At 58.5% G+C, this 136762-nt stretch overlaps 5 protein-coding genes and 5 long non-coding RNA genes across 18 annotated transcripts; 4 read left to right on the top strand and 6 right to left on the bottom strand.

Annotated features, from left to right (window-relative positions):
* Positions 1–31494: 31494 nt before the first annotated feature.
* On the bottom strand, positions 31495–36646 carry PIGM (phosphatidylinositol glycan anchor biosynthesis class M). The gene has a single exon (XM_035711290.2). The coding sequence runs from the start codon at positions 36581–36583 to the stop codon at positions 35330–35332; it is 1254 nt and encodes a 417-aa protein (XP_035567183.1). The 5' UTR covers positions 36584–36646; the 3' UTR covers positions 31495–35329.
* Positions 36647–36993: 347 nt separating this feature from the next.
* On the top strand, positions 36994–39433 carry LOC125754545 (uncharacterized). Its single transcript, XR_007409077.1, has 2 exons — positions 36994–38041; positions 38183–39433. It is a non-coding gene; the product is annotated as an uncharacterized LOC125754545 (long non-coding RNA).
* Positions 39434–43241: 3808 nt separating this feature from the next.
* Positions 43242–72134, bottom strand: KCNJ10 (potassium inwardly rectifying channel subfamily J member 10). 3 transcript variants are annotated; one of them, XM_025420731.3, is made up of 3 exons: positions 71920–72134; positions 56168–56342; positions 43242–47193 (listed from the first exon to the last, which is right to left on the bottom strand). In XM_025420731.3, the coding sequence occupies exons 2-3, from the start codon at positions 56270–56272 to the stop codon at positions 46054–46056; spliced, it is 1245 nt and encodes a 414-aa protein (XP_025276516.1). In that variant the 5' UTR covers positions 56273–56342; positions 71920–72134; the 3' UTR covers positions 43242–46053. The 3 variants fall into 3 exon arrangements, with proteins under 3 accessions (XP_025276516.1, XP_025276517.1, XP_025276518.1); XM_025420732.3 differs by lacking the exon at positions 71920–72134 and adding an exon at positions 56434–56448; XM_025420733.3 differs by lacking the exon at positions 56168–56342.
* A 623-nt stretch (positions 72135–72757) lies between these two features.
* LOC112642980 (uncharacterized) lies at positions 72758–79526 on the bottom strand. Of its 3 annotated transcripts, none has more exons than XR_003125528.3 (4): positions 78594–79526; positions 78177–78286; positions 76050–76132; positions 72758–73322 (listed from the first exon to the last, which is right to left on the bottom strand). It is a non-coding gene; the product is annotated as an uncharacterized LOC112642980 (long non-coding RNA). The 3 variants fall into 3 exon arrangements; XR_007409066.1 differs by having other exon boundaries at positions 76050–78286; positions 78594–78718; positions 79276–79526; XR_007409065.1 differs by having other exon boundaries at positions 76050–78286.
* Positions 79527–79724: 198 nt separating this feature from the next.
* Positions 79725–88364, top strand: KCNJ9 (potassium inwardly rectifying channel subfamily J member 9). 3 transcript variants are annotated; one of them, XM_025420734.3, is made up of 4 exons: positions 79725–79960; positions 80941–81101; positions 82657–83522; positions 85614–88364. In XM_025420734.3, exons 3-4 carry the CDS (start codon positions 82676–82678, stop codon positions 85943–85945), a joined length of 1179 nt encoding a protein of 392 aa, XP_025276519.1. In that variant the 5' UTR covers positions 79725–79960; positions 80941–81101; positions 82657–82675; the 3' UTR covers positions 85946–88364. The 3 variants fall into 3 exon arrangements, with proteins under 3 accessions (XP_025276519.1, XP_048962882.1, XP_048962881.1); XM_049106924.1 differs by lacking the exon at positions 79725–79960 and adding an exon at positions 79983–80491; XM_049106925.1 differs by lacking the exon at positions 80941–81101.
* A 791-nt stretch (positions 88365–89155) lies between these two features.
* Positions 89156–96121, bottom strand: IGSF8 (immunoglobulin superfamily member 8). 2 transcript variants are annotated; one of them, XM_025420746.3, is made up of 7 exons: positions 95883–96121; positions 92344–92721; positions 91205–91669; positions 90453–90860; positions 89872–90285; positions 89518–89648; positions 89156–89384 (listed from the first exon to the last, which is right to left on the bottom strand). In XM_025420746.3, the coding sequence occupies exons 1-6, from the start codon at positions 95929–95931 to the stop codon at positions 89533–89535; spliced, it is 1830 nt and encodes a 609-aa protein (XP_025276531.1). In that variant the 5' UTR covers positions 95932–96121; the 3' UTR covers positions 89156–89384; positions 89518–89532. The 2 variants fall into 2 exon arrangements, with proteins under 2 accessions (XP_025276531.1, XP_025276530.1); XM_025420745.3 differs by lacking the exon at positions 95883–96121 and adding an exon at positions 92929–94499.
* Positions 96122–96790: 669 nt separating this feature from the next.
* LOC118353593 (uncharacterized) lies at positions 96791–101460 on the bottom strand. Its single transcript, XR_004812839.2, has 3 exons — positions 99274–101460; positions 98113–98184; positions 96791–97443 (listed from the first exon to the last, which is right to left on the bottom strand). It is a non-coding gene; the product is annotated as an uncharacterized LOC118353593 (long non-coding RNA).
* On the top strand, positions 98153–99793 carry LOC118353594 (uncharacterized). Of its 2 annotated transcripts, none has more exons than XR_007409208.1 (2): positions 98153–98498; positions 99120–99793. It is a non-coding gene; the product is annotated as an uncharacterized LOC118353594 (long non-coding RNA). The 2 variants fall into 2 exon arrangements; XR_007409207.1 differs by having other exon boundaries at positions 98153–98999.
* A 7394-nt stretch (positions 101461–108854) lies between the features above and the next one.
* LOC125752062 (sodium/potassium-transporting ATPase subunit alpha-2) lies at positions 108855–131411 on the top strand. The gene is made up of 23 exons (XM_025420736.3): positions 108855–109014; positions 113477–113581; positions 113724–113783; positions 115071–115274; positions 115633–115746; positions 115955–116089; positions 116768–116885; positions 118651–118919; positions 119746–119944; positions 120077–120186; positions 120343–120477; positions 121070–121259; positions 121370–121545; positions 124579–124715; positions 125151–125301; positions 125391–125559; positions 125795–125949; positions 126219–126342; positions 126533–126678; positions 126839–126969; positions 128356–128457; positions 128568–128659; positions 129568–131411. The coding sequence occupies exons 1-23, from the start codon at positions 109003–109005 to the stop codon at positions 129594–129596; spliced, it is 3063 nt and encodes a 1020-aa protein (XP_025276521.1). The 5' UTR covers positions 108855–109002; the 3' UTR covers positions 129597–131411.
* Positions 131377–132342, bottom strand: LOC112642984 (uncharacterized). The gene is made up of 2 exons (XR_003125533.2): positions 132177–132342; positions 131377–131737 (listed from the first exon to the last, which is right to left on the bottom strand). It is a non-coding gene; the product is annotated as an uncharacterized LOC112642984 (long non-coding RNA).
* Between the last annotated feature and the right edge of the window lie 4420 nt (positions 132343–136762).

The raw sequence follows: 136762 nt of genomic DNA, 5'->3' as shown, positions 1-136762 counted from the left end.
GTTGTAGGATCCCCCCCAGGTGAGGTCCCGGGAGGAGCCCGATGCCTTGGATGGAAAGCAGATTCGAGGCTGCAGGGGAGAGGGGCGGGGGTGATGGGCCTTCCTGTTTAAGGGGTGCAGAGCGCTAGTTTGGGATGATGAAGCGGCGCTGGAGGCTCAGGGTGGGGAGGGCTGCGGGTCAGTGTGCAGGTGCATCGTGCCGCACAACCACACGCGTAAAAATGGTCAAAGTGGTTAAACTTCATGTCACAGATATTTCGCCACGATGTCAAACAAAAAGCACCTCCAGCTAAGGAAAAAAAGAAAAGGAAAAGAATCTGGGTTTCTAGGTCTCTAGCCAGAGCCAGGCTGTGACCAAGTGTATCTCCAGGTCTTCCAGTGTGAAACAGTCCTGTACGTGCATCCCCTCTCTGGAGCAGAGGAGCCACACGGGGGACCCCCAGGCACCCCCCCCCCTGCCCTGGTGGGCTGCACTCATGTGCTTCCCTGCCTGGCGAGGCCTGCCGCAAGCTCGCCATGTCGGGACCCCACAGCCGAGGCCTGGCCGCCCTTCTCCGCACTGCTGCTCACGCTGCTGGCTCCAAGTCAGGCCGATCATCCACTGACCACCTGAAGTCCTGGTGCTGCCAGTATGGGACCAGAAGGCCGAGTGCAGGGCTCTCCATGAGACCCAGGTGTGGGCTGCTCACCTGGGGAAGGCGGATGCTGCTCATGAGGCTGTTGTCTCTTGGTTCCAAGCGTGCCCTTTCCTGCCTGTTTTGCGGGGCCAGTGCGCAACTCTGCAACTTGTTTCTCCTCTGCCGGCTTCGGTTCTGCCTGCAGGGACGCCGGGCAGAGGCTGGGGGGCAGGAGGAAGGAGCACAGCTTTTCTCCAGGCCTGCTCCCCCTGGCACAAAGACCCGGCCACCAGCGTCCTGCAAGCCACCAGGACCAGCCTGGTGCTACCCCCGGGGGACCGGCACAGCCTGGCAGCCCTGAGCCCCCAGCTCTGAGCCCTGAGCCCCAAACCCCGAGCCCCAGAGCCCTGAGCCTGGCTCAGCAGGCCCTCCTGGACGGACACGGCTTGTCCACGTGGGGCATTCCTGGGAGGTGAAGAGCAGCTTCTTCTCCGAGCTCACAGCCTGGTCACCCTAACCTCAGCCTCAGGGGCAGCTGCTTCCGGCACCTGTCACCCTTGTACCTCACTACCTCCTGTTTGTTTGCCTTTTGAATCCTCCGATGACTATTTAACCCATTTCTTAAATCTTTTCCACTAGAATGCTTATTGTGGTTGTTGGTTTGGACCCTGATTACGATGGGGGGGTTAAGGTCGGTGGCATAGAGACCCTTAGAGTGACCCTCCCGACTTCCACCCCCTGGTTCACAGGCCCTCTAGGGGGTCCCCTTGAGCATGGGGGGGACCTGTGACCTGCTTCCAACCATAGAACACAACAGGGCAAAGGTGAAGGAATTTCGCAGATATGATGAAGACCCCAGGGCATTTGACTTGAAGTCAATAAAAAGAGAGGCTGTCTAGGGTGGGCCTGACTTAATCAGGTGAAAGCCCTTAAGAGAAGGACTGGGCCCTTCCTGCGGTCAGAGGGATCTCCTTGCTGACCTGATGAAGCAAGAGCCATTGGGAGAAAGTTTACGCCTCAAGGAACCAAGAACAGCCTCCAGCTGACATTGAGGAAAGCACAGGGGCTCTCTGTCCTATGACCACAGGGAATGGACACTGCCAACACCCTGGATGAGCTCAGTACCAGATTTGCCCCCAGTTGAACCTCCGGATGAAAACACGGCCCAGCCAAAGCCTGGATTGCAGTCTGGGGAGACCCCAGCAGTGGGCTGTGCTAAACCACGCCCAGGCTCCTCACTCTTGGCAACTGTGAATTAGCAAATGTGTGTGTTTTTCAAGTTGCTATATGTGTGTGGCAATTTGTTACACAGCAATAGAAAAAAGAGAAAGAAAGAAAGAAAGAAAGAAAGAAAGAAAGAAAGAAAGAAAGAAAGAGAAAGAAAGAAAGAAGAAAGAAAGAAAGAAAGAAAGAAAGAAAGAAAGAAAGAAAGAAAAAGAAAGAAGAAAGAAAGACAAGAAAGAAAGAAAGAGAAGAAAAATGAATGCGTCTGTAGACTCGTATGAGGCAGATGAAGCGAGTGTACCCGGAACATCCCTTCAGAAAGCCGACGTGAGACCTAGGGTTTTCTGCTCTAGACTGGAGCTTACGGAACCAGTTGAAGTAGGTGGCTTTCATTCAGGGACCATGTGGTTCAAAAATACATGTGTTTTCCAACAGCACAATCACTGGGCAAACCGAGATACTCACACAGGAAAGCTGAGGTTAATGACGCAAGCAGATCGTGTGTCCTCTCACCCCTTCCCGGCGCTGACGACACTGAGCGGGGACCAGGTGCAAGCTCCCTGCCCATGCAAAGCGCTCTCTGGCTCAGTACATACTTGGGTTTGCCCGTTAAACAAGTATATCGTATGATTCTCCTTTATTTGAGCTCCTGTGCCTGCATTTTTAAAGGAAGAAGACATTCGTAATGAATCTTGGAGAAGCCTCTTTCATAATTTAAGGCACCTCGTTTAGCCGGGACCATACGAAGCCTGCCCGTGATCCATTAGTGAGAGAAATGGGAACAGTGTCCCAGGAGGTGGCCACAGCAGAGCACGAATATTTGAGGACCAGGGCAGGTCCCCCACCTCCACTCAGCCCAGAAATAATTAGGGAAAAGCGACAAATGGCGTGTCTGTCACAAAAACGATCTGTAACTCAGGGCAGAGATCTCTGAGCGTCTCCCGGAGCGGCGCCGGGCTGCTGCCTGTCGACTGGGTCACTTCACAATACTTGAGAAGCTAACGCGAAGCTCTTCATCCAATAAATCACCTATTAGCAGGTGGAGCACACAGCCCTGAAGGTCGCATTCACGGCCTGAGACGCTCGGACCCGCTCTGAGTCTGACCCGGCGACCTCAGCGTAAGACTTCATGAAACTGCGTATCTTTATCTACTTCTTGCAAGCTCTTTGAACCAGTTTGAACACCCCGGGCGTGACCCCGGGGTCCTGGGATCGAGTCCCACATTGGGTTCCCCACAGAGAGCCTGCTTCTCCCTCGGCCTGTGTCTCTGCCTCTCTCTCTGTCTCTCTCTCTCTGTCATGAATCAATAAATACAATCTTAAAAAAAAGAAAAAGAAACCAGGGATTTCCACAAGGCCGCCCCACAACCGGGTCCCGTAATTTGCTGGAAAACCTTCAGGACCCGGGGAAATTCTGTATTTGCGATTAGAATTTATTAAGGTTCAGTTGATGAGACAAGAGGCCGTCAGACCGAGGTAGCTCTAACTCCCGGGCCGCCTAGGGAGCACACCCGCACCTAACCTCCAGGTTAGGGAAGCGCAGGTGGCACAGGGCCAACGGGGCGTGGGGCTACAGCCCCCCATTTCCTCCCTGGCTTCCACGCCTTCCCTGTGCCGCTTCAGCAGAGGCTCCTCAATCACACCGACCCAACGTTTGCTCAAATAAACTCTCCAAAGTCTGGATACGCTTCAGATTCTTTTTTATCGTAAAGCTCATAAGTGAACAGCCAGAGGAAGTGGTCCGGAGGGCAAGGTCCGGAGGAGTCCCGCCAGCCTAAGCCTCTGTCCCCATGATTGCCCGGCGCCACCCGCCCAGCCCCGGTGTGTTTGCCAACTCGGAAGCTCCCCAGGTCCCACACTGCACTGTTTTATGGAGGTTGTGCTACACACATGGGTGTCTCTGGCCAGTCATTGGCCATCGGTAATTGATTCTATCTCCAGCCTCCGCCCGTCCTCGTACATTGGGGGGACAGGAGAGGCTGAAGGTTCCAGGCGCCTGGTGACCAGCCCCTATCCCACAGCTTTCTAGGGTCATCTCAAGGTTGAAAGGAGCTCCTTAGAAATAACAAAAAGACTCTCCCATCACCCCATCGCTCCAGAGAGTCCAGAGATTTTAAGAGCTCTCTATGCCAGGAATCAGGGACAAAGATCAGATTTTTTTTTCCTTATTATGCCACACCAAGGACCCAGACAAATTCATCAGAAAGTAAAACATAATAGTTGTAATAATACATCTAACTGTTATATTGCCCTGTTAAGTGACAAAGATTCTCGTAATGGATCCCACCCTGTGTCCACAAGAGACCCATCCAAAACTAAATGACTCAGTGCTCGACAATGAAAAGGTGGAATAAGACATATTAAGTGACTTAAAGTTCCAGACTTAAAACAAAGAAGAATTGATGAGAACCAAGGTCCGCAGTGAAGATATGTTTGTTGTGAAACTTTAGTTTCTAAAAAACATGGCGAAGTGGCCAAAACAGTTTGGCCAAGTAACATTTTTTGCTCAAATAAACTCTTCCAAGTTTTAATATACTTACTTTAGGTTAAGAAAGTGGACAGAACAATCGCTGTGGCCACGTGGTCAGTACCTATGGATCGAATAAGCAAACATAAAGGTGCAGAGCCTCTGACCGGAATCATTGCTGGGATAGTCTGCAAGGAGGAAATGAATAAAAAAGAATATGTTGTTTTTCAATATCCGTGAGATTATTTTAAAAATTGATTATAGGGACACTGGGTGGCTCAGCAGTTGAGCGTCTGCCTTCAGCCCTGTGTGTGATCCCAGGTTCCCAGGATCGAGTCCCGCTTCGGGCTCCCCGCAGGGAGCCTGCTTCTCCCTCTGCCTGTGTCTCTGCCTCTCTCTCTGTGTCTTTCATGAATAAATAACTAAAACTGTTTAAAAAAAATTAAAATAAAAATTGATTATACATCGAGCCACCAAAAATTCCAAACCCAGAAATTACATGTGGCTACATCGCATACCACAATACAGCAAAACTAGAAATCGGAAAAACATGTAAACAAAAAAAATGTCCAACCGCTTGGTACAAAAACGCTCTTCAGAATAAGCCATGGATCAAAGAGGAAACCAAAACTGCAATTTTCAGAACCCTTGGAAAATAATGATCTTGAAAATACCATGTGTCAACATCAAGGGGAGATCGCCAAATCTGTAATTAGAAGCAAGTTCAAAGGGCTCAATAAAACTAGTAATTAACATTTGTTGAGCACTTACTATGTGCCAGGCACTGTGCTAAGTACTTTTACAAGTAATTTCCCAATTATTTCTCATAACTGACCTGCAATGATTTTATTATCAAATAAGAGTAAAAAGGTAGGAAGCAAGCATGTAATTCAAGAGGTTAAAAAGAGGAACAATAAAGCTTAAAAAAAAAACAACCAGAAGAAATAAATTAATAAAGCTGAAAGATGGAATTAATTGGAAACCTGCAAAAGAGCAGAATTGATAAATAAGGCCCAGGGGGTGTGTAGCGGCTGCTTCCCGAACACCCAGGGCAGGATCCCTTTGGAGTCTTCTGGAGAAATCCCAGCGTCAGCATCTGCATCGGTTTGCACCACACGACAGCTTTTTCTGAGACCGTGGGAGGCCTTTCGGCACAAGGCCAAGACAGGCCGCAGGTGCCAGGGAAGGGCACCGTGACACCCCCCCCACTCCCCACCCCACACGCAGTAGCCTCACCCAGTAACTGCCAGACTTGTGTGTAAATAGCTCCACTCCCCAACCCCAGGGGGGCCCCAGAGGCCCCCCCGGATCTCAGTCGGGTCCCCACGGCGGTGGCTAGCTGAACGACTCCTCTTTCCTTCCCCAGGTCACCTCCCTGCTCCCTTCCCGTGTTTCCCTGCACCAACCAAATAAGCTGCTTGAACTCGGGGGCGCCTGGCTGGCTCAGTCAGTAGAACTCGTGACGCTTGTTCTCAGGGTTGTGAGTTCAAGCCCCACGTTGGGCAACCAGCTTGCTGAAAAAAACAAAAACCTGCTTAAACTCAAATCCTTTGTCTTGGGGAAGTCCTCTAGATGTACATCAAATAAATATCCAAAACAAACCAACAAAAGTCTGTACCTTAGAAGAAGGGGAAAAAAAAGAAAGAAAGAAAACTGAAATGTACCAAGTTAAGGATGGTATCAGCCACAGATTAAAACTAAAGGTTATAACCACACCTAAAGGGAGTATTAAAATTCTATATAAACCTTTATGCTAGCTTATTCGAAAATCTTAACAAAATGGTACATTTATAGAGAAATATAATTACCAAAATTCACTCAAACGGGTGTAGGTCTGGAAAGACTAAGAGGCTTAGAATAAATTGTAACTCATTGCCAAAGAACTGCATCTTCCAAATATGGTAGGTCTACATATAGTCCCTTAACAAGACCAAAAAAAAAAAAAAAATACATAGTTCAAACCAACAGCCAGTTGTTAATGCTAGTGAAAGAAAAATGTAAGTAGACTCTACAATATTAATAGTGGATGAGATAGATTTCAAGTCAAAAATCTGACTAAAATAGCACCAAAGAGAGAAAATTACAGACCAACCTGACTTATGAATATAGATACAAAAATTCTGAATAAAATATTAGCCAATTAAATGCAGCAGTGTGTTAGGAGAATAACACCCTGTGATCGTGTAGGTTTATTTTTGTAAGAATACAGTAGGGACCAAAATTAGAATATCTATTAATATGTTATTACCCATTAAAAGAAAAATTACAAGATTAACTCAATAGACACTATAAACATTGCTTTCTGGTATTAAAAGAGAAAAACCTATGTAAACTAGAGATGAAAATATACTTATTTAATAGGAAAAGGAATATCCATTTTTAAGTCAACAGGCAATGTTGTATTTAAGGCCAAAGTTTAAGGGCACCCGAGTGGCTCCTTCAGTTGAGCGTCCAACTCGTGATTTCTGCTCGGGTCATGATCTCAGGATCATGAGATCGAGCCCCCTGTCAGGCTCCGTGCTCAGCAGGGAGTCTGCTCGAGATTCTCTCTCCCTTTCCCTCTGCCCCTCCCCTTCAAATAAACAAATAAACCTTTTTTAAAAGTTAAAAAAAAAAAAATAAAGGCAAGACTTTAGAGACATTCCCAATACAGTAAAGAGTCAGAAACCGCGGTTGCTACTGACCCCATCGGATGACGCTGCGGTGGCGGCGGTTTCAACCCCATGCAATAAGACAGGAAAAGACATAAACGTCTAGCTACCAGAAGAGAGGGGGTCTTAATTGCCGTTCACACAATTGCCTATCTGTAAAAATCCAAGAATGTCGTGGAAATAAGGGAGACCGCCCAAATGGAAACAGAGCCTCGTTGCTCAGAGCTTTGCTCTCCCAGAGGAGTTAGCCACTTCCACTTGCTCTGCTGGAACCTCAAAGGCAGGTCAGAGACAGGGAGGCCTTAAAGCAGAAACAGGGGGAAGGGTATGAGCATGCTCGGATAGGAGGCTGTTAGCATGAGGAGTCTGGGGCAGGCTAACTAGGTGCAGCCTATGGGCTTGGTCTGGGGAGCATGTATGGTTTTCTCTGCATGGGCCTGAGTTGGAACCAGCGGCAGAAACGGGGCCAGCTGGCTGCCCCTGGGCAAGTCCTCACTGTCCTGAGCTGACTGCTCCAGAGGTTCTGGTTTGACTTCCCTGATTGGTTGCTGCAAAGTTTGTGGGTCGGACTGCTCCGTCATGTGTGATGCGACCGTTGTTCATTTGTGTATTTGATCTTTTAATATCAACCAAAAAAAATGAAGAAAATCAATAACAAAATAAGGTCATCAAGTACAGCTGTAGCCTAGATTTCTGCCGCCAGAGTATGTTGGAGCCATTAAGGCTTCTGGAATTACCGTTCTCATTAATTCAAACAAAACAGCTTGATCCTACATCCCATGTGGAAAACCCAGCATCCAATTAAATGAGATTCTCAGAGGACTTTATGCTTCTCCCAGTTCTCGCTTGCTGTGACTCCTACATTTCACTGGATTCTTTGTCTTTGTGCTGAATTTGCCTCCCATAACGATTTTACTCTTCCGTCATCCCTTAGGTCCACACTGGACACTGCCCCTATTCCTTCATTCACCAAAACACGGTTAATCCAAAGCTGCTGTATGTAGCAGACTTTTAACCAAAGCAATTGAGAAAATAAAAGATGCTTCTTCATTGCAAAATAGTGGAGATGACAACGTTGAATATAAGGCATCATTGTCTTAAAAATTCATTTTTTAATTTCTCAACATGGGGACTTTCCCACTGGCTGTAATTCCTGGTGCCAGTCTACACTAGCATCTCAGCCGCTTTCTCTCCAGCCCTCCTCCTCCTCCTTCTCCAGACAACCCTCGCTCCCCTCTCACATTCCTGCTCTTGGCCCCTCATCCCATCTCCCAGGCTGCTTGCAGACACTTAAAATTCTTCTCACTTTATGATAATGTCACACAGGCCGCTTTGAGTCTTGCCAAACCAAATATGAGGCGGTGACTTCCTCAAGCAAAAATGCCCATTGAGGCATTTGCTGAAGACACAGATCCCTGAACTCCAAAGATGAGTTATGCCATGGGGCGAGGAGGCTTCTGCAGAAGTAACCATTATTTCCTTAAACCCTCTCCTGTCTGCTCTCGCACACAATATAAATTTGCAAAAATCAACTATGTTCTAGTGTAAGAATTTATGGAGATAAGTTCTGTTAACAATATAAACAATAAAAAGATGCTCGACGATAAATATAAAAAGTATATAGAACTGATATAAGGAAAGATTATAAGCCTATATTGAGGAATATAAAAAAAGACTTGAGAGAGACACGGCATATTCCAGGATGGTAAAATATCGTAAAAATGTCAGTGCTCTTTTATTAGCTCATAAATTTAATGCAATTTGAATCAAAATCCCAAAGGAATTTTTTGTTTGCAAATCGACAAATTATATAAAGTCTGCTGCGCAGAATAACAAACGAGAACAACCAAGAAAATACTGAAAAAAAGAAGAAGGGCAGATATCTGCATTGTCACGTACTTAAAATTTGTTACGATGTTAAAATCAAATGGCATCAGGCCGTTACGCAAATATGCAGATACTAATGGAACTTAGTGAGCAGCCCCATCCGTTAGAGTTCGGTTCACCTGCAACGACCAGCCTAATAGTTTAAATGGTACAGAAGCTTGTTTTTTTCTATTATTTACTAGAATAAGCAATAAATAAAAGAAAAATAAGCAAGGTAAACGACGCACAGCTGATGGAAAGTCGTCAAGGACTCCTCCGGCACCCGGACTTCCATTTTGCAATCATGTTCAACAAGTAACTTCTACTCATGGCCAGAGTTCTCATCATCACATTACATTTGTCAGAAAGGAGGGAAAGACGTAAAGAAGAGCCTGGCTTTTCTCATTCGGGACAAGGCCGGAAAGCGATATACAACATTCCCTTAGAGCTTGCGTAGACACGTGACTGTACCTACCAGCAAAGGAGGCTGGTGACCCTAGTTTTGACTTGGGGGAACCATGTGCCCAGCTAAATTAGGAAGTCCTATTACTAATGTGGGGGAGAAGGGATATTGGGAGGGCCCTGCTAGTGAAGCACAGACCAATGGACCCTTGAGCAGTTAGCGTAATGCAGCATCATGTAGAGATGGCGTTTACGGTCAGCAGAGACAGGTGATTATCTAATAAGGGGTACTGAGATCATCAGCAAGCCTTTAGGAGAGTGCTTAAGCTAAAGTTCCATTAAAAAAAAAGATTTTTAAAATTTATTTATTCATGAGGCACACATGGAGAGAGGCAGAGACACAGGCAGAGGGAGAAGCAGGTTCCCTGTGGGGAACCCAATGTAGAACTTGATCCCAGGACCCCGGGGTCATGCCCTGGGCCAAAGGCAGACGCTCAACCACTGAGCTACTCAGGAGCCCCTAAAGCTCCATTTGTTATATCAATAAATATAAAATTAAATAAAATATAAAATTATATTTTATATTTATATAAATTATATTAAAAATATATAATTAAATATAAATTTTTATATCCATAAATTCCTAATGGATTAAAGAGTCAAAAGTTTAAAAAAATGGAAATAATAACAATGAAAAATGAACATAAAATGAAAATAAAAAATGAAATCATAACAGAGCTAGACAAAAACATATGAGCTTGAGTTTGCAGGACTCTGAAACTATAATGCCAAATCCATAAAGGACAAGATGGACAATTTTTACTGCAGGAAAATTGAAAGCACTTCTCAGTCCCCAAATGCCATAACTCAAATTAAAGGCAAATGCCAAATCAGGACAAAATACATGCATATATTAACCAGTAGAGGTACATTTTTCTTTTCTTTTCTTTCTTTCTTTCTTTCTTTCTTTCTTTCTTTCTTTCTTTCTTTCTTTCTTTCTTTCTTTCTTTTTTAGAGCAAGTGCAAGCAGGGCAGGGAGGGGCAGAGGGAGAAAGAGAATCCTAAGCAGGTTCTACACTTAGCCCAGAGCCCAACGTGGAGCTCGACCTCACAACCCTGACATCACGATCTAAGCTAAAACCAAGAGCCACCCACGTGCCCTGATGTACATTCTTGTTTTATGAGATCACAAAAGTCATTAAGAAAAAAGATGATCACCCTAATAGGAAAAATAGGTGAAGGATGGAAATAGATAATTCGTAGAAATAAAATGCTGATGGGCAAAATAGCGTTCAACCTCACAAGTCGTGACCAAAAAATGAAAACAAAAATAAGACTATTTTTTAAACTATACACTATGGGGGAAAAAAATGAACTCGTGATATCACCCAGTGTTGGGAAAGATAATTGGCTGGTGGAAGTGACATTGATACCACTTCCGGGAAAGACAACAATCACGCCAGTAAACATTCTGAAATGTTCCTCCGAACCCGGTAGCTCCACTTCTGGGGGTTTATAAAGAGTATATTTATTTATTTGACAAAGAGAGAGAGAGAACGCAAGCAGAGGGAGCTGCAGAGGGAGAGGGAGGAGCAGGCTCCCCGCTGAGCAGGGAGCCCAATGCGGGACTCGATCCCAGGACTCCGGGGTCACCACCTGAGCCAAAGGCAGACGCTCAACCCCTGAGCCCCCTGGGCACCCCTACTTCTGGAGTTTTAAAGGAAATAATTAGAGATGTGGGCAGCGTGGCAGGGACGGGGCTGCTTACTCCCGAGTCACGTGTGTATGTAGGCGCGGGGCCTCTACCTGGACTCCGGGAGAGACACCTAGACACTGCGCCACCACGTGTGCAAGTGGGCGTAAGCACCGCCAGCTTGGGGAAGGCCGTGTGAGTCTTGTCATCCCTTCCACCCGCCACCAGAAACGCTGGTATTTGCAAAGGGCTCTGGGCCCAGGCTGAGGACACGGGGCTGCAAGCAGGCCACCGCGGTGGGGGCCGCGCTGCTGGTCCCTCCTGCTTGGCACTAAAACGACACAAGACTCTCCGTCCGCAGCGTAGCCTGGTTATCCGTGAGGTCCTCTCCGGTCCTCTGGCCTCTGCTCCGGCTCCTTTGCTCTCTTGTCTCTGCACTCTGTTCCACGCTTTGCTCCAGCCGGCGCAGCACGATCCAAGGGTGTCGTCCCCAGTGCACCTTTACTGAGAGGTCGAGTCGCGGCAGATGGTGACAACAGGACGGGCAGCAGGTGCCCTGGTCCCAGCAGACGCCTGAAATGGGGACATCCTCCCTGGCTGAGCTCCTCTGGAAGTTCTACCATTTTCTACACTTCCCGGGGCTTTCCCCTGTCCCTCCCCTGCCCCGTTCTCCGTGGCTCTGCACCCTGGGCCCTCAAGTGTCCCGGTCTCTTGAGCTGCCAGCTGAAAGTTGCCGTTCAGTTCTGTTTTAGCTTCGCCTCCTCTTTCCACACCCTGGAAGGGAGGAGGAGTGAGAGGTGCCCCCCCCACTCACACTCTATACACACCAACAGCTCCAAATCAGGCGCCCCCGGGTGGCTCAGCAGGGGAGCTTCTGCCTTCAGCTCAGGGCGTGACCCCGGGGTCCTGGGATCGAGTCCCACATCGGGCTCCCTCCATGGAGCCTGCTTCTCCCTCTGCCTGTGTCTCTGCCTCTCTCTGTGTGTCTCTCATGAATAAATAAATAAAATCTTTTAAAAAAGGAATATCTCTAAATTAAAACAAGGTTTCCTTGAGATGAACTCTATCGCCCTCACAAAGGCAAGAAGCAGCTGCCATCCTGCGGATGCATGTGTGTAAATAGGGATCTTTCCTTTACACTTCATATTTATATACTTACTATTTACTGCAGTTTGCAAAAAAAAAAAAGACCGGAAAGCCTACCCCAAATATTAGCGATGGTTAATTTTGATTATTGGGATTACGAGAGCATTATCTTTTCTCTTTGTGTTGATATGGTTTCCCAGGTTTTTTGCAATGAGTATATATTAATTTTATATGTGTGAACATTGGATTTTTAAGTAATCAAATGTGCCAACCAAAAATTCTTTTGTTACAGACTCTTACCCCTCAAATGTAAGTTATCTTTCACTTCCTCTTGGGTTCTGTGACTCAAACACACACACACACCAGCACTCACCAATACACATAAGGAAGAACAGTTTATAAACCCCTACATCGTATAATATGCATTTCAAAGATGTGGACAGGCAGAGATGAATAAAAAGCAACTATTCACTAATGTGTGACATTGATCCTTAGGTTCAAAATGTGGATGAAGACTGTCTTGGATTTATGCCTCCTATTTTTTTGGATTTATACCGTGGGTTGTCTTTCAACAGTATTCAATCAAAGTTGTAGACATTTGGCCAGATTCATGGCCCATGAATTTTAAGATAAAATTTGATAAAAATCTATCAATCTTGATGTTTAGTTTTCAAAAAATATTTATATCAGCCATTTGTCTAGATAAAGTACCTAAGGGACAGCAGCCAGGTTGAGATCAAATATGTGGATGATGGGGGCGCCTGGCTGGCTCAGTCGGTGAAGCGTCTGCCTTCAGCTCAGGTCATGATCCCGGGGTCCTGGGATCAAGTCCCATGTTGTCGGGGGTCCCTGCTCCACGGGGAGCCTGCTTCTCCCTCTCCCTCTGCTGCTCCCCCTGCTTGTGCTCTCTCTCTCTCTCTGTCAAACAAATAAATAAAATCTTGTAAAAAAAATGTGGACAATGTGCATACTCTGGTGGGAGGGTACAGTGGATTGAATAGCATCCCCCCAAATCCACGTCAACCCCAAACCTCAGAATGCATGCTTATTCCGAAATAGGGCCTTTGCAGATATAGTTAATGTGTTTGTGAACTTAGAAGAGAATAAGTGTGAGATGAAAGTGTGGTTCATCAGCAGGAGAGTCTGTACTAAGAATCGGTTGAATTGACGTGAGCCCCGTGGACGAGGAGGAAGCGGCCCTCCAGTTCTGGGAGCCAGGGAGCCGCCCCGTACTGCGGGCCCTCGGGAGGAGCACACGGGTGCAAGTGCACACGCTGGGCAGGCCCGGACCCTCGATCAGAGAGCTCTGGCCCCCGGGTGGATCGGGGCTGATGGGGGGGCCGAAGCCCACAGACCTTCATGGAGGAGAGAAACAGCAGGAGCGTGGAGGGTGCGTGGCTGACGCCGCTTCTGGGGGCAGATAGAACGTGATTAGCGGGGCGTGTGCCAGCTGGACTCTCATCCAAGGGCACAGGCATCTGACCCATCTGCCTCACCGCCTGCCCCGCCCAGCTGAGAAAAGATTGGGAATAACTCAGGGTCAGATGCTATTTTTATATTTGATGCATTCTGCAAGGGAGGTATTCAGTTCATAAATGATCATAATGGAAACCCTTCCTCCCTCGTTGGAGGCAGAAGCCAGCGGCCAGGGGCCCGGGGTGCGTGGCTTCGTGGAGGACGCTGTCCTGCCTTCGTTCCCCGGCACGCAGACGCCGGGCTGTGGGTTCTTGGCCTCCGGGATCGCACGAGCCAGCTCTTGTGATAAGTCCCCACGTGCACCTGTGTATCTCCTGTCGTCCTGTTTCCCTGGAGAACCTCGATTAAGGCAGGCGGCTCTAACTGCGCTGAAGACGAGGTGCAACAAGGGAGGAAGGAGGGGACCTCGGTTCAAGGCAGCCGGGAGGTGATTTAATTTAATGTAATTTAATATAAATGACTTTCTGCATCTCGGCTGGGGAGCCCGACCTTCTCTATATTAAGCCAAGAATCTTCCCACTCGGTCCGGGCTGAGAAAACGATGCTGCTGGAGACGAGCCCGAGAGGCTGCCGGGGAAGGCTCGGTCGTCCGGGCCCCCAGCCCCCCAGCCCCCCAGCCCCCCGGGCCCCCGGGCCTGGGAGCAACCACGCACCTTCCCAGGTAGCGAGGGCTTCCCCGCCTCGCAGAGCAGCCCTGAGGGCTCAGAGCACCGGCGTCTGAGGGCCAACCGAGTCAGGATCTCGGGGGAGCTTGCTGAGAATGCAACTCCTCACCCTGCAGGGCCGGAGTCCTCGGGGATACAGCTGGAAACCACGATGGAAAAAGCGGCCCTGGCCAATCTGACGCACACTACGGTTTGAGAGGCACCGGGACGGTCTCCGAGCCGCCAGCGGGCATCGTCTGACCCGCGGCCCCACAGCGACGCCCTCCTCCCGTCCTCTGGTCCCCGAGCAGGCCGATGAGGTCTCCAGGGGCGTCAGGAGAGGCCCAGGGAAACGGTGCGAGAGAGGGACATAGCCCTGCGTGGCCTATCTGCAGGTGCCCCAGAGCCGCAGGGCGAGAAGCATCTGGAACATCCAGGCCTCCGGCCCCCTGCTCCCCTGGGATTGGAGGCCGCGGCCCCCAGGGCAGCAGGCCGGCCGTGAGTCGGGGTTGTAGCGCCCCTCGACCTCGGTCTTTAGGTTCCAAGCCGTAGGTCCAGGGCTTCCTCCCAGGAAGGGAGAGGGGTGGAGCTGGAGAGAACCCCGCGGGGGGCGCCCCGGCCTGAGACGCCCACAGACTCCGATGCGCAGAGGCCCGCGGAGGCCGCGTCATCCCTGAGACCCAGTGCTAGGGAGGCTCTGCCGGCGGGGCTGCGGCTGGCCTCTCCTCTCCCCGGGGGCGGGAGCAGCACCGTGGGGAGGGCAGACCTCGGGTGGGGGGCCTGTGGAGGGTGGGTAGGCTGTCCGCGACCGGAGGAACCCTGCGAGGATGCACACGTGGGGGCAACACTGCTGGGTCCCTCACATCAGGGCCTAGGGTCAGGGTCAGCTGAGGGCCGGGGTCCCTGACCCTCTGGGCTCTCCTTGGTGCCCCCTTCGCCCCTCGTGGGAGGGTGGGGGGAGACGTTCTCTCGGCCTCAACAGAACCATCGCTTGAGCGCCTGGTGTGTCGGAATTTTACACACTTGTCCTGCCACCAGATAAAAGTATCCTTAGACACTCCATCTAGACAAGTAACAGCTTTACAAACTCGTTACTTTTGAAATCAGAACGAATGAAGATGAAATTAAAATTTCAAAGTAGACTGAACGGTCAGACATTGTTAAATCCTCAGGTGAAGGACTGTTTGGTGTCTCATCAGTTTTACAAATTCAGACGGTGACACATCGAGGTTCCCCCACGCGGGGAGGATCACACCTGTAAAACATTGGCAGGAACACGTCTTGTTTCGCATAAATAATTGTATTGGTATGAGGTTGTGACTCTTTTTTTTTTTTTTTTTTTTTTTTTATGAGGTTGTGACTCTTAATCAGAGAACCAAACCAGGCCCCTTAGGTCCTGCTGCCCACAATCCACAAAAATGTGGATTTTTTAAAATGAAATCACAGACTAGTCAGTGAAAACGCCTTTATCAGGCTCCGGGAGGGCTCAGTCAGTTACATGTCTGCCTTCGGCTCAGGTCATGATCTCAGGGTCCTGGGTTCGAGCCCCAGGTCGGGCTCCCTGCTCGGCGGGAAGTCTCCCTCTCCCTCTGCCCTTTCCCCCCACCCCTGCTCGTGCTCTCTTGCTCCAATAAATAAAATATTAAAAAAAAAAAAAGAAGAAGAAGAAAGCCTTTCTCGAATGAAAGAAGACAATCACACTCCGAGTTTTCACAGCAGCTCCCTCGGCCTTGCCTTGCCGGCAGGTCTTTGCGCTTCACTCCAAGAATCCAAGGTCTCCAAGACCACACACAGGGCCAACCGCAGAGCCGGAGTTCACACCCGCTTCGGTCCCACCCTCTGTAATCACACAAAACCCTCCCTGCGAAGCAAAGAAGGGGGCTCTGCTGGTGGCAAAGAGTGTGGGGACCCTCCCTGAGCCCCGCCGACTCCGCTTTGCATCCCAGGGGTTCAGTCTGAGAGACCCCCGTTTTCTGTGATGAAAATGAACGAAAAGCAAGAGATGTGTCATCCTATCAGGCTAAATAACTCTTTAAAATGTCTCATGGTGAGTAAAACGCAACGTTGAACATCCTCATAGCGCTCTTGGGCTCCTCGCCGCCCCCAGTAGATCCAGGGACCCCAGGAGTCTGCAGACCCCAATCCGGAGATCCCAGGGCAGGTCGGGGGCTCGATCACGCGGCCCAGCGTGCCACCTCCTGGCCAACTGTGGCGTTGCGTCTGGTTTCCTCTTCTAGGAAATGAAAGGAGCCGGTTAAGGTCGATGCTGCTAGTTTCAGGTGCAAACCAAAACAAGGGACCATCCTGTCACACAGAGAAAGCAGAGGGGAGATGTTGGAATCTTCCAGAACAGTTACAAGCCCAAGTTCCGGTCCTGCCTCTGGCCGCATCGGTCGGGTCGCTTTGGTGTCCCGGCCGCAGCAGCTGCATCTTGACTCACAGGGGATGGAGCTCACACATCTCAGGGGCCAAATCCTTGTGTCCCTAAAGCACTGAGGGGCCCCCCAGAGCCACGTCAGAGAGGCAGGGCCAAGACGGGCTCCTCTCCTTCCCTCTGATCTGGGGACTTCTCGTTTTGTCTCTTCATATACTAATTTTTAAAATGATGTTCTGATTTCAAAAAGAATCCCACAGCTCGGGACGCCTGGGGGCTCCATGGGTGAGCGTCTGCCTTCGGCCCAGGGTGTGATCCCGGGGTCCTGGGATCGAGTCCCACGTCGGGCTCCCTGCATGGAGCCTGCTTCTCCCTCTGCCTGGGTCTCTGCCTCTCTCTCTGTGTTTCCCAGGGATAAATAAATAAAATCTTTAAAAAATAAAAATAAAAAAAGAATCCCACAGCTCTTGGTAAGTTTCCAGAAAGTGTCTGTCTCAACAACATTCGCTGTGCCTACTACATTGGAAGGTCCTGCACTATGAGCTACAGAGCCCCAGCCTCCTTCTCTTAAAGAACTGACAATCTCACTGGAATAAGACCAGCACAAGCTACTCCTTCCTTTAAGAAAGCATTTTTGCCAAAACAATCCGTTTTTATTTATTTATTTATTTATTTATTTATTTATTTATGTTCAATTTGCCAACATATAGAATAACACTCAGTGCTCATCCCGTCAAGTGCCCCCCTCAGTGCCCATCACTCAGTCACCCCCACCCCCGCCATCCTCCCCTTCCAGCACCCCTAGTTCGTTTCCCAGAGTTAGGAGTCTCTCATGTTCTGTCTCCCTTTCTGATATTTCCCACTCATTTTTTCTCCTTTCCCCTTTATTCCCTTTCACTATTTCTTATATTCAATCGGGGTATTTTTTTCCATGGGATCATATCTCTGATTTTACGACACAAGTTAATGGCAGAGAAAATTCTTTTTATAGCCAGCCTCGCTGGAAGCCATCTCCACTGCAGAACGAGTGTTTCAGGAGCCTCTCGGGAAGAGCCCATCACGGAGCTGAGATCCTGTGTCACTGTGTACGTGTCCTCATGGGAGGCGCGTGGGATTTAGAGACTTTGTGAGCATTAATGATTGTTCTTAAGCAAAGTGTATAAGGCTCTGGGCGGCTCAACCCAGAAAATGGGCTGCATATCTACAACCTAAAATATCTTCGAATTTCCCATTAGATGAATTTCCCATTCATCTTCATTCAGGATTCAAGTTGCTTAATATTTAAACATCTCTGTTAAAATGTAGGGAGGGGGGCGCCTGGGTCGCTCAGTCAGTCAAGTGTCTGAAGCTTGATTGCGGCTCAGATCACGATCCCAGGGTGGTGGGATCAAGCCCCACGTCCAGCTTCACGCTCAGTGGGGAGCATGCTTAGGATTCTCTCTCCCCCCGTCTGCCCCTCCCCACACCCTACCCCTCGAGATCACATTCTCTAATAAAAAAAAAAAAAAAGCATAGGGAGAAATTTACTCCTCAATGATCCAAATAAGGTAATAATAATAATAATAATATTATGAATAATTAGTATTGATTAAGTACCTACTCTGGCCCAGAAACCGTTCCAAGAGCATTAAGTCATTTAATCCTCACAACAACCCCAGAAAGTATATTCTATTTTAATCTCCATTTTATGGAGGAGGAAACGGAGACACAGAGTCATTAAATAACTAAGGAGGTGATGACTGGCTGACACGGCTGACGCCCCGACGGGGGTCAGACCAGCCCACCCGCCCCACGGCCACTCCGCGAGAAGCAAGACGGCCAGACGGCGGCCAAGCCCCACGGACACCACGGGAAGGTTCTCACCCTTGAATAACCCTCGCGGTCGCGGGAGCTGCACGCCAGAGACTCAGGGCCCTGAGCTCCAAGACCCGCGAGTGGACAGGGCTGCCCTGCTAGACGCGTCACACGGCGAACAGACCCAAGAACCGTCGCCCCAGAAACGTCCCGATCGCTGTCCTTCATCCCTTCTTGTAATACGTAAGATTCATCTTCTTCTGGAAAGCTGCGGGTAAATCTTATTGCACCGCACTTAGGAACAATACACAAAGTCACCCTTTGCTACCCCCGCGCGTGTCCCAGGGAGAAGGGGGAGGTCGTGACAGCCTGATGGGTCTTAGGAGGACCTCGGGCCCATAGAGGGCAAGGTGGCTGGAGGGCCCCCAAAGGGAAGGCATCTGTGAGTTGTTAGGCCCCAAGACAATACAAATACCCATCCCGAGCCAGCCCCATCCTTCAGGGCCCGACTAGAAACCTTCCGTGACACTGAACAAGCCGCACAGACATCAGGGCTCCAGGACTGGGGACATGGGCTCCCCTCAGCAGCCAAACCAAACACCGGCCACAGAATTTCTGGACAGGAAGGCTATGAAGGACCGGGTCTGACACCCCCGCCCGCCACGTCCCTGGCAGACGGTCCCCTCCCGTCCTGTTGTCCAGAAACTAAGAGGAGACACGTCTGACTCAACCGACGGAGCCACCAGGTGCCCCCAGACAGGCTGTTCATACCGGGAGGCAGCACGGTTCTCCCGGCAACCTCCAACACACTCATGTCACCCAACAGCCGAGCGGACAGTTAAGTGTGGGGCCCGGAGACGACGGGGCGGCGGTAACAAGCGAGCGCCCGCCGCACCCCTGCCCGGGTGAGGGGCACACACAAGGCGGGGCCCGGGGCGCCCTGAAACTGCAGTGTGATTCCACACACAGGGCTCAGACGCCGACGAACCGGACACCACCTTGTTTGGGGGTGCACAGCTGAGGGGGGAGACCGCAGGCAAAAAGCGAGGACGCAGGAACCCAAAATTCAGGAGAGTGGGCTCCTCCGGGGAGCGGGAGAGGGACGCGGTTGGAAAGAACTTGCAGCGCTAACGGGGCTCATGGGCGTGAGTGTCACTGCTACCCTCGAAATGGCACGAATGCATGTGACGCACTATTCTGCATGGACAGTACGTCTCGAACAAAATTGTAAAACACTGGGCAGCCTGGGTGGCTCAGTGGTTCAGCGCCGCCTTCAGCCCAGGGTGTGATCCTGGGGTCCTGGGATCGAGTCCCACGTCGGGCTCCCTGCAGGGAGCCTGCTTCTCCATCTGCCTGTGTCTCTGCCTCTCTCTCTCTCTCTAATAAATAAATAAAAATAAAATAAAAATTGTAAAACATTAAAAAAAAGACCTCAGGACACCTCAGTGCCTCAGTGAGTAAGCGTCTGCCTTTGGCTCAGGTCACGATCTCAAGATGCTGGGATTGAGCCCCGAGTCGAGCTCCCTGCTCAGCAGGAGCCTCCTTCTCCCTCTCCTTGCCTGTGCTCATGCTTGCTCTCTCTCTCTCTCTCTCTCTCAAATAAATAAATAAAATCTTTAATTTTTTTTGAAATACAAAAAATTTTAAAAGACATCCCAAGCAGAAAACAAAGGAAATATACAAATGAAAATTTAACTTCTTGCAGATTTAAAGAATGTACCAGCTGACACAATAAAAGCCACTGAGGCCCGACCAGGGGTAGGAATATACATGCAGTGGATTTCAAGAAAAAAACAAACTCTACAGAGCGCCAAAAAGAGAAAGAGAAGAAAATTGCAGTAGACGAATCTCAGTCAGGAAAATACATGCAGAATTCCTAATTGCTTGTGTTTTAAATAAACAATTTGAGTGAGAGGTGTAGTATCAGGGCTCAACCTGTCAGGTACTGGTAGCATTTGTAATAAACACACACACATAAGCTTCGGCATTAGAAAATCTCTTATTATAATGTACTAAGTTCAAAGAAAAGTCTCAGGGTAATAGCTGAAAACGCTGACAGTTCATTTGATCAAATTCAACATACTTTACCGATTTTAATAAGAAAGCAAAACATCAGTGACCGACAAAAGTATGTCTCCTTGGCAGAATGAAAACGTCTACTTCATACTTAAAAGTCAGACACTAGAGGCATTCCTATTAAATCTGGTGTAATAGAAAGACGTCTGCTATCATGACCATTATTCGAAATTAATAAGGAGTCTTAGGAGAGTGTACAAAGGTAAAAAAAGAATAATTAGGAAATATACATGTTGGAAGAGAAGACAAAATTATAATTTTTTTGCGTAATTGCCTTAAAAATCGAGAAAATTAACTGAAACATGATTAGTCCTAGAGAGTTCCTGTAATAGGTTCAACTGCAAAATAAACATACAAAACTTCATGGTAGTGATCATGACCTCAAATGCCTTCCAGCGGACAAAGTGACTAGAGCAGACTTCACTGGGTGGGAAGCTTCCAGATGATCGGGGGCAGTGGCTGCACATTTCGTTCAAGGGGGAAAGTGAGCCCACACTTGCCATTCTGACGGTTCAAGAGAATCTGTAAAACCAGCTTTCCGTATAAAAAATCCCAATGTCTAGGGACAATGGGGTGGCTCAGTGGTTGAGCGTTTGCTTTCGGCTCAGGCCATGACCCCAGAGTCCCAGGATCAAGTCCCACGTCTGGATCCCCGCATGGAGCCTGCTTCTCCCTCTGCTTGTGTCTCTGCCTCTCTCTGTGTCTCTCATGAATAAATAAATAAAACCTTAAAAAAGTTTCCCAACGTCTATATGCTGATAACTAACGCAAAAATTATCTGGACTAAATGTGTCCAGAGATTAGATGTGACTGTGGGCGTCCAGGTGCAACTTCTGTTCAACGCCTTCCCGGATAATCCATCTGAAAATAAAACGGGAGCAAATGTAAGAGAATAATAATTAATTGATTTTTCATTTAGAGAAAGACAATTATCATATGATTTCACTCATATTGGAATTTAGGAAACAAAACAGAGGATCATAAGGGAAGAGAGGGAAAAATAAGACAAGATGAAATCAGAGGGGGAGACAAACCATAAGAGACTCTTCATCAAAAAAAAAAAAAAAAAAAAGAGACTCTTCATCATAGGAAACAAACTGAGAGTCGCTGGAGGGGAGGTGGGGGGGATGGGGTTCACTGGGTGACGGGCATGGAGGAGGGCACGCGATGGGATGAGCACTGGGTGTTGTACAAGACTGATGATGAATCGCTGACCTCTACCTCTGAAACCAATAATATACTATATGTTAACTAATTGGATTTAAATTAGAAAAATAAAATACATTTTGGAGGAAAAAAATGATTAATTTTTGAATCGCTAACCATTCAAAATAAATTGAATTAAACTTCTACCTCTTATATGACACCCAATAAAGTCCACAGAGAAAGATTCAAATGTAAAAAATGAAACTAAACAGGCCCTGGGGGATCCCTGGGCAGCAGTTGGGCATCTACCTTCAGCTCAGGGTATGATTCTGGAGTCTCGGGATTGAGTCCCACATCAGGCTCCCTGCATGGAGTCTGCTTCTCCCTCTGCCTCTGCCTCTCTCTCTGTATCTCTCATGAATAGATAAATAAAATGTTTAAAAAAATAAAAATAAACAGGCACTGGAAAAAATAGATAGCTAAATATTTATATGATCTTGGGGTGGGGAAGTCTTTCTAAAATTAACAACATATACAGAAATCAGAAAAGGAAAGAACTAGGGGATCCCTGGGTGGCTCAGCGGTTTGGTGCCTGCCTTCAGCCTAGGGCATGACCCTGGAGTCCCGGGATCAAGTCCTATATCGTGCTCCCTGCATGGAGCCTGCTTTTCCCTCTGCCTGTGTCTCTGCCTCTCCGTCTCTCTGTCTCTCATGAATAAATAAATAAAATCTTAAAAAAAAAAAAAAGAAAAGGAAAAAACTTACCTTGATTATATATACTTTTTAACCACCTCGAGTCAAAACATAAAAGGTTAGTGGCAGACTGGAAAAAATATTTAAAACACGTAGGATCAATATCCCTTATATAGAATGACTGGTCTTACAAATCACCTACAAGCTCCTCCAGAAAATATCAAGCACAGGATGTGGAAAAGCCAGTCCCAACATAAGAAATGTCAACGGCCATGAATATATGGTAGACATTTAGTCTCACTAGCAATTAAAGAAATACAAATTAAGCCAATTATATGACATCATTTTTCCCTCTTGCTCTGACAAATATTTTTTTTAATTGTTTTATGTTTTTTGGGGTTTTTTTTTTTTTTTTTTTTTTGGTCCAGTTTGAAAAGGCATTCATTGTTGGTAGAAAGATACACAACATGTAGAACAGTTTGGCAAAGTGTGTCAGAAATTTCGACTCGGTAAGTCTATTTCTGGAAGTTTCATCTAAGGAAATCAGAATATATACTAGGATTTAGTTGCAAAATGTCATTACTGATAGCATAGCAGAACACAAAAACAAGTCAGAACAATGCTAACACTGACGGAGAAATAGCTCGGTTAGCACATCCACACTATGACATTCCTGGCAGTCATCTGAAGTCCAAAAAACTCTTGAAAAATATATTTTTAAAAGATCTTATTTTTTTAAGTAACCTCTACACCCAACTTGGGGCTCAAACCCACAACCCTGAGATCAAGAGTCACATACTCCACCAACCCAGCCCGTAAGGTGCCCAGAAAAATATTTATTATTGAAAGAACACTTTGCTTAGGGTTGCTTTTTAAAGTTTATTTATTTATTATTATTATTATTTTAAGCTCCCCAGTAGGAAGCCCAATGTCAAGCTTGAACTCACAATCCTGAGATCAAGACCCGAGCTGAGATTACGAGATTACGAGCAGGGTGCTCAACTGACTGAGCCACCCAGGCGCCCCTTAAAGTTTATTTTTATTTTATTTTTATTTCTTTAAATGCTTTATTTATTTATTTGTGAGAGACACAGGGAGAGAGGCAGAGACAGCCAGAGGGAGAAGCAGGCTCCATGCAGGGAGCCCAATGCGGAACTTGATCCCAGGACCCCAGAATCACGCCTTGGGCTGAAGACAGATGCTTAACCACTGAGCCACCCAGGCGTCCCTAAAGTTCATTTTTAATAAAATTTATCTTAAATGAAAACAAATAGAGTTAGGCTCATTTTAATTTTAAATTTGTGCGACTTGAAACGACACCGTCGATGGAGAGATGAGAAAGGATACTCCCCCGGGGGTTACCTCTGGATTGTGCACTTCGAATTATCGTGTTTCAAATTTCTTTTTAACATTCTGCTTGTCTGTAATGGATGTATCGTTTGATTTAAAAAAAAAAAAAAAGGAAATTTTTATTTTAAATGAGAAGATAAAGGAAGGTGAGGTCCCCGGAGACTCAGTGATTACTACAGTTACTGGGTTGTATTGGAGGAGCTACGCATGGTTCATATGGCTCAGTTTGCCGTGCGTGTATCAACACACAGACCGCAGGGAAGCAGCAGGCTCACCTTTCTTCTTGTGTTTTGCTTGAACTTTTTTTTTTTTTTTTTTTTTTTTTTGCTTGAACTGCTTTTAAAGGAAAGTCATTATGCTAAATACCGGCAAAGAGAGTCACTCCAGAAATACGCAAAGGGCCGGAAGACAGCTTAGGCGGGCTTTAACGTAACCCTCTGAAAAATTAAAATTTTATTGCAAATAATCCACAAAGTGGGTTTTCTGCATGTGGTTTATCAGAACCGCCTGCCCGTGCCTGGTTTATCCACGGCAACTTAATACCGCTACCGGACCTTATACAAATATTTACAGGCCCAGGGAGAGATTTATTGGCAGCCTCGGCCTTCCTTCCAGGCCCAGTAAGCGGGGAGTTCCCGCCAGCCCCTCAAGTACACGGAGAGGCTAGAGAGACTCTGCCAAAGATTCGGGCAAGGAAAAGTGTGGTGCTGGGAAGGGTGTGACATGGCGCAGAGGGGTCTGAGAGTGGATTCACAAATAAAAATGCAAGTGTACAAAGTAAACCAAGTGGTACACGTAGAAGCTACAAATTAAGAGGCCGCGCTTTTTTTTTTTTTTTAAGATTTTATTTATTTATTCATGAGACACAGAGAGAGAGAGAGGCAGAGACCCAGGCAGAGGGAGAAGCAGGCTGCATGCAGGGAGCCCGACGTGGGACTCGATCCCGGGACCCCGGGGTCACGTCCTGGGCCGAAAGCGGATGCTCCACCGCTGAGCCACGCAGCATCCCCAAGAGGCCGCACTTTAAAAGCAAAATGCCACTCTCCGACCCGACTGACCGCTTCCTGTCCCTTTTGCCCGCCCTGCCCAGCGAGGCCCCTCGGGGGAGCACCCTCCCCGGCGAGCCCTCCCGCCCAGGCTGGGGCCGCCCGGCCGCCGCTGGCTGCCTCCCCGATGGATTCCTGCCCCGGACTCCCCGCGAAGACTTCCGACGTCTCGGGCTCCACAGGGGGACTCGTGCTGGCCCCCCCTGCGTCCCGCCAGCCCCCGGCCTCCGCCCTCCCGGCTCAGGGAAGGGCATCTCACCCCCGGCTCCCCCCGCCAACGCCTGGTGCTGCTTTGCCACCTCCCTGTTCCACCACCTGCCGCCGGTCCTGTCTCCGAAGCCCAGGCTCTTCTCACCGTCCCCGACGCTAACGACCACCCCGACCCGGGCCACCCTTGCCTCTCATCCGCGTGGCCGCCATAACCTCCAGGTGGGTCTTTCTAGAACACGCCTCCACCCAGTCGGCAGAGGGATTTTGTTTAACATGATGCTGAAATCCAGCCCACGGCTTTCCTCTGCGCGTGGGGAAGCCCCTTAACTTCTTAACTTCTCGTGGGCCGTGGGGTCCACGGAGGCCCTTCCTCGGCTCCCACTCCTGCAGATTATTCTCGGGCCCCACGGGCTTCCATTCTATTTCTGGGGTTCCACGGGCACCCCGCACTTCTGTTCCCTTCGGGTGAAACTCGTCCCGCCACACTTCGCCCCATTCCTATTAGATTTCCATGCGGAGAGGAATCGGAACCGGCACCGAGGGCACTCCCTGGGCGACCGGCGATCGGAGGCCGGGGCTGCTCGGCCTTCCACTCTCCCGCACGGGGCACCTGCTCCGAGCCCGCCGTCAACACCACCAAGGTCTCCTGTCCTGGGGGACCCGTCCCCACAGTCACCTTCTTGGCTGGGAATGTAAAACCCCGACCTAAAGATCAGGAACTGGAGGTCACCCTGGACGTCCCCGAGCTCCCGGTTCCTCGCCCTGCAGACTTCCACGGTTGGCTTTTTCCTGGGAGTGGACGCATGTCCTAGTCTCTTCTGGAATAAGGCCCCTAGCTAAGGGGCTTCGAGGAGAACAATGGCAAGACTCCATGTACCTGCCTCGTCTGCTTCCTGGAGCCCAGCCTCACAGGACCCTTCTCTTACCGGTGACCCCCGGCTCCCAGGGACCTGGGGCCTAAAGTCGGCATCAATGTTGCCTTAGAGCAATCCGCTCATTCTCTCTCTCTCTCTCTCTCTCTCTCTCCTGGCACCCCCATGACCCCGGGGAACTTCTCTCCAGCATCCTTGAGGCTGGACTCGGTCCTGCCCGATGTTTGCTTACAGCCCCGCCCCCTGCGTGTACGTGTGCACAGAGGGGCCTCACGCATGCACACCTGTACGCCTGAAGGCTGGAGAGAAACTGCTCTCCTGGGAGGGCCTCGCCTCGCCTGCCTTCCCCCGGTTACCTTCTTCCTCCCTCATTGTGGGCCTGACCTGTGGGCCATCACCAGGGCCGGGGGGCTTCACTCCTTGGAGCTCAGGACCCCCTTCGATGAAGGCTTACAGATATTTTCCACCAAAATACGGGTGCACACACATACACACAGACACACACACAATCCTCCTGCAACAATGGTTCCTAGTTTCCTGATTAAGAATCACTTGACTAGGGCAGCCCGGGTGGCTCAGTTGTTGAGCATCCGACCTCGGCTCAGGGCGTGACTCCGGGGTCCTGGGATCGAGTACCGCATCGGGCTCCCTGCATGGAGCCTGCTTCTCCCTCTGCCTGGGTCTCTGCCTCTCTGTGTGTGTCTCTCATGAATAAATAAATAAAATATTTAAAAATAAAGGATCACTTGACCTGGAATAGTGATTCCATACTGCCCGCCCCCCCGCCCGTGCACACACAGCACCGTTAATTCCCACTCCCTCTGGCTGTCAGTGGCTTGTCTGCACTTTTGTTGCCAGAGCTATGGATAAAGGAAAGCTGGTTCCTTCCTCCTAGAGTTTACAATGCTGAGAAAACACACACACACGTGCACGCATGTGCACACCCCCCCCCCCAACAATTATAGGCAGCCACGCTTGAGTCATTAAAAGCTTCCCTGTTAGGGCGCTTCCCTGAGGCAAACACTCTAAAATTTTCTAGATTACAGCGGATCTCACACAAGTGGGCTTTGAGCGCTTCCCTTCGCAGGGAGGCGTTCCCCGACCCCGATGGAGATTAGGCACCTGCCAAGCCGTATCAGCAGCGGACTGAGCGGGAATCTCTCAGGTGGGTTCTTTCCTGGGAAGATGATCACAGTGATGAATCCCATCCACTTTCTGTTGTCGATGTCAGAAGTCGGCGTTTCTGGCCTCGTCCCAGGTCCTAGGGATGCTGATGGTTTGAAACCCGCAGCTTCCCATATACTGACCTGCCTTCCAGCTAGGAGAGAGTTCCGGAAGCGTGGGAGTGTTCGGGGTGCCTCGTCCAAGCTAAATTAGAGTGAGGGAAAGAAGAAGGGAGAAGATGGAAAAGAAGACAGACCGGGTGGAGGCAGTGGAGAAAGCCGCACGGAACCCGAGGCAGTGGGGACTGGATGGGGAGCCCTCCTGCCCACCGCACCCGAGGCTCAGGATCGCCCCCGAGCCCCTACGGCTGCTCCTCAGCCCGGTGGGCTTCCTGGTGGAAGCTTTCGTTTTGGTCGGTTATTTGCTTTTCAATGGCGCCAGCAAGGTCTGGGGCAGGGTTTCTCCATCTGGGCACCACTGACATTTGGGGCCAGATGCATCTTTGTCATGGGGACTGTCCTGTGCGCAGAGGGCTGCTGGACACCCCCGGCCTCTGCCCTCCAGACACCGGTGGCACCTCCCACTTTAACAACGACGACGAGGCCGCCCCTGGCTGAGAACCCCTCAATCGAGGAACAGTTTTAGCCAGACAGGTTCAGGCTCCAACCACCACTCCCTCCTTTGTGAGCCTTTGACCCTGAGAAAACCCACCCTTCACCTGAGCCTGTATTCTTGTCGGCAAATACTGTTTTTCCCAAACAGTTGTCTTGAGAATGAAATCTGTGAAAAGCATAGAGGTTCCCCATGGGCTCTCAACAAACATTTCTCCCCTCCCAACTCCAGCTTCATTTACTTAACAAATATTTGCTGAGTGCTTGGGCAGTGTGCGGGGACGGGACGGAAACGCAGCACCCGGCCCTGTCCTCCCGGGGCCGACGGACTCACAGGCAAATGACCGGCACCCGGGACGGCGCAGGTGCAGTAACGGAGGTGTTTGCACATCCTGCAGCTCCGGCCGCGTTTCCTTCTCCTTCAAGGCTGACCTCTGGCCGTTAGCTCACGGTCCTGCCTCCCGAGGGAGGAAGGCACCTCGGAGTCGGGTGTTGAAAACTGGGGGCACCACAGAGGCTTAGAAACAGTGGGGCCAAGGGGATCCCTGGGTGGCGCAGTGGTTTGGCGCCTGCCTTTGGCCCAAGACGTGATCCTGGAGTCCCGGGATCGAGTCCCGCGTCGGGCTCCCTGCATGGGGCCTGCTTCTCCCTCTGCCTGTGTCTCTGCCTCTCTCTCTCCCTCTCTCTCTCTCTCTATGTCTATCATGAATAAATAAATAAAATCTTATTTAAAAAAAACTTTAAAAAGAAACAGCAGGGCCAAAGCCTAGGGCAGGGGCCTCTCCAGAAACCCCGTTACCCTGTGGGCTGGAGGGAGGGTGACAGGGAAGAAGCATCTTCGCTTCCTGGACTCTGTCTTGCAGGCCAGGCGGATCCCCCCAGTGCTGCTCTCAGGACAGAGACAGGATCCCACCTGCTGGCAGCAGAGGGAGGACAAAGGAGAGGAGCCAGGGTGGGCGGGAGAGCCCGGGAGCGAGACCAGGCAGGAGCCACTGATTCCGGACCAGTGAGCGACAATGAGGCTCTGGGCCATGGGCCCGCAAGGACCACAGTGAGATGCCAGGAGGCGCGGGGACCTGGGAATGTCGCACCGACAGGAATGTCCCATTAGACAGGGAGGCGGGTAGCAACTGCTGTTACCTGTCACCATGTGGAATTCAGGACTTGCAAAATAAAACACGGTCGAATCAGATGAGATCTAGTCTTGCCGTTAGCGAGCTGTTTGGCCTTGGAAAGTCGCTGTTTCTGAGCTTCGATGTTCTTACTGTAAATTAGGAGCAGGAATAGCCTCTGCTCGCCCACGTCACCGATCACAGGACTGCGGCGCCACTTCGTGGCTCTCACGTAGAGTTTAATAGGGTGCGTTTCTGTCTTTACTGCTAACTTTTCAAGAGCACAGACTTACTCGTCTATTATAAGACCTGGCAAAGCCTGGATCTCTACATAAAATTGCCTAAAAATAGAGAACAGAGGTTAAACTTGCCTTTGAGAAACGAACTGAGCTTCCAATATCCATGCTCCACGTTATTTTTACATAGTCACTGTGTCATTTCATTTCATGTTGCAGACAAAACAATTAGCAGTGTGCCTGTGCAGCTAGGAATACCCTGTTAGTCCGGGTTTTGTTCGGGTTAAAGAATACAAATGCTTGTTTTTGCTAAATGAATGGTTCTGGATCAGCACTGAAAAAACGCTGATGCGCTTCCGATGCTTCCAACCCGGGGAGGAGACACACGCTTCCACCGGCAGCGCAGAGCCTTGGACGAGGTCGCCACACGAGGGAGGACGGAGAGCCAGCCCAGGGGAATGGGCTCAGGCAGCGGTTGGGCCGGAACCAGACATCTGAAAGTCTGCACACTTTCAAAGACCCAGAACCAAGGTTAGGAGGAACAAAGTAATAGTAGCGGGTAGTTTAGACAACCATTTAGTATATTGCCTAGCCGTTAGACGGGGGGAAAGGCGTTCATCGAGACCCAAAGAGGCTCGTTCTTTAAATGCTCGTGAACAGAGGCGAGGAGGAATGGCTCGTTCCGTGCCAGCATCCGGACATTAACCCACTTAATCTGCGCACGCAATTCCCTGAGGATTATGGTATTGTCCCCATTTCCCAGACGGAAAACCAGTCTGCTCGGATTAAAGAAGCTCGCCCCCGGTTGCACACTGGAATTTGAACCTAAGCTGTCCGAGTCCAGGCTCTGGCCTGCCACACTCAGTCGTGACTTGTAAATGTATGGACCGCGCCATGGACACTGCGACAGCAAGAGGCCTAACGGCGATCACTTACCTTCTGGAAATCACAGTCACGTAACCTCCATAGCTCGATTGACCGCAGCGGGCTAACACGCGGTTCAGCTGATCCCCTTCTTAGACGAGGGCAGGGAGAGAAAGGGCACTGCAAAGTTGTCACTAGGAAATGAGGCGATTTGGATGTGAGGGGGGTTGTTAAAGGTCTGGAATTACTGAAAAGTCTGGGAATAATAGGAGCTTCTGCACACGTGCAAGAGCACGGCCCCTCAAGTAAATACAAGATCAAGAGGACACGCTGGCAAGACATTGGTGAGAGTGCTGAGCCCCATTCACTTCGCAGTTATCTCCATCTCCTGGGCCTGGCACTTGGGGAAAACCCAAAACATAACATTATGAACAGAGTAGGGCAGGCAGGCAAAACTCACGCCAAATTCCAGCCCTGCCACTTAGCGGTGACTCATCTGATCTTGGAGCCTCTTTGTCCATCAATAAAATGGGATCACAAATACCAACTGTAAAGTGTCGCTGTGACAAGGAACCAAAGCCATATACACGTCTACAGCGGAATAGGAGCCCAAATCAATTAATCACGAAAGGCCACAACGTACCATCATCAAGCTGTAGAGTCAGTCAATCAGCTATTACCAGGGCAGAGGTGGATATGAGCAACCTAAACGCATGGAGTCTCGTATCTAGAAAGCTTCCCAGGGATGATTCCTGCCCTGGGTTCTCCTAGGAGGAAGACAGAAAGACTTGCAGAGAATTATTTGTTCAACTTTGGTGGAAGGTAAATCCCTACAGTTCTTAGTTTTAAAGACCAGGAGAAGATCCAGACTTCTTACTTACAAGTTATAAACACAAAATAATTGGGAGAAATTTGAAAATGGTCAGGGTGTTTAAATTACATTAGATAACAATATTATGGTTTTGTAAGAAAGGACTATTTTAGGGTGGGACCAAAGTGAGGGGGCTGGGGAGGGGTTCGCAGCTCTGCGGCAACCAGGCGTACAACAGCCTCACGGTGCCCCTCATCGTGATGAGCGTGTTCTGGGGCTTCGTCGGCGTCTGTGTGCCCTGGTTCATCCCTAAGGGTCCCACCCGGGGAGTTACCATCACCATGTTGGTAACCTGTTGAGTTTGCTGCTATCTCTTGTCACGAAGAGAATTCCTCTAGATGCAAAATCAACTCCAAACCCAGACCGCCTTCTTTGACTTGCCTGTTTGGGCCATCACCTGCCTTAAACAGTCACACCATATTTGAGTATCTTATTCTACAATGCAGTATTTTTTCCTGTTGCCTTTTTTTTTTACATTTTGATGAATTATGTGCCTACTTAACCTAAACTGTGCTGATCTGTAAAATGTTTATGCACTCTACTGAGATAGAAGGTGCTATTCTTCTGAGAAGCACATTGCTCTCTCCTTGGATCCTGTGAATTTGAAGATGACTCCTGCCTGGTCACAACATGGGAATCACCAAAGTGTTTAAAAACTGTCACAAGACAAGGCAGTCAGGAGGGGAGCATGTTCAGAGGGAGTATCTGTCCCAACAGAATTACACCAAAGTATACTTTCAGGATGACTTTCATATTTCTGCCATCTACTGGAATAAATTATTTTTAGGCTTTCTGTGGAAAAGAAAGAAAAAAAGAAAGGACTATTTCTAGGAGCTGCATGGTGATGCATTTACTGAAAATTCAACGATGTTTGCAACCTCACATGGTTCAGAAAAAGTTATATATACAAATAAATAAAAATAGCATGTATAAAAAAACAAACAGGGCAAAATGTTAATTGTTTAATTTCAATGGTAGGTTTATGGGTCATGTTTAAAATTATTCATAATAAAGCACTGGGGAATAAAAACAAAAACAGAGGGTTGCATTTAGAGACCTTCCCGGGTGAAATTTTCCATCTTCACTCATTGTACGGCTGGCTGGGACTGGGTGGTAGTGCAGAAAAGTAACTGAAAGACAAGTTCTATACAACTTTTGAAAACAATATTATGTCAGAGTCATCCAGCCAAATCGTAAGAAGTCAGTACCTAAAATCTATGGTTTTAGGGCACCTGGGTGACTCAGCAGTTGAACGTCTGCCTTTGGTTCAAGTCATGATGCTGGAGTGCCAGGATCGAGTCCCGCACGGGGCTCCCTGCCTAGAGCCTGCTTCTCCCTCTGCCTGTGTCTCTGCCTCTCTCTCTCTGCCTCTCACGTATAAACCAATAAAATCTTCAATCAATCAATCAATCAATGGTTTAGAGAGATTCTTGGACTGTGGGTGGAGGGGGTGGTGAGTATTGGCCTTTCCGATGAATCTAATCCAGGTAATTTATCTAGAGATATTTAAGGACCACATTTTGAAGACATTAAGGCAACTACTGAAAAAATAAATTACAAGGTCCTCTTGGAAATAAGGGAAAGTCCTACACAATTTTAAGGTATTCTTAAAGAACTAATAAGGAATCCAAAAGGACTACAAGTGGGGGATCCCTGGGTGGCTCAGTGATTTAGTGCCTGCCTTCGGCCCAGGGCGTGATCCTGGAGTCCTGAGATGGAGTCCCACGTCGGGCTCCCTGCAGGGAGCCTGCTTCTCCCTCTGCCTGTGTCTCTGCCTCTTTCTCTCTCTCTGTCTTTAATGAATAAATAAATTTTTTTAAAAATTCAAAAGGACTACAAGTGAAAAGAAGACAGGGTTTATAAAACCAGAAAAAAATGAAAAAAAAATAAAGTCCTCAAGAGACAAATTAAAATCATTTCATGAATTAATTAATTTATAAATGTTTTGCAGCATATGAGCTACAAATACTCTACAGCTTTTGAGAAATGCCTACAGTTCTTTGGTAGAGAATTTCCTGCAGGGCAGCTTATGCATTTGAAGCTCTCCAAAAAAAAAAAGCTCTCCAAAGACCCAGCAGAACTCTACTGACTTCTAAGAATACTGTAACATTCTGACAACATTAAGGGAATGATCTAAAATGTGGAAAACGTTAGGGGCGACTGGGTGGCTCAGTCAGTTAAACATCCAACTCTTGATTTCAGCTCAGGTCATGATTTCAGTGGTAAGATCAAGCCCCTGGTTGGGCTTTGCACTCTGCATGGAAACTGCTTGAGATTCTCTCCCTCCTCCTCCTCCCTCATAAGCACCCTCTCTTGCTTTCTCTCTCAAGTAAATAAATACATAAAATCTTTTTTAAAATAATAATAAAACATGGGAAATTTTTAAAGTCTTATTTAGAACATTAAAAATTAGAAGCAATTTTAAAGGTTTAACCATGGAAGAGTGACACGTTTACAACATGAATATCCATGTCATGGAATGTTATTCAGCGATTTCAATGTAAGTAAGGAGTAAGCTGCTACAAAAGAAGAATACTAAAGTAAACAGGATTATGAAATTAAGAAGGGAATATACTGATGATTATCTAAAACACAGGAATACCAAAAAGACAATTATACTGGGAATCTTGCATGATACCATTATACCGGTGGCGCTGATAAGACAATTATATCGGGATGCTGGAATTGTTTCCCACCCTCTTCCCACCAGTTGTACAAGAAAAAAAAAAAAAAGTAAATATTATAAAAGAATGAAAAAAAAATGGTAAGAATGTCATGGCTGGAAGGCCACTAGTGAACAATCATATACAAAGAGCTCTCAAGATAAGAGCTAATGTAGGATATGAGACTAGATGCTGTAAGAAAAGTCACTGTCCTCAACAATTAATGCTCTCTGCTCTTTTCACCTAACAACAACCCCTGCAAAACCACCCATTCTTCCCTTCTTTCTAATGGCAGGTCCCAAAAGGTAGCCATCAAAGAAGTGCTGCCTGTAATAGCACTCTTATTTATGTTCAGCCTATACACATCTTATTCTCAAAGTCTTTCTTGGCCTAAACCAATATGAAATATTCTACTTCTCTGAGGTTGTTTTTGTTTTTTACTATGAAAGAACAATGTTGCTAAATTACTCATCTTTTAAAACCACAATCATAAACTCAACTCCTATTATTGCTATTGCATTTTAGAGTGTTAGGAAGTCCCCAACCAAGATGGGGTATGTTAAAAAAAAAAAACTGTTTTACGTTGCTTGTTTGAAACTTGTTACACAGACCTGTGGCACTGAGTTAAGTATATGGCACTTTCCTTACGTTTCCAAGAAAATATTTGAAAAAGTTTCTGTTTCCTTGAAGGAAGATCTTAGTTGAAAGAGTTTCTACACAGACTTGTTAACTAAGTATGTGGCACTTTCCTTATGCTTCCACATATACATTTGAAAGTGTTTCCATCTGCGTGAAAGATGTCCGTTGAAAGCAGTTCTTCCCTAGAAATATTATAGTAACACAGGAAATGGATCTGCTCACCAAAGCCTCCGATTTCCACATCCTCTCCCTCAAGTTCCTGGTCTAAAAGACTAATGTCTACTTAGGATGTTTCTTAGGCTTTCCCGAGCCTCCACATAAGTCTTTAGTTTCACCATGGAATTTTCTTAAGTGGGGTATTTTTAAGCTGGGAAATGCCTTACTAACAATTATGTTTTGTATCACTTAAAATCTTTCATTTTCATAAAACATGTGACATTTGATTAAGTTAAATTCCATATGAAAAATACTCTACAGGCAATCAGAAAATTAAAAACAAAGAGCTATAAGAGAACACTAAAGTGTCCCTAAAGTTAGTGGACTACAAATATCAAATATCAAAAGCAAGATGCTATTTTAAAATATGTAATGACTTAAGTTGGACGATGGGTGAATTTTAATTTAATCCTTTCTGTAAAAAACCAAATGGTATTCTAATGCCACTGAGACTAAGTGCTGAAAAACTAAATAATCAAACAAATATGTGAAACATGATCACAATGTAAATTTTTGGCCTCTTTTTCTAAGCCCCCACTTTTTTTTTAAGCCCCCACTTTTAATACAGAATGGACTCTCCCATCCTAAGCACAGTGGTATTATTTGACACTTGACATCTAAAAGCTGCACAGTAGGATCAGTCTTGGAATTTTCACAGCTAAGGAGAAGGATTTAAGAAGAAAAAGCTTCCAACTGCAATATAGTGTAACTGGTACAAATACTGGCTTAGCTCTTAGGTCTCTGACTACATTCCTCTATTTCTCTACAAAAATCTTTTAGCATCTGATAGTTTCATCAGACTTCCCATTTTCAAACAAGTAACCTTGACTTCCCATCATGTCCCAGATAAATGAGTCTGAAGATTTCCTGAAGGCAGACCTCAATCATTGAGTCCCCTTTACAAATAAGGCAACCGTGCCTTTTAATTTTTGTTGGAAAAGGTGTTTTTTTTTTTTTTTTTTAAGATTTGTTTATTCATGACAGAGAGAGAGAAAGAGGCAGAGACACAGGCAGAGGGAGAAGCAGGCTCCATGCAGGAAGCCTGACGCAGGACTCCATCCCGGGCCTCCAGGGTCACGCCCTGGGCCAAAGACAGGTGCTAAACTGCTGAGCCCCCCAGGGCTGCCCCAGAACAGGGTTTTACGCTCCACACTCAGTGTTCAGTAGGGCGCACAGCGATGTTCAAAAATGTTTTCCAAGGCTCTGTTCTGGTCCACTGGGGACAATCAGAATGTAACAACGCTGGGCAGAAGAACTGGACCATACTCAGTCACATTTGACTCTCTCTGCCGGGGGTTCCTCCTTGTAATGGGAAATGATCTGAATTAGGATGCAACAGTTGATGAGGAAGAAGAACAAACCGGCCAACCAGATAAACAGAAAGGTGTTCTTTCCCTGGAACTCCAGGAGATAGGCGGGCGCCAGCCACAAGGCCTGCCCGACGAACCACAGCACCAGGAGGCCGGCGGCGCGTTTCCAGGGCATCCTCACCTGCGGCATCACAAGGGGCAGCAGGCAGAGGTACCAGAGGAAGTACTGGGAGGTGCAGACCTTGTTGAAAGTCACGAAGATCGCCGTGTGCAGGAAACAGCAGAAGGCGAGGTCCCTGTAGTAGGCCAGGGACGCGGCCGAGAGCAGCAGCAGCTGCGGCAGGAAGGCGGCGACGCCCAGCGCAGGGCTCCACGGGCTCTCGGCCGTCAGGTACAGCATGTAGAAGTAGGGCGAGAAGTTGTGCCGGATGTCCCGCCTCGTCAGGTGGTACAGGTAGGTGTGCTCCAGGAACTCCCAGCCGTAGCGGCGGTAGAAGCCGAGGCTCAGGGCGCAGAAGGTGAGCCCGGCCACCGCGGCGAACAGCAGCACCGCGCGGCTGCACAGCGCCCGGAGCAGCGCGGACGCACGGGCGCGGCGGGGCGCGGGCGCGGGCGCGGGCGGGGGCGCGGGCCGGGGCGCGCCCCGCCGCAGGTGCAGCGCGATGGGCAGGATGTAGGTCACCGGGTACAGCTTCAGGTGCACGGCGAGCCCGTAGGCCACGGCGGCGCACGCCAGCCGCCCGCGCGCCAGCAGGTACAGCGCCGCCAGCACCAGCGCCGCCACCAGCGCGTCCGCGTTGCCGCGGCTGGACACCGCCATGGGGAGGGGGTTCAGCAGCCACAGGGCGCAGTAGCCGCAGGCCCCGCGCCGGCCCAGCCCGCGCAGGAGCAGCAGGCGGTAGAGCGCCCAGGCGGCCAGCAGGTCGCAGCTGATGAACAGCAGCTTCCCGAACGGCTCGCACAGGTGCACGTTGGGCGTCAGCAGCCAGGCCAGCAGCGGCGTGTAGCGGTAGGTGGCGCGCAGGTACGGGGAGCGGCCCTGCGACAGCAAGCGCGCGGCGTCCGTGAACACCCGGTAGTCCACGTCCGTGTAGCGCACGAGCAGCGCCCGGTCCTGGAAGGCGCCGTACAGCACCAGGGCCACCCGCGCCACGAAGGCCGCGCCGAACACCCCGGCGGGCCGCACCCGCAGGCTCAGGGCCCGGCCCATCCCCCGCCCGCCCCCCGCAGCCCCGCAGCCCCGAAGCCCCGGGCCCCCGCGCCGCGGCCGCTTCCGGCAGGGAGCCCCGCCCCCGACGCGCGCGCCCCGCCCACGCCCCGCCCCGCTTCCGGGGGAGGAGCCACGCCGCCGTTCTCTCCCTCCGGATTGGCTTCCTGCGGCGGGGGCGGGACTTCCGCGTCTGGCCGCGGCGCGCCGCTGCTCTGCTCTGCTCTGCTCTGCTCCGCCCTTCCCGCCGCGGCCCCCGAGCCTGAGACGCCGGAGGGGGGGGGGCGTCCGGCCGCCAGGTGCGCAGCTCGCCCGCCAGCGGGGCTCCGGGGGGCGGCGGGCGCCCCTGTGTGCAGCCCCGGGAGCTGGCGGCCGTGTCCTGGCCGGGGGCGCCGCGGGGAGGGCGGGAGGGCGGGAGGGCGGCCGGGAGGGGGCCCGCAACGCGGCTGCGGCTGTCAGCTGCCCCGGGTCCCCGGAGCCTCCCGCCGCCCGCCGGCGCGCGACCCTTCGGGTGTTAACGCCTGGAGGCATCCGGGCGCCTCCACCTGAGGCCCACCCGAGCGCCCGCTGAGCGCCCGCCGAGTGCCCGCCTGAGTGCCCGCCTGAGCGCCCGCTGAGCGCCCACCTGAGCCCACGGAGCACCCGCCGACTGCCCACCTGAGTGCCCGTGGAGCGCCCGGCGAATATCCAGGGAGTGCCCACCGAGTGCCCACCTGAGCGCCTGCCGAGTGCCCACCTGAGCCCCCGCCGAGTGCCGGCCTGAGCACCTTCCCAGTGCCCGCCGAGTGCCCGTGGAGCGCCCGGCGAATGCGCAGGGAGTGCCCACCGAGTGCCCGCCTGAGCGCCTGCCGAGTGCCCACCTGAGTCCCCGCTGAGTGCCCGCCTGAGCGCCCGCCAAGTACCCACCTGAGCACCCACTAAGTACCCACCTGAGCGCCTGCCTTAGTGCCTGCCAAGTGCCCACCTGAGCCCCCGCCGAGTGCCCACCTGAGCGCCCACTGAGTGCCCCGAGTGCCCGCTGAGTGCCCAGGGAGCGCCTGCCGAGTGCCCACCTGAGTGGCCACTGAGCACCGTTCTTGCCTCCCCTCCACCACGGTGCCAGGGCCCCAGGCTCTAGAGGCTCACCCACACCGAAGACCCCGCCCACCCCCAGCCCTGTCCCAGCGCCCCACCCTCTCTTCAGAGATGACCCTTCTTTTTTTTTTAAGATTGATTGATTGATTGATTGATTGAGACACAGAGAGAGAGACAGGCAGAGGGAGAAGCAGGCTCCATGCAGGGAGCCTGATGTGGGACTCGATCCAGGGTCTCCAGGATCACACCCTAGGCTGCAGGCGGTGCTAAACCACTGCGCCACCAGGGCTGCTCGAAATGACTGTTCTTCATCACGACGTTTGTCACAGTGCCTTGTGACTCCAGATTGTTTAAAGATTGTACTTATTTATTTGGGGGAGAGAGAGAGTGAGCACGGGCAGGGGCAGGGGGAGGCAGAGGGAGAGGGAGACTCCTGGCTCGCAGGGAGCCGATGAGAATCATGACCTGAGCCGCCCAGGCGCCCAGACACCTGATTTTTTTGTTCCCTCTTTCCTTGTTTTCCATCAGGATCCTGAGAACGGAGATGATCTTGTTTTTTTCTGTACCACAGTGTCAGCGCCTTAGTAGACTCACAGTGGGCACTCGGTAAGGTTGAATTTACTTCGGGGGTCCCTCTTGCCAGAGTCCCTCTGGAGGGCATTCCCGGGAGCGCCCCCAACTCCCAGTCCAACTGTCTTTCCAACATCTTTACCCGTCTGAAGCTCTACCCCCGTCCCCCACCCAACTCTAACCCCTGCTTCCCTGAATTTCCCACCAGGCCTCCCGCACATTAGCTCTTTCCCTTCTATGGGCACGTATTGCACTTCAGTATGCAGAATTGCAAATGCCATGGGCGCCTGGGTGGCTCAGAGGTTGAACACCTGCCTGTGGCTCAGGTCGTGACCCCGGGGTCCTGGGATCGAGTCCCGCATCGGGGTCCCTGCAGGGAGCCTGCTTCTCCCTCTGCCTGGGTCTCTGCCTCTCTCTCTGTGTCTCTCATGAATAAATAAAATCTTTTTAAAAAAAAATTGTGAATACCATAATTCATTTTAGGTGATATTCATAACCTTTTCAGTGAAACCGCAGGGTTTTTGAGGTTAGGGATTATATCTTATCCTTAGTTGTGTGTTTTTTTTTTTTTTTTTAGTTGCTCCTAATTTGTTGCAGTTTTAGGCACATTATAAATGTCCAGAAAATCCTGATTTAGTTGATTTTACAGATTGACCTGGCTTCCTAGGGGAAGTTTTCTCCACCAGAATAAAGAGAGTCGATGACTCCCTTCAGCCTCTACATGCAGCTCCCAGGACTGCCCACCCCCCATCCTACAAGTTACATTCATCCTTTGGATGGACCATGTTAGTCGGATACATTCCTTATTCATATTCTGGTATCTTTTTCTCCTTTTATGTGCCTTATTGTAATTATATACGTCACGTAGGTAGTTACTTTTAACCTCTTTTGCAGTATAGTAGCTACACATACAGGGCAGCACATCACCATGCTGATAATGAGGAGGAGGATTTCCAAGAGCCAGTTAAGGCTTTGTTAAGGACTTATTTGCAGGGTATCAGGCATCGTGCTAAATACTTGCCGTGTAAGGTGGATATGCTACCTTCACAAATGAAGAAATCAAGACTTAGGAGGTGAAGTCATTTTCCTAAGTCGCATCATCAACTAATGCGACAACAGCTGGAACACAAAAGCAGGTCCGTATGGCTCAGATTATTTCTAACTACTGTGTGGCTGACCTGCAAATAAAATGTCGATGATGAATTCTGATTTACTTCTCTGCCTTCTCTGATTCGATCCCTTGTCTGAATCTTTCTGATATTCACTGTCACAATGAGTCCAGCACTGATTATTCTCTCCGCCGGCGATAGCTAAGTGAGGCTTAATCCCAGAGAATAGAGGATATGCGAGGTGGGTGTCTAAGGATTACCTAAGGAACGGTTCCTCCGGCAGGGTTGGTTTAGGTGTCTCGCAGAAAGGCTTCGACCAACCCGACCCCATGGAGCTTACCTACTAGGTAGGTGGAAGACACCTAATTGGGCAGATAAGGAAACAGGAAACAGCTAATCAAAACGAACTCTGCTTGGATCACTGAAGTCCAAGGAGGGAGATACAGGAAGCAGTTGTGGAACTGAAGAAAGGACTGGAGGCCAGGAACAGAACTTGGACAGAGAGGCCCGACTTCCGTTACGGTTTCGAGGCGGGACAGAAGCATCCCAGGCTTTCAGGAGCCCATCCTGAGCTTTCTGCAACTGGGCTTAGGGATTCTGTTTCTCACCTCTTTCCAAAAGCGCTGCAGTTTTTTGAGATGCTCAGCTGTTGGTTACCTCTTAACTATTACTTAAGAGTTCTTCTAATCCGCCCCCCTTTCCTGTCTGCCTCCAGGCTTTTGCCCTAATAGAGCCAGCTACACCCAGGCGTAGATTGTCCCCAGCATCCTTAGCCAGTGACCTCGACCTCGGTCGGGATACTGACCTTTCCAGATCGACTCTCCATCTTCTTTGCCTTGTGCTGGCCAGCATCACGCAGTCTTCCCTGCCCTCTGGCTGCCCGTTAGCTTAGGCCAGGGGGAGGCACTAGCGGGTCTTTGGCCGTGGCTGAGTCCTGCTGCCTGAGACCATGGCTTCCACTGGGGCGACAGCCCCCTGCCTTGGCTACAACTCTCACCAGTTTCCAGTAACCATCCTGCCAGGCTTAAGACTGGTAAAGACTCTCCTGCCGTGGGGAGTCCCTGGGTGCCTCACCATCCCTTGTTGGCTTCTTAGCCCTGCCCACACCTTTATAAATAACCCCTTCCTTAAATCCTACCCCTATTAGCTCTTTAAGTATACCCTCTGTTTTCTGCTAGAGTCCCGGCTGATTTAGTCACTTTCTTTGTTTTGTTTTTTTAGACCTTGCTTACATTGCCTGCTTTGTAATTTCCTTTTGAACCTGTTCTAAATTCTTTTCGTTGAATTTAACCCAGAACTTCAACAACTCATTTAATTAATGATACATACCGACCACCTCCACTACACCAGGATCTGTGGCAATTACCTCTCCCCCAAGCTTTTGCAAGCCTCCTAACTGGCTTAGCATCTCCTGTCTCTCAATTCTACGGCTAACTTGATGTTCATAAACAGTACTTTATTAGATTCTTTCCTCCAGATATCTCCAATGGCTCCCAATTGCCTATAGAAAAAAAAAAAAAAAAAGACCATTTAGGCTGACATTGAGTCCCTCTGTGACCCTGCCTTTTCAATCTATTCGCCTGTAAAACCCTCTATTCTAGGTTTATTACCCATCCTTTAGCTATGCCCTGTGCTTTCGTCCTATGGTACTTTTGTTCCTGCTGTATCACCTACAAAGGATCCCTTTTGTCTTTGCCTTTTTCCTTTTTCCTTTATCTTTTTCTTTTCTTTTTTCCTTTTTTTTCCTTTTTTCCCCCTGTGTTCCCTTTAAATACTATTTGTCCTTTGGTACTGGAGTCTAACTTCAACTCCTCAAAACTCTCCCTAGACCTTAACTAGTGCAAATAATTTTCCCCCTTCCAAAACTGTGGAGTTTATTGTACTAGTTTGGTTTTTTTTTTTTTTGACAGTTAATTATGTCATGTCTTATGAAATATGTTACCTAAATCTTTAATGGATACTTAACAAGCACACGAGCTCCTCTGTGTACTAGCTGTGTGAACGTGAGACAATTCCCTCCCACTTCCCTTGCTCTGCTACATTTACGGGGCATCAAAGGTGCAGGTCCTGGGTGAAGCTCCAGGCTGTACTGATGACCAAACACTGACATGAATCCCATTCACACGACACTTAAAGTCTAGTGAGAGAGACAGGCATCCGTCAAATAAATTCACAAGTCAAATTGCTGCTCTGGTAAGTGCTATGAAAGACGGGTAGGCGGTGCCACCACAGCTTTTAACCAGCATTTCCGGCTGAGATGGGCATGGTAAGTAAGAGTGAGCAAGGCTGAGGGCAGCGGGCAGGAGGGGTTTCCAGCGAAGAACAGCAGGTGCAAAGCCCAGTGAGAATGTACCTCCCTGGGGCGTGCATCGTGTGTTCAATGTCCTTCTATACCTGAATGGTACCTTCCAGGTAATAGGAACTCAGTATTTGATGACTTTTCTTGAGTCTCATGTCACACGTGTTCTAACCAGACCTCACAGATGGATACCTTCCCTAGCCTAGTGCCTGTCCCCGGGAGGTATTTTCCACACGCGTCTCACTCTTGAGAACGTGTTGGTGGTGGTTTATCTGGCCCTTGGCCTGTGCTTGTTGCCTTCCCTGACGTTTGTGGTATGCCCTCGGTGTGTGCGACTTACCTTGTTTTCCTCACAAGTTTGCGAGTCTCTTCAAAGCCTAATCAAAGCATAAGGGACTGTGTATTTCATATTTCCTCTATCTCATATGTCTTGTGACTCATCCCTGAACCAGTGTTGCCTGAATGCTGTAGGTAAGTATCTGTTGATGACGATGAGACCCCGCGTTTTCTCCCTCCTCCCCCTCCCTCTGTCCTTCCTTTTCTGGGGAACAGAGGTCGGTGACTCTGGGATGCATTAGCAAGCATCAGAGAGGGTTCAGGGCTGGCTGTTGACAACCAGGCCTTCCAGGTAAAGGATGGATAAGAGTAGAAGGGAAATCCATCTCTTTGAATGTTGGGGCAAAATGCCCAGCAATGAAACGAAGAGGCTTATAGAGCCTCGGGGATCACGAGGGAATGTCCAGACCCAGTAGTGTGGAAGGGACATGGGGCACGTGAATCTGGCTGGGAGGGACGGCATAGGATCCGAAGCAACATTCCTGGATTGAGCCGAGCCAATTGGATATTGATAGATTGCTAAACCGTGACTTTTTTCTTCTGTTAATCCTTTAAAAACTCGGTGTGAAGGGGTCTTCTGCTAAAGGATCCCGGGGTTAAGGAGGGAGCCACGGCCGAGGGAGGGCTGGCTGCGCCCCTGGTAGGCCTGCGGGCAGCCCCACACCAGGACCAGCTTCCGTGTCTACGAGAAGCTAGAGGAAAAACAGCTCCGTGCTGTTTTTTATTCAGCAGCTTCTTCTGCAGAGACTAAAGTAAAATTAACCAAACGAGCTCCTCCGTCCCTGTTCCGTGGGTGACTCTGGCCCGGTTTAGTCCCTGACGTGGGGACGGACCGCCGTCCTGGACATGGTGCTTCGAGAGCCGAGAGCCGGCCGTGACCAAGCCGGCGGCCCCTGCTGACCCTACAAGGGGAGCGCGTGAGCGCACAGGTGCACAGGTGCGCGAGGCTCCCGGCGCCCCTCGGAGCAGGGGGGTAGCCGGCTTCTCTGCTCTGCTGGGCCTCGGGCGTCCCTGGAAGGTCCTGTTAGCTGGTGGAGCCGGGTGGTGGGGACGAGGTGGGGCGGAGGACGCCCGGAGCCTCTCGGGGGACTGTCCCCCTGGGGCTCCCCGCAAGCCCGCGCCAGGCCCGCACGCCCCAGGCCCCGGGAGCATCTGGGCAGCCGCAGGCCGGCTGTGGGCCCAGCAGCTCGTGGTCCCGGCTCACGGAGTCCAGGTGGGGGCGTCCCGGCAGGGCCCGCGGAGGAAGGGGGCGTGCAGTACACTTCCAGAAAAGGACGCAGAAGGTGCTTTTATTTTAAAACCAAAACCAAAGTGCTACAGTGACAAGACACTGCCGGGGTGGAGCGCGGCGTAGGTGGGTTCTAGGTGCCCGTGGCCGAGCGGCCGCCCGAGTCCTCCCGCTCCCTCCTCCCTCCCGGGCCTGGGTGCGGGGAGTATCCCCAGCCTCAGTGGGCATCTCCTCCTCTGAGGAGTGGCCTCCACGCCTCCCTCTCCCGCCATCAAACCCGAAAGCCTCCTCAGCTGTCCCGCTTGCACGTGCAAACCAGGATCACCGGGCACAGGTCTGGAAACCCGGGGAGTCCGACCCCGAACCCAGAGCCAGGTATCCGCCCCGTGCTACGATCTCCTTTCTGTACATTCAGCATGTTTGGTCCTATGTACATCCATAGACATCTCTCTACATGCACATACTCTCTCGGTCTCTCTCCTCGGGTCAGCCTCCCTATGTACCACGTCCCACTTCCCGAGCCTCCGCCTCCGTCTCGTCTGCTGGTCCAGGGGACACTGGTCTCGCGGGTTTCGCGAGGTCCGTCAGCACCACCCCCGTCATCGTCGTCGTCACACCCTGAGTGCCCTCTCCCATCTGTTGTTTTGCCCGTGGGGACTCTCCTGTTCCCGTGGGTGCCGAGCGCTCCCTGACGTTCCAGTCTACGGTTGGTGTGGTCAGGGGCCCACGTCCCACAGGACCTGGCTGCTCCCGAAGCTCGTCCGATAGCCTGCAGAAGGATTTCAGCTCCGAGGAAGAGGCTGTGCGGAGCCGGGGAGGGTGCGGGTGGGGGGCACTGTCCTCTGGGGAGGCCTGTGGCAGACGAAGCCGGGCTGTATTAAGAGGATAGTAGGACTCGTTAAAGTGCAGCTTAGAGCAAAGTCTGGGGTCGCAGAGCAAAATCAAAAACAGTTAAGTCAGAAAATGTCCTCATTGTGTTAAGCAAGAATCTGAGCAGCCTGGGGGCCTGGAGCCGACAGCAGGGGACCAGGGAGAAGGGATTCCAGACCCTCAGGAGGGATGCAGCTGTGTGCAGAGGAAGCTAGGGGAGGACGGCTTGCTGGTGGAGGAGGCGTCCCGGTGCACACGCGCTCAAGCTCACGCTCACGCCAGAACTGCGACCCCCCACCCTGGAAGAAATCTGGTAAGTCTAATGTTGAATAAAGTTGGGAGCCCAGACACTGGCTCTTTGCCTTCCATTCTGTGTGTCAGATTTTCACGTTTTCCTGGGTCTTGTTCCCTTGAGAGCTTGGCAGTGCTGGTGGGTGGGGTGTACGGTCAGTGAAGAATGAAGGGTCTTCAGGTCGGAGTCAGCGGAGTTCAAGGAAAGACACACATGAGAGGATCTTATGCAGATCCTGAGGTGACCGTGGATCCAGCCCCAGGCGCGTGGACGCGTTCTGGGAAGTGTGTGGCTTGTGACAACTGACCGGGTCCACGGTTCGTGCAGGGACCCTATGCCAAGCCACTGTTGGTGGAGGCACTTTTGGGATTTGGGGCTTTAGAGAAAATTCTGGTGCCCGTACACACTTCTCAGCCCCTCGCGCAGCCCCCACCAGGGACCAAGGAACGGCCTGAGGTTGATGTCCTGAAGTGTGCCCTCTGACTCACCCGGAAGTGGCGTCCTTGCGGGGGAGAGGAGATGGGGTTGGGGACCCTCTATGCCAAGTCTCAGGAATGGCTAAGGGAGACCCTGGTTATTGGATCAGGAGGCGTGTAGTCTCCTTCCCTCCCAGCGTTGCCTAACAAAATAGCTGGCACTTGTCAGAGGAGCACAGGCAGGGGTGTCAGGGACAATGCTGTCCACCAGCCACACAGTTCTGCCCCGGCCCAAACCCCAATAAAGCACCGGCGGGTCCCCGGGGCTCCACACAGCCGGCTGGAAATCTGAGAGCTTACTCCTCCTCCCTCACGGTAGGGTCAGTGGCACTTTCCCAGGGGATCCATGCCCTGTAAATGTCTGGGACATCTCTCCAGACCTCTCTGGGGGGCCTGGGGACCTGCTGGCAGGGCCATCCCATCCACAGGCCACAGGGCAACACATACTCCCTGGGCTGTCTGCGGAAGAGCGTCAGGGATTTGGACAAGAGCTCTGCAGAGGTCTGATTCCAGGACGCGTGCAGGTGCGGTGCTGCCCGGGGCCTATTTCCTGCGTCGGCCCCAGGTCTCTGGGAGCAGAGGCAGCTAAGGGAGAACCGGGTATCCTAAGGGAAGGTCCCACTGGACAAAACGGGGGAAAACTGGTGACCAAGCTCCTGGGTTATAGTCAGAATTTGCCGGCAGAAGTGAACCACCCTGAAAAACCCTGACTTCTTTCAACAGGGGTTGGTAGAGGACCCGGGAGGGATTCACCCAGATTGCCTTATATCTCGAGGCACAGACCCCAAAAGGACCATCAGAGTCTTGCCCCAGGGAACTAGCCATGTGGGGAACGAGAGGGGGTGGGGGCTGCGGCCTCAGATCGCCAAACCTGGATGGCGGCGGGAGGGGGGGGGAGTCTATCCATCCAACTGCACTGTCCTCCTAATGTGAGTCTCCAAGCATGGCTGAGGCGTCCTGGGCCACTGCAGCCTAATCTTCCCTCTCCACCCCCCTCCCGGCGTCGGGGGGGTTGTGTATCTTGGGGGAGGGTGCAGGGGACACTGGAAGGAAAGCTGGGACTCCAGGTGGCCTCGCCTACCCGCGGGCCGCCAGGTTAAAGCAGAGGGGGCGGAGGATGGGTGCTTCTGGGGCCCTCCGGGAAGCCGGGATGACGGCCTTCCCCCGGGACGCCGACAGAGGACACACCAGAGGGACGGGGAGGCGGGAAACCAGGCCGTCAGACGTTGCTGATGCGCACGCTCAGGGCGCTGCCCTCCTTCTCCGCTTGTTCCCTTAACGACTCCTCCAACTTGAGCTTCTCAGGGTCTCCGTAGCGGACAGCGCTGTCGCGGAGGCCGCCAGGGGAGGCCACTTTCACCACCTGGTCAAAAAGGCTGAAGTCAGCGATGTATTTGCCGCTGGCGGACAGCGAGATGGCCGGGGTGAACTCGTAGCCCCAGAGGATCTCCTCCGGCAGGTAGGACGTGCGCACCTGGCAGGTGGCACTGGTGGACTCCACCGTCCCACTGAGGATCAGCACCAGCTCGAAGTCACCCTCGCCACTGCGCAGGGGGAGGTCTTTCAAGGGACTGGTCTCATCTACCACGTGGTAGAAGGTCAGGGGCAGAATGAGGAAGGGGCTGTCCGAGGCCGTGTCGACCTGGAAAGTCACGTTGACCTGGTTGAGCCGGATGTTCTCGCCCTCTTTGGTCTGGTGGGTCTGAAGCAGCTTGCCCGTCACCTGGCAGCCGATGAGGAGGCTCTTCCGCATGTTGGCGACTCGGATCATGAGGCAGGGCTTCCCGTTGTGGGCCGCGACGACCGCGTGCTGGCTGAACCGGATGGTCTCCGCCCGCTTCTTGGGCCGGGCGATCTTTGCCAGGAAGGTCCCCGTGATGAAGATTTCCAGGATGGTGGTGAGCACCAGCTGGGCAATCAGAAGCACGATGGCCAGCGGGCACTCCTCACTGATGTAGCGGAAGCCGTAGCCGATGGTGGTCTGCGATTCGAGGGAGAAGAGGAAGGCCCCCGTGAGCGTGTGCACCTGTACCACGCAGGGGGTGTGGTTGGCCGGGGGGCCGAGCTCCAGCAGGTCCCCGTGGGCCACAGCCACCAGATACCACACCACGCCGAAGAGGAACCAGGTGCCTGCAAAGGTCGCCGAGAAGAGCAGCAGCTTGTAGCGCCACTGCATGTCGATGAAGGTGGTCCACAGGTCCTTGAGGTAGAGGAAGCGCTTGTCGGCGATGTGCTCCATCCTCACGTTGCTGCGGCCGTCCTTGGTCAGGACCCGGCGCCGCCGGACCCCTGGGCCCACGAGGGGCCGGCTCTCCGTCTGAGTGGTCTGGCTGTAGTACACCTTGGCGACAGACGTCATCTGGAGGGAGCAAGACAGCATAACGGAGGTTATTGCAGACATCCAGCCAACTCCTAGCCACCACCCCGCGCGAACGAAGAGGGGACATCCGCTCGGCGCCGCTGATTTGTTCTCACTGTCCGCCAATACTTATGAGCACCTGCTCCATGCCGACCGCTGTGCAAGATGCAGGTGAGTCACCAATAGAAATGACACCATCCTTGCTCTCCAAGAACTCACGCCTAGCGAGCGAGACCCACGTTCAGCGAGCAAATAACTGCAATGCAGTCTGATATTTGTAATTCTTGGGAGGGACAGAAAAGAGAGAGAGTCATAAGTTCACAGTTCCTTGAAGGTGGGGCAAGAAGAGAGGGTTCTACTCGTCTCCATTCCCCGCAAAACCAGTTCTGTGAAGATCTCCAATTCTGAAATAGGATCCCTCCCCACCCTCGTGAATGGCAGAGCAAGAAAGACTATCCCGCTGAAGCTGTCCCAGGCCAGCCCGCCTCAAAACCCCCGGGCCCTTGATACCCCCACCTGCCCCCCAGCCCCAAGTCAGTACTCGCCAGGGACGCCAAGATGCTCATCTGGCCAAGGAAGTAGCAGAAACTGCCCACCCTTCTGCCTTCAAGGTGTTCTCTGAGCAACCAGACCATTTCACTATGCGTTATTATGATTACTATTACTCCTTTACCATCACCATCACCGTCGTCACCCATCTGCATCATGTGGGGGGATTCAGGCCGGATCCCGGGGGCGCACGTGGGTGGGAGGAGTGCAGACAGGACCCACGCAAGCAGCTGAGCCACGGTGAAGGAGAACGTCCCATCCGGGCCTCCTGGCGGTGCAGGACCGTTTCCCCGAGGACTGGGGGAGACAGCAGCTCACCGCGGCCGAGCCGCCTTGACCGAGTGAAGTAGGAGGGCTCGTGTATAGTAGTCAGCACCCCCGTCTGCAAGAGCTCGAATTCGGGATTGCTGTCTGTCCTGATCGAAGAAAGTGGGCCGAGGCTCTGAAACAGGAGACCGCTCACCTGCTCCTCCAAGGTGCCGGCACCCCTGCCCAAGGAGTAACTTGTACTTTTCCAGCAGAGAAAGGATTTCAATCACTGGAGCCCTTGGACTCTGGGTCTGGTGGCCAGACCTGGGAGGGAGGAGGGCGATCTCGGGGGAGTCTGGCCTCTGGAGAGCTAAGAGGCTCATCACAGTATCCGTTCCAAAAAATCTGAACCACTGCACTTTATCAGTCCTTCACCCTGGTCCCTTACCTCATCTTCCCCAAGACCTGACACCCCGAAAACGAAACTATCTGGGCCCGTCCAAACACCCACCCACGCAGACACTGAACTGGCGACCACCACTGGACGGGAAACCCAAGATGTTAGAGGCAACCAGGCACCTGTTTTGCCAGCCTCTGCCCATGTGGAACCTCTGTCCGGGTGAGACCGCTCGGCCACTTCCCAGTACCCTCAGCTACCTTGGAGCAAAGGGGAAGCTCCATAATTCTGAAGAATTATTATTTAGAGCCCAAGTAAAGCCCCATTCGATACTCAGTAGTAGTAGTAATATTGAAAAAACCACGCGCAGCGCCTGCATCTCTATACCATTTTCAAGTTTACAGATTAGCGTGCCTTCTCATTTGATCCTCAAACTGGAAAAGTCGTGCGACCTCTAAGAGATTCTGAAGAACTGTGAGCAGACAGAGGAAGTGCTGGAAAGTTGTGGACGAGTGAACGTAATTTTCTTTTTTTCTTTCTTTTTTTTTTTTTTAATTTTCAAAAAGAGAAACAAGATACGCTTCACACACTGGGTAAGATAGTGACCCAGGGCAAGATTCTAGAACAGAGCATTAAGGCTGAGTACTTGGGGCGCCTGGGTGGCTCAGTCGGTTGAGCGTCTGACTGTTGATTTCAGCTCAGGTCATCATCTCAGGGTCGTGAGATCGAGCCCCCTCGTGTCTGGGTCCACGTCCAGCCGGGAGTCTACTTGAGCTTCTCTCTCTCCCTCCCCCCTCTGTCCCTCTCTGTTTCTCTCTCTCTCAAATGAATAAAAAAAAAAAAAAAAAAAAAGGATTGTGAGCACTTGGGAATGTCGGAGGGAGGGCAGTTATCAGCAGGACCCAGCCTGGGGTGACCAAGAACAAGTCACACCAAGTGGCCTAACTTCCCTCTAAGACAAGGTTACTAGATGGGCAGTCACAGCAAGGCAACAGATAAAGTGTGTCTATGCAAGATTTTTGACAAGATCTCTCCTTCTGTCCTTGAGGATAAGACCACGAAAAATGAGCAGAATGCCGCTCCGATGCTGGGGACTAACCCACACAAAAACGAGTGGTGCTCCTGAGGGGATCATGACGGCCTGGGATCTGTTTTCTCGTGACGTCCCACAGAGCTTTATCTTCGGCCTCACCCCATTCAACATTCATGACAGTAATCCTATTCAAAACTATACAGCACATGGATTACAGGGATGGCACAAAGCAGGGATGGATCGCAAATGCAAGATCTGGACAGAATCAGGATCCAGGAGGAGCCAAATCTAACAAAAAAAGGTATCAGGTAGGTGTACATACTGGAGTCCAAGAATCACCTGAGCCATTCCGGATTGGAAAGATGGGATGCATTTTGGTTAAAACAAGCAATGCTATTTTTTTTTTTTTTTTTTAGAGATTTTATTTATCTGAGAGCACTAGCAGGGCGAGTGGCAAAGGCAGAGGGAGAAGCAGCTCCCCCTGAGCAGGGAGCCCGACGCGGGGCTCAGTCACAGGACCGCGGATCATGACCTGAACCGAAGGCAGATGCTTCACCGACGGGGCGTCCCAGCAATGCTGTCTAAGCTACTCTTCAAGTATGTAGAATAAGGAAGTCGTTGACTCTGCTCACCCTGTACCTGCCGTTTTGAGTCTCCGAGGACAGTCAGGCTATGAGAGGATTCAGAACCAGAGCGTGTAAGGAGTGGCTGAGGGAGGCGGGGAAGTTAGTGGGGAGAAGAGACCACCTAGGGGTACGAGAGGCTGTGTGCAGGTATTTGGTTTGAAGTTGCTGTCACGTGAATGAGGCTTTGGCCTTGTCCTTTGCCATCTAAGAGGAGCCACCAGGACCAATGAGTTCGCAGCACAGGAGCAAAGATTCCGGACTGCTACGACAGAGATCCAGGTAACAGTCCGGACTTCCATACGCGGAAAGAGCTTCTCCAAAGGTAGACAGTGCTCTGTCCCTGGAGGCGTTCAAGGGCAGGGTGGACAGCACTGGGCAGGGTCTACGGAGGGAATCAAGGCCTGGACAGAGGCAGGGACGGTCTGCTAGCTTTCACCTGCACTCACGGCAGATCAGGATGCCTGCCTGCCGCCTGCCTGCACACCTTCTCTCCCCGCACCTCCTACGGTGACGTTCCCAGACCCGTCATCAAAGTCTTAGCTTTGTATCTTCAGGAAGGGCGGCTCTCAGGGCCCAGGGGAAAGCTTCTCATTCCCAAAATGAAAGTCTACGATTATATATCATGCTGCAGCTCATAAAATACATAATTTGACCCTCGTACCATGAACTAAATACAAAAGTCATCATGAGAAACAGGCTCAGTGGGACGCCTGGGTGGCTCAGCGGTTGAGCATCTGCCTTCAGCTCAGGGCACGACCCCGGGGTCCTGGGACCGAGTCCCACATCGGGCTCCCTGCAGGGAGCCTGCTTCTCCCTCTGCCTGCGTCTCTGCCTCTGTGTGTGTGTGTGTGTGTCATGAATGAATAAAATAAAACCTTAAAAAAAAAAAAAAAAGAAAAGAAAAAAGAAACAGGCTCAGAGATTTATCCCAAACAAGTCAGTGGTAGAGATGAGACCAGAACCTGGGTCTTCCAGTTCCTGGTCCAGAACCTTTTTTTTTTCTTTTTACTTTTTTAAAGTAGGCTCCACACCCAATGTGGGGCCCGAATTCACAACCCTGAGATCGAGAACGGCACGCTCCCCTGACCGAGCCAGCCAGATGCCCCCAGAACTTTTCAATCATAGCAACTTCCGCGTACCCAGGCTCATCCCCATGGGTGTCATGGGCTCAGGACGTGCATCCGGGGTGCCCCGCGTGCAGGGTCCCAGCTGCGCCGCAGGAGGCAGAGCCTAAAGCTTCCAGAGCCCAGCGTCAGGCCTACAGATCCGGGCGCTGCAGATTTTGGCTCCTGGCTCCAACGCTTTGTTGTGATTGCCGCCTCCAGCCGTGTGCCCTCTGCCGCCAGCCTTTCCGTCTGCCTCCTCCAGCTGCTCCCAGCTGTCGTGCCACCTCCCACAGCCAGGCAGCTTTGTTCTCCGAGGTGGCCCGAGTCAGAAGCAGATAAACAAGCCGCGCCGCCGTGCTGCCAGCTGGCGGGGCTCCGAGGAAGGGACCAGGCCCAGCCCTGAGCCCCATGGGGTCTCCCGCTGCCCCACCTGGCTCACCCACGCTCGCTCCCTCCTCTAGAGGGTGCTGCTCCCCCAGAACAATCCTAGTCGGACCCTGGGGGCCAAGGTCTCCAGAACTCTGAACACAAAACCAGCCCCCGAGGGGTGAAGACACAGACATGGAGACCCCGGGCTTCCCGCTCCAGGAACTGTGCTTGTGGTTATTCCTCTAAAACAAAGGCCAGTCACACCCACGGTGGTGTCTGCCCGCGGCCTCAGCGCACCCCATGCCGGCCTCCCGCCGGCCTCCCCTTCCCCGGGACGGGTGGGCCACGGGCCTTTCCTGAGTACGCTCCGCTCTGGGCCAGCGCACCGCTCTGCTGATTCTCGCAACTAAAACTGATCCATGGCTCTCGACTGCCTGTAGGAAACGCTGCAGGCCTCTGAGCACAGCCTTCAAGGCCTTTCGGGTTTGGTCTCTGCCTACCGGCTGGCTTGGTTCCTGCCGCGTCTCTGCTCATACCCTGGGCTCCAGCTCTGCAGAGAGCCTGCGGTTTCATCCTTTCCACCTTTGGACCCGCGTTCACACTGACCTGCTCCAAGCCTCCCCGCCTCTGACCTCCGGCTTAGCTCTCAGAACTGGACTCAAGTGTCTGTTGGCCCCTCATGACCATCAAAGGCATCAAAGAAATAGTCGGTGTCCGTCTCCCGGGCCTCACCCCAGCACGGGCTTGTGAAGCCTGGCCTTGAACACGCTCCTGTTTCAGCACATCAGAGTGCTTTGCAACCACGTGGTCGCCCTTGTGGGTCATCTGTGGCTTCTTCACTGACGCCCGGACGGGGCCTTTCACCTGTTTCCCCAGCACCGGGGACAGTTTGCTACTAAAGACTGACCGGAGGCCCACCTGGAGGCCCAAGAGAGGGAGGGCTGCAGCCTCGGATGAGCGCACGGGAGCTGGGTGCTGAGCTCGCAGAGACCTCCAGGTGGAGCCAAGGTACAGTGGGAGGGACCCAGGCTTAGCCCCAGCCCTGGCCCCACTGCTGCTGCGGCCCTACAGATGCTGCCCTCAAAGGGCAGGAGAGCGCAAGTCCCTGAGACATCCGTCCAAGCTCCTCTGAATCGGCGGAAAGATGGAGACAGACGATGAGCTCATAAATGGCCACGGGCGCGGGGGCACATCAGGCCAAGGTAAGTGGGGGGAAAGGATGCTTCTCCCCCCACCCGCCCTCCCCACACAGGGGCCATGGCGGATGCACCGGGAAGAGCCGAGCACCTTCTCCCAAAACCCGACAGCTCGGAGCGGCGGGAAGCGACCCTGAGCAAAGAGCTTGGTCCGTTTTCCCCTTTGCCTGAAAGCAGCTTTGGTCCGGCGCTCCCTGCCTTCACTCCCGAACGTGAACAAACCCTCCTCCCTGCTGCCCCTCAGGCTCCCTAAATGGTCAAGGCGCCATCCTGCTCCGGGGGCCACACTCGGGCTCCCCTTCCTCCGGGCAGCATTCATCCGATGGCCTGATGGCGGGGAATCTGCTCCTCCTGCTCCTCCTCCATCATCTCGCTCACCTCCTGCTCGACCTTTGCCCCCTCAAGCCCCTGCAGTGCTTAATCCGGCTTCAGTGCCCACGGGGTATTCGGAGGAGAATCCTTATTGCATGACTGAGTCGGCGTGTGGCGTGTGCGTGTGCAGCGAGCCTCAAGGCCAGGTTGTCCCCCAAGCCCCCCACCCCATAAGCCTCCCAGTGCCTCTCCCAGCTCAAAAGTCTCCGCCTCATGGGTCAAGGACAGACCAGACTCCGCCAGGCAGGAGTGGCCTCCCGGCATCTGCTTCCAAACCCCCTTCCAGCCTTACCTCCCACCCCTCTCCCAGCCGCTCCCCGCCGCACAGGCCCATGCGTTCGCGCCCTCTCCCTCCCTGGCCTCCCCTCTGTCCCTGTCCCTACGTACCCAGGATAAACCTGTTCAAACGACCCCTCTCCCACGGAGCCTCTGGTAACCCCTCCCTCGTCTGAGTCTCCAGATGCACGCCCGCGTATCGCCACCTGCGTGGTCTACGGGGTGGACCCGACACCCGACCTCTCTTCTACTCCAAGCAGGCTAACTGAACTAAGGATTCAGGCATAACCCACTTCCGTGGCCCTGATGTGTGCTCAGCACAACATAGGACACATAGTAGGTGCTCCAGAAGCGTGTCGGGAGTGGACTGCAGGCTCCTGAAGGGTGGGCACCATTGTCCCCACGCACAGGTCGCACAGGACGTCGCCCTGGTCCAGAGCCTCTCCGCTGAGGCCCTCTTGTCCTTCCTCCTTGCTTGGATCTTCTCTCAACTTTTCACATCTTCTCTTCTTCCCAAACACACAGAAACCCCCCAAACTAGTCCTCAACACTAACACCTGCAAACCAGCGGAGCCCTCTGGTCTGCGGAGCCCTTGTCACGGCAGGAAGACCTATGCGCTTCCAGCCTCGGGATCCTGTCTGTTCGACGGGATCCTGTCCGTTCCACGGACGCTTTCCCTAGCCTCTACGGGGTGCCAGGTCCTAAACCCGACCCTGGAGTTAGGGAGATGAATTGGATGTTGATTCTGGCCTTGGGGACCTTCCGAGCCAACAGGGGAGGCAACCATAGCCCAGGCAGGAAGTGGTGAGAGCCCCAGACGCGGCACCTGGGAGGTACCAGGGAACTTGCAGAGGGAAAGGCAACGTCTGGCTCAAGGGAGCAACCCCTGAACTGTTGTTATCCTCCATTTAGAGCAGGAAGCAAAGTCAGCGACTAACACCCGGGGGTGGAGTCCTCCATACCGGCCTCTCTTGCCCAAGAAAGGCTTTGCAGAGTGAGGAGGCCTTGGCACTGGCCTGAAGGGTAGGCAAGATCCAGACGGTTGAGGGGGGACACCCGGGGAAGGGGGGGTACCCGGGGAAGGGGAGGGAGCCGTGTGCGCAGAAGTCACAATCCTGAAAAACTCCAGAGCCAGCCAGGGAGGAGGAGCCAGTTTTGGCTGCAGGGTTGGGAGCACAAGAAAGACTCTTAATAGGACCAACTGGGAACACAGTGATGCCCCCCGCCCCCGGCCCCCAGCACCTCTGCCTTGGGGCCCGCTCCCTGTGCTTAAAGGTTGAGCGGCCAGATGAGGGGCAGCCAGCAGGGCGGGTGGGCAGGTGAGCGCCCTGGGCTCCTATGGGGATGAGGGGGATGACAGGGATGAGGGGCTGAGCCCTGGCTCCCCAGCTGGGGCCCTAGCCTCCCGCCAGGTGCCAGGCCTTCACTGTGCCGCCAGGTGACTTCATTTTTTTTTTTTAAGTTTTTATTTATTTATTCATGAGAGACACAGAGAGAGGGGCAGAAGCTGGATCCAGGACCCCGGGCCACGCACTGCGCCCAAGGCAGACACTCGCCCACTGGCCACCCAGGCGTCCCCCCCCCCCCAGGTGGCTTCTCTTCTTTGGCTGTGGAGTATTTCCTCTTCCTAACGTTTGGTTCGGGGAAATGGGAGCAGAAAGAGGGGGCGACTTTCATTTGGCGAATGAATGCCCACCTTCCGGGCAGCACTTCGCATCCCATCCCATCCTGCCGTTGGGAGGAGTGTGTAACAGTTTCTGCGGTCACAGTCGTCACAGTCGCTGAGGAACCCCGGGGCGGGGGAGGGGGGGAGCCCCGGTGACAACGTCCAGGCAGCGGAGCCCAGATCAGTACCTTGGCTGGATTCCAAAGTCCTTTCTCCTACAGCGTCAGGCTGACAAGACAGTGACTTTGCCTTCCTGAGCAAATCCCACACTCAATCCCCGGAGAAGGTGACACCTCTACCCGCTGGGGGTTAGCAGGGGCCAGACAGGGACCTGTCACCAGCCCAGACACCCAGGGGGCATCCCGTGATTGGCAGCGATGCTCTGCGTGGGAGAGAGTGCTCTAACCTCTGGTCCCTTTTGGTTTGCGTGGCACGTCCCCACTGTCCCCTCGTACTTGGTGCCGCCCGACACTAACGTGTACCCCCCTCCCCCGCTCCATCCTTGTCACTCCTCCTGGCCTGTGTCGCCCCACGCGTCTGAGCGGCTTGTCCTTCAGCCTCCTGCGTCCTGCCTTGTGAAGACGGTGATGTGCAGGCCGGGCGCTATCCCGCTGATCACAGCTCTAACCTTTGACCTCCCCATCACACTCTGCCCTCTGGTCCTCCGTCTACACCCCAGGCCCAGGGGGTCTGCCTCGGTGGAGGCATCGTGAGTCCTCCTCCAGACTCCTGTTCTCCCCTTTCCTTCCTCCAGAAAAGAGCCTCTTGATTTAGGGGTTTGGAGATGGGATCAGAAAGGGGAGGCAGTGCCCCCGGGACAGGCGGGGGCCCCACTCTGGCTGTGAACCAGTGCAGTCCGTTGAGGCTCGAAGGTGTCTCTGAACCAACCACCATGGGGCGAGCGCAAGCGAGTAGATGGGCAGAAACAGGCAGTTGCGGTACCAGCTGGCCCCCGCGTCCCACCCCAGCGCCGTGTCCTGTGTCGGGGAAGCCCCGGCGCACACGGAGGGCCTTGGAGCACTCTCGGCCCCAGAACCCAGGCCGGGCCGTCGGAGCACCGCATCCTGGAGGCGGCGAGAGGGGGTCGGCCTCAAGGATGCCTAAGACCCCGCCAGGGCCTAAGGGAAGCGTTACCTGGTGGGAAGTGGGCTGGACGGGGAAGCGGGACACAGGTGCAGCCTCCACCCGCCACGACCAGCGGTGCCCTGGGCAACGTCTCAGCCCGTCTGGCGGTCGCATCCGTTCTGCTTCTCAAACTAGTGTGCCGGGAGGGACCCGGAGCCACCCAGCTTGATGTAATGTATCCTTCCTGCGATGACAGTGTCACTCAGAGACTTTGAGGGAAAAATCTTGTTTTCCAATGAAACAAACGGCATAATAGAGTCGAATGAAAAATTTACCTAATCCAAAAAGCTAAACAGAGTTCTGGGATGTCCGACGTGTGACGGAGAACGGCTCATCCCCGTATCTTCTCGGGGGCCTTCCCCCCCTCAGCCTCCCAGGACCACTGCTGGGGGGGTTGGGGTGCCCTGTCTTTGGAGATTATCAAGGTTCCTTGCCACTTCGAGACCCCGTGTCCAGCCAGAGCCCTCCCCCTCCCTTGGGGAAGAGGAAATGGCCACTCGGCCTCCCGTCCCCAAACATATTATCTCTTCTTTGGGCACCAACTCCAACCTGAATCGGGACCCCGGAAGCTTCCAAGGAGATCGGCTGCTTTGGGGGCCTGAAGAGAAGCATGTGTGGGCTTCGGGGTGTCCTTAAAGGGGAGAGGGGGGAGGAGGAGGGGGTGGGTCTGAGAGGGAGGCCAGCAAGAAAAGCGCACCGGGTTATGTAAGCCCTCGAGGCTGGAAGAGGAACGGAATTGGGTTCGGGGTTCTTTTCAGACGAGATGCCTCGATTCATTAATCTGCCTCCAAGAAAATAAACAAATAGAAACAGAGCCAGATGCACACAAATCTCGAGGTGGGGAAAGGAGGGCAGCGTGTGTGGTTCCGGGGCCTGCTTTTCCAGCTGAGTCACTGAGCCTCCCTCCGTCTGCCACCCCTCAGCTCCTTCCCTTCCCTCCCATCCTCTGGCCTCGGCCTGACACCAAGGCCCTGGCCCAGGGAAGAATAGGCTTTTCTTCCCTTGTGTCAACGTTTGGAAAGTTCTCATAGTCTGATCAAAAGAAAGGATAAAAGCCTTCAAAGCATTTCCTGGGAGCCTGTGACCCCTGTCTGGCCCTTCTGACCCCTCTGTGTGTTTTCCGGTCAAGAGAGGGAGGGACACAGAGAGGGGGCCACGGCCGATGTTCTCGGCTGTGCAGGCACCACCCCTGCCTGTGGGTGTGGGCTGATCGGGAGCGCGGCCCCTTGCTCTGCCCCGACCCCCAGGCAGGGTCTCCTGTCCCCACAATCCTGCAGAGAACCGCCCCGGGGTGGGGGGGGCGATCGCAAGGACCCCCCCTCTCCAGCTGGAGCGAGGATGACTTCCTGGCACATGCAGCACCTGGGCACGGACTCTGGACGCCCCCGCCCCACCCGCCACCCCACTCGGAGCACAGTCCCTCCCCGGCTGGGCACCGGGCCGCTGTCTGCACCCACCCCGCGTCTGGGGCCGCAGGGCTGCCCCTGCTCACTCCGTGCGAGGCACCTGGCTCTGGAGGACACAGGAGGCCCCGGTGCCCCCACAGCCCCAGCGCCGGCCCCATCCAGGTCCTCGCCTCAGAAGAACCGCTGTCCCCAATGTCAGTCCACCCTCCTCACCTCAACGGGGGAGCCAGACCCCCATCAGTGCGGGGTCAGACACCGCCGCTGCTACCTAGGGTCATCAGCAGCCAGGGGGTGCTGCGGAGGCTGCCAGGACGCGGAGAAGGCCTGGGTCCGGCGGGGGCCTGGAGACAGGGCAACTGTCGGAGGGACCGAGGTGTCCGCTCACCTCTTCTCCCTGTGGCAGCCGGCCCTCACCTGCCTCACCTGCCGGGCTCCTGGGGCCGCCACACGGGATCCATCCCCAGGGGCCCCCTTCCGCTTGAGGGCATCATCCAGGCGAGAAGCTCCAAGCATTCTTGCAGACAGGCAGGTGCTGCAGGACCGCCCAGGGGGCAAGGGTAGGACGGACAAGGGGGGCTCCGGGCGAGCCCTCTGCTCCCGCCACCAGGGGGCAGGACGCCCCAGCACTGGCCGGCGTCTCCACCCCTACCCTTCCCGACAACCCCCCCCACCAGCCCTCTCCTTTTAACGGGGTGTCCGACTCTGGGTCTCGGCTCAGGTCATGACCCTGAGGTCCCGAGATTGACCTGCTTGGGCCCGAGCTCAGTGGGGCGTCAGCCTGAGATGCTCCCTCTGCGCCGCGGCCCCCCCCCCGCCCCCACGCTCTACAAAAGAAAAAAAAACTGCCAATCCGAAAACAACCCAACAGGTCTCATGTCAGCAACATCAAATGGTCCCATCTAATATTTACTGGCGGGCAGCCAGGGCGGCGCAGCAGTTTAGCGCCGCCTGCAGCCCAGGGCCTGATCCTGGGGTCCTGGGATGGAGCCCCCCCGTCGGGCTCCCTGCATGGAGCCTGCTTCTCCCTCTGCCTGTGTCTCTGCCTCTCTCTCTCTCTCTCTCTGTGTCTCTCATGAATAAATAAATAAGTAAAATCTTTAATAATAATAATATTTATTAGCAATGAAGTATCAGCCACCCTGAGAGCACGAGCCACATGGGTGACACCCTGAGCCACAGCCCTTCACCCTGCAGGGAGCGCCCCGCAGGCACAGCCCAGCTTCCCTCTCACAGCAAGGGCGTCCCGGCCTCCCCGCTCCCCCGGGGACCCCTGGTTTGGGAGCCCTTGCCCGGCTCCTGAGTGGCCCCTTCTAGGCTCTGAGATTTGGGGCAAAGCAGCTGAAGTCTCTGGTTTCCACTCCTTTCACCGCAAAGAGGGTGGAGGCCGGGCCTGTGGAGGGGTGTGGGGTGGGGGGCCGTGGGCTGCGGGTCGCTCTCCTCCTGCCTGTCCTCCCCCTCCCTGCACCCCCAGGCGCCCCTGCCCCAGGAGGGTGCTCAGGGATCCTCCCGCCTGTCTGGCTCTGGCTCTCACCCCGCCACCCTCTCTCCTCACCTCTGCCCTCTGCAGCGCCCAGCATCAGCTCCGCCTGCTCCCCTCACCTGCCCCCTTCACAGAGTCACCCCCGGCCTCCCTCCAGCCCCGTGTCTGAGTGGGCGCCAGGCCCCACCAGTCCTGCCTTTGGGGGCGTCTCTCAGTCCCAATCAAGCAGCCTTAAGTCCAGCCGCAGGTTCTCGGTGGGTCCCCCAGGGAGCACTGCAGTGACCTGCCCCCCCCCCCGTGCCCTGCACCCCTCAGCTGGCCCGGCCTGTATCCCAATGCTCCCCGGAACCCTCCAGTGGGTCCCAGGGCCCCGGGAGCTTCCTGACGGAGCCTTCAAGGCCCTTCCCGCCTGATTCTACCCTGGGGGTCGCGGCCCCTTCTTGTGGCCCTTGTCCCTAAGTACCCCATCTGGCAGCGGCCAGGTTAGGTCGCCTGCGACCCACGACTGCGCCCCCAAGGGCTCCTGCACTTCCTCCGCCTGCGAGCGGCTGCAAGGGGCTCAGCACCTGCTGCTCCTGCTCCTGCTAGCTGGGCGCCCTAGTTACCTTCAGGCTGCCCCCGCCCCCACTCTCTGCCTCAGGCTGTCCCAGCCATCGCCCCTGCCGCCCATGTCCCTCGTCCCGCACATGGTGACACAGAGCACCATTTCCTGTCGTTAGCCTGACAGATGAGGCCTACGTGTTATCCACATGTTGGGCCACAGCCGAGGGCCCTATCCCCAACCTCCCCACTAGTGTCCCCTCGGGTCCCTGCCTCGCTGGAGCTCTGCCCTTCTTTTCATTTCCCCAGGGCTCCATCTCCTCCCTAAGGAGGCAGGAAACCCTCCCATTGCACGGTCCGGACTACGCGGGATGGAGCGTGTGGAGTCTGTAAAGCCCTCATGCCCTCATAAGATTTTACTATTATCCTACTTTGCAGATGAAGGAAAGTATCTCCTGAATTCGAGAAAGCAGGGCGGGGGGGGGGGGGGGCCGCGGCCCTTCCCTCGCCCTGCCTCTCCGATGCCCCAGGGCTCGATGCCACTCAACCAGCCTCCGCCCCCCACCTCCCCTCCAGGGTAAGGGACTTGTGAGGTACCACGGACTATGGCCCCAGAGTTGGAGGAGGCTTCCAATCCCCTCTCCTTCATCCCACCTGCTCCTCATTCCCAAGAGGAGGTTCCTCCCAAACCCCTTCAACCTGCCGAGGGATGCCCAAGACCAGGCTCCCCAGGGACTCCCTTCGGCCCTCTGCCCTCCAGCTTGCCCCCAGCCGGGGGGGGGGGTGCCTCCAGGCAGCTGGCGGGCTTCTCAAAGCCAGGATGGCCAGGCTCCAGGAGACAAGGGTTTGGGTGGGGAGGCCAGTGAGCCACTGAGCGGTCACCAGATCTGCCAGTGGGGCCAAACAGGTGGGACCTGTTCCTTAGGGTCCCAGGGACCCGTGGGGCTCCCTCCCTGAAGGAGGATGGGGCCGATGAGATCCCAGCCCAGGGCCCCCCCACTTCCTTATCTGTGGTCTCAGAAGTTGCACTGGCTGCGGTGGGGGGAAGGGCTGGGCCTTGAGGGGGTGCAGGCTCCCAGAGGGCAGGGGGCGGGGGGGGGCAGAGGAGAACGCCCCCATGCCTGGGCCCCCTCCAGGGGTCGCTGCAGCTGCCCCCTCCCTCTGGAAGGACCCTGCCCACCCTCCCAAACAAGAGACCATTTTCTGAACTGATTTGGGACCTGTATCTTGTTTATTTGTGTCCTCTGCGGCAGCCTGGCTACGTATTTCTTAAGACAGCTCCCCCGCCCCCAGGTCCCTTCCCTGTGCGTGACTTGCTTCATCCCTGGGAGACCCTTTCTCCCAGCTTCCATCCAAGTTTTCACTTTGGAACCGTCGGGGCCACTGACAGGGTCTCCCCATCAGCCTTTGCTCTGGGTGAAGAGCTGCCTTTTCCGTAGCTTCCCTCAGCCCTCCTCCATCACGCTCCCCAGATACTCTCTAGCGAGGGACCAGATGGGGAAACTGAGGCCCACAGTGGGGGGCCTTCATGCCAGGAATCCAGGGTCCGCCGTGGGAGGTCGACCCCTCTCCCACGGTTCAGGGTTAGTCAGCTCTGGCCCTGGGCTCCTGCCTAGACCCCCCAGACCACCCTGGGGCCTGGTGCTCTTTGAGTGACGGAGGACAAGAGGCTAAGCTTGGGAGGCCGGAGAAGCCGGGACAGGAGGGCGCGGGCAGGGGAAGCGGCTGACCCACCTCGAAGCCCCGATCGCAGCTGGGACAGAGTCTGGGGTCACCCGGGTCTGCCGGCCTCCCCAGCACCAGCACCTGCTGTCCTCCCTCGGCCCTCCCGGCGTCCCCTGCGCAGCCCACCCAGCTCCTCTCAGTCCTTGGATGGGCCGTGCTTCCTTCGCCCACAGCTCCCGGCAGACAAGGGGGCCGCCTCGGGAAGCCCTGTCCCCCTCCCCCCAGCCTCCTCCTAGGCCTCCGCTGAGAGGCCACTTTCCCCGGGAGGCCTCTGCAGACGTGCCCCCCGCCCCGTGTGGGTCGCCCCACCGTGCCACGAGCCGGGCCCCGCCCGCAGCAGGGTCGCCCGTGCTCCGGGACGGAGGTGGGCAGTGTCACCGCCTGCACTGCATGTGTGCAGCCCAGACGCAGCAGGTGAGCCAACCGCTCAGGAGGAGCCCCGGGCAGGTGACCACCTCTTACCCGAGGGCCACAGGACGCACGTGCTGGGAGGCCCTCGGGTCATCGCAGGGGCTTCCCCGGCTCCCCCAAGAGGAAGCAAGGCCTGGGAGTCACTTCCCTCTGACCATGCAGCTGGTCGGTAGCACATGTGATTTTCGATCAGAGTCAGAACACGAATCCTGACTTCTTCCCCCAAGATCCTATGCTGACCTGGGGTCGTGAAGGGCCAGCCGGTATAGGGCCAACCTTGGACGTGACCCCCGGAGCTTGTACCCTGGCCACGCACGGCCACAGCCCAGGGCACGGCCCCACCCTGAGGTCTCCAGAGCCCCTTGGCCTCGCAGCGGCTGGCCCAGAACCACGCCAGCGAGTACAGCTGGGGATCCCACGGCCCCCGGGGGGCTCAGGGTGTCACGGGAACTTCCTCCCAGGCCCCCCAGCCTCTGCTCACTGAGACACCAAAGGTGGACCCCTCTGTCTCATCAGGATCGTTCCACTCCCTGACCCCTCCCCTTGGCCTAGCAATACCTTCCCCCCAGGAAGTGCTTCCTGTTGCATCTAAATGTACGTACTGCTGTCCAATCAGTCCGTCCTCATCGTTACCCCCGGTGGAGCCAGAGACCCAAGGTACCCTGTCCTTACGATGCATGTTTAGGGAACTGAGCCCTCGATCCCCTTGCCTCCTCGGGGCTCCTGGTTCCGCCTACAGAGAACCACCCCGACCCTCACGCGGGGAAGTCTGAGGGGCCCCCATCACCAGGAGGGAGCCCCCCTATCCACCCCCACTGTCCCGCTTACTCCTAACCACCGCCCCCATTTGAAGACCAGCATGGGGCGGTGGAGGAGGTGGGGGGCATGAAGACACATTAGACATGTCGAGATTCTAGATGGATCTAGAACGAGGTGCGGAGGCGGCTGCCGCCCCTGCCTCCCCGTCGCAGTGGCCAAGGGCCTGGGTGCAGCCGGGGGGCTTCTCTCTCCAACAGGGGACGTGTGAGGGGACCTCCAGCGGCAGAAGGACACACCAGAGAGGAAGGGGGTGCCCTGAGCGAGGAAGACCAGAATGTGGGGCCAGAGGGGGGAGCCCTGGGTGGGGTGAGGGGTGGAGGGCCCTGTGCCATTCTGACAGAAGGGAAACATCACGGAAGTGAACGTCCGACGATGACACTCGCGGGCGAGCGAACCAGGGTCAGCACCGCCCCCACCTGAGGGAGTTGCCCCCCGACCCCGCGCCCCACCCCAGGTCTTGGGGTCCTGGTGGGCCCTCTGTCTCTTCCCTGTTTAGACCGCCTGCTTCCAAAAGATGCCCAGGCCCAGATGAGCAGGGCAGGCCCAGGCGTCCCCGCAGACCCCACACAGACGCGGGCTGTGGGCGGGAAGGCCAGAGCAGGCGTCTCCGAGGACTCGGGGTCAACAGAGAGCTCTGGAGCCTGGCCGGGGGTGCTGGGTTTCTCTCTCCAGCCACGCAGAATCGGTGGCAGGAGTGGGGCCGGCGGGCCAGTGGGAAATGGAAGGAGGCAGGCTCACGCCGCCAGCAGTCAGGGGAGGTCAAGGTGACTTTCGGAGGTTCTTTCTAGATCCAGAATCCTCTCTAAGGATTCGAGGTCCCTAGAATCGAGACCCTGTCGCCGTTGTCCACCCCGCTCCCTGCCCTACCACTCCCGCAGCTCCTTCCCAGGGGAGGTGGGCACCTTCAGGGGCGCGAGTCTCCCGAGTGAAGCCAAGAGACGGAGAGTAAGCCCCAGCCACCCCAGGAGAAACCCTCCACCTAGAGGCAACAGGCCTCCTCTTGGTCGCCGCCTGGCCACCCGAACCCACCGTGTCACCCCTCAGAGCCGGCCTGAGAACCAGAGCAACGAGAACTGCCCCCGCTGCCTCTCAGGCTGTGACGCGGGTGCACTGGGCAGATGCAAGGGACGGTCCCACAGGGCCCCGGCTGCCTGAGCTGGGCAGGCTGGGTTCGAGGGTTCTGCAGCCCCCCTGCCCCCCTCCAGTGTGCTCGGCTCAGCCGTGGGGCGGGGTCCCGGGCCCCCGAGGTGGGGTGGGGTGGGGTGGGCTACGGAGCCGTGCTCAAGTGACCAGCAGAGGAGGAGGAGGCCGTGTCCGTGGTTAACGAATAAGCGGCTCGGTCTGGGGCAGCGGGACATTACCCGCCCCAGGGCTACATTCACATTCTCGAGGTCACAACAAGTGCAAACTTGTTATAACCTGTGTTGGAGCAGCAGGGGGCAGCGAGGGCAAGGGGGGCGGCGGCTGGCGGAGGGGTGCACCGGCGACGGGGTGGGGTGGGGTGCGGGCAGGCGTGCAGGTGCATATGCACGTGGGTGGCCCGAGGACCACGGCGGGCCCCGGCTGGGCCTGCTGGGTCTGGGCGCATCCGCTCCAGCGTGCGTCGGGCCCTGTGTGTGGGGCTGCATAGATGAGTGTGTGCCTGTGTGTCCCTGCATATATGAGCCCGCGGAGGAGGAGCAGGGGCGGGAGCCGCGGCCCAGGCCCGGCATGTGGAACCCAGGAGTGGGTGCTGGGCGCGCCCCTTCCCCTTCGCTGGCCTCACAGAACCCGCATTCCAGCTCCGTCCACAGACTGCACCCCCACCCCGTCCGTGAGCCGGGACCTCTCCCCACCAGCGCCCATCTCCCTGGCCTGGCCGGGACAGGGCAGTGGGGGGTCGCCTCCTGCCCATCCCCCCTGGCCCCGGGCCCACTCCCCCGCGCTCTCTTGGCCCTCCGGACACGGACACGGGGCGGGTGGGGGTGGGGGTGGGGGGAGGCTTTGAAAGCAGGTGACTGTTTGGGGGAACTCAGGGACAGAGCCCCCATTGTGCCCGCCCCAGAGCCGCCTCAATGGAGCTCTGCGGCACAAAGGGGCTTTGACAATGGGCAGCCCATTAGTATGCAGAGCCTGCCCCTCAGCCCTCTCCCTGTCCCACAGCCCAGAGGAGGGAGCTGGGGGCTGCTGGCCTGCCTGTGGAGGCAGGGGGTGGGGCAGCGCCCAGACCTGAGAGAGGTTAGCCCATAGGGGCTCCCCGAGGGAGCCTAGCCAGGGGCCCCCAAACCAGCCACCGGCCACACGGGCCCTGGCAAGTGGAAAAAGCCACAGGGACTGGTGGCGATGGAGGCGGAGGGGCTGCGGGGCCAGGCCGGGCCTGGAACGAAGCAGGTGGACAGTCTGAGCCCACCCACCTCGTGCCTCAGGTTTACCTCCACCCCCGGGACTTGTGTGGGCAGCAGAGGAGAGCAGAGCCGTGCACGGCCACGGGGCGCAGACCTGGAGTGTGCTCGGGGCTCGGGGCGTCGAGCAAGGGGGTGCCTGCAGCCTGCCTCAGGGGAGTGTGGCCAGGACTAGCTCTCCGCCCCCCCATGCAAGATGCGGGTCGTGTGCCTGCCCCGACCTCCCCCTCCAACGCTGGGGAAGAGGCTCCTCTCCTCCCACCCAGGGCACCCCGGCGCCCTCCTCCACCCACCACACCATCTGTGCCCGCAGGGGTCTCTGGGCCCAGGTACTGGGCCACTGCCCCAGGGCACCTCGGCTGGGGGGTTGGGGGCAGTGCAGGGGCTGAGGAGCCCGGAACGGGAAGGGGCAGCGGCCAGGACAGGACGAGCAGGGCTCCCGCACCACGTGAGAGGCAGTGTTGCCCAATCAAGACTTCCTCTGGTCGGGGCCAGAAACCCCCAGGAGAAGGGGCTGAGGCCACTTTACAGAACTGCCCGCCACGAGGCAGGACAGAGGAGATCTTGGGGCTGGCTCACTTTCTCCACTTTTCAGCTGCGCTGATGGCCAGAGGCCCTCCAGGTCTGCCCTAGAGGCTTCCTGCTGTACCCCAGGGCCGGGGCGCTGGCTTGCCATTGCTGGGGGGGAGGGAAGGCCTGCTTCCTTCTCCGGTCAGGACACTGGTTCAGCACCCCACCCCACCCCTGCTCCCCAAGGAGTCTGGGGAGGCCGAGGGGCGGGGGACATAGGGCTAGGAGTTAGAACTCCTAGGTTCAGGGCCAGCAATCCTGTTAACCTTCCCAGGACCTTGGCCAAGTCCCTTTCCTTCCTGGCCCAGGAAGCCCCCCTGGGAGGATCACCTGGGCCGCTTCCCGCCTACATGGCCCAGGGAATTCAGGGGCAAGGCTCTGGGATGAAGGGCTCACGCGCATGGTGCAGCACCACACTAGAATCACGTCAAGTAATCTCCAACAACTCTAAAAAAATAGGCACTTTCTAAAAGCCCCATTTTATAGATGAGAAAACAGAGATGTGGATGATTTGCCCAAGATCACATAGCTAGTGAGCGGGCCCCATGTGTTAAACCACCCCGTACTGATCCCCATACTGAACCCCCACCCCATAGTGATCTCCCATTCCATAGTGATCCCTCCACCTCCTACTGATCCCTCCTACCCTGTACTGATCCCCCCATACTGATCCCCCACCCCATACTGATCCCCCATACTGATCCTCCCTATACTGATTCCCTCACCCCGTAGGATCCCCCCACCTCCCACTGATCCCCTGCCCCGTAGGATCCCCCCACCTCCTACTGATCCCCCCCACCTCGTAGGATCCCCCCTGCCTCGTAGGATCCCCCCACCTCCTACTGATCCCCCCACCCCATAGGATCCCCCCAGTGAGAATGCTCAAAGGAGCCCGGGCAGCTGAAGGAGATCAGTCAGGACACCTGCTTGGCTGCGGGTCTTTTGAAACTATTGTCTGAAGTTCCTCTGGACTAGCGCTTCTCAAAGTGTGGTCCAGGGACCCTGGGGGTTCCTGAGACCCTCTCAGAGGCTCGCTGGGGTCAGAACTGTCTTCCTAACAACGCTAAACGGGATTTGCTTCGCTGGCGCTCATTGTCTCGTGAGCGTTCAGTGGAGTTAGAGGCTGCGTGACACAGGATATGGCAGCAGGTGGGACACAGACGCAGACCTGAGGCATCGTCTGTCTGCCGCTCGGACGCACGTCCAAAAGACTTGTGAAAACGTGAGACGCCGCCACCCTTCTCACCAAAGGCGTCGTTTCTTCGTTTTTAAAAACACAGCTATTTTTCATTGACAACGTATTGTTCATGTTGACATGCGAGGGGGTTTGGGGTTGCTTTCCAACGAACCAAGAGATTATTTTCAGCCTCCTCGGTTTTCATTTCTAACGTAGCAATAAATCCAACTCAAAGAAACAAAAGCTCCCCGCAGCCCGCAGTGATTTCTGGGCGTGTGCTGGGGTCCCCACATGAAGAGGCTGGCGAAGCGCTGCCCTGGGGGCCGTCGGACCAGCTCGCCCCGCTGGCCACTTGCCCTCGTCCTGTTCATCAGAGTGTCACCAGGCAGGTCTAGCAGCCCGGTGGCCTGTGGAGTCAGCCCCAGGGAGAATGTACCCCGACCCCGGGAGGTGCCCCCACAGGTCTGCCAACCCGCAAGCCCCCGCACCAAGTGTGCGCCCCAGTGGGCTACACTGGCGCCTCTGACCTTCACCCCTGACCTTCGCCCCGTCCCCACCCCGGGCGCCCACCAATAAGCCCAGCATCAGCACATCCAGGAGGGAGAAGAGGAAGGCTCAGCGCACCCCTGCATGAGGTTTTGTGTTTGGGCCGACCGTGCTTAACGGACTGGAGACTGGGGGTTCTGGGGTCTGCTGCTCGGACTCTCAGGGTGAAGCCGTCTCCAGGACGGGGCCGTCAGCAGGAGAGGGGCTTATTCTGAACTTCCCTGGAGAGACGAATAGGAGGTCTTACACTCATGCACCCCACTCCCAGACACGTCAGGTCCTCCCCCCAGAATCAGCATCCAGAGGGGCTTCCTGCCCAGGCTGCAGCGGCTCAGAGGCCACTCTGTTCCCAGGAGCTGAGGGGTCCAGGGAGGGAAGAGATGCCTTCACCTCAGGGGGTCCGAAAGCTGCAGGGCTGCGGGAGCCCGCATGGCCCCATCCCAGGGCAGCCCCCGTGCAACGAAGGACGCAGGACGTTCTCTCCCGACATCACCATCGCGTTGGGCATCGGGGCAAAGTAGCAGACACGAGTGACAAAGGGGAAGCCGAATGCTGAGGAGCAGGGCACCAGAGGACGGGGCGGTCGGGAAACGAGGCAGGGGCTGTTCGGGGAGATGGGACGGGAGGGGTCCCCGAGAGGGTCCAGAGAGAAGAGGGGTGGCTTGGGGACCACCATGGACACATCCTGCCCCCCCCAGAACAAGGTCTGGATAGGGCAAGACTTCAGTAAAGTGTCTTGGAGACCATGAAGGGGAGTGTCCATCTGAAAACCCACAAGGGTGTCTGGGTTGGAAAAGGGACCGGACAAAACGGGTGCCTGGTGGTGACAACTCCAGGGGCGATTCCACGGTGAAGGGAGGGAGCCAAGGAGAGAGAGGCTGGAGTCAGGGAGGCCGTTAGGGAGGCTGTGGGGGCACCCAGGGCACCCAGACGGATGGGGAAGGAGCAGGGGGTGGGGGAAGAGGAGGAGGTGAGCCCAAGAGGAGGGGAACGAGAGCCCAGAGGGACAGGCAGGTCCCTGGGCCGGGCGAGGGTGGGGTGGGGGCAGAGAAGCCGGTGCCGGGCTGGGAGAAGTTGCTCCCAACGGGCAAGCAGGTGGTTTTAGGGAAGCTCGACAGTTCACTTCTCACTCCTCGGACCTAGGCTGACGGCAAGGATGTCTGCGTGGGGCAGGGAAAGGAGCCACGGAGCCGACACGCAGGCCGCACGATGGCCCAGCCATAGCGGGGAGGGCTGCTTGGTCACTCCTCCGGAAAGGCGGAGGGACAGGGACCAGACCTGACCTCGACCCTCCACCCGACCGCAGAAGAACCAGGGGCCGGGCCGGGCTGGCGGGGGGAGCCCTCGCGGCCGGGCCAGAGGGTGGAGGCAGCACACGGCAAGCACGCTTTTTAGGTGCTAAGCACTGTTCCAAGCCCTTTACCCATTCTGACTCTTATTCCCCAATGGCTATGGGGCCCCTGGAAGGATGAGGAACCCAGGGAGGGGGAGGTGAGTGGTAGCACCGCCCGGGACCCAGCAAGTCTGGCTCCGAGGCCATGCCCTTCAGCGCCCCGCGGCCTCCCAGGCGGCGCCCGAGCAGGGGCAGCCCGGGGACAGCGCGCTCAAGGGGCTGCCGGCGAACTGCCCTGTCGCTGCCCTGTCTTCCCGGGCCCATCCAGCATCCCGGCTCCCCACAGAGGCTGTTGCGATGGGCCTGGGGGCTCGGGGGCTGGGTTTTTGTTCCAGAAGGTGGTCTCCTGCTCTCTCCCAATCTCTCCTTTTCTGGGATGTGCCTCCTGAAGCCTAACCCAAGTCCCGCTGGCGGCTGCCCAGCCCTCCGCCCGGGCCTTCTGCCCCTGGAACAACGTCCCGAGGGGCCAGACGTGCTCCGGCCTGCTCCGAGCCCCAGCTCCGGGCCACACCGGTCCGTTCCCACTTCTCCTCGCATTCCAGAGCCAGCGGCTCCTCTCTCCCCACCGCCCCAAATCCAGCCCCCCGCCGCCTGACACCCACAGGACACTTCTTCCCACAATCCCTTTCTCTTTGCCCTTTCAAGGTTCTGGTGGGGGAGGGGCCGGAGAGGGGCCGTGGCCACTTGTGGATGTGAAACTGGATGAAGGAAGAAAAGCACCGAACTGAGCAGGTGGGAGAGCGGGGGTGAGGGGGTCGGCCGGCAAGGCTCAGGTTCCAGGAGCTGCCCCCACAACCACCCTGCCCGGGCACCAGACGCCGGGAGTCCACTCTCTTCCTGCAGGTCCGTCCCTGTGGCCTCCCTGCCCCTGCCAGGGCCTCACCGCTACCCTGGACAGCGTGGCCTCAGCCTGGACGGTGGCACTGACCAGTCAGGCAAGAGAAGAATCTAGGCCGGCGGGGGGGGGGGGGGAGGCGAGGGGGGGGACAGTGGAAGCTTTCTCCTTCCGTCCTACATAACCCTTGGCAGGAACGTTGGGGGCTCCAGGCCCCGTGTCTCCTTCCCTCCCCATCAACGCCAGGGGGCTCGGCCTATCTTCCACCTCGTATGCAGACACAGCGTCTTGCCAGGAGGCCCAAGAGGCCTTTTCTCCTCTGAGGAAGTGGGTCTTTCCGCATGACTCACCCCCAGGGCCCTAAGCCTGTCATCCCACCTGTCCCGGGATGACCCTAGAGGACTTGGTCTGAGCCCACCAGATCCGAGCGTCCCTGGGGGAGGACAGGGAAGGACGTCCCTGGGTCATCTGCAAGGCCCTTCCCTTATGGCCCAAGCCAGAGCAGTCGGGGCTCTAAGTGAGCAGGTGCAGGTAGGAGCCCCATGCACCGCTCAGTGGGGCACAGGGAAGAGGGGGATGCCAGTGGGCAGGCAACTAACCCTCCCATCCGAACACGACTGATCGTGGCCTGGATGTGGGCCAGATGTTGGGAAGACAGGGCTTTTTCTCCCCAGCGTAGGGGGCAGCAGTGGGATCCTGCATTAGAACCACGGAAGGAATGGGCCCATAACCCTGCCCTGCCCACCCCCCACCCCTCACCCCTCCATTCCATGGAGTCATTGCCATTTGATACCCACTGAGACAAGTTGGCTGCTCGGGCTCGGCTGGGGGGTGGGGGGTGGGGGACAGCTCAGAAAACAGCAGCTCCTTTCAGGACCCAGGCTGGCAAGGGCTTTGGGAGGCTGGACTGGCCCAGATCACCCCCCAACACCCCCACTCTCCCTCCCTCGCCACCACCACCAAAGGACAGAGGGGCGGGGAAAAGAGAGTTGGCACTGCCTGGGCCATGCCTATTCCTCCGCAGACCAGCCCTGGCCCCTCTCCCTGGCATGATGCCTCCCTCCCCCTCCCTCACTTCCTGCTCCCTGAAGAACCAGTGAGGAGCCAGGACACCTGTTTCCTTCTACCCTGGGTCCCCCGTACCCAGCCGACACCCCAAAGAATAAGCAGACCCTGCCCCTCCGCACAGGACTGTGTCCACCACCGTGCCAAGAGCATGGTCAGAAAGTCATAGAGATTAGGGAGACGGTTTGGGGATGGAGCCCAATGGAACTCAGTGGCCACCGCTGGCCCCTCCTCCGGCTGATCCCTTGACAGCCTCCAGGCCTGCTGATGGCCCTCCTCGCACTTGGGCTCCAAGTCTCCCATCTCCTTCTCCCTCCCACCCCGAACTCCTTGAAGCAGTCCCGGTGGGGAAAAAACCTCAAACACCACAGCTAAGGCAGACTGGCCAAAAAATCTTTAGCCAGGATTTGTATTGATAAGCAACGGAATCAGGCTTTGAGCCCTGGCCTGAGCCTTTGGCCCCTCAGGTCCAGATTTGGGCCCTGGTTCTCCGCCACCCCCACTTCCCATCTGCCTCACTCTGCAGTGCTTCACAAGTGCCCAGAGGCCCTGCTCCCACCCTGCCCGGTTGTGTCCTGCTCCATCCCAGGGCTCAGTTCTCTGCCCCCAAATCCGGAAGCTGCAACCCTCCTCTTGCTCCTAGCCCAGTGCCCGGTGCCTGGTGCTCGTGGCAGTTCCTCGGGTGGGGGGGAAGAAGTGGGATGGGGAAGGGCTTCTCCATCTGGAGGGGGAACGTTTCAGAGCCCAGTCTGGCCTGCAGCGCTCTTCCTAGGGATCTTTACTGTGAGATGGTTGGGGAAGGGGGTGGTGAGAGCTGGGGAAGGAGGGGCGAGACGTGGGGAAGGGGGAGCTGGGGGAGCCGGGAGAGCCGGGCCAGTGGGGGCGGGGGGGCGGGGGGGGGGGGGGGAGGGGGGGTCCCAGGCACACCAGGCTACAGCGCTTCCTAGCCAAGCTGGATGTGTCTGTCTTCCCATCTGTGAACTTGTGATCAGTGGGTGTCACTAAGTGAGTGCCGCTGTGTGGGGAGGGGGCACCGGGCTGGCAGGGCAGTGGGAGTAACCTAATGATCCTGGGAAGAGGGGGGCGTCTGGAGTGGCTGCGTGGGGGTGCAGGGTCATATGTGTGCGGTGGGGGGGAGGTCACTGTGTTCCTTGAGAGGGCCCCGGTGGGATGCCAGGTCAGCCTAGTAGGGAGGGCATCCGGGCGGCCCCCTGCTTAGCCTAAGGCACTTGAGGTGACCAGCCAGGGTGGAGTTTCCTTCTTGGGGAGCCCTTCCCAGGAGGGTCCATTCGGGGTCCCCGGAGGTGGGAGACTGGTGCTGCCAGACACGGGGGCACCCACGGGCTGGGGGGGCACCCACGGGCTGGGGGCCCCCTGTCTCCGGGGCGCGGTGGACAGGGCCCGGGGGCTTACCTTGGCGGTCCCTGGATGGGCAGCGGGACGCACGGACGGGGCGGGCAGGAGCGAGGCACCGAGCTGGGCGACGGGCGGAGCCGGGACTCTTAAACCCGGAGCTGGGATCAGATAAGGGCTGGGCCGGGGGCCGGGGGCCGGGGTCGGGCCGGCCGGGGGCAGAGCTGGGCCGGGCCGGGCCGCCCCCTCCCTCCGCAGCGCCGGAGCCAAACTTGGTGTGAATGGAGGGGCCCGGAGGGGGCGGCGGCGGGCGCGGGGGGGGCGCGGCGGGCCAATGGGGACGTGGAGCGCCAGGCCCGGGCGCGGGGATTGGAGGGGCCGGGCGGGCGGGGCGCAGGGGCGAGGGGGGCGAGCCGCGGCCGCCGGGGCTCTGCGCGGAGCGGGACCAGACAGCCTCCGGGAGGAAGCGGGCCGCGAGACGATGGGCCAAGCGATAGGGGCCCCGCCGGCTCGCCGACGGGGAGGGGGGCGAGGAGGAGCTGGAAATGAACCCGGGCGGCCCGGCGCCCTCCCCCCTGCCCCCGGCACCGGCCGCCAGGTCGCCCCCCCCCCTCCCCGCCCTGCGTGCGCCCCGGGTGCCAGGTGCGCAGCGCTCCCCGGTCCCTAAGGGAAGGGCGCAGGTGCGGAGGCGCTGGGGGCGCGCGGAGCGCGAGGTCCTCCCGCTGAGGGGCCCTGGCAGGTGTGGGGCATCCGAGCAGGGCCCTAAAGGGTGCAGAGGGTTCAGGTCCGGGGCGATGGCGGGGTGTGCAGCGTCCGGAGGGCGTCCGAGGCCCAGGGAACTGGCCATCACCAAGTCTGCTTGGGAAACAGCCGCCCCCGGGGGGTGGAGGGAAGGGGGGGGGGGGGGGTTGGGGAGGGGACAGAGCCCAGGTGGTGGGTGGTCCTCAACCTTTCTGTCACCAAACACGGCTTCCAGAATCTGAATGCTTCCAGAATCTGAATGCGTGTTTTGAGAAGTTCTCATCCACAGTCTCCCACCCTTGGCATTTATTGAGGAAATCATTGTTTCCCCATCTTTGTGGATCACAGATATTTAGGGACTGAACTATTGAACTACTACTAACCGGTAACCAGTATTACCATAGTGAGGTGATGGATATGTTGCAAAAAAAAAAAAAAAAAAAAAAAAATTCAAGGAAACTTGAAATTGTCAGTTTAGTTCCACCTCTAAAAGCCACAGGAAGGGTAAATGGACGCTGCAAATAGGCCCCCTGGGGGAGGGGGGAGGGCGGTGGGCTACCCCCGGGCCACCACAGGTGCTGTGTTTGTGTTGGGGAAAGACCTGGAGTAAAGAGAGAGAAATAGGAGAGTTCGGGGTCAGCTCCGAGTTCCCGAAGGCAAAGGAAGGCCACAGGGGCTCTTGAGCAGACAAAGAGTCACAGCAGAATTTCAGGAAGCGAAATCTGGAAGTGAGCAAGAGGGTTGGACTGAGGGGGCAGCCGGACGGCACCCCAGAGTCTTCATCCTGCCTCACCTCATCTTCCCCAAATCAGCGCATCCGCGCCATGAAGCCCCTCAGGCCTGCCCGCCTTGGTGTATGCAACACCACAGGGTTGTGGTCCAGGATTCCTACAGCTGCCTTCTAACTGGTCTTCCTCCCTCCAGTTTCTTCCACTCAAATAATCCTGCAGACCACGAAGTCCCACGTTTAAGAGTAAACAGTGATAGCGTACATCTCTCTGGAACAAGTCTGACCGCGGCGCTTCCCCATGTAACAGCCTTCAGCGACTGCCCACTGCCTAGAAGGAAAATCCAAACCCCTCACCCCGGACGGAAGGTCTGCCGTGACCTGGGCCTGGTGCCACTCCAGCCTCATCCTCGCCCACTGGCCCTGCCTGCCCAAACCTACAGCCGCTCCCTCGCTCGACACCAAAGGTTCAGTCTTGGGTTCTCTTTCGGTATCTGAGGGGAGTGTCCACCACTGATGTGGCTCCGGCTACCACCTCTGAGCTGCACCCTGAGGCTCTCTTCAGAGCATCACAGTTCTGGCTGCTGGCAGGGGATTTCCATGCCACCCAGACAGGGCCCCCAACTGAACTCATCATCTTCCTCCTCAAGGCTGGGAATCCACATGACTTCTTTATTTCTGTGTTTCTCCTGACCAAACAGGTTTAAAAACTAAGTGATCTCTCCTCTTCACCCTTCCTCTGCCCCATCCCTTGACATGTCAACTAAGCCACCCAGTCCTGCCAGGTCTCCCTTTGCTATATTTCTCTCGGGTGTCCCTTTCTAGTTCATGGCCACTACCGCCATCAGGAAGGGCGCTAACAGCCCAGGACCTGCACCCACCCTTCACCCCTCTCTCCATTCTCAAAGAAGAGGCAACCCGTTCTCACCGTGTCAGTCCCTATGCTCTATCAAACCCCAAACAGGGTGCCCCTTGCTTCCTGAGCACAGTCCAAGCTCCTCAGCTCGGCACTTAGGGTACTCTTCTGGGACGACAGGGAGGAAAGACTCCAAGGGCAGGAGCAGAAGGGATACCTAGTGGTGCGGGAGAAGGGTCTGGAGAAGCGCCTCCCAAATGGTCTTTGCCTTTCCTGTAGAGCAGAAGAGCCATCTGCTAAAAATCAGGGTGGAGGGTGGACTGGGCAATTACAAAGAGCTTGGAAGTTCTAGAACAGCAGAGGTGTAAGACTGTGGGAAAGTGCAGATAGCTGGAATGGAACTGTAGGTTTCTAATTAAAACAGAGTGATTTAGGGGCACCCACATGGTTCCGTCAGTTAAGAGGCTGACTCTTCACTTTGGCTCAAGGTCCTGGGATGGAGCCCCGCGTCAGGCTCTGCCAGCACTGTGGGGTCTGCTTGGAGATTTTCTCCCTCTGCCCCTCTTCCCACTCTCTTTTTCCCAAATAAGTACATCTTTTTTTTTTTTTAAAAGAGTGGTTTAAATGGAGTTTTGTTCTTTTTTTTTTTTTTTAATTTTTATTTATTTATGATAGTCACAGAGAGAGAGAGAGAGAGGCAGAGACACAGGCAGAGGGAGAAGCAGGCTCCATGCACCGGGAGCCTGACGTGGGATTCGATCCCGGGTCTCCAGGATTGCGCCCTGGGCCAAAGGCAGGCGCTAAACCACTGCGCCACCCAGGGATCCCTGGAGTTTTGTTCTTAAGTTATGTTCTATAACATATATGCACATATCCATCGTGTATATTCCTTTGTACAGATTGCCAAATGATCCTTTTTAATTTTTAAATCTTTTTACAAAAGAGAAGTCCTAAGGGTGCCTGACTGGCTCAGTCAGTAGAGTGTGCGACTCTTGATCTTGGGGTCAGGGCGTGAGTTCAAGCCCCACATTGGGCATAGAGCTTACATGTATAAAAAAAATTTTAAAAGAAGTTCTAGAATAGTCACTGGGGGCCCAGGAGGGAACCAGCGATAAAGGGCATGGGACATCAGTATTTGTGAGTGTTTATGATGCCAGGCAGATATATTATGACCTGAGATGGGGAAGCAAGCCTCTGAGAGGGTGAGTGGCTGGCCTGCGTAACGTAGCTAGCTAGAAGGTGTTAGTTTTGGAACTTGAACCCACATGTGTTTGACTCCAAAGCTTGTCTCAGGGTAATGCTAGAGTGAATCTGTGTGGGTTAAATAGAATCTTAATCATCAACACGTGCAATGGGGAGTCTGCTTGGAGATTTTCTCCAATTTTGGTATGAAAAGTTGGCCAGGGTTGTGAAGTCCATGCCCACCACGTAAGACGGTCTCTCGGGCGGGCCCGGGCCGCACCTGTGCAGGGAGGACCCATCCTGGACCACCTCTAAATGGCAGCTAGGGGACCAGCTCTCTTTGAAGGCCTCCCCTCTTCTGTCAGCTTATTAGCAAATCGGGTCTTTCTCATTCTCAACTGCTCCTTTTGGGCTCAGTCTGTCCAACTGTGGCCTCATACCTTTTTTGACCCTGTTCCGGAAAGACGAAGGATGACTCTATCCTGGGCTCACTACGGGATCCCGAGCGACATTTCAGCTGAACCGTCTCCACGAGTAGTGGGCACCTGGTAGCGGGATGACTGAGACCGCAGCAGGAGGGCTCCGAGGGACGCACTGGGCCGCATGGCCCCGGGCACACGGGGACTGTTGCTGAGGTTTATAGGTTCCCTCTGCCTTCCGTACACGCCATATATTCAAACTCACCTTCATTAGACTGCAGTCAGGGGATGCTTCGTCACTACTCGAGGACTCTCCCTAGTGCTTTCACTCGCGGGTCCCTCCAGTGTCTTTCCAGTGGGGTCCAATGGATAAGAATTCCATACCACGGTGGTAGTGGAAAGGCAACAGGGAGTAAAGAAACAACCACAGCTTTATTTAAAAAAAAAGAAAGAAGAAAGAAGGAAAGAAAGAAAGAAAGAAAGAAAGAAAGAAAGAAAGAAAGAAAGAAAGAAAGAAAGAAAGAAGAAAGAAAGGAAAAGAAACAACCACAGGGGCCTGGCTGGCTCAGTGAAGAGTCTGCCTTTGGCTCAGGTCAAGATCCCGGGGTCCTGGGAGAGAGTCCCTGCTCCACAGGGAGCCTGCTTCTCCCTCTCCCTCTGCCTGCCACTCCCCCTGCTTGTTCTCCCTCTCCCTCTCTCTCTGTCAAATAAATAAATAAAAATCTTTAAAATAAAACGAAACAACCAAGGCCCAGGAGCTGGGATGCCCAGGTTTTAGTACTATCTGTTCTCTGGGGACCCATCCCTGACCTGGAAAGTGAGGACTTTTAAATCATGGCCAACCTGCACCCAATCCTATCAAGCAAGATGGATGTGGTTATGAGAAGGCTCTGATCCTCCAGCTGTGCTGGAAAGAGCTAGAAGGCTAGAGAGTGTCCCAGCCTCAGGTGCCCAGGGGAGGTCCCACCTGTCCTGGCGCTGGGCTCTGCTTCGCCCCATGTCACTCTAACCTCCAGTGGCATCCACTGCTTTAACCATAGCCTCCCTCTCCCTTTTCTAGGGCCCTCAACCCCCTTGAATTTATGAAAATTGTTAGAGTTCCTGACAGACGGGCCTCTCTGTTCCATTAAACTCATATCCTGAACCATCTCCTGTTTTCCCGTCATGCTCCTCTCCCACCTCCAAGATTGTACCCGCGATGTCTCATGATCTTGCTTAAGAAAGCCTTCCCAGGTTGGCTGGCCCCAGGGCTCCCACATACAGCTGCACAGCTTGTGGACTGCACAGATGCACTCCGTGAGGGGGCAAGCTGAGAACTGAACTGCATTCGGCTTGCCAATCCTCGCAGCCTGGCTCGGAGCTATGTCTCCGAGAGGGATTCCCCCTTTTTATTTTTGCCCCAAAGTACCACTTGCTCTCCGAGCTACATGCCATCAGGAATGCCCCTGTCCAGAGCCGCCTCCCTTTCCTACTCCGTAACAAGGTCCTTTGCAGACCACCACCGACGTGACTCCGGCCATGCCCCTCCTGCCCTCAACGTTCTCAAGTTCCAAACCCAATCTCCCACCACGATGACCACTGTACCGACATGTTTTACTAGTCCCGTGCGCAGTTGCTCTCTCTGTCCCAATACCTGAAAGCTGGGACCTTGCCTGTTTTCTGTACCCGGGAACCTAAGAAAACATTTCCCCCCTCCCCATGTTCAAGCTCAAGGATAAACAAGGAATTGAAGTTGGAGACCTGAGGTGGGTGGGGTGGGGAGGGATAAATCAGAGGCGGGGTGGTGGGCACCCCGACTGAGGCAGGGGGCCGGCTGGCACCCTCTGGGTGGCCCTTCAGCCCTGTGACCCCCCCCCTCAACAAATGGGGCCAGTTCTATGCAAATGCACTCTCGCCTAGGGGTCCGGTTTCGTCTCTCTGAGCTGCTGGCACAGCAGAACCAACGTGAGCAGCCTCTTGGCAGGACAGAGGAGGGCAGGCTAGCAGTCTCAAGGCTCAGGTGACAGGCCCAGGCCCAGGAGACGGGGATGTTGACTGGGGCTGTAACAGCCCTCCTGATGCCAATCTCAGGCTGAAAACTCGGTATTTCCACTTGCAACAAGAAACAGGGGCAGGAGGGCTGGGAAGAGGAGGGCAACGTACCCGGAGTGCCCCCTGCAGGGCTCACTGGGTGGCACCAGAGCAGAGGAAGGCAGCCGGGGTGGGTGAGGAAGATCCAGCTAGCACTTGCTGAGTCCTTCCCATATGCCAGGCAGGCATTGCCTCCTGTAAGCCTCATGACAACCCCCAAGAGATGGATAACATATTCTCATTTCCTGGATGAAGAAACTTGGCAGTGGACAGAGTGGAGACTTGAACCCAGATCACTGCCTCCCGAGATTATATTACTCACTACGACCTTTCCCGCCTCTCTGGCTCAGGCAGCAACTTCTCACCCTCCAGGGTCCATTTCTACATCTTCCGCTCCTCCGGCCCGTGTCTCCTTATTCCAACTTGAAGGATCTGGAGAAAAACAGATCAACGTCGCGGGTATGATAGTGCTAATGATAACACCTGGCATTTGTACACCACTCTCGGCTTTTAATTATTTCCCTGGGGAAAAGGAACAATTTGTATCGAGCTATTTGTATTTCTCCAAATCTTGTTCTGATTTTTATCCTTGTTCCTACAGCTATTTCTGTACAGTTATGATCAACTTATAAGAATATTTTTATGTGCTTCTTTTTCATGCAAGAATGTGCCTCTTGCACACGGACACTTACATATGTGAGCATAGTAACCGACTGTGTTTCTCCGCTGCGGCTATTACCTTGCCGAGGCCTGTGGCTTTGTGAAGAGCACGCAGTGAGGCGGGGACACACTTGGGGGAGTCTGGCTTCGATCTCTGCTTCTGTGACCTTTGGCAAATCACCTTTCTCCTTTTCAGTTCCTCATCTATAAACAGAGAGGATCATACCCATCTCACAGGGTCCCCCCCAAGGCTGTTAAATGAGTCCTTCCAGTTCATAGCTGATGCTCGACGAGTTATCAGGGGTAATATTAGCATTATGTGCTATGTGATAGTGTGTCTTTCTCCCCCACTGGCCCACGAGCTCCACGTGGGCAGAGGCAAAGTCATATCTGTCACCACCCCCCACACAGCACATTGCCCAGCACTTGGGCTCCATCCACAGGAGTTTGTTGGATGAATCGTTTTAAGCCCTAACCTCGGCTTTTCTCTCTGTAGGACGTTTGGGTTGTTTCTAGAATCTCCACTATTAACAAAACACACTTTAAAGCCCTTCTATTTATATTGCCTCATTTGATCTGCGCACCCCGTGAAGCAGGCAGAAACGGGGTATTTGCATGTGTCCACTCCCTGTGAAAAATAGAGCAACCGTGGTTCAAGGCAACGAAGCAAATCCTTTGGGTCGCGTTACAAATCAGTGACAAAGATGAGAACCCCCGACCCCACCTCCCTTCCTTGGGTGAATCTCTTTTCTTCTAGGTACCTCCTTCTGGATCAGGGCGCTCTCTTCAAAAATGGGAGACATGATGGTGCCTGCATGAGAGGAGTACCTGCACCCAGAGGCCCCTGCTGGCGGTGGATGAGCTGCCGGCTGCCAGGGGGCCCTCTGCATCCCCAGGAGACCAGAGGCCTTACTCCCTGATACACCAGGGCCCGTATTTTCTCAGAGCAAGAAGCTTCTTAGGGAAGACTGTGCGGGCTCCCCTTCCTTCCTTTCTTCCTTCCTTTCTTTCTCTTTCTTTCTTTCTTTCTTTCTTTCTTTCTTTCTTTCTTTCTTTCTTTCTTTCTTTCTTTTTCTTTCTTTTTTTCTTTTTTTCCTGAGGGGGTGAGGAGGCGAGCTCTGAGTTGTCCAGGAGGAGGGATTTGGGTTAAAAATAGCTATGGCGTGTGGCTCAGCCTCTAGTGGTACCCAGGACTGGGGAGGGGAGGGGGATGCTCTAGAGCTGTCGCCAGACTGGTTGCTGTGGAAACAAGAGAGGAGCAGGGGAGCCTGGGAAATGGGGATGACACAGATAGCAAGTCCTGGCCAGAGCTGCCGCTACATTTAGGAGAAACAGCGGTGTCTGTGGCTCCCACCCTGCAAGGGGGCCAGGGGAGGGGTGGTGTCAGGGGCATGGACGCTACCCCCCAGGGGTCTCTGCTGCCGGCTACTCTCCTCTCCATACGCTGTGAGTTGAGTTGCGGGGGACTTGGGTTTGGGCCCCTAAATCCAAGGCAAGTGGGGGCTCGGGAGCAGCTTGCTCCCGAGGGAGACTTCACCAGATCCCCTTCCAAAACCGAAGGCCTCTTGCTGACCAGCACTCCCAAGGGAAAAAGGGCCATCCAGGAAAATGTGGCCCCAGGGCCTTCCAGAGAGGGGTCACGGCATGCGCACAGGAACTAGGAAGGAGTGGGAACGGGGATCTTCGGAGGAAGGTGCAGAAGCCAAGTCTATTTCACACCTTTACTGCCCCCTTGAGAAATATGCAGCCTCCACTCAGGAGGTCAGGAGAGGGGACGCGGTCAGAGGAAGGCTCCCCCAGCCCCCTGGGCCAGGCAGAGTGAGAGAGACCTGGCAGTGACCAGACCGAAGGGTTCCTTGCCGCCCCCGGGGAAAGAGAGATCTGTCGAAGCAGGCAGATTGGAGGTCAGATTGCCTTGGAGCCCGGGAGAACATTGGAAGCCCTCCTGGGGCTGCCCCTGGGATACGGGGGACCCAGGTATTTTTCTGCATGACTTGGGGTCTCTGAGCCAGTGTGTGCTTAGTGAGAACTTCTAGAGGACATCCCGGCGGCGGGGAGGGAAAGCGAAGCCCACTGTCGGGCCAGAGGAAGACCCAAATCTTCATTGGACAGTGTCCCCCTGACTCCTCTTGGAAAATAAATGTGGGGGGGGGGGATGTCCCTGAGGTGCAAACTATCTTTTTTGGGTTTTCCTCCTGCCCTCTACCCCAGTACATACACACACACACACACACACACACACACACACACACGGCCTTCCAAGGTCTGGCAGCAGAGCACCTCGTCCCAGAACTCAAATGCTGGAGCGCTGGGGCTGGAGCTGCACATGCAGGCGGTGTCTCCCCAGGACCTGGTCAGACATCCAGGCCATCTGTGATCCTTGTCACCTTCCCCGTCCCCGGCCCCTTCCCTGCCCCATCACCCAGGTTCCCCTGGAGCAGGAGGCCAGAACCATTCCCAGGAAGAGGAGAAGGTTGAAGAGAAGCAGGTCCTTCTGAACCTTCCCTGGCAGGGGTCCGGACCTCCCGCTCAGGGCACACTGCAGCTCAGATCGCTTCTCAGGGGGAAGCATTTGAAGCAAAATCAGGTGGGCTTCCCTTGGATGAGAGCTTGGGGCGCATGGTGGGGGCTGCGCTCAGGGTAGTGGGGGGGGTGCTGCCGGGGGAAAAACCCGAGGTGCTGGGGAGGTAAATGTGGGTGCTTCGTTCTTCACCTAATCTGCTTGTCGGGGCCCTTGAGGACCCAGAGCCGAGCGGGGTGCGGGGTGCCGGGCAGGGTACACAAGCCCAACTCCTAATGAACTTGGGCTGCGTCTCTCCGGCTGCTCTTCCCCGGCCCACGGCCCTCCTGCCCCCTGTCAGGCTGCCTCCCTCGGGGGCGGAAAGAACCCAGGGCACAGGGGCACACACCCGGCCCTGTCCCCGGGGACCTCCAGGGGCGCCTGTGGCCTGGGGCGGGAGCGCCTGCCTTTCCGCCCCCCCTGCGCGTCTCCTGTCTCCTCCGCCAGCTCGTGGGGAGCAGGCAGCTGTGCGAGGGAGGGGTGCGGGGAGGATGGGGGAGGGCTGCGGGGCTGGTGTCCCGTCTGGGGAGGGGAGGGGAGGGCCGCCTCCCCAGCACCCGGGCTCTGGAGTGAGAGAGCCCTCTCCCTGCGCTCCGGGTGGGGGACGTCACAGGGGGATGGAGGGGTGGAGGGACGCAGGAGGGGTGTAGGGGTGTGGGGGGCGGCCGCAGGGGCGTGTAGGGGTGTAAGGGGGTGGGGGCCTCAGGAGGGTTGTAGGTGGGGCGTGGCCTCAGGAGGGGTGCGGGTGGGGGCGGGGCCTCGGGAGGGGCGGGGCGGGGCCTCAGGAGGGTTGTAGGTGGGCGTGGCCTCAGGGGGTGGGGGCGGGGCCTCGGGAGTGGTGGGGTGGGGCTTCAGGAGGTTTGTCGGTGGGCGTGGCCTCAGGAGGGTTGTGGGTGGGGGCGGGGCCTCAGGAGGGTTGTAGGTGGGGCGTGGCCTCAGGAGGGGTGGGGTGGGGGCGGGGCCTCGGGAGGGGTGGGGCGGGGCGGGGCCTCGGGAGGGGTGGGGTGGGGCGGGGCCTCAGGAATGCTGGGGCTGGGGCGGGGCCTCAATGGGCGTGTGGGTGGGGGCGGGGCCTCGGGAGGGGTGTAGGGGGAGCGGCCGCGGGGTCGTGTAGGGGTGGGGGGCAGGGCCTCGGGAGGGGCGGGCGGGGCGGGGTCTCGGGAGGGGTGTAGGGGGAGTGGACGCGGGGTCGTGTAGGGGTGGGGAGCGGGGCCTCAGGAGAGGTGGGGCGTGGCCTCGGGAGGGGTGGGGCGGAGCCTCAGGAAGCGTGTGAGCGGGGGCGGGGCCTCGGGAGGGGTGTAGGGGGAGCGGCCGCGGGGTCGTGTAGGGGTGGGGGGCAGGGCCTCGGGAGGGGCGGGCGGGGCGGGGCCTCGGGGGGGTGGGGGCGTGGCCTCGGGAGGGGTGTAGGGGGAGCGGCCGCGGGGTCGTGTAGGGGTGGGGGGCGTGGCCTCGGGAGGGGCGAGGGGCGTGGCCTCGGGAGGCGGGGGCGGGGCCTCGGGCGGGGTGGGGGGCGGCCGCGGGGCCACGGTCCCGCCGCCCGGGGTCGGCCCCGCGCTGACCGGCCGCGCCCCGGGTCCCGCAGGCCCCCTGCGGCCGCCGCCATGGCCCGCGCCGGCGCCCCGCGCTCCCCGGGCCGCGAGCCCCCGCGCCGCCGCGGCCGCCAGCGCTACGTGGAGAAGGACGGCCGGTGCAACGTGCAGCAGGGCAACGTGCGCGAGCCGGGCCGCTACCTGACCGACCTGTTCACCACGCTGGCCGACCTGCAGTGGCGCCTCAGCCTGCTCTTCTTCGTGCTGGCCTACGCGCTCACCTGGCTCTTCTTCGGCGCCATCTGGTGGCTGGTGGCCTACGGCCGCGGCGACCTGGAGCACCTGGGCGACGCGGCCTGGACGCCCTGCGTCAACAACCTCAACGGCTTCGTGGCCGCCTTCCTGTTCTCCATCGAGACGGAGACCACCATCGGCTACGGGCACCGCGTCATCACCGACCAGTGCCCCGAGGGCATCGCGCTGCTGCTGCTGCAGGCCATCCTGGGCTCCATGGTGAACGCCTTCATGGTGGGCTGCATGTTCGTCAAGATCTCGCAGCCCAACAAGCGCGCCGCCACGCTCGTCTTCTCGTCGCACGCCGTGGTGTCCCTGCGCGACGGCCGCCTGTGCCTCATGTTCCGCGTGGGCGACCTGCGCTCCTCGCACATCGTCGAGGCCTCCATCCGCGCCAAGCTCATCCGCTCGCGCCAGACGCTCGAGGGCGAGTTCATCCCGCTGCACCAGACCGACCTCAGCGTGGGCTTCGAGACGGGCGACGACCGCCTCTTCCTCGTGTCCCCGCTCGTCATCAGCCACGAGATCGACGCCGCCAGCCCCTTCTGGGAGGCGTCGCGCCGCGCCCTGGAGAGGGACGACTTCGAGATCGTGGTCATCCTGGAGGGCATGGTGGAAGCCACGGGTGCGCACGGCGGGGAGCGGCCGGGAGGGGCGGGGGGCAGGTGGCAGCCACGAGGCCGGGCCGGGGTCACCGGGCCGGGACAGCGCCCGAGCTCTCGCAGCCAGGGCCCAGGCGCTGTGCACCCCCCAGTTGGCCCGCTCCTAGGAAGGTCACCTCCTGCAATCGTGCCCCTTCGCAGGGCGGAGACTGCCGGGGAGCCTGAGGCCTGTCGCCAGGGAGGGGGACATAAGGCCACAGGGCAGGGGTCGTGCAGCTCCGGGCACGGTGCTCCAGGGAGCAGGGGTGGCTTCGGAGAGTTCTCCATGGCTTCCAGGTCCAGGCCCCTGAACGTGGTGCTCTGAGGGTCTCCTACTAGCCTGGATCTTAGGAACAGGTGGCCGGCTGGGCTCACTTCTGCCTCAGTTTCCCCACCCATCAAGGCTCTCTCAACTTCCACTGACAAAGGAAATAGATGACTGCAGCATTTCTAGCCCTTTCCAGAAGGAGCTGTCAGGACCTCCAAGTCAGGCCTGCGTGGCGAGGGGCTTGGGAGCCAGTGGCAAGAGGCCAACGCAGGGGCACAGACGAGGTGCTCTGAGGCTTGGGATCCGGAAGAAGGAGGAGGATAGGAGCGCTGCAGTGGGTGACACGGGGCTGTGAGGTGTGGCCCGAGCGTGGCCTCTGCTGGCTTCCCAGGCTGGGGCCCTCCAACCCCTTCCCTGGCCCTTCTGGCCAAGCCTCTCCTCCAGCACCCTCTGCCCCAGTGCTCCCCAGTGCTTCTCTACCACCCCACACCTTGCTCCCTCTAGCTCCTGCCTCTCCTACTCACCCAGGCCCTCTCCTTGCTGTCTAGACAGTTGTCACCCTCCTGCCAGGCCCTGAGGCATCTGCTGTCCCTGCAGAGAGGTCCCTGCCCGGCCCCCTGGCACCCCAGCCCCGGCCTCTGTTCCTCACCGACCTCTCTCCCCAGTGTCCCCTCTGCCCCTTCTGCCTCCCCCCCTGGATCCCTGCCATTGCAGCCTTCGCCTGAGGAAGAGCAAGACCCACGTCCCCAGGACATCTCGGGCCAGGGCTTGCAATGCCGAGAGCCAGGCTCTGTTAGCTAAGGTTCCGTCTTCCACTCTGCCTTGCTCTGAGCTGGACGTGGGCCGTGGGAGATACCCGGGAGCAGCAGGACGGTCGCTTGCCCTGGTGGGTGTGCCAACCCGACACGGAGGGCAGGACACGGCCCCAGAGTGCAGAGGACTGGGGAGGACAGCGTGGAGGAGATAAGGATGGGACCCGCCTGACTTGTCTAGAGAGACAAGGCTGGGAAGGACGGCAATATTTTGGGTGAGAGAGTCAGGATTCAAAGTGCTCTTGAAAAGCGAGTGTAATGAGCCAAAGCCCAACAAGATGACATTTAAAAGGAATAAATATAAAATTCTACATTTAGGCTTTAAAAAAATCACTTATGTAAGCACCGCATTGAAGAGCTCTGGTGAAAAAAGAACTGGAGGTTTTAGCTGGCCACAGGCTTAATGTTGCAGCAAAATGTGATACAGCTTCCAAAAATGTTTACGTAACGTGATGTTGGGCCCGATGAGCTGAGGCGCCGCGGCCGGAAGAGAGTGGCGAGCCCTCGCCTCTGCGCCCAGCAGGCCGCGGCCGGTGTTGGCACCCCCAGAGCGCTGGGGCGCCCTGCGCGGCCCTTCCGGTGTGCACCCGAGCAGGTCACGTTTTTGGAAGGCAGGTCACACGAGGAATGGTGGGGGAGCCGGGGATGTTCGTTCGGCTGGAAGAGAAGACACGTCGGCAGAGGTTCTGAAAGGGTGTCAGATGGCGGGGGCGAGGGGGGGGGGAGCCCGGGGAGGGGGGAGCCCGGGGGGTGGGGGGGGAACCCGGGGAGGGGGCAGGCTTTAGCTCTTGTGGGGAGCACCGTCAGAGGCGGCGGCCCCCAGGAGGCGCCGGCCGGGCTGGGAAGGCCCGGTGGGGAGGCCTGTGCAGGGGCCATGCCTGGACGATGCCCGGGCCGCGTCCCCGGGAAGCTCCCCGAGCGGCGCCTCGGAGCAGTCGGGGCGGCGGAGGCGGGCGGGATGGCGGGACCGCGCTGACCCCTGCGCCTCCCCGCAGGGATGACCTGCCAGGCCCGGAGCTCCTACCTGGTGGATGAGGTGCTGTGGGGCCACCGCTTCACGTCGGTGCTCACGCTGGAGGACGGCTTCTACGAGGTGGACTACGCCAGCTTCCACCAGACCTTCGAGGTGCCCACGCCGTCGTGCAGCGCCCGGGAGCTGGCCGAAGCGGCCGCCCGCCTCGACGCCCATCTCTACTGGTCCATCCCCAGCCGCCTGGACGAGAGGGCGGAGGAGGAGGGGCCCGGCGAGGGCGCGGACGCGGGGCCCGGCGGCGACACGGAGCGGAACGGCCGCCTGCCCCCGCCGGAGTCGGAGTCCAAGGTGTGACCGCGTCCTCCCGAGCCTGTGGCAGGGCCGGACACCGTTCGGGAGCTGGATGGCGAGGCGCAGGCGGAGGTGGAGGCAGAGGCAGGCGGGCGGGCTGTGCTGACGCCCCCTCCCAGGCCCCTCACAGGCCCCTCACAGGCCCCTCACAGGCCCCTCACAGGCCGGCCGGACCGGGGGGAGGGCCTCGCCGAGGCGCCCGAGGAACGTGGCGGCCTGTGCGCGTCTGGCCTCCGCGGCCCCGGCCGGCTGCGCGGACAGAGGGACGGAGCATGTGCCCCCGGCCACGCCGAGCCCGGAGCGTCTCTGGGCAAAGTCTAAAGGGGCTGCCTGTCCCCCAGGCGACGCCCCCGCCCGGCCCTCACGGGCTCCTCGCCGGCCTCCCGCGGGGCTGACCCGGGCTGACCACCCCGCAGGAGCCGCGGCCACAAGGCCCAGGGGTGGCGCAGCAGGGGCGCGTGGCCTGCCGCCAGCAGACGGGAGTGGGCGCGGCGCAGGGGAGGACGCGGGCAGAGGCGGAGAGGGACCCTCCAGGACGGAGAAGGGCCGGAGGGACCCAGAAAGGGAGCTCGCCCGCCGAGCTCGGGGGGGGCACTGAGGCGGAGGGCACCGGGGGACCCCGCCCCACCCCGGCCGCGCACCTGCCCCTGCGGCGAGCACCGTGGTTCCGAGTGGACCGAGCGTTGAGCAGAGGCCGGAGGCTCCGGGATCAAACCAAGGGAGTGAGGAGGCGCGAGAGCGAGGAAGGCCCGGGCACCGCGGGCACCAGCTGCTGTGTCAGCCACAGGCTTGCCAGCCCCTGCTCCGCCTCACTCCCAGTTTCTGACTCAGTGGGTCTGGGGAGGAGAGCAAAAATTTGCACTTCTAGTAAGTTCTCAGGTCATGGTGATGCTGCTGGAGCGGGGGCCACACTTTGAGAACCACTGCTCTACACACAGCCTTGGGAGCCACATCAGGAGGCTGCGCATTGGAGCTGAGGGGGAGCTGAGGAGGAGCTGAGGGGGAGCTGAGGAGGAGCTGAGGGGAGGCAGAGGAGGAGCTGAGGGGGAGCTGAGGAGGAGCTGAGGGGGAGCTGAGGAGGAGCTGAGGGGGAGCTGAGGGGGAGCTCATGAGAAGCTCATGAGAAGCTGAGGGGGAGCTGAGGAGGAGCTGAGGGGGAGCTGAGGAGGAGCTGAGGGGGAGCGGAGGGGGAGCAGAGGAGGAGCTGAGGAGGAGCTGAGGGGGAGCTGATGAGAAGCTCATGAGAAGCTGAGGAGGAGCTGAGGAGGAGCTGATGAGAAGCTCATGAGAAGCTGAGGGGGAGCTGAGGAGGAGCTGAGGGGGAGCTGAGGAAGAGCTGAGGGGGAGCGGAGGGGGGAGCAGAGGAGGAGCTGAGGAGGAGCTGAGGGGGAGCTGAGGGGGAGCTGATGAGAAGCTCATGAGAAGCTGAGGAGGAGCTGAGGGGGAGCTGATGAGAAGCTCATGAGAAGCTGAGGAGGAGCTGAGGGGGAGCTGAGGGGGAGCTGATGAGAAGCTCATGAGAAGCTGAGGGGGAGCAAAGGAGGGGCTGAGGGGGAGCTGAGGAGGAGCTGAGGGGGAGCGGAGTGGAAGCTCATGAGAAGTTGAGGGGGAGCTGAGGAGGAGCCCAGCAGTAGTTGAGGGGGAGCTGAGGAGGAGCTGAGGGGGAGCTGAGGGGGAGTAGAGGAGGGAAGCTAAGGGTAGCTAAGGAATAAGCTGAGATGCTCAAGGGAAGTTCAGAGGAAGCTGAGGAGCTGAGCAGGGGCTAAGGGATAGCCGGTGGGGTGGGGGGAGCTGAGGAGGAGCCGAGGTCCTTGGGGGAGGAGCCGGAACTCTAAAGGGCGGGCTATCCTGAGGGGAAAGGAGCCCCTGACACCCAGGCTGACGAGTCTGACTCTGGGCCTGGGAACTCACTCAGCGGAAATAGCGCAGTGAGGAGCTGGAGCTGGCGCCTGGGCAAGCCCAATAGGCAGGATGGGGAAGGCAAGGCCCCGGAATCCTGGGGGGCGGGGGGGGGGGGGGGGGGGGCGCTCCTGCGCAGGGCTTGGGTTGGCAGAGCTCAGAGGCAGGACTGAATACGGGGACGAGGACGGCGCCAGGGAGAAGCCAAGAGCCCAACCTCGGGATGTGCCTGTGGCCTGTGCCTGCCCTGCTGGGCCACCAGGCCGTGGACACACTGTCGCCGCCCCACCCCCTGCGTGGTGCCCCCGGAGTCACGGGCGGGGCAGCGCTCCGGACGGTGAAGGCAGAGCAGTGACAGGATGGGACGCAGAGGCGGAGGGGACCTGAGGCCGGCCTCCTGGGAGAGGAGCTCTCGGCCTGTGCTCCCACACTCTGCCCCGCGCCGCAGCGGCCTCCACCCTGGGTCCTGGCCACACCCTGTTCCTGTCCTTTAATAAAAGACTGAGCCCCTCGGGGCAAAGCACTGCGTGGCTCCTGGCTCGGCGGGGCTGGGAAGCCGAGGTCCGCGGGTGCCTGGGCCTCCGCAGGCGGGCGAGGGGTGGGGGAGCCGCCGGCACGGGCCCACTCGGGGAATCGTCTGCCTCACGTCACGGGGCCACCTGGGTCACCATCAAAGATGAGGTCCCCCGGCCCCGGCATCGGCTGTTCCCGAAGAACAAACGCTGGGTGGGGGCCACGGTCGTTAGGTTTACCTGCCAACCTGGGGAGCCTGGACAGGAAGGGGGGGCTGTGCCCCCGACGGGCAACTAAGCGTCCCCGGAGGAGAGAGTCTTGAAGCAAAGACAAATTCCAGGGGCCGCGGGGGCCCTGGGTGGGGGAGCCAAGACCTGGGGGCACAGGCCGGCTGCTGGGGGGCAGTGTGCGGGCTCTGTGACAGGCGCCCCCGCCCCGCGGCTGTCCTCCTGCCCCCGGTGTCAGGGACTCAGAATGGGGCCTCCCCGAAGCCCCTGCCCTGGAGCACAGAGAAGGCTGTGGAGGGGCCCGGGCTCGGGAACGCGCCCCCCCCCCCCGGCTCCCCTCCACTCACGTAGGAGTCCCAGTAGGGGCTGGCAAGGCAGCGACAGCTCAGGCAGCAGATGGGACCCAGGTGTCCCCTCCTGGGGTGGGTGGCACGGCCCACAGGGGCCAGATGGTGTTTGTGGTGGGAAGGGAGGCCCGCGTCGCGGGAGTGGGCTGTTCAGCTCCCCCCATGCCCTGCCGCACCTCTCAGCACCCGCCACCCCCCCCCCCACGGAAGACACTGCCAGCCCTGGATTTTATAAAACAAGTTTATTCACATTTTAGAAAAACTAATTCTAGGCCAGGGAATGGCCTCCCTCTGGGCCGGGCCGAGATCAAGAACAGAAGGCCAGAGGGGGGGTTGGGAAGGAAGGAGTGGGGGGCAAGGGGTCAAATAAATTAAAGGAAGGGGAGTGGGGGGGGCAGCCAGGTGACCGGAGGCTGTCTTGGAGCTGGGCCGGAGGACGCTGGGCACCTGCAAGGCCTGGGGAGAGCGTGGGCGCGCTGAGCACGGAGCCCAGGCTGCTGCACCCCAGGGGGGCTGGGGGGGCTGGAGGGGGAGCTGGGCGGGGGCGGGCCTGGGGACAGAAGCCAGGGCTGGGGCTCTTCTCCCTCACCTGAGGAGCCAGGGATCACCGTTTTCTCAGCCTCTTCATGAAGCAGCAGGTGATGGTGCCGAGGACAGTGGCGCCGGTGACTAGGGCGACCCCCGCGCCCACCAGCAGGGGCACGAACAGGGTGTCCAGGGCTGGGCCAGAGAGGACGGCTGGCTTCAGCTGGGGGGCCGCCGGCCCGCACCCCCGGCACAGCCGCGTCCCAGCGCCTCTCCCTGGGCTGCGGGCCCTCCTCCCCCCAGCGGGGATGCAGGCGCCAGAGGCAGCTGCAAGCGGGTGGGGTGACGAGGGGGACAGAGGGACGGGGCAGGAGAGGCACAGGGAAGGGCGGGAGGAGGGCGGGCAGGGTGGCCTCACCGTGAGTGTAGGGGTACACCGTGACGGGCCCCGAGCGGGCACTGCCCGCCTGGTACCAGCTGCGGTCGGCGTGCTGCACCCAGGCGCTGGGGGCACAGTGATACACGCCTCCGTCTTCGGGCCCCAGGCCGTGCAGCCGCAGCCGATGGCTTCGGGGCCCCACCAGCTCCACGCTCACGGGGCCTCCTCCGGGCCGGACCCCCAGCTCCGCCACCCCGTCCTGGGCCACGCCGCCCACCAGCTGCGCGGGCCCGGGGCTCAGCTCGCCGTCCCCCGGCCGCTCCACCCACCAGCTGGCCGCCAGCCGCAGCCCCGGGGGGCCGCCGCGCACCGAGATGTTGCAGAGCAGAGAGGCCGTCTCCCCGCGGTACACGGTGCCTCCCGCCAGCCACGCCACGGCCTCCAGCACCACCCCTGCAGGACGAGGGCACGGGTCAGCACCCCCGGGAGCTCGAGGGGCTCCCGCCGTCCTGAGGAGGCGGCGCAGGAGGTGAAGGCGGGGTAGCGGCCAATGCGGCAGAGAGCGGCCCCCAAACACACGGAAACGCCTCCAGGAGGCGAGGCCCCAGCCCCCCCCTCACCTTCCTCCCGCACGTGCACAGGCAGCGGCCGGGAGCGGGCGCTGGCAGCTTCTCGAAGCCGAGCCCCGGAGCCCCGGACGTAGGCCTTGGCGAGGCAGCGGTAGGTCCCCGCGTCACCTGGCCTGGCGGCCTCCAGCCGGAGGCGGTAGGTTCTGGACGCCACCTTCTCCATGGCGATGTGCCGGCCCTCGTAGCCGGGGCCCAGGCTGCCCACGCCCTCCGTGTCCAGCTGGGCGACCAGGCGGCCGGGCCCCGGGGCCCCCGCGGGGGCCATCTCCCAGCCCACGGAGTACGCCGCGTGACGGCCGGCGGGCGGCAGGGCCCCCGACACGTTGCACAGCAGTTCCAAGGGTTCCCCTGGGCCGATCCGTCGTTCCCCCGGCCCCACGGCCACCGCCAGCTGGCTGGCTGGAACACGGGAGGGGCACAGGGTGTCACGGAGGTAGGAGGGACGCAGCCCCTGACCCCCGCCCCCCGCTGTACTTCCCTCCTCCACAACAGCACCCAGGCGGCCGGTCTGCCCCCATGGGGCACGGCCCTCCCCACCACCCAGGGCCTGACCCTCACCCCTCAGCCGAGGTCCTCCAAGCTCCACCCAACTTCTGAGCAGAGAAAAGCCATCACGGGAGGAAGTGGCACTAACGGGGCCGCTCCCTCGGGAAGATGGGCTCCCCGGAGTCAGGCAGGGACCCCCGGCGCCCCCCGCCCCGGCCGCGGCTCCCAGCTCCCACGGTGGGACACGTCGCACTCACACAGAGTCTGCACGTCCACGTGCGCCAGCACTGCTCTCTTCTCCGCGATCTGGGCCCAGCTGCCGTCCGGATCCTGAATCCACTCGGCAGCCGTGCAGTGGTAGGTGCCCGCGTCCTCCGCCTGGGCGCCCCCCACCACCATGCGGTACCGCTCGGCCCCCTCCTTGGCCAGCCGCAGCTCCCCCGCAGCCAGCCGCTCGGCATAGGGAGCCCCAGCCTCCACGGCCAAGTCCGGCCGGAGCCCCACCACCTCCTGCAGAGTTGCACGTCCCACTGGCGCCTCGGGCACGGCCCTCCCAAAGGACACCGCCAGGTGCGTGTGCTGCTGCGTGCTCGTCCGCGCCAGGCAGCCCAGGGCCAGCTCCTGCCCCTCGTGCACGGTCAGGCGGGGGGGTGAGGCTGGGGCCTGGCGGCCTCGGGGCCCCGGGGGGCTGGCCGCTGACACCTGCAGCGCATCTGGAAGAACTGGAAACAACAGCTGGAGTGAGGGAGGGCCCGGGGCTGGTGGCCCCCGTCCCCGTGTGCAACCTGCGACCCAGGCAATTGGCTCCTACAGCGCGGGGTTCACCGTGTGCTGTTTCTTCTGTGACCCGGTGGTGCCAAGCACAGCGCTGGGCACACGCAGGCGCTCGATAAATACTTGCTGACGATCAGAGCCCAGCCCAACGCCTACTCACCCACGTGTTTGGAACTAACCCCTGTCAGAACTACTCAGAACTACAGAAGAGTGGCTCTGTCTCCCTCCTCAAAAGACAAAGAAACGTAAGAGAGCAAGAATATCACATGGCCTCACTCCTCCGACCCTACCTCCACTTGGCCCCCCCGCCCCCAGATCTGCATCCTGGAATCCCCAGGAATGGAGCCTGTTCCCCCGAGGGGGCTCCCCGACCAGGGAATGGCGGGGACCGGCTCCCCCTTTCCCAGGAGGTAGCCCCACAGAAGAGGAAGGGCGCTGGGCGGCAACGAAGAGATGCCGGTTCAGAGCCCCGGGCCGGCCACCAACCGGTGACTGTGTGCGAGCCCCACACGGACTCCGTGCCTCAGCCTCCTCAGCCACACAACCTGACGGGGCGGGGCGCTAGGTCGGCCCCTCCTGTCCCCTCGGGGCGCACGGGCCCGCTCCCACCCCAGGCCGGTACCTCTCAGCTCCACCTTGCCGCTGTAGCTGCCCAGGTAGCGGGCGTCAGTGGAGGGCGTGTAGCACTCGTAAATGCCAGCGTCCTGTGCCTGGAGGCGGGCAATCTTGAGCAGCACAGCGTCCCCCTGCAGACGCTGTACCTGCACCTCACCAGCGGCCACGCGGGGCCCGAAAACGGCGTAGGAGAAGTGGGTATCCCTGGTGCTGACGATGCCCAGAGCAGCCTCGGGGGCCTCCGGCCTGTAGAGGAACCACTCGAAGTCCTGTTGGGACGGGCCCTCGTAGCCGCTCACGTTGCAGGAGATGGAGATGGCCGTGCCTGCCACGCGGTACAGGGGCCCCTCGGGGACCAGCACCTCCCGGGCAGAGCCCTGGACTCCTGTAGGAAAGGACGGGAGAAGCTGGAGAGGCCTGGGCCCCCACTGCAGCCCCCGCTGCCAGTACCATCCTGGACCCCTGCCCGGTAAAGGAGAGCAAACCTGGGGAAGGGTGGGGGCCCAGCTGGGGCCCTGCCCTGAGCAAAGGGGAAGGATGCCCGGAGCTAAGACACCTGGTAGGACACCTGGGTCTCCAGGGGGTCAGAGACCTGGCTTTGCCTCAGAACCCAGAAACATCCCATTTCTGGCAGGCCAGAGGTGAGCCGCCCGCGGGCAGAGCGAGGTCCAGCTGCTTTCTCTCCTTGGCTTCAGCTGCACCTCCATGTCCCTCCGGCATTTCCCACCCTCATCCGCTCTGGTCCGGGTCCTCGGGTCTTCCAGCTAAGGGTTCTGAGACCACACGTCCGCCTCCTTATGAGGGCTGCTTGGCTCCGCTGTGTCACCTGGACCAGGGGACTCCAGACAATGGAGCCAGTGGCCGAGCAGGACAGGGCACAGACCCAGCCAGTTCTCACCACACAATGCCCTCCCCCCCTCCAGCTGTGCCATGAGCTCACTGCTTCTCCCACCCGGCAGCACTGCCGAGGCAGCTGAGGCTTCTGGGGCAAGAACCAGCCTCTGCCCTGGCCTCTGGGGGCAGAAGACTCCCCCCCCTCAAGGGCCTACCAATCTTCTGGGCTCGCCCAGCTGATGCAGGGCACCTCCAACTCCCTAACAAAAGCCTTCATTTGCATATGGTGTGCATTCGCTTATGTAAGGTCCCCTCTCTGTTGAGAGGTCCCCAGCTGTCTCTTCCCATCTTGCTCTCCTCAGAGAGGCCAAATTTCTGTTCTTTATCCAGCCCCACAGGACACTCCCAAGGCCCTTGGAGAGGCCCTGCTTCTTCCTTCTCTCCTTCCATTCTTCCATAGCCAACCCCTGCCCCCCAAAACCACAGAACTGCAGCCCCCGGTCAGCACCCTGCCTCCATTTCACAGACGAGGGATGGAAGGCTGGAGAAGTACATCTTGACCAAGACACTGCAGAGGTCTTGTCTAGATCTTACTACCCTTCGATGGCTTCCACAGGCCCCTGCAGAGGGACGAAGCCAGGGAGGAAGATGGGAAACTCCCAGGCCAGGCTTGAGGGGACTGACCTCACCAACCAGAATGTCACTCCCAGGGGCATTCCCAGGGCCTTTCTACAGAAGCCAGAGGAAAACACAAAGTCCGCGGTCAAACTCTGCCTTCTAGCTCCTCCAGAAGTGCTCCCCTTGACTTTCCCACGTGAGTGGGCTCTCAGCCCCTTCTTCCTGTGGCTGAGTCCCTCATGGCCGCCTGGTTAAAGCACATGCTGGGCCTCAGGAGGTTGGGTCCCAGACACAGCCCCATGCTCAGCTGGATTGACACGTCCCTTCCTCTCCCAAGACGGTTCCTCTCCTGGAGGAGAGCTCAGGGCTGCTTCTCTGAGAGTGAGTGAGCCTGTGACTCAGGAGGGCCCTGCCCCAGGGCATTTCATAATCTAGGTGATGGTGGAGACAGCTGACACCTTAGGGCTTCAGGGCAGACTCTGCTTAGAAGGGCCCCCTCCCACCTTCCTGGCCGCACAGCTGCTGCTGCTTGTGGAGATCCCCATGGGAAAGCAGGCCAGCCAGGCCGCCTTAGGGAACCAGCTGCCAGGCAGCCCAGGTGGCTCAGCAGTTTAGCACCGCCGCCTTCAGCCCAGGGCGTGATCCTGGAGACCTGGGATCGAGTCCCACATCAGGCTCCCTCCATGGAGCCTGCTCCTCCCTCTGCCTGTGTCTCTGCCTCTGTCTCTTTCATGAATGAATAAATAAAATCTTAAAAAAAAAAAAAAAGAAAGAAAGAAAGAAACCAGCTGCCAGACAGCTCTCTCCCCAGCCCAGGAGGGGAGGCGGGGCAGCAGAGACCTGCTCTGGAGTCAGGTGGGTCTGGGTTCGAATCCAAGCCCCCACACTCACTAGATGGGCTCTCTGGGGCAAATTACCTCATTTTCCTCCTCTTCAGAATGAACGTAAGCATCTGCACGCAATGGGTGCTCAGACCTCTGCAGGTTCTTGCACGTCTGTGTATCACACTTCCCCACCTCCCCTGGGCTCTTCCACTCCATGCCATCCACTAGGGACAACCGGCCAACTGCTAGGCAACCAGGCCCCACAGCAACTTCCTCCTGCCTCTCACCTAGGGCCCAAGGAGGCCTAGTTCCCCAGGGCCCAGGGACCCATGGAGCCAGGGGAGGATCTGCTTGGCACTGCAGTGGAGCTCTGGTCTAGAGACGGGCTGCTGGTGTTTCGTCAGCCTGCGCCTTGACTGTGGCAACTCTGAATCCGGGGGGCAGGGCCACCCCCACTCTGCGCTCTTATTTCAAGAGCTTCAGTCTCCCAAACATCTGTGCTGGCAGCGTCCCTGTCTCAAAGCCATACTCCTCCCCAGACCACCTCCTAAGGGACCCTCCAGTTGAGGCCAAAAGCGATGGCGCTGTCAGTGCCCTCATGCATCCATGCAGCGGTGGCCAGAACACCTCACCACGGACACCCACCCTCACAGACACAAGGTGCTTGGAGATCCCAGCATTGGTCTCCACGGAGCCTGCTTTCTCCCCAGGAAGGGACTGGGGGACTAAGGGGTGTGACGAGCGGTGGGAGGCCACAGAGCCAGGTGCTGGAGCTGAGAGAGGGAAAGTGAGCAAAGGGAGACCCAGCCCAGGATGGAGATGGGGGTGACGGGGGAGGGAACTGCCCCAAATCTCAGACGGTGAAGTCTGGGGGGAGGGGAGCCACCAGGGGAGACTGAACTTCAAAGATCATGGGCAGAACCGGCCCCTGGGCCTCCAGCCAAGCCCGGGCAATTACGAAGACGGGCGAGCGCTGCCCACGCAGGGCGGGCGCCCAGAGCCGGGCCCGGAGCTCGGTGTGAGGCAGAGGGAGTCGCAGCCTTTGGGCGCAGCGCCCCCGGGCCCCCCGAGGCCGCCGGCTGAGCAGTGGGGGCGCTGCGTCCTCCCTGGGCCCCGGCCCGGCCTAGAGCTGCGTCCCGGCTGGGCGGGCGGCCACTGGGCAGCGGGGCGCCGAGCCCGGGGCGGCTCCGGGGCGGGCCAGCGGGGTGCCAGGTGTCAGGCACCTGCCGGGGGGTGGGGGAGAGGGGGCGGGGGGACGGGGGCCGCTTACCCAGCAGCAGCAGCAGCAGCGGCGGCGGCAAGGGACCGAGGGCGCCCATCCTGCGCGGCCGGCTTCGGGGAGGCTCCGGGGGTCGGCGCGGGCTCTGGGTGGACGGGGACTAGGGGGGCGCATGCCCGGGTCGGGGGCACGACGCGGAGCAGCGAGGTGTGGGTGCACAGAGCCGAGCGGCGCGGGAGCTTCCGAGTGCCCTCCCTCCCCCTCCTCCCTCCTCCCTCCTTCCCTCCTCCCTCCTCTTCCACCGCTTTCCCTCCTTCCGCCGCGACTCCCGAGACCGTTCGCGCCCCGCCCCGCCCCGCCTGACCCTGGCCCCGCCCCGCCCCATCCCCCGCCCCATCCCCCGCCTGACCCTGGCCCCGCCCAAGCCCCGCCCAAGCCCCGCCCCGCATTGGCCCCGCCCAACCTCCGCCCCCAAGCCCCGCCCCGCCTGGCCCTGGCCCCGCCCCCCAAGCCCCGCCCCGCCCCGCCTGGCCCCGCCCCCAAGCCCCGGCCCAATCCCCGCCTGACCCTGGCCCCGCCTTGGCCCCGCCCAACCTCCGCCCCCAAGCCCCGCCCCGCCTGGCCCTGGCCCCGCCCCCAAGCCCCGCCCCGCCCGCCCCAAGCCCCGTCCCGCCCGGGTCTCGGTCCCAGCCCCGCCCTCTGTTCCGTCTCCGCCCGGCTCCCCGACCCCCGACCGGACCTGACCGCGGCCCCCGGCCCCCGGCCCCGACCCGCCGCGACCCCGGACCTGCCCCGATTCCAGACCCCGGCCCTGCTCCGCCCACCTCGGTCCAGGTTCCGCCCCCAACCCCGAGTCAGCTCGGCCCCGGCCCCGGCCCCGGCCCCACCCGCCGCAACTTGGGTCCCGACTCGGCCCAGCCCCTACTCCCCACCCCCCAGCCCCCAGCCCCCACCCCACCCCCTCCCCGGCCTACGCGGGGGGGGAGCGGCACCTGGGCTCGGCCAAACCCCAACCCCGCCCCGCACCCCGTGCACCTGCCGGCCTTCCCCGGAGAGCAGGGTGCAGGGCCTCGGGTGGGTCAGGTGACTGGCCTCGCGCTTAGACCCAGTCGTTTGCTCTGGGCCGCTAGGCCTGGCCGCAGCCCGGCTGGAGTGGGGCTCGAGTGGGGCTGGGCGGGACCCGGAGCTCCCAGAAACCAGGCTGCCACCCGCGGGGCAGACCCAGAGGGAGCGGGCCAGGGGAGGGCGCCGCCTGGGCGCCAGCCCCTCCTGGTTGGGGATCCCGTCAGGTTGGCTGACTCCCTGCGACCTGCTCTCTGGTCGATGACATCCACCCCGAGGGTTTTTGTGACGTTCATTGAGATCATGTACGCGAGGTTCTTGGCGCAGGATAACACAGAATGGGAGATAAGGTATGCTGGGGTTTTGTTCACGCTTTTTGAATGCTTATTAAAAGTGCTTCCTGGGCAGCCCGGGTGGCTCAGGGGTTTAGCACCACCTGCAGCCCAGGCCGTGATCCTGGAGTCTCAGGATCAAGTCCCGCGTCGGGCTCCCTGCGTGGAGCTTGCTTCTCCCTCTGCCTGTGTCTCTGCCTCTCTCTCTCTCTGCATCTCTATGAATAAATAAATAAAATCTTTTTTTAAAAAAAGTGCTTCCTGAGGGGTCCTGTTGAGCCTTAGCAGCAGGACAGACATGGGGATGCTGGGAAGAGTGGGGCCTGCCCTGGAGGCAGGAGGATGGGAGAGCTGGGACCCCAGGGAGGGTGGGACCCACCCGAGAAGGCACAGCCAGGTCTGTGAAGCTAAGGCTGTCAAAGCGGGGGTTCCTGGGAAGTAAGCCCGGGCTCATCATCACCTTTACCCTCCAACCCGTACCTGGTACCTTCCCCGGGCTCCTCCAACCTCCCCCTCCCTCCACCTCCCCTCCCCATTTTGGGGCCCCAAAAAGCCAAGTGACAGAGGCCAGATCAGATCTTCCTTGGGGGCAGCCAGTGCCTGGCTCAGTCGAGGTGCTCATCCGAAGCCACACTCAGAGACGGGAGGAACTCTGAAGCAGACTGCTGATTTCACCCAGCCCCCCAGCACCTCCAGGACTGGCCCAGGAACCAGGCCGCAGGATGCCCGCTTCCTCCCGCTTAGACTAGATTCACAGCCTGATTTCTCTGGATCCACTTCACCTCAGTCTATCCACAGGTCAGACTGAGCTACATGAAAGCAGAAAGGCACGGGGAGGCTTTGGGGGAAAACCCACTCTCCTGCTTTTGGGGACAGAATGGACTCACTGCTCCTGATGCTTGAGAGACGGGAGATGTTGCCGTTCATCATCATCCCAGTAGATGCCATTTATGGGACACCTAAAAGGACAGTAAGGCCCTTTTGGACATTATTTCTAGTCTTTACAGCGTATTTTGCCAGATGGTGTCATTTAACAGGTGAGAGACTAAAGGTTGAGAGAGGTTAAGCATTTTCCCCAAGGCCACACAGCTTTTAAGTGGCCAATGTCTGATGAGCTCAGGCTTATCTGTCCCCAGAGCCCCAGATCTTCCCACGTCCCACTGTTTCTCTTCCCAAGCTTCTTCACCCTATAAATTTGGTCATTCAACACACACTGATTAGGCCAGGCCTGGTACTGGACCATGGAAATGACAGGGAGACAGAGCATGAGCAGGTAATAACCACCCCCCAGGCCGGGCGTTATGAGAGGGGACACTAAGGCTGCTGGGAACACCCTTTGGCTTGGGGCTGGGCGGGAGCTGGGGCAGGCAGGTGTAGGCCGAGGCCTGGGAGAACCAGATTCTTCCAAGCGCCCCTCCCCAGACAGGGAGTTCCGGGGCTGCCAGCAGGGGGAGCCCGGAGCCCAGGCCTGAGATCAGCTCAAGGCTTACGTACATGAGAATGCTGGTGGGGGGTGCGGGGAGGGGGGGGCACAGCCCAGGCTCCAGGACGTCACACAACGGACACAGAGGAGCTTACGCGGAGAGACGTCACTCACACGTCCCAACAGAGACCCACAGGCACACGCACAGCACACGCACACGCTGCGGAGGGGGCTCATAGCCCGCGGACTAGAGAGTGCTCCTGTGTCCTCCCAGCTGGCCCATGAGAAGCCACACAGGCTTGCCCAGCACCGTGGGCTGATGCTTGTGGAGGAGCGAGCAGAGACAGGAAGGTGGCCTGAGGCAGGGGGCAGGAGCCTGGGGGTTGCAGAGGGACACGGGTGGGAGGTCCAGGAGTGGCCATGGGGTGCTGTCATCACTGTGCCATCACCGGCTGCCCACTCGCCCCCTAGGTGCCACCAGGGCTGGGCATACGTCAGGGACCAGGCCTCTGTTCCCCGGGCTGATATAATCCCCCCAAGAGGACAGACGTGCAGGACGCCGCGACGGCAGCGAGGGGTCCTGAGTGTCGCTGAAGATAACCAAGACCGACGCTCTGCAACTCACCATCTGATGGAGGTGTCACACGTGACGGTCACGATTGTGATGACACGGTTCTGCGAGGGGCACCAGGACGGGACCGTTAACGTGTTCTCACCTGTGTCAGGTGTGTATTTTAGTCTCATTTAAGCCTGGCCAGCACCTGGTGTGGTTCATGCTATTGCTTTCCCCAGGAAGAAACTGAGGTGGGCCGAAGCTTCGGAGCATGTCCAAGGTACACGGATTGGATCCCAACTCGGATCTGAGCCTGTGATCGGCTGGGCCTGGAGGAGCCTGTGCTCCTGCCCTGCTACGTGGCTTCTTGAAGGCAAAGGGGACCCAGCACGCCCCGGCGTGGACCCCGCGATGGACACAGGCCTTGAAGAGGGTGACAGACACATCAGACACGGCGCACGTGCCCCCCCCCGACATCGGACACAGAAGTGCCACGCCCGTGCTCACACACACGCACACGCAGTACTCAGAGCTCTCCCCCTTGAATGTGTATAAATCCCAGCTCGGTGGAGCTGAGGGTCACGTAGAAGAACGTCCTGTGATCCTGCGTGTTTGTAAGGCCTTGACCCACACCGCTCGATGAGCCGTAGTTTCCCACCCTCCCCAACGGGAGCATCCTCTCTGCCGACCTGGGGAGAGGCTCAGGCCAAGAGGCAGGACAGAGGCAGAGCCAACACCTGCAGGGCAACACACATCCCTGGTCCCTACGGGCGCCCTCGCCTTCTCGTAGAGCCGCAGAGCTGCCTCCCGCACCCACACACAGGCGGGCCAGACTCCCTCCCTCCATCCTCGTCAGCAGGCACTGCACCCTTGTGCTGGACTCGGGGTGTGTGTGTGTGTGTGTGCGCGTGTCTGCTTCCCGGGCCCTCCTCTGGTCCTGGCCGAGCCCACACTCCTTCCCCACTTCTCAAACCCTCTTCGGACAGCTGTTGGAGAACAGAGGAGCCCCCACGCCGCTGCTGGCCTCAGCAGGACCTGGCCCTAACTCCCAGGGAGGCCCTGCCATTTCTACGTGCCCAGGATTGGCGCCAGCTGCCACCCACTCCGGAATGCCAAGGACAGATCCCTCTGAGCTGGAATCCCCTGACCCTCCCTCCCTGACAAGTCCCTGGCTCCCCAGTCCCAGAGTGCTGGGGGCCTGGGCACCACCCCAGAGCCCCTCCTGTCCCTCCCCTGCTCTCACAGCCAGCTGAGGGCACGGACACCCATGCAGAGGGTAGCCCAGAGCCGAGGCAGCCCCCACAAGGACAGACGCGGGCGGTGGTTTGCTAAACAGAGGTTTGTGGGCTGCGTCGTATAGATGAGCCTCAGGGGACAGGAGGTGGTTAGGGCCAGGTGGCTGCCTCTGAGTCACGGAGCTTGAGCAAGGGCCAGATTGGAAGAACGGGTCATTGGCGAGTTTGTGCGCAGCCAGCCCTGAGCGGGGCCAGGAGGAGGCACCCCTTGTTGCTGACACTTCCTGTGCACCTGCTTTCTGTGGGCTCCACGCTAAACACGGCGCACTCGCTCAGTCCCCACAGCAAGCACCCCGTGGGCCGAGTGCTCCCGAGACCTGTTTTGCAGATGGGAGAGGAGGCCCGAGGAGTTACGTAAGTGACCCGAGGTCACCTGGCTAAGGGGCAGCACCGAGATTCAAATGCAGCCTGTTTGACTCTGGAACATTCTTCTTCTTCCTGCTTCCCGAACCTGCACGTACATATTCACACGCACACGTGCATGAACGCACGCACACGCACACGCACATGCACCTGGTGCTTCTACAACCCTTTTGAAAGAACTTTCCCACCAGCGTCATCTCCAGCGAGCTCCTGGCACATAGTGGGTGCTCAGTAAATATGTGTTGGATGAATGGGTGAGGACCAGGAAGAGGGGAATAGCAGGAGAGTCGGGGGGGGGCGGCCCCAGGGGTCTCCCACGCAGAGCCCTCCCAAGCTGGAATGGTATTGCAGGCTCCCTTCGGACTCTGGGTCCCAGCCTCGTAGAGCACCCCAGAGGCGGGGTGTGGGCGAGAGGACGGAACCAGGGCTCATGGGGCTCCCTGAGGTGAAAGGGGGTCTTAACTTCTCCCTGCCGTCACGGGATGGGGGTCACGAGGGGAGGTCTGGGGACACACAGCCACGGAGCCACGAGAGCCAGCCTGGCTTCTGCTTGTCCCCGTTCCCAGCCCGGGTGCCCCATGCTCTTCCAGGGCACCCCCACCCCCCGCCCTGACCGCCCCCGGCTCCTCCACCGGGCACACCTGGGCGCTCGGGGAACCTGGCACCCCCCCGCCAGCCTGGCCCCAGAGCAGACAATTCTTCTTTTCCCTAGTCCAACTGAAACAAGGGTGGCATCTTTCCAAAGGCTCTCTATTGGGAAAACAAACCCAGAAATAAAAACTCCAAAAACAAAGAAGCAGATGGGCCCGCGGGGGCGAAGGCGTGGGCCATGGGAGCGCGGGGCCCAGTCCTGCTGCTGACGTGACCCTCCCCTGGCTCCTGGCACCCTGTCCTCAGCTCTTGGGCGGACTTTCCCACCAGGCCTTGCCATCCCACAGCGGCGAGCCCTCCGCGGCTCTGCCCCACGCCTAGCGCGGTGCCCGCGGTGCCCGCGAGGAGGGGAAGCTGCGTGGACGCCTGCCGAGTGCTTGAGCAAAGGAGGGAGCACAGGGGAGAGCGAGGGAGAGGGAAGCCAGGTGCTTCCTCTTGGGTGGCCCCATCACCTCCACGGAGGGCACTGTTCCCGCCTCTGGCGTTCGTCTTGCCCGGGGCCCAGGCATCCACCGGTGGACAGAAAGCTTCCCCTCCCGTTTCGGAGCCCGAACCTTCCATCCCTCAGGAGACCACCCAGGCTGGCTTCCCGGGCCATGGGGGGAGGGCCGAAGGCTGTCCTCCTCTGGGAAGGGAAGGGCGCGGAGATCGGACTTGGCCGTCCGGAGGCCTGGGCACGGAACAGCAGGGGCGCCAGCGCTGAGCGCGTGGCTTCTCAACGCCACCCCGGGAACCGAGCTCAGACAAGCGACAACTTTGCCGGGTGAGCGGCACATCTGGATTCCTTCTCCAGGCCCTCGGACCGCACTGCCCCGCGGCCTCTGCCCAGGACGGGCCGTCCTCCCACGAGGGAACTGGTGTCCGGGGGAGCGGCGAGGCTGCGGGGCCAGCCGGCTCCAGGGCCGGGGGACGGGGCGGGGTGGGGACGGCCCGCTCCGGGGGCCACTCGGGCACTGGGCATCGGTGCCGAGGATGCCAGGTGTCCCACAGCGAACAGTGTCTTCCCTCCCCAACAACTACCTCTCCTCCGGACCCCGAGGATAGTCAACGTTGCACCAACGGCCGCCCCATCCTTCCTCCCTCCCCGTGACAGACCGCCCGTTACCAAATCCTGAAATTCCACCTCCCGAAGATCTTTCCCGTCTGCCCTTTCTCCCCATCGTGTGGCCACCGTCTTGTGGCCGACCCCCACCACCTCTCGCCTAAATTATTGCCAGAACCGCCTCCCTGTCTCTCCCTTCCGTGGGACACCCCGGCCCGTGTGCCCACGCCTGCCATCACGCGAGCCTTCCAGAGCATCCCGGCTCCTCTGTGCAGGTGGTTAGTACCGCCGGAGCCCCGTAGGAAACACCCGTGGTCGGGACGGCGCCTGCGCAGTAGCTCCCACTCCCCACACCCAGGGCGGGCTCCCAGGCCACGTCTTTGCCCACTGGGTGCTCCAGGCCTCTGTGCCTGTGCCCACACGGCTGCCTCTACGTGGCACGTGCTCTGCCTGGTCCTTGGAGCCACACCCTGCGTGTCTGCCAAGGCCCAGCTAGAAGCCACCTCCTCCCTAAGGCCTCCTGATTCTTCGGGCTGAGAAGCCCTTCTCCCTCCTCTGAGTCCCCATCGCCCTGTAAACCGCTGGGGTGCAGCCAGCAGCCAGCGGCATCTGGCCCCAGGCGGCACCGTCCCTTCCCCTTAATCTAGCAGGACTCCCCTCACCCCGCACTGCAGCCTGGGGGCTCCCGCACGTGCCACCCCAGAGACAGAAACCCAGAGGGGAGCCCTCCCTGCATCCTAACGGCGCAGTTTTCCACGTGCCGGTTCTGCAACCAGCCTGCCTGGGTTTGAGTTCCAGTTCCCCCAGTCGGGTAAGCTCAGGAGCACGGTGCCTCAGTTTCCCTGTCTAGAAAGGGACCCACTTGAGTAACGCCCTAACATGGTGCCTCCATAAGTGATGAGCTGGACATCCTGGGGACAGTCGGGCTCCGTGGCTCTCAACCCCACCTGTGCATCGAATGCTCTGGGGAGCTTTCAGAGGACACGGGTGCCCAGGCCCCACCACGGTCCCGTCACAACATGATCACTGGGATGAGGTGCAGACGTGAGGAGTCACACAGGCCCTCGCTGTAGGGATGGGAATCCAAGCACTACTCAAGCCCACAGCTCTTGGTGGCAGAGCCGGTCCCATATGGCAAACCCCCGCCCTCACTCCATTCAGCCCCTGGCCTGCCTCAGCTCCTGCCCCTTTGGAGTGCGGGAATGCCCAGGTGGGAGACGGGGCCCAGGCCCACCCAATCCCACTTGGCAGAAGAAGAGGTCAGGAAGCGAGGGTGCTGGAGCAAATGAGGAGTCGTCCCCAAGGGCTAGGGGCTGGCCTTGGGAGCAAACCAGGGTAACCAAGGGGAGTGAGACTTGGAAGGAGGACCATGTGGGTGGGGGCCTTGTTGGCCTCAACTGCAATTGTCTCTGCAGGACTTTGCTGGGCATCGGGCAGCCGGCGCTCAGCAAATGCTGGTAGGACATGGGAATGGCACGGAGCCCCGAAAACAAGCAAGCTCTACTGACTGAGTTGGGGGGGGCACCCACATGCCCCAGGAGGCAGCACCGTGAGCACCCAGGCGGGAGCACAAGAGCAAGAGCGTCCCAGACTCACAGAGAAACCGAGGCACAGGGGAGGCCGAGCTCCCCGAAGCCCCTAGGAGGGCTCGTGATGTGGGAACTCGTGCCAGATGTTCGCAGGGCATCCTCCCCTGCCAGGTGTCCGGAGCAGCAGCGGGGACGGGCAGGCCAGCGGAGGGGGCCTGGAGAGGGAAGCAGGAGGTAGGAAGGAGGAGGCCGGGACAGGCTGCCTCTTGATAGGGGGAGCGGGGAGGCGGGGTGCTCCGGGCCAGTGGCTGGGTCAGATCTCCGGCCAAAGCAAACCTGCCTCAGGCGGCTGCAGGGCCTCTCCCTCCCTGCCCGGATGGAATCAAAGGCAAACAGGAACCCTAGAGGGCCCAGCTGTGACCCCTGACCCCCAAACTCAGCAAGGTCCATTAACCCCATGCACCCCATCGCCCCTCACATATTTTTCCAGCCCAAAGAATCTCTGGAAACAGACTAATCTGGTATTTGGTGAACCAACGCCAGCCAAGAAATGTCAGGTTTCGGCAGCATCACCCCCAGCCCTGCCTTCTCCCCAGCCCGCCCGGCCCTCAGCCCTTTGCGAGGAAGCGGGTAGTCCGTGCCCGACCCTGAGCCCTTCCCCACTTCTGAGCCAAGGGTCGAAGCCATTGCACACTCATTTCTGTGGGTCACGCTAATCAACATCGGGGCACCTGCCCCCTCAGCTCCCGCCACCCCAAGCCCCGGACTCCAGACAGGGGATTATCCCACGGGTACAAGTAACCTCCCCTGCTGCTCACCTGAGCTGAGCCGGGAGCCGAGGAGGAGGTGACCTCGACGACCTCGAGGGTCCCTCAAACAAGGAGCAAGGCCGGCGTGGGGGCGCCTCTGATCCCAGGTCCCTCAGCTGCTTGGTCCCAGCAGGACCGGCCTCAGCCAAGGGGCTCACTAGGTCAGGCCTCGCAGGGACTGCAGGCAGGACAGCCGGGAGGGCAGGACAGAGGGTGCCCGGGACGGCTGGCGCGGGCCCCCCACGCTGTCCACACCCAGACAGCGGTGCAGAGGGCAAGAAGACGTGGGACTGGACTGGACACGGAGACGGTCAGGAAAATCCTGGGTGTTCTCTCCCGTGTTTTCTGCATTCTTTATGTGATGGTGTTAACAGTAAAGGGGATAATAGAAATCATCTGCGGGGAAGACTAAGGCCAACAGAAGCGGGTGGGGGCTTAGAATCTACTCGAGGAGATTGGAAGGAACGACCAGAAAGAACACAGGGGTGCAGGCATCAAGGGAGGGATGGGGAGAAAATCCAACACTGGCCTTGTGGTCCAGTGGGGAAACTGAGGCAGCGGCGGGACTCAGACTGGCACTCTGTGGCTCTGAGCCCAGGCTTTCCACCACCAGGCCACTGCCACGTGCGGGGAGGGGGAAGAGAGGCCCGGAGAGGAATGGGGAGTGAAAGGGACCTTTGTTGGATGCCTGTTACGGCCAGGCCTTTCCAGGTTTCCCGTCCTCGCTGTCATCCCAAACCAACCTGCCCTTGGAACGAGAGAATCCCGTCCGTTCCCGAAGGCCCCGGAAGCCTGGTGGGGGGGAGCCAAGAGGCCAGGCTGTGGAGAAGGGAGGAAGGATCTTTGAGGGAGTGGAAGACGATGGAGAGAAGCGAGGCCCCCCGGAGAGGGCAGGCCTGGGGAGGAGGACCAAGGAGCTGGGCCAAAGTGGGGAGCGGCCGAGCTGTGGGGTGGGGGCCGGAGGAGGGACAGTGGGGGCGACAGCGCCTCCCCAGCCTCTTCCTCCCCCTCCCTTTCATGATCTTGAAACAACCTTCAAGTCTGGGCTGCCGGCCCCAGGAGGCTAGTCACTTAGGAAACAGAACTGTTTCTGGGAGACCTTGACGGCCCATCTGCAGCTGAGCGGCTCCCCACCCCCTGGCGCACACGCACTTTCTCCCAGGGCCTCTCACGTAGGCCACGCGGCTCTGCCCCAGCCTGCACGCACACACGGCCCAGAGACCATGCACCTGGGACACAGTTGCTCCGTCCTCACCGGATGCCCACGCACCCCAGGGCCTCCCCTGCCGCCAGCTCCTGCGTCCGAGTTCCACGCCGCCCCTTCCCCACAGCGGGTCCCCACCGCCAGCCCCGCAGTCGGAAGGCGCACACCCCTGCACACACGCACACCTGCCTGCCGCACCTCCCCGTGCCAACCAAACACCCGATTCAGGAGCAGCCATCCTCAGCGACCTCTGCCCTTCTCCCAAAGCCAGGCCCTGGGCCTTCCACTCCTGCCTCCCAGGCTCGCTGCTCTCTGCTTGTCCCTCTTACTTCCAGGGCCTGGATCCAAAGCCACCTCTGGCTGTCTTCACAGGCCTAGTCTCCCCCTGCCCCCGCCGTGACCCCAGATCAAGGCACCAGGTGCCCACATCCCACTGATGTCCCAAAGTGTGAGGTCCACGCAGCAGCGGGGCCTGGGCGGGGGGGGGGGGGGGGGGGGGGCGGGGGGGGGGCGGGGAGTCGACTCCCAGGGCATCCACGCTCGCCCAGGCAAGGAGGGTGATCGGGGACATTCGGGCAAGGACGGGCCCCAGGGTGACCTGTCCAGCCTTCCTCACATCTGGGCCCCAAATGTGTGAGCGGCATCACCCCCAGGGCCGCCCGCTGGCCCCAGTGCCAGGTACGGCTGGAGCCCCCACCGGGCCGGGTGGGCAGAGGGAGGGCACAGTGCTTTCCGGTATGGGCCTGGCCACGGGGACCGGAGCCAGGGCCTTGGAAGGACGGGGCAGCCCCGGGCGGTGCCAGCAGCAGTGCGGGGCGGGTGGGAAGGACCGGCTGCCTTTCTCTCCCAGCACACCTTGCGCCCTGGAGCAGAGAAGGGATTCCAAGCCTGGAACCAGGGAGCAGGAGCCTCCTAAGCCTCCAGTGACCCTCTCCCCCCCGTCCCCCCAGTCCAGAGCGAGGCTGCCCTCGGGCCGCCCCACTGCCCAGCGGCCCAGCCGTCTGCGGGCGGCTCTTCCAGGAACTCCTCCCTGGGCCAGCCCTGCGAGGGGCTGACCGTGGGCCCTCTTGTGGGGCGTCAGCTACTGTTCCCCCCACCCCACCCCCGTCCACACGGGGCTGGAACTGGGGTCTGCTCCTCCCTGTGGCTGCCCCCCAGCCTGCTCCCCCCCAGGCTCAAAGTCAAGGCCAGAGGAAGGGCCCAAGGACAGAAGGTGTCTGCCCCATGCTACCCATCCTTCCAGGAGGAGGAGGAGGGCGGAAGCGGGATGTGACCTTCCGGATCCCTGTCATGGAAAATCCCAGGCGCAGGCCCGGAGGGGGCCAGTTATTTGGGGAATTCAGGCATGGGCCCTGCGCCCTGAGAGTGGATTTGCTGAAGAGCTCAATAATCCCTCTGCGGGGAGTTCCCAGTGGGGCCCAGAGGACCCAGCCCCGCGGGCACCTCGCCCCTCCCTCTGCATCTTTGGGGTCAGGGTTCTCGGACCTGCCCCCCCCCCCCCCCCCCGCCGCTGGCTGCCCTCCACCCCATCCCTGAGCCCAGAGAAATGGGGACACTCCAGGCAGATCCTGCCCCCCGCTGCTCCCAGATGCCAGGGGCAGTTTTTCTTCCTATCTGCCCCCTCTGGCCTCCCCTTCCCCTCTTTGCCCCTCATTCTTTGGCTCCTTTATTAGATGTACGGCAACCCCCCCCCCCCCCGAGCTGGTCCTGATCCAGCTCCTCTCTACCCCTGTTTCCAGCTGCTACAGGGTTACAGACACCCCTTCCAGCCACCAGGCCCCGTCCCCACTCCCAGGGACTTCCCGCCGCTCCCCTGCCGCCGCGGACTCCGGTCCTCGGTCTAACCTCCGGCCTCCGCGCTGCAGACCGGCCTTCCCTGCCCCAGCGTGAGAAGGACCGAGGCCGCTCTGGTTCCGGGCTCTGGCCTCTGCCTCCGAGGAACTCTGTATTGTCCCCGCTTTGGCTTCCTCCCTCCCACCTGCCAACCCCAGGACGAGATCCGGCCCAGGACTTCTCAACGGGGAGTAGGGGGCGGCAGGTGCCCTTGGTAATGAGGGGTGAACAGGACCCCGCGCCGCTGCCGTGGATGTGCGTCCGTCCGCGGGCTGGCCCCAGGGTGGCCCCCCTGCCTCCCTGGCCCCCCGGCCTGCCCCCCGCCCCCCACAGTCACAATTCTCAGACTCAGGGAGGGCTTCCCGGGGAGGGCTTGCCCAGACCCCGTCCCCTCCGCGTGCAGGCATTGTGCTGCCTCTTGAGCCCAGGACCCTTCCCAGGTGCCTCAGAGGCAGTGGCCCTGGGTTCCCAGGCGACTCCTTTTCCCAGTTCCCACGTCCCCACAACCTCTGCAGGGGGGACAACGGTCTCTCCTTCTTTCTCTGGGAGGCTGGGCGCAGAGTCAGGAGCCCCGGATTCTGTTCTATCCACTCACATTATTTGTCTCCCTGGGCCTCAGTTTCCCTACCGGGAAAACAAGAGAAACAGTGGGGCCATGTGGCCTGTGGCACCCGGGATGCTGTGGGACTGTTCCCGTCAGCCTGTCCCCAGCCGCACGGCTCCAGCCTTGCCCGCCCCCCCATGCCTCTCTCAGCAGGGGCTGCCGTGGGCCGGGGGAGGGGGGCGGCCACGGGGAGCGCACAGCCGGACAAATGGACCTTCCATGGTCCAGCCGCCTGTTGCTTCAGGGGCGGGAGGGGAGGAGTCCTCAGGGATCCTGTTTCAACAAACGTTTCTTTCCCGAGGAGGGGAAGGCGGGGGAGAGGGGGAGAGGGACCTATTTAAAGCTACCCCGTGGCTCGCTGCGGCTCTGTCTGTTTGCCGGGGGTCTCTGGCCTCCGGGACCAGAGGCGGGGGCTCGGGACGGTCCCCGTGACCCGTGCAGTCTAGGCTCCCTCAGCCACTCTGCCCCAAGATGGGCCGTGGGGTGAGTATCCCCAAAGAGAGCCGCGGCCCTGTAGGGAGGAGGAGGGCTCTCTGGGGGGTGAGGGAGGCCGCAGGGAAGAAGGATGGGGTGGGCAGGGGTGCGAAGGGAGGGGCACAAGAAGCCGGCCCTTCGGACTTGCGCTGAGAGTCTCCCAGCTACAAACGTGCTCGGTCCACAGGTCCCAGCGCTCAGATGCCCCAGTGCCCCCCTCTGCACCACTCTCCAGGATGAGCCCACGGCCCTCCACCCTACCCCACACCCCCATCCCTGGTCTCCCCGCATCCTAGACAGACCCTGGCTCACTGCGCCTCCCAGTGTGCCCGCCGAAGGGAACCTGGTTCCGTGAATGCTCCTGTCTGTGCCACCCCGTCTCCCCGAAATACCCATTCCTCTGGCAGACCCAGCCCGAGAAGATGGGGGTCCAGGTCACGGTTGGAGAGGCCCGGGGGCATGGCGCCCGAGTCACCAGCTCCAGGGTCCCTGAGTGCCGGGACGGCCGTGCGCCCCCAGCCCCTGGCAGCGCAGGCGGTCATCCTCCGTGGCCTGGGCTTTGAGCGCGTTCCCAGGGGCTGGCGAGAGCTGCCTGCGCCCCCGCGGCCCACCCCTGCCCGGGCCACTCTGCAGCCCTGGGAATGCCAAGGGGAAGATTAACAACTGTGGAGTGGGGCGGGCTGGGGGGGCAGGGACCGGGCTCTGGATTCTTGGAAATGAAATTTCCATATGGAGAAAAGTCACCCAATCCCTTACACACTGCGCCTGGCTGTTTTCCTTTTGTGGAATTCTGGCGGAGGGGAAGGGTCTGGGGAGCTGTGGGAGGGCGCGGAGGCACGGGGGTGCCCGTGGGGAGCCTGGGGGAGCTTCTGGGCCCAGGGAGGGGTCACGCAAGGACATGTTATTGCGCTGGGTTTAGCAGCTGGGAAAACTCTGAGCTTGGACACCAGGGTCCGTGAGCTGGGGTAGGAGCTATAAATAGAACCGGTGTGTGTGTGTGTGTGTGTCACACGTGCTCTCCATAGGCCAGAGCTGACACACTTGTTCCGGGGTGAGCTCCGGTGTGTGCCTCAGAAGGCAGGTTTGTGAGAACCTTGCAGGCCTCCGGGCACGTGGGAGCACACATCCCGTGTGGGGATGAGCGGGGCTCTGCAAGCCGCTGCCCCCCACCCCGACCCCCATGCTGACCCCTGGGAAGGCAGGCCACTTGGGACCCTCAGTTGAACCTTGGCATGTCCTGTTCTGACATGCGGGTCGCCGAGGAGAGGCCGGGCTGCCCCCAGCCCGGAGCCCCCAGCCCAGCACAGGGAGCCAGGGGAGGTCTCCTCTCCGCTGGTCCCCCTTGGAGCAGGGAGGCTCAGCCCACCAGATCCTGCTCCGGACGGACAGACGGACGCAATTCGACCTTGATTTCTTCCAGGGACCCCACTGCCTGGGGGCTCTGCCCTCCTGCCAGCGGCCCCGACCCCCACCCCCCCAGCTGTGCGCAGGCAATGGCAGGCTGGGGAGCGGACCTGGTTCTGCTGGGAGGCACGGGCTGGGGGGCAATGGGGGTGCTTAGGGCTGGAGCTTGGAGTTCAACCTGCCAGGAGAACCCCTGACCGCAGTGCCAGGGCAGTGCCAGGGCTCCTCTGTCTCCTGTCTCCTTCCCTACATCCGCACCACAAAGCCAGGCCTGAGTGTCACCCTGCGCCCTGTGGCCGTGAAGGGCAGCGTGGGAGCTGGGGGCAGGGATGGCAGTGGTAGGAGAGCGCCCAACCCGCTCCAGCTGCCACCACGAGGCTGCGGTGGGGGGAGCGTGGCTGCTTTCCAGCTGCCCCCACTCTGTCCCAGCCTCTGGCTCCCTCAGAAAGAACTCTCTGTTCTCCTTCAGCATTCAAGACCCGGAGAGGGGGACTCGTGGTGGGGGGAGCCCGGGGGGGGGGGGGTCCTTGCTTCCTCTCTTTCTTTCTTCCCCGGGCAGCCCGCTGGCCCCAAATCTCCGCAGGATCCTGGCTGCAGAGCCTGAGATCCTTGCCAGGACGGGAGGGGGAGGGGGCTGTGTGTCCCCAGCTCTGTGCAGGCCTCGGGGAGAACAGGGTGGGGGCTCAGGAGAAGGGGTGTTGCGTGGGGATGCTCACTCCGGCCGCCACCCAAGGTGCCCCCAGTGCACCGGCTGCCAATTGGATTCTAATTTTCACGAACTTTATTTCATGTCTGAATGTATGGAAATTCTCGGGGCTCTGCTCCTCTGCCCCCGGCCACAGCCCCCGGCACCCCCACCCCGACGCCCAGGCCCTGTTCCTGCCCCCGACGCTCTGCAGGGTCCCTTGAAGCTGGTCTGGCCTGATGTCTCACCTCTGGTCCCTCTTCTGCTCTCCATCCAACCCACAGTTCGGTCCCAGCACGGGGAGCGTTGGTGAACCCAAAACACGGGATTCCATCCCACCCAATGAGCCCCCCGCTTAGGTCTCCTGGGGAGGGGGTCAGACAACTTCCCAGGAGCCCTTCCCCTCTCCACTTGGGCCGCTTCCGTCTCCCCAAGATGCTCAGCCTCCAGGATGCCAAAGACATACTTGATTCATTGGTGCTCCCTATGGAAGCAGGTGGGGACAACGGTGTCCCCCTGTCCCTGAGCCCCCTGCCTGTGCCCAATTTCCCTGCTCAGACGGCTCCCTCTGCGGGCACAGGCCTCGTGATCCCGCCTGACGAGGGCAGCGGCTGCAGCCGCGTTCCCGGGGTTGCTCCTGTCTTCAATGGGGGGGAAGTGCATTATCCACGAGCACAGATTTTTATGGCAGTGAAACCACTTGGGGGGGGAGGGAGCTACAATAGACACACGTCAGGACGCATTTGTCCCAACCCACAGAGTGGCTGGCGCCACGAGCGAGCCCTCCTGTCAGCTCTGGACTCTGGGTGATACCGAGGGGCCAGAGTAGGTTCCCGACGGCCACGAATGCGCCCTCGGGGGGTGGGTAGGAGTGTTGACAGTGGGGCAGGGGGGCAGGGGGCATCTGAGAACTCTCCATACTCTCTGCTCAGCTTTGCTGTGAGCGCACAACTGCCTTTAAAAGACAAGTCTACTTTTAAAGAATGCTCACGATCCTGTAAGAAAAGGACAGATACGTTGGCTGTAGATCCCATCCAAGTGTCCAGGCTTTTTTTTTTTTTTTTTTTTTAAGATTTATTTATTGTACGGGGAGGAGCAGAAAATGGAGAGACAGAGTCTTAAGCAGACCCTATGCCGGGCATGGACCCCAGGCGGGGCTCGACCTCACGACCCTGAGATCACGACCTGAGCCAAAACCTAGAGACAGACACTTAAGCAACTGCACCCCCACCCAGACGCCCCCCCCCCCCCGGGTGTCTGGTCTGTACAAAAAGATGAATTACACCACACTCCAGCGTGTAGAGAGGCTCGTTCCTGAGAGCCTCACACGGCCTGAGGGCCCAGTGGAGAAGGAGGCAGGGGACAGAGATCCAGACCTTCTATGACAAGGACGCGGGGGCGCCCCCAGGCCCTCCCTGCCCCCTCCTCCCCCAGGGCCCCAGCAGCCCCACCACCCACCCCACGGAAGGGGAAATCTGTTCTCCCCGTGGAGCCTGGGAGCCCGGCACTCGGAGGAGGCCGGACGGAGGCCGTGAAGGGGAAGGGAACACGGGCCCGCTCGAGGCTCCAGGGACATGGTCACCGGGTCTCCCCGGAGGCCCCCAGGATGCCAGGGCCTGAGAGCATTTGAGTTTTAGCTCTGTCCTCAGAGTTGATTTCTTGTATTTTGGACAAATGGGGCCCAGTTTCCTTGTCACCCCATCGCGTCTCGAGGCCTCATACTGTGCAGACCACCCCCTTGCCCAGAGGCGGGCGGGCTGGCCCACGATCAGGACCGGGCCGCGGCTCCCCTCTGTCCCCGCTTCTGGGACTCGCTCAGACCCCCTGGCTGATGGCTTCTCTCAGCCCATCAGCCCTGCCCATTGCACCGCCAGCTCCACCACCAGACCGCCAGCTCCCCAGAGACTCTGCCCCCCCAGGTGCCTCGCCGTCTCCGCTCCTCTCAGCGTCCCTGGCGTCGGGGCAAAGCCCCCCCACAGGCTGCTCTACCTCAAAGCGGCCCCCAACCCTGGCCACTGCCTGCCAGTGTTCTAAATAGTGGAGGATGCTGCTTTTTAAAGTTTTTGTTCCGTTCAGTATTAAGCAGCAGGGTTTTCTGAGCCAATAAAATCCTAGCAGAGCCCAACAATAGGCAGCCCCTGAGCCCCGGGGCCCACGGCCTTCCCTGAACCTCCAACTTAGGGCCCGTGGCCCTGCGACTAGTGGGGGAACTGAAGGACTGGGGTCCTTCCTCCACCCACGCCCTTCCCTCCCCCGGGCCAGGCCGTTGCTACCTCTGACCCCACCACCCCCGGCCCAGCGCCTGCACTCCCGCTTCCAGGGGGCATAGAGGCTCGGGTCTCTGGCCTCCCTGAATCTCGGGGCTCTCCCTTCCCCCTGCAGGCCGGCCGTGAGTACTCGCCCGCCGCCACCACTGCGGAGAATGGGGGCGGCAAGAAGAAACAGAAAGAGAAGGAGCTGGATGAGCTGAAGAAGGAGGTGGCCATGGTGAGGCAGGCCGTGGGAAGGGACCCCCGTAGCCCAGCGCCCCCCGGGTCCCTCGCCTCAGCCCCAGGCCCCTCCGTCCACACACGCCTTCGAGGCTCGGTACCCAGCCCCCCGCCCCAGAGTAACTCAACTGTCCCCCCAGGACGACCACAAGCTGTCCCTGGATGAGCTGGGCCGCAAGTACCAAGTGGACCTGTCCAAGGTGAGTGGAAGGTCACCTTGGGGGAGGGTGCCCACGACCGGAGGACCCACGCAGGCAGGGCCTCTGAGCTGTTATCCCAGCCCTGGGACCCGCAGACTGTGACTAGCTGAGCGCTGAGCAGGACTCGAACCCAGACCCCCTGCTGCATAGGCCACAGCCCCTCCCCTGTGCACCTGGCAGCCAGGCCCCAGGGGCTCCCCAGGTGGGGCTTGTCCTCTGCCCCTGAAGGGACACACGTCTCAGGGAAGGGACACCTGTGAAACGGTGAGGTAACCCCACCGCTTTCAGGGTGACCCGTGCGCCCGCCATGCGCACCGCGGCAGGACAAGTGCTCCAAGTACACTTCCCTGATGCCCACCCGGGGAAGCTGTTGTACGCCTGTTCCTGATGCGGGGTGACTCGAGGAGACCCCCGCGAGCGGCACAGACAGCAAGCCCATCTTTCTGAAACACAAAGCATCCATGATGGTAGTTTGTGCACACACCTCCTCCTGCAGGCCCTCCCTGACTTCCCTTTTGAAAATTCCCTGCCCACCGCCCCGCCCTCAGCCCCGTTCCTTCCCCTTATTTTATTTTTCTTCATGGCCTGGAAGGGATATCTCCTGATCATGTGTCACCTCACCAGGTCGTAAGCCCCCCAAGGCAGGGGTTCTCTGGGTCCCCAGAGCCGACGACGGCACCCCGCATGCAGTAGGCGCTCAAGGCACATTTATTAAATAGATGAGTGCACAGATGGAAGGGTAACTAAGCGGCCTCTGCCCTCCAGGGGCTCGAAGTCCAGCAGCAGGAAAGGACGTGCTGCAGAGCTCGCATGCCCCACGCGGAGCGAGGCTCCGTCAGCGCGCGGGCTACACGGGACCGCCTGGGCCGGTGGGCGGGGGGGGGGGAGTGGGGGGGGTGGGGGGAGGCGGGGGTACAGGCCAGGCTGTCGGGGAGGCCACCCGTTACCAAAGCCGCGTGACACTCGCGGTCGGGAGCGCCGGCCTCTCCTTGAACGCTCGCTGTAAAGGGTGTGAAGGAAAGCCCGGGGCGGGGGGACCGCCGCTGTGTCTGCGGGGAGCCTGTGTCCTGACCTGCAGGGGCCTCAACCCAAGGACCCCGGGGCTGGGGCACAGTCCACGCATCCACGGGCTTCAGGGCCAAATGTTAGCTCCTCCGCGTGGCCTTTCCCGAGGCTCCCCTGCCCCTTCCGAGCGGTGGGGTCTTTCCCTGCGGACATCGTGGCCCTGCCGAGGGGCCGTGGGACGAGTGTGGACACGCGCTCACACTCCTCTCCCCGCTCCCTCAGGGCCTCACCAACCAGCGGGCGCAGGACATCCTGGCTCGGGATGGGCCCAACGCCCTCACCCCGCCCCCCACAACCCCGGAGTGGGTCAAGTTCTGTCGCCAGCTGTTCGGGGGCTTCTCCATCCTGCTGTGGATCGGGGCCATCCTCTGCTTCCTGGCCTACGGCATCCAGGCGGCCATGGAGGATGAGCCATCCAACGACAACGTGAGCCGGGCCCCGGGCTCCGCCGTCCTCCCCGAGGCCCGATACGCTTGGGGGCAGGGAGCGAGAGCGTCCGGTCCCAGCCCCACAGGCCCCTGCCTTCCAGGCAGCCCGTCCCTGTTCCTTCCCGCCTGCGTGGGCTTGGCTGCCTCCCCGGAGCCTCAGCCCCTAGAGAAGTCCTAGTCCCGGCAACGCCCTCAGTCCCCCCCTTCTCAGGAGAACGAGTGGGAGGCTGCGGAGAAGGGCTCTCCGCCGCCGTCACTCCCAGCCACAGGCAAAGTCCCCGGGGCCCGGGGTCGGAGTGGCGGAGTGGCGGCTGCCCTCCCGGGCTGCAGGTGCCTCACAGCTTCCTCCTCCCCAGCTCTACCTGGGCGTGGTGCTGGCAGCCGTGGTCATCGTCACCGGCTGCTTCTCCTACTACCAGGAGGCCAAGAGCTCCAAGATCATGGATTCCTTCAAGAACATGGTGCCTCAGGTAGACCCGCGGGGCTCCGGGCTGGCGCCAGGGTTCGCCGAGGGTCCCAGCTCCTGAGCTCCTCGCGCTCCCAGACCCGGGCTCCCGCTCTCCATGCCCGGACCTCGCTCCATGGCCCAGGGCGCCCGGGGGGCCTGCGGGAGGCCGGGGGGGCGGGGGGGGGCCATGGGCAGCGGAGAGCATGAGCCTCCTGCCCCCCACCCCCCAGCAAGCCCTCGTGGTGCGGGAAGGAGAGAAGATGCAGATCAACGCGGAGGAGGTGGTGGTAGGAGACCTGGTGGAGGTGAAGGGCGGCGACCGCGTGCCTGCGGACCTGCGCATCATCTCTTCCCACGGCTGCAAGGTGAGGAGGTGGCGGGGGGCCCCGGCGGCCCTAAGAAGCAGGCCGCACACCGCTGGGGTCCCCGGCAAGAGGCTGAAGGTCTAGGAGGCCCTGGCCCCCGCGACGCCCGGCCCAGCTGGTCTCCCACTGTGTACACAGAGTGTCAGGAGGCTGTGCTGGGCACGCGCCATGCCCCGGGCTTGTTTGATTCCCACTCGATCGCAGCCGCGTGGTGGGTGTCGTTAGGTGTGAGATGCCCCTTAGGTGTGCACACCATCTAACCTCTCTCCGCAGAGCAGTGCATCCTGCGGGGCTGCGGCACAGGCCGCAGGTGGTGCCAGGTGCAACCCCAGGCGGCGGCGTTTTCTCAGACCCTCGTGTCCGAGGCGCCCCTCATGGGTGTGTGACACAGGGATGCCCGTTACGGTCCCCAGTCTGCAGACGAGTACGTGGAGGTTTTGCTGGTTAAGTAACCAGCCCGAGGTCACATAAGAAGTCGGGGACAGCCAGGATTCCGAACCAGAGCAGGGACAATAGCTAATGCTCTAAATACGTGATGAGCACAAGTGTGATTTTGTCCCTGGGGTCACGGGGTCGAGCGTGGTTGGAGCCACGGGGTCGAGCGTGGTTGGAGCCAGAAGACAGCTGTGCACACCCGTGTCTGCCCGTCCGCTGACCACGCACCTGCTTCCTCCTCAGGTGGACAACTCATCGCTCACGGGAGAGTCGGAGCCCCAGACCCGCTCCCCCGAGTTCACGCATGAGAACCCCCTGGAGACCCGCAATATCTGCTTCTTCTCCACCAACTGTGTGGAAGGTGAGAAGCTGGCCAGTTGGGAGCTCCCCGTCCTCACCAGACTGAGGGGAGAGTCTCCGCCCTGAATCCCCAGGGGGCTGCGAATGTGCTCACTTGTCAGACCTCCAGCCCAGGGTGCGGGGGACCCTGATTCCCCAGTCTGCTCCCAGACCCGGGGCGGGAGGGGGGCCTGAATATTACAGGCTGGGGGACCTGGCTCCGTGGAAGTGACCCCCCCACAACAGGAAGATCTGAGGGCCGTCTACGGCAAGACCGAGCAGATCCCAGTGCTTGCAGGTCGGGCCACGACCTCCGTGCACACGCACACGCAATACACAAAACACAACACAGAGGCACACAGACACACACAGTAGGCAGCACGCACTGTCAGCCTTGACGCCTACGAGTCATGGTTGGACTGAACTTCCATTTCTCCTGGTTCTGGGACCAGCCCCTCACCTGTCTCATTCTTGCTTTGCCCAGTCAGGAGGCTGGGAGGTTCGGGCTGCCCAGGACACCCCATCTCCATACAGGGTCCTGGAGACGAGCCAGGCCCAGCGGGAGCTCCCTGCGCTGCCACCACGTAAAGGCAGGAGACTAAGCCCACCCCAAACTCCTGCCCGCTGTGGCTGTGCCTCCTGGAGAGGGGCCGATGGCGAGAGCTGGAGGGGAAGGGGGACTGGCTAGACTTCGCGCAGCGGACGGGGGCTGGAGGAGGCTGCAAGCCCTGCCTCCACGCCCCTCCCTCGCCGATTCTCACCTCTCCTCGGTGTATCATGTCTCTCCCAGCAATTTTTTAAAAAAACGATTCATCTATTTTAGAGAGAGCATGTGTGGGGAGGTGAGGGGGAGAGGGAGAGAATCTCACACAGGCTCCCTGCTCAGCGGGGACTGATGAGCCCCAACGTGGGGCTCGATCCCGGGACCCTGTAAATCGTGCCCTGAGCCGAAATCAGGAGCTAGATGCCCACTCGGGCACCCCTCTCGGAGCTTCTCCCAATCCTTTAGGAAGTTGGGATTACAATGAAAGTCGCAGCACATGAAATCTCTTCAATTTCTAATGTACTGAGGTTCTGAAAGCTGCTCCACATTTCCCACAATTGGTAAAAATGCCTGGTAAGATACGCGCCTTGCCTTCTCTGAAATGGGCTTGGAGGAAGGAGAAATATTAAATAGAAGGGGCACGTGTTGAGCGCCTACTATGCGCCGGGCGCCGGCCAGGTGTGTCACGGCACCCTGCAGCTCCTGATCAGAGCCATCCCGGGCGGGAACCCAAGCAAGAGTGTGGACCGGGTCTGGCCGGCCCCCGCACACCCGCTCTTTCCCTCACGGCTCCCTCCCCGGGAGCCCCGGGGGCGTCTGCCGGCCTGGCTGCCTCTGTGGATTCTCTGGCCCTAGGCGGAGAGAGAAAATCTTCAGACCACACAGAAAACATAACATCATGTACTTTTGGATCCTAACAAGCAGGAGCCAGATTTTACTGAGCTGCTGGAGCAACACTTATTTCACTGCTTGCACCTCCTCCGCTTGAATCTGAGTCTCTCTGCAAGGTCTCTTCTCAGGCCCAAGTGTTAAGGGAAAACGAGATGTGGTTGCCGGAGTCTGGGCCTGGCGGTCTGTGCTGGGGGTGGACGGCGGGGGGGGGGGGGGGGGGTGGCCAGCGCGGGAGGCGCGGTCGCCACGGGGTGACCTGCAGGTCCCACCTGAGGCTCGTTTACTCTGCAGCGGTTCTGCTTCTCCAAGGGGTAGGGTGGGACTTCAAGCCCCTGCTCCCTCTGTGTTGCAGGCACGGCCCGGGGCATCGTGATCGCCACAGGTGACCGGACGGTGATGGGCCGCATAGCCACGCTGGCCTCGGGCCTGGAGGTGGGGCGGACGCCCATAGCCATGGAGATCGAGCACTTCATCCAGCTGATCACGGGGGTGGCCGTCTTCCTGGGGGTCTCCTTCTTCGTGCTCTCGCTCATCCTGGGCTACAGCTGGCTGGAGGCTGTCATCTTTCTCATCGGCATCATCGTGGCCAACGTGCCCGAGGGGCTGCTGGCTACAGTCACCGTGAGTGGCTTGGGCTCAGGTGCCGCCGGCGGAGGGAGGGAGGGAGGGTCTTGCTTCCCTTTCCTCGAAGGCGCTAGAGCCTAATGGTATCTGGGCAATTTGTTCCCTTCCAGCCCCTAAAGTCACTCGTCAGATTGTCATCTAAGACATGGCTCAGAGTCTGAGCCTGAAAAATCCCCGGTAGGGCTGCGCCTTGGGGTGCACGGGCTCCCCCAGAGCTCTTCGCCACCCTGTACCCCCCGCCGCGCTGTCCACCGCGCTCTGCAGCTTGTCCCCACCCACCCTGCCGCAAAGCCTCCCTCAGAGGTCACCGATGACTAACTGGCAAACCCAGCGGTGACCCTTCCTCGGGGCCTTCCATGGCTCTGCCCACACACGGCACCGCTGCCCACCCTCCCGGACTTCTCCCCTCCGTCTGTGACATGTCGCCGTCCTGGTTCCCCTCTGTCCTCTGCAGGGTCTCCTCCTCCCCCGACCCCGACCCCGACCCCGACCCTGATCCTCGGGCCCCCCACTCCGCTCTCCCCACCCCTGGAGTGAGCTCACCCCACCACCACCACTCGCACACCCCTCGGCCCAGCTCTCTGGGGCCCGCTCTGGAGCTCAGGCCTCGTATCTTCAATTCCCGGCTGGACTTTTTACCTAAATACACACCCATGGTGTCAGTTCAACAGTTCTGAAACGGAACACACCCACACCCCACACGGAGGTCCCACCGGGTGTCTGCGGACCGGGATGAAGGCAGGAGGGCCAGGGCCTGGTCCAGGGCGAGATCGCGGACCCCTCCGGCTCCGGCCTTAGCCCTCCTTACTGTCCTCTGTCCCAGGTGTGTCTGACCCTGACGGCCAAGCGCATGGCGCGCAAGAACTGCCTGGTGAAGAACCTGGAGGCGGTGGAGACTCTGGGCTCCACGTCCACCATCTGCTCCGACAAGACGGGCACCCTCACCCAGAACCGCATGACCGTCGCCCACATGTGGTTCGACAACCAGATCCATGAAGCGGACACCACGGAAGATCAGTCTGGTGAGAGGGCACTCCACGGGGGCGGGGGCGTCCAGGGCACCCACGCGACGCCCACGACGGGGAGGGCGGGAGCAGACAGGGGCTGGGAAGGGGAGCCAGGCTCCCGGATCTCCCTCTCTGCCTCCCTCCCAGGGGCCACGTTCGACAAGCGATCCCCCACGTGGACAGCCCTATCTCGGATCGCCGGTCTCTGCAACCGGGCCGTCTTCAAGGCCGGACAGGAGAACATCTCGGTGTCTAAGGTAGGGAGCCGGGGGCGCCTCCGCGGCCCGCCCGCCTTGCTGATGCCCGGCTCCTGTGCTCGCACCCTCTGCCAGCCTCGAGGCTCCGGGACCCCCTCCCTCGGCGCTCCCCACCCCCCACCCCCGCCCGTGTGACACTGAATTCCCCTCTGGCAGCGGGACACAGCGGGTGATGCCTCCGAGTCGGCTCTGCTCAAGTGCATCGAGCTGTCCTGTGGCTCCGTGAGGAAGATGAGGGACCGGAACCCCAAGGTGGCGGAGATTCCTTTCAATTCTACCAACAAGTACCAGGTCCGGTTGGGGTGCCGGGTCAGGAGCGGGAGAGGGGCTGACATGAGCGGGGCACACAAAGCCTGTGAGCGGTGGGGGCATCTGAGGGCCCTGCCCCTGCGTGTCCCCCAGGAACCCCGGCGGTTTCTGTGTCTGGTGACAATGACCCTGACCTCCAAACTGCCATCCTCACTAAACCCCGTTGCCTCCCAGCTCTGGCCTCAGCCTGCCATCCCTTCAGCTGTGGGGTCGGCCACACCTCTGAAATTTCCCTGGGGCGTCCCTCGGGCTGCTGGCACCCGCTGAACTGCCGACAAGGCAGCCTCAGCCGCCCTGCGGGAGCACCCCAAGACCAGCACGGTGGTGGGGTGCTGGCGAGAGAGCCACCCGGCCCCTCGCACGCGCCTCTCTTAACTGATCTTGGTACCTACTTGTGAGGCAAATGAGTGTCTACGGGCAGGTGGCTCTCGGGTTACAGGGCTGGCACGACAAACGCCCCCTCACATGCCGGCTCTCCCTCCGTCGACACTAGTTGACAGACCAGAGGACGTGTCCCCTTGGCAGGCCCTGGGGCAAGTCCGGCCCCATCCCTAACGGCCTGTCTTCTGTCCAGCTGTCCATCCACGAGCGAGAAGACAGCCCGCAGAGCCACGTGCTGGTGATGAAGGGGGCCCCGGAGCGCATCCTGGACCGCTGCTCCACCATCCTGGTGCAGGGCAAGGAGATCCCGCTGGACAAGGAGATGCAGGACGCCTTCCAGAACGCCTACATGGAGCTGGGCGGGCTGGGCGAGCGCGTGCTGGGTGAGGCGCCGGGCGAGCGTGCTGGGTGAGGGGCTCTGGGCCTCCGCGGCGCCCGGGCCAGGGCCTGGGGGCACCTGGTTGCGCTCACTCTTCCCTCCTGCCCAATTCAGGGTTTTGTCAACTGAATCTGCCCTCCGGGAAGTTTCCTCGGGGCTTCCGATTTGACACGGACGAGCTGAACTTTCCCACCGAGAAGCTCTGCTTCGTGGGGCTCATGTCCATGATCGACCCTCCCCGGGCCGCCGTGCCAGACGCCGTGGGCAAGTGCCGCAGCGCTGGCATCAAGGTACGGGCCCCGCCCTCCCGTCCTCCCTCCCAGACGCCAGGGGCCAAGGGGCGGGCTGCTGCCTTGCGGACACCCAGGTCCTGGGGGCCACCTTCCCGCCAGCTGAGAGGAGAATCTGTGCATCGGCAGGGAAAGCCAGCCCGCCCCGAGCTCTGGCCCCGTCCCTTCGGGACAGCGACCAGGCACATCCCCTCCCCCACTCTTGCTAGTCTGACCCGGAGCCGATCTGGCGCTTGTGTCTCGGGGATCGGGCCGTCCTACCTTCCCGACTAGGCCCACTCTCTCGGCCCCCGGGAGTGGGACGAGCAGGCTCCTGCCGGCGCCCACGTGCTCCCCACGCGCCCATCAGCTGGCTGTGGTCCTCATCCCCCAGGCACACCTCTCCTAGGTCCCTGTGTCCACCTGCAACTGCTGCTCGGTGAGCACCCTCCCTGCCACTTGTGTTCCCCACTCTGCAAGCATTTATCTCGAGCACCTGTGGACCAGGCGCTGCCCAAAGCTGGAGGCCAGCGGAGATGTAAGCCCTTTCCCCCGCGGAGCCAAGGCACCTCCTCAGCACCCCCCCCCATCTCACAACCAGGCACCGTGCCGTGGCCGCTCCTCTTTTTCCAGCATCTCAGCTGACACCAGAGCAGCTCAGGCTGCCCGTCCGCTGAGGGCCAGGGGATAGTGAGACGACGGAGACATGGTGCCTGGCCTCTGGAGCTCACGGGCTCTCAGAGGAACAAATGCCTGTACACTTAATCACGGAACCGCCCGACAGCCAGGGTCGTGGGCACCTGCCACGGCCCAGATGCTCCCATAATACAAACAGCCGCTCGTAGGAGCCAGGCAGTGTTTTCGGCACTCAGCCTGCATGAGCTCATCTGATCTCCACAAGCACCTGATGAGTCAGCACTGGGATTTTCCCTTACAACAGAAAAGGGAAACTGAGGCACCAAGTAGCACGCTCCTCAGTGGTTGGAGCCGGGATGTGAAGCAAGGCAGCCTGCCGTTTGCTATCACCCCGAAACACAGTGTGTAGACGTGTGCGTGTGTGTATAAGGGATTTCTCAACCCCAATCACTCAGTCTCCGAGGTAGGCGTCATCATCCCCATTTAAAAATAAAACCAGCTGAGACTCAGAGTGGGTAAGTCGCTTTCCCAAAATAAAACTGCCGGTAAGGGGTGGATCAGGTATGTGAAGCGTGGCCCAGCGTCTGGCAAGCCGTGCTCGGCACATCGGGCTGCCTGTGGCCATGACCGGAACCTGCACGGGGGCCTGGGGACAGTACCTCCGGGCACTCAGAGCGGGGAGCAGCTAATTCCGCCGCGGAGAACTGGGCAGTGTTTCACAGAGAGCCTGATACTCGATCTGGGCCTCGAAGGCCGCGGTGTTTTGTGAGGCAGGGAGAGGGAGGCTGTCAAGGTCAGGGACAGTGCGTGCCTGACGCCATGAGAAGGCATGCGGGGTGCAGGTGCGTGGGGCGGGAGCACAGGAGACCGGGGCGTGGGCTGGGGCCACGTGGAAGGGCTTTGCGCAGATGCCCGACTCGGGCTTGATCCTGGGGTCCGCAGGGAGCCACAGGTATCCAGCTTGCAGGAGGCCCCCCCAGTGGAAGGGGGTGCATCTGGAGAAGGATCAGAGGCAGGATGCAGGGAGAGAGGCCGTTGCCGTGGTTCCAGCAGGGGCGACATCCTGAACCAGGGTGGCAAAGGGGTGGAGGCGACGGGTCCCTTTTGAAAAACACTCTGAGAACACGGTGACCAGGCCGGACACGGTCGGTGAGGAAGGTGCAGGGATGAAGGGAGGGAAGAGTGTGGAGGTGGGGGCAGAGGGCAGGCTTGGCGGGGTGGCCAAGCGCACCTCGAGCTCAGTTCTGACCCTCCGTGGGAAGCGTCTAGTAGATGCCCAGGGAGAGACGTCCCCGGGAAAGCTGGCTAAGCTTAGAGGCCAGCACAGAGGGTCAGGGCCAGAGAGCGAGGCTGGTGGGCACCCGAGTGCAGCTCAAGACCTGTAGCAGGCATGGGGACACAGGGATGAGGGTGAAACCAGGGCCACCGGTCGTGGGCCACGTCGAGAGAGAGGAACCAGGGCAGGAGGGGGAGAAAGTCACAGCTCACGGTTGCTGGGCGCCCACCCAGTGTCCCTGACTCCTCACGACGACGACCCGGGAAGCTGGGGTCGTCCCCACCCTGGGCCAGTGGGGAGGGGCCAAGGCCAGTGTGCGTGCGGGCTCAGGCCTGCCGCCCCTTCCCCTCCACCTGGCGGCCACCCTGAGGGTGCGGGAAAGAGCTGGAACGAGCAGGGAAGGGACCCGGGAGTAACAGAGTCCGTGCAGACCGCGTGGGGCCGGCTCTCAAGGAGGGGGTGGTGGATGCTGCCCGGTGCTCAGAGGGGTCAGGCGGGATGAGGGCTGCAAACCTGCCGTCGGGGGCGCGGGGCCCTGAAGGGGCTGGCTCCTCGGCGTCCGTGGGATCTGCCCACAGACCCGCAGGTGCACACGCTCCTCCATCGGGCTCTGATCCCCCCGCGCCCGTGACAGGCCGCTCCGTAGCCCACCTCGCAGATGCCAGCCACCGTCCCCACCAAACTCCATGCACTCTGCACGGATCAGCTTCTTCTCACGCGGAGAAGGGGTGGTGGAAGGCCGGGGCGGCGGCTGTGCCCTCACCCTGCCCTGCCCGGCTGCACGGCCGCAGCGACCAGAGTGGACGTGAGCCTGGACACAGACAGTCATGGGCCCTTTCTGGGAACATGAGGGCCCTTGGAGCCCTGATAGCCTCGTATCCCAGGACAGCCAGCCTCTGAGGCTCCTCTGCCGAGGGACCCCGGTGAATTCGTTACTCGTCGGGAGGTTTTCCTCCACCCAAACACAGTATCTCTGACCCCCAAGTACAGCCTGTCCCCACCAAACACAGGCGCACGCGCACACACAGTTCCCCCAGCGTGGCTGGGATCTCTCAGTCTGGCTCTGTCTGACTTACGGGAAGGAGTGGGTTGGGGAGAGGCCCTCAGCACTGCTTTTCTCCTCTCTTTTCTCCTTTTCGCAGGTGATCATGGTGACCGGGGACCACCCCATCACAGCCAAGGCCATCGCCAAAGGGGTGGGCATCATATCCGAAGGCAACGAGACCGTGGAGGACATTGCAGCCAGGCTCAACATTCCCGTCAGCCAGGTCAACCCCAGGTGAGGCCTCCGCAGGCCCCGTCCCCGGTCACCCCGCCCCATCCACAGAACACCTCCCTGGGAGCTTTGCAGGCCGTACCTGTGACACCCCAGCGGCCGGCCTCTCAGCCCCGAGCGTGTCCAGGCTGTGCCACTAGCTCACCGCGTGACCCTAGAGATGCCGTGTTACGGCGGCCTTGAGCCTCCACTCTCTCCTACAAATTTAGAAATTTAGGGCACAAACCACACTGCAGGGTGGCTACGGGGGTGAGGCATGGGTGAGAAAACCGGCACGTTGCCTAGCAACGACTCTGCTGGGCTACGATGTCGCCTCACTTCCTCCGAGAAAGATGGGACAGACAGGCCACAGGGAGAGGGCGACGGGGACCGTGCCCCCGCCTCTGCGGGGACCCTGCGGCCCGGCGGCGAGGACTCACCTCTGCTCCCACCGTCCAGGGAAGCCAAGGCGTGCGTGGTGCATGGCTCGGACCTGAAGGACATGACGTCGGAGCAGCTGGACGAGATCCTCAAGAACCACACGGAGATCGTGTTCGCGCGGACGTCCCCGCAGCAGAAGCTCATCATCGTGGAGGGCTGCCAGAGGCAGGTGAGCGGGCGCCGCACGGGGCCGGGCCTGGACGGGCCTGGACGGGCCTGGACAGGCTTCCTCCTCGCTCTGGCTGTGTCTTCGCCCAGGGGGCCATTGTGGCGGTGACCGGGGATGGCGTGAACGACTCCCCCGCGCTCAAGAAGGCCGACATCGGCATCGCCATGGGCATCTCGGGCTCCGACGTGTCCAAGCAGGCCGCCGACATGATCCTGCTGGACGACAACTTTGCGTCCATCGTCACGGGCGTGGAGGAGGGTGAGGGGCCTCGTGGGCCGAGCTGGCACCCAGCATGGTGGAGGCCAGCACCCCATTTCCCGGGCCTTTACCCCCACACAGAGCCAACCCGGGATTCCAGGCCCCTGCAGCCCGCTTTGGCTCCCCTCAAGCTCAGAGTCTCCTTCCCTCTCTGGGGAACATGGGCAGCCTCGCTTCAGGGGCTGGGGCTGCGGAGGGGCCCCTGTCCCCCTGATGCCCCCCGAACCTCCCCCAGGCCGCCTCATCTTTGACAACCTCAAGAAATCCATCGCGTACACCCTGACCAGTAACATCCCCGAGATCACCCCCTTCCTGCTGTTCATCATCGCCAACATCCCCCTGCCTCTGGGCACCGTGACCATCCTCTGCATCGACCTGGGCACAGACATGGTGAGGCCAGGGTGGAGCGGCGCCGGGGGTGGAGGTGGGCGGCTCGAGAGGGAGAGGTGCCCCAGGGCCGCTGGCCGGGCTGCCATGGTTGAGGGAACAGAAGCCAAGACCCGCACCATAATAGGGTCTTAGCAAAAAATAAATAAAAAAAAATAATAGGGTCTTAGCAGCACGTGCCGAAGGGCATCGAAGATTCCCCCCCGCTGACCACCCCCTGCACCTGTCGGCTCCCTTCCACCGCCGTCCTCCCCGCACCCGCCCGCACGCAGGTCCCCGCCATCTCCTTGGCCTACGAGGCAGCCGAGAGCGACATCATGAAGCGGCAGCCGAGGAACCCGCAGACCGACAAGCTGGTGAACGAGAGGCTCATCAGCATGGCCTACGGACAGATCGGTGCGGCGGGGCCCTGGGGCCTGGGGGGGCCCGAGGGCAGTCTCTGCCCCTCTGCTGGACGGAGGAGCCACGGGCACATCCCAGGCCAGCGGCCACCCCCCCGAGGGCCCCGGACGTCGTCTGTGGCCCGAGCGGCTGGTCCCCCCCCTTCCTCCTCTGACCGGGCCTGCCCTCTGCCCACCCGCCGCAGGGATGATCCAGGCCCTGGGTGGCTTCTTCACCTACTTCGTCATCCTGGCAGAGAACGGTTTCCTGCCGTCGCGGCTGCTGGGAATCCGCCTAGACTGGGACGACCGGTCCATGAACGACCTGGAGGACAGCTACGGGCAGGAGTGGGTGCGTGGGGCCTCGGCTGTGGACGCCGGGGCTGGGAGGGCAGGCTCGGTGCCTGCGGGAGTGGCCGCTGAGGGTGCCCCCCGCCCAGGGCTCGACCGGGCCCCCAGCACGCCGCCCCCTGCCCCTCGGCCGCCTCTCACGCTGCCCGCCCGCCCCGCAGACCTACGAGCAGAGGAAGGTGGTGGAGTTCACCTGCCACACGGCCTTCTTCGCCAGCATCGTGGTCGTGCAGTGGGCTGACCTCATCATCTGCAAGACCCGCCGCAACTCGGTCTTCCAGCAGGGCATGAAGTGAGCGACCCCGGCCCCCGCTCCCGGCAGAGAGCCGGGCCCCCACCCCCCACAGGCCCCCTCGCCCCGTGGCCACATCCGGGGGCAGAGCATCACATTGCACCTGCCCGGATACTCGCACGGCCACAGCCCAGCCTGAAATGGGTGGCTGAGGAGGAAGCGGTCCGAGCACCATTTCTGACCAGTTTTCACTTTGCTCCTAATCCGGTGCTTTAAGGTTCCCTGCCCTCTCCCTTCCTCTTCATCTTCCCACACGTCTTCCCTCCTCCATCCTCCCTCCTGCATCCCGCGTCCACCCCCACGCGTCCCCCCCTGCCCAGCCCTAAGTGCGGGTGCCCCACGCTCCCCCGGATACAGGGAGCTCAGGCTCATAGCGCCCGCCCCGCGGAATGTGTCACCCTCCTGGGGGCTGGGAGCTGCCCGGGGACAGGCTCGGTGCATCCTTAGCGCGTCAGTCACCAGGTGCCAGTCGGCGTGCTGTCGTTCAAACACGTCGTTTACCCTCACAATAGCTCAGCGAGGTAGGTGCTGATTTCATTTTCTGGACCAGAGACCCCAAGAAGCTTACATGACGTGCCCGAGGTCACCCAGGTCGGCCTCTAGGGCCCACGCTCTTGGCGACGGCACCGGGCGGGCGCCTGTCGGGGTCTGGCCCCTGTTGGTGCTCAGCTATCACTCGGTGACCGCGGCGTGGACAGTGGTTAGCGCTGGAGGAATCAGGGTCTTCCTCGAGCACAAGCACCCCCCAGGGCACTTTTGACACAATTTCTCAGTGTGGGGAACGAAGCAAGATGCCAAAACCCCGGTGAAGTTAATAGCACGTAAGAGAGGAAAGTGGAGAGTCCCAGAGAGGCTCCCAGGACAGTGCTCTACGCTGCGTTTGGGTCCTGGCGTCGTGCGCGTACATCTCCAGCATTCACCTTCCGGGGAGCGACGGCTTCCTCTTGGCTGGGTGCCTTCCTCACATCTCTCCGCTTTATTGAACATGTCACTTAGCAAGTATGTGCCTGGAGCCGTCGCCAGGCCGTAGGCCGCATGGGGCGGCCCCCCTCTGGGGCGGAAGCTCGTGGGGAGCACAGCATCCCCCGCACAGAGGTCGTCGGCCCACACGCTGGAAACACTTACCTGCTGGGTGACTGCGTGTGCGACAGGCAATAATCAGAGCTGAGGTCAGCAGGCAGGAAAAGTAAAGAGAACCTGCGAAGGAGCCGTCCAGCCGTCTAGCCCGGGAAGAGGGTGTTTGCACGCAGAGGGCGGCGGGGGTGTCTCTAACCATCCGGACATTGCTCGGGGCCTCTGTCCCTCCCGTCTCCGGGGTCCCCCTGCATCTCCTGCCCCCGCACCCCTCCTTCCAGCACCGCCTACCTCCTTTCTTTGCCTCTCCAGGAACAAGATTCTGATTTTCGGGCTGCTGGAGGAGACGGCGCTGGCGGCCTTCCTGTCCTACTGCCCGGGCATGGGCGTGGCCCTGCGCATGTACCCGCTCAAGTGAGTGTGTCCCCGGCACGGCCCCCCGGACCCGGGCTCCGGTGTTCACAGCCTCCTTGGCGTGACCGCCCGGGACGCCCCTGACACGCTCTCCTTTCTGTTTGGTGCAGGGTCACTTGGTGGTTCTGTGCCTTCCCCTATAGCCTCCTCATCTTCATCTACGACGAGGTCCGGAAGCTCATCCTGCGGCGCTATCCCGGCGGTGAGCACCCCTGCCCGCCGCCTGCCAGGGCGACCCGCTGCTGCCCACCCCCCAGGACGCCGAGCACCCAACCGCTCCTACCGCATATCCTCGCGCCTTCTTCCCCTGCAGCCCCCAGATCCCGGGGCCCCAGGTCCTCGGAGCCCTGACCCTGCCTCCTCCTCACAGGCCCGGGTTCCCTCCCACCAAACAGACAGGTGATCCTCAGGTTCCGCCAGCCCCCTGGATTGCAGGGCACAGAATTAGGAGGGCCCAGGGCACCCCCTTCCCCCTCCACAATCTACAGAAACCAACAGGTGCAGAGCGGAATTTATCTGCTTGGGGTCGTAAGGCAAAGAACAGCAGGGCCAGCGCTGGAACCCAGGCCTCCCAGTTCCAGAGCAACAATCAAGTTTGTTTTTTTTTCTTCCAACAAGCATTTTTGGCCACTTCCTGGAAGTTGAGAACGGATGGCCTCTGAGCCAAATACGCCCGTGGATATTGTTTGGTTTGGTCCGCCCTTTATTGTGTGGCTGTGTTTTTCAATTGGCCCCATGACTAAAATTAGGGGCTTTCACATAAAATCCATATTTCTGACTTCCGGAGAATCGTGAGCTGTCAACCCCACGGCCACGTCTCTGCACAGCCACCGGGGGGTCGCCCCTTTACAGTCACCTGTTACTGCGCAGCCCACTCTGTGCCCGCGCTGCTCTGTGCTAATAGGACTCTCTCCCTTCCCCTAACCCGGGGCCTCCACTCCCTGACGTCCGCCCTCCCTTGCACCCTGATTTCGCCCTCCCTGGGATCCCGGGGCTCCTGCCCCAGGCCTGTGCTGCGCATGGCCGTGAGCCCCCAGCCCAGGGAGATGGATCTCTGCTCCCCCCCCCCCGCCCCCGTGAACTCACGCGGTGCCCCCATCTCTCCCACAGGCTGGGTGGAGAAGGAGACCTACTACTGAGCCTTCAGAAGAAGGACCAGGCTCAGGCCGGGGCGCCTGGAGGCGGTGCAGGGAATGGTGATGCGCAGAAGACTGGGGGTGCTGGGGGAGGGTCCGGGGAGGGACAATGAGCCGCTCAGCAGGCTAAGCTGGGGGCAGCGGGCACGTAAGCTCGGGGCGATTGCCTTGTAGACCTAACTATGAACGATCGGCTTAGACACCACACGTTAGGGTCCTTCCCAGATCCTGCTCCACTGCTCCACCCTGTTGTCCACTTTTCCGAGGAATTGAGGGTTTCCCCACCCCCCCGCTGTCGACTGCCCCCGCAAACCCGCCTCCTGCTAGAACGCATCAACGCCCTCCCTTCCCGGCCAGGGACCTGTCTAAACTGGGAAGAGGGGACTGTCTCAGATCACCAATGCCCCTCCGCCTCTCCGCCTCACCCCACCATCCAGTCCACCCCTCGTTTGCTTCCTGCCAACTGCCGCCCGTGCCCCTTGGGATCAGACACAGTTCCTCCTAAGGAGTGCCAGGCCGGAAAGGGAAGCTGATTGTAGAAGCCAGTCCTCCTCAGGCAGGCGAGGCTGGTTAGGAGCCTCCAGAGGAGGGCGGGCAGGGGCGTGGGAGGCCGAGGAGGGACGTGGCAAAGGGAGCGGGGAAGAGAGTGCCAGGACAGGACAGCTGATGTGCGGTGTCTCCGCCCCGTGTCCTGCCCTTTTAGAGCTTCCTGCCAGAAGACCCAATTCAAATGTCATCAGAGTAGTGGCAAAGGCAGCCAGAGAACCCAGGAGCCCCCCTGGGATCCCGCACCCCTGCCCCGTGCAGTCCCCACCCACCCGGGTTCGTGCCTTCTGGGTCCTGAGGCCCAGGTGTCTCAGATGCTCCAGCAGCGTTGTCCTCACTCACTCACACCACCAGGCTGCTAGGTCCTTAGAGGCTCCGTGTTGGGCCCAGAGGGACACCTGCCCCTGCCACCCCCTTCCCTGCTGTGTCCATCCCCACGAAGCTGCCTCGTTCCCTGAAGTCCCCGACCACCAGCTGCAATCGGGGTGGAGGACGTTCCCAGGACCTTCCCGCGTCCCAGGGACATGCAGAACCAGCTTAGGTCACCAGCCTGCTCAGAACCTCCTGACAAGAAGAGATCAGGCGCTGGGAGGGCTGTTCCTCCCAGGTGAACGCCCCCCCCCCCTTTGTGGGAGCACTAACCCCGCTTCCCAGGGCGGGGAGTTGGTTTCAGGTTCCTGGGAGACACTGCGTTGCCCTCCCCTTACCCCCATCCAACAGCTCCACTCTGCAGGCAGCTCGGCCCCTCCTCTAGGCCCAGCCCAGAAGCCCTGGGAAGCCCGGGAGAGACACCCAGTTGAGGGGCCAAAGGGAAGACCCAAGGCAGAGGGAGGGAGGCCCGTGGACGACCCCCGCTACACTGGAATTTTACCTTATCAGAAATACCTTGAAATAAGTGAGTCGTCGCTCCAGCTCGGAAAACGAAATGGGAAACCACATGAATTTGGGCCTGAGAAGTTTGAGATCTGTTGACTATGGACAAAGTTTACCTTTGCACCGTCAGTTAAAAAAAGAAAAGGCATTTGTTTAGCAAATTAAAAGCATAAACCACATTGCTAGGGATGGCATATCTAGTCCACCTAAAAGTATACTTTGGAGGCACTTTAGGAATATCTACGTAGAAGTAGCGTGTGCATGGCCTAATCATCAATTCTCCTGTGTTTGTTCAAGAAACACTCGCAAGACCTTCACTCAGTGACATTTTGTAAGACATTAGTTCGAGGTACTACGTATGTACTTGAAAATAATAAAGTCGCATTTATGACAAAGAAATCCCGTCGGTCATTCAGGCGTCCAGACTGAACCCTGGCCTCCCTCCCAGCCCGGGGTATTGAAAGGTGCGCGGGGGAAGCGGCGAGGGAGGGGACGATCCGGGGGCAGGTGACGTCAGTGGAGAGAGCCGGGGTGGAAGACGTAGGCTGCAAAGTGACCTGGAGGAAAATGTCGTAGTAGAGGCCGCCTTTCGCGGGGTGGAAGCTGCCCTGGGAGCCGCAAAGCCTTGTCCAGAGCAGGGAAGGACGCATGAGTCGCCCGGGACCCAAATTTTCAAGGCCACTTCTGCTTGTCCTGTTCCAGACCCACATCAGGCCGCTCTCCCTCTGAGGGTGGAGGAAGGAGACGGCGGGCTGAGCCACCCTCCCCCCACCCGAGGTCAACACCAGCTCACAGTCTACACTGCAGGCAGAGCCCGTTCTAGGTGCCGGTTGGCGCGGAGGGAAAAGTAGTTGCAGTCCTTGAATTTCACCCAAGGTGCCCACCCCGGAAGCACCATGGCAGGCGGGAGGGACCCCGTGGGGGCAGATGCGGGGGCGGCGGGGTGCTGTGCATTCCCCACGGGGCCCTGGGAATGGGAGAGGGGATGATGCCAACCAATAAACCCCTGAGCCAGGATTGGGGAAGGGCAGTCGGCAGTCTGAGCCTGGCCCCTTTGCTTCCCTCCGATGGCCTGGTAAACCCAGCGCGGCTCACTGGTGCCCTGGCCACTTGGGACCCTTGTCCACTTGGGACCCTCGTCCCTATGACCTTGTTTAATCCTACCTTGGGGCCTTTCTTCTCCGCAGTCTGCAGTCTGGCAGCCAGGATCCTGCCTCGTCCCACACTCCCGGGCCACCCGCTGGCTCCTCCCACAGTCCCTCCTGGGAGAGGCCCCCATCGGCCACCCCAATAAGCTGACACTTCCAGCAGCTCGTCCCCTATCCTCTCCGTTTTTATTCGTGAATGCTTACTGCCTCAAATTCAGAGAGGAAAACATAGAAACATAGATACAATTCATTTCTTTAGACTTTTTTTTTTAATTCAATTTGCCAACATACAGCATTACATCCCGTGCTCATCCCTTCAAGGGCCCTCCTCCTCAGTGCCCGTCACCCAGATACAATTCAAATATACGCAGAGTTGTTGGTTTGTTTGCCTGACTCCATCTGCAAGGTCAGTTCCAGGCACACAGAGATTGTTTTTCTTCCGTTCACCACCTTTGTCTTTAGTACCTGAAACAATGCCTGATGCAGACTGGACGATGAGTCAGGGTGGGCAGGATGGCTGAAAGAATCCATCCAGGAAGATGGATGCTACTATTATCTTTAATTTACAGGGGAGAAAATTTCAGCCTGGAAGGGTTTTTGTTGTGGTGGTTTGTTGTTTTTTTTTTTAAGTTGGCTCCAGGCCCAGCACGGAGCCCAGCGCAGGGCTTGAACTCACAACCCCAAGATCAAGACCTGAGCTGAGATCAAGACCCAGACACTCGACTGACTGAGCCACCCAGGCGCCCCCAGCTTGGAAGGGTTAAAATATGTTGTCGACGTTTCCAGGATGGTGCGCCTCAGAATCAGGATCTGACTCTCCATCCGCCAGCCTGCAGGCCCGGGCGGAGCCTGGTCAGCCCAGTGGTCCAGTGAACTGGGGAGGCCTCTGAGGGAGCCAGGGCTCCGTGGGAAATGAATGTTCTGCGGGAGGGGCTGGGCAGACCCAAGCAATTAGAGCCAGACAACCGGAGGACTGGTCTTAAAAATACTGCAGGGGGGTGAGAAAAAGGATACAGAGATTCAACCCTCTGCTAGAGGATTCAGCCCAAGGCAGAGGTGGTGCTAGAGGTTAAGGCCAACCTCTGATCCAGGCAGAAATGCTCTCTACGGCCTTTCCTTTTTATCTACAGAATAGGAAGCATGATGACTCACCAGAGACAGATGACAAGCTAAATATTCACAATGCTAAGAATGCAGCAAAAAATAGGAAAAAATGAGTAGATCACTATCAAAGGAAGACATCTGATACAAAGTGAAATCAGAGCCGGAGACAAACCATGAGAGATTCTTAACTCCAGGAAACAAACTGAGGGTCACTGGAGGGGTGGGGGGTGGGGAGATGGGGTCACCGGGTGACAGGCATGGAGGAGGGCACGTGATGGGATGAGCACTGGGTGTTACAGGCAACTAATGAATCACTAAACTCTACTCTGAAACTAATAATATGCTATCTGGTAGCATATAAATACTGGTAATTAATTGATTTTTTTAAAATGAGTCTTTCAAAAACATCCTCAGCTCCAGTGAATTCCGTGGATAAATTTTTCCCCTAAGTTGCTTAAAGACATCCTTATATTATTTCAACTGTGCTAGGGTATAGAAAAAAAATTGTGGGGCTCCTGGGCGGCTCAGCAGTTGAGCATCTGCCTTCGGCTCATGGCATGACCCCAGGGCCCTGGGATCGAGTCCTACATCGGGCTCCTGCATGGAACCTGTTTCTCCCTCTGCCTGTGTCTCTGCCTCTCTCTCTCTCTCTCTCTCTCTCCCCATGTGTGTGTGTGGGTCTCTCATGAATAAATAAATAAAATCTTTATAAAAAAGGAAAAAGAAAAGAAACTGTATCACCCAGCCTATTTTATAAGACAAATACAGTTTTTATAGAATTTAATGAAACGTATCTATAATGACGACCAACAAATCGCAGAATGTAAGTACAGTGTATTATATGGAAAACCAACCACCAACATCCACTAGGAAAAATGATTAAATAGTCATTTCACAAAAATGTTGAGAAAGGGATCAGTAAAATTCAACGTCTATTGTGGATTAAAATCCAGCATCTAGGGGGCGCCTGGGTGGCTCAGTCCCTTAAGCGGCTGCCTTTGGCTCAGGTCAAGATGGTGGGGGGTGGGGGGTCCTGGGATCCAGCCCGGCTTCCGGCTCCCTGTGGAGCCCGCTTCTCCCTCTCCCTCTGCCTGCTGCTACCGCTGCTCGTGCTCTCTCTGTGTCAAATAAATACATAAACCTAAAAAAGAAAAGAAGGAAAAAGCATCGAGGAAGAGCGATCGTGCTCAGAGAAGAGGAGGGGGATGCAGTAAGTCTGGAGAACTTTCATAGCAACTACAACAAAGGCTCTAGCAACATTTGAAATCCCGAATTAGGAGTTTATATTTAAATAGTCTAAATAGAGAGACAAACCAGAAGAAATAAAAACTTTTGTGCATGTGTGTGTGTGGTAAAGGAGATGCTGTTAAATAAGTCAAAGATCCGCGGTAGTCCTCCCAAACGAAGTAACAGCAGCAACAACAAACACCTGGAAGCAATGAGTTCAAAGTCACGGGGCAGGAGATATCGGTTCTTTCAAAATCACACAGAGCCCTAAAATTAGTGAGATAGAAGATACGGTACAAACAGCCTCCATTTACGACAGAGCCAAAGTCAATTACAGTCAAGATTCCGCGTGCGTGACATATGGCACTTACTAAAGAAACTTTAAAAGCACAACCAAGGAGAGTAATAAAGACAAACAGGAATTGGGGGATTGCGAGTCCCGGCTGCTGTCTGGGAGACAGAATGTAGGAAAGAGAAACAGAAGTTGCTCTGAAGACTCGATCCAATATCAGAATCTTCACCGTGTTTTCATAAAACACGACCTCACTGCAAGCGGGCTCGGGCAAGACTATCAGAGCTTCTTCTAGGTGATTATGAGAGCCATGGGAGGCAGCCGTTGGGCTAGCATGTTGGCTCTGGCAGATTTTAAACCGTAGCGGACCAAAGGGACAATCAGCAAAACCTTGAACATTGAGATAAAACCTGAAAGTTCATCATTCATCCAACATATTTTTAGGAACCATTTGTGGACCAGCCGCTCTGTGCTATTCTGGGAACTGGGTATACAGCCGTGAATAAGCCGGGAGAGGTCCCCACGGTCACGGTCATGGTCACGGAGAAACAGACTGGTAGCAAGTCGACCGGCAGATAAGTGGGCGGGATGATTTCAGAGGGTGCAGAGCACAGCGAAGGCCACGGGATGGATTGAGGGCTGTTAGGTGTGGGGAGGTGGGGGGGGGGTGAGGGTGGAGGTGGTGAGGGGTGCAGACGGGGGAGGGGTGGGGATGGGAGGTTAAGGGTGAGGGGAGGGGTGAGGGTGCCGGGCAGGGGAGGGCGGCTGTATTGGCTTCGACAATCAGAAGGCCTCTCTGAAGAAGTAGACCTTTGAGCTAAGATCTGCAGAGCAGAATAAGGTTTCCAAAAATAATTTCATTGATTCTAGTTGTTTTGGGGGCGAGGGGGACCTCCCATGTGCAAAGCTGGGCCGAGGGCTGCGCTCATGTAGATGATGCACAGGTGAGCCTGGTGAAGGTAACTTTCATTTGATCCTTGCTCTTTAGGGCTTTACGATCTGCATGACCCACAAAGACCGGGGCGGGGAGGTGGGGGCACAGGGAAGGTTTGTGACCCGTATGACAAGCGGCCCTAACAAATCCCTAAGAATAAGAGGGCAGTGGGAAACTGGGAAAAGTATAAGGAACGATCCACAAAAAGGAAAATGAAATCCAGAAAGCCCATAAGGGAAAAACATGCTCACCTAGACAACTGAGAAATGCAAACGAAAGCTCTAGGGTACCGCATTGCACCAGTTACAGTGACAGAAACAAGAGCAAAGTCATCCGGCACGATGACACGCTCGCCCTGGTTGCCGGGACAGAGCTCGGAAGAGCCCTTTCCAAGAGCGATCCAGAGAACCTCCTAAAAATCTAGACGAGAGGAGCCTGTGATCCAGCCGCAGAAGTCAGCTTCCCAGGAAACGAAGCAAAGGACCGAACGGGAACCACGTAGGACGCGGCCACTGCCGCAATGTCTCCAATGAGTAAAAGGCAAAGGGAATCATCCGGTAGATCCATCGGTTGGGGGAGAGGCCGAGTAGAGCAGGGTCAGGGAAGAATCTGGAACCATCGCAGCCCTGGCCTCTGGCACGGGTCGACGGCCAAAAGGGGGCTGGACGATTCCTTACCCGCCAAGCCTCTATCTCCTTCGAGACTGTGTGAGCAGAAGAGAGACTGGAAGGATGTGCACACATCGCCCCAGCAGTAACACCACCGGCGGCGAATCTGGTTTGGAGGGAGTCCAAGTGGGACTCATCGTTTTTATTTTGTCCATTTTTATTTTATTATTTATTTTATTTTTTCATGAGAGAGAGAGAGAGAGAGAGGCAGAGACACAGGCAGAGGGAGAAGCAGGCTCCATGCAGGGAGCCCGACGTGGGACTCGATCCCGGGTCCCCAGGATCACGCCCTGGGCCAAAGCCGGCACTAAACCGCTGAGCCACCCGGGCTGCCCTTTTTTGTCCATTTTTAAAAGAGAAGAAAAACCCAGGCCAGT

This window comes from Canis lupus, chromosome 38 (genome assembly GCF_003254725.2).
Source record: "Canis lupus dingo isolate Sandy chromosome 38, ASM325472v2, whole genome shotgun sequence".
In the NCBI taxonomy this organism is placed as follows: domain Eukaryota; kingdom Metazoa; phylum Chordata; class Mammalia; order Carnivora; family Canidae; genus Canis; species Canis lupus.
Note: the sequence above shows the minus strand (reverse complement) of the source record. Positions and strands in the feature narration are given on the sequence as shown.

Coding starts and splice junctions, on each gene's coding strand:
- LOC125752062 (XM_025420736.3), top strand. Junction 119,945..120,076: donor CACCACGGAAGATCAGTCTG/GTGAGAGGGCAC, acceptor CCTCCCTCCCAG/GGGCCACGTTCGACAAGCGA. Junction 125,302..125,390: donor TGGAGGGCTGCCAGAGGCAG/GTGAGCGGGCGC, acceptor GTCTTCGCCCAG/GGGGCCATTGTGGCGGTGAC.
- KCNJ10 (XM_025420731.3), bottom strand. CDS start 56,272: ATGCGACCGCCAGACGGGCTGAGACGTTGCCCAGGGCACCGCTGGTCG. Junction 47,194..56,167: donor TCCAGCCCACTTCCCACCAG/GTAACGCTTCCC, acceptor TGCTCCCTCCAG/ATGACGTCTGTCGCCAAGGT.
- KCNJ9 (XM_049106925.1), top strand. CDS start 82,676: ATGGCCCGCGCCGGCGCCCCGCGCTCCCCGGGCCGCGAGCCCCCGCGC. Junction 83,523..85,613: donor GGGCATGGTGGAAGCCACGG/GTGCGCACGGCG, acceptor GCCTCCCCGCAG/GGATGACCTGCCAGGCCCGG.
- IGSF8 (XM_025420745.3), bottom strand. CDS start 93,043: ATGGAGGTGCAGCTGAAGCCAAGGAGAGAAAGCAGCTGGACCTCGCTC. Junction 91,670..92,343: donor CGGCAAGGTGGAGCTGAGAG/GTACCGGCCTGG, acceptor TGTTGTTTCCAG/TTCTTCCAGATGCGCTGCAG. Junction 90,286..90,452: donor TGTGCACGTGCGGGAGGAAG/GTGAGGGGGGGG, acceptor CTCGTCCTGCAG/GGGTGGTGCTGGAGGCCGTG.
- PIGM (XM_035711290.2), bottom strand. CDS start 36,583: ATGGGCCGGGCCCTGAGCCTGCGGGTGCGGCCCGCCGGGGTGTTCGGC.